Below are 144,179 nucleotides of genomic sequence, written 5' to 3' on the forward strand. Positions count from 1 at the left end.
GGGTTGAACTCCACGCTCAAAAATAAAGTGGAGAGTTAAATTTGGAAGGTAGGCTGTGGTCAACGCACATATTTGCCACTGAAATGATTGACTTAATCATGTCACCATGAAATTGCTCTCAGAGTTTGAGTAAAGTTAAAAAGGAGCAAGAACGGGCTTGAATATTAAGCGTGCATTTCGGCAAGGCGGCCCCACTCTCAGACGGACAGAACCTCTTTTCCTAAAAAGAGCAGGAGCAAGCGGGCGCTCGCGTTTCGGCTAATTTTGAGCCGCGCCTCCCGCCGTCCGCCGTCACGTGCCGGCCCGCCCTGGCCGCGTTGATGGGTGGGCGGGGGGCCACTCTACCAGGCGCCGGGGCAGGAAGGGAGGCGGCCGCCGTGCCATTCTTAAAGGGGCCCGAGGGAAGGCGAGGAGCCGCTGACGGCCGGAAGGAAAATGGTGAGTTGCCGCCGGGAGGGCGGGGGCCGGAGGGCTGGGCCAGCCAGCCGGGCTCTCCCGTTTGCCGGAGCCGAGTTCGGCGGTCGGCGGCCGCTTCCGCCCCGGCTGCTGGCGCGTGTCCACAGCCAGGGACTTGGCCTCCCCCCGCTGCCAACCCGCGTAAGGGCAGCATCCTCCAGCCGGGCCTGGGGTCGACCCGCCCAGCGGCTCCTGGGACTGGGGTGCGGCCAGTACGGCTGGATCATCCTCCCCCAGTCTTTCTGGATGGAGGCTTCCAGCTCCTGAACTGCAGGGTCGGAGGGGCCGGGGGTCCGGCCCAGCGAAGGGCTGCCCCAAACGTCGGTTTCTTTGCCAGGACCCGGGCCAGGCCGACAGGCGCTGAGTACCTTCCTCCTGACGGCCTTTGCAGGGAGTGCTCGAAATTTCAGATTCCATTCTCATGGCCTCGCCTTAGCTTCTGTTGTCTCCTTCCCCGGCCTGCCTCTAAGGATTTTTCCGTATTCTTGCTTTCTTCCAGTTAAGGCAGTTGGAAATCTTTTGACCTAAGGTTTTGGTCCTTAGCCTTAAAGTGACCGTCAAAAGCTTTAGTTTGTTCTGGGGCTTTGGCTTCCGTTCTCGAATGGGTTGAACCCCTCGCTCAAAAATAAAGTGGAGAATTAAATAAATTGCCCAGCAAGAATTTTCTGGATCTTTCCTATCGGGTGTTTAAATATGCTCATTTCTTTAATTAGAAACAAAACACAGTCCCCCACTGTCCTATCTCTGACCTCCCACTCATTTCTCAACCCACCTCCCTCGAATAGATCTTGTCGTGGTCACCAAATCCAAGGGACTGTCTTCGCTTCTCATCTCTCCTGACTTTTCATCTGCATTCCAGGCAGTTGACTACTCTCTCCTTTTTGAAGCATTTTCTTCCGGCATGCTTTCCCCTTGGCTTCTGTTTTTTTCTCCTACTTTTTCTCTTGGTCCATTTGTGTCTCATGCAGACTGTTCTCCTTACCTGGATATCACATGTAGGTGTTCTAGGCTACAGTCTAATGCTTTGTTTTCCATTCTGTATTCTTTCTTCATCCTTTCTTACACTCATAGCTTCAATTACCTCCTACCTGTAAGCAGATGACTTGTGAATTTTTATCACACTTGCTTCTGAGATCCAGTCCAGACCTATATATCCTACTATTTAGTTATACTCTAGGAAGCTTTTCCCCACTTGGGTGCCTCAAAGCCACTTCAGTTCCTCCAAAATAGAACTCATGCTCTTTCCTTCCAAACCTGCTCTTCCTCAGTGTTCTTAACTCAGTGAAAGGTATCATTTAGTGTGTTACACAAGTGAGAAGCTTCGGAGTCATCTTGATAACGCTTTTTCCTAATTCACCCCTCCAATATCCAATCTGTCACTAGCACGTTTGTAGGGGTTAAGAGAGTGGCTAGAGATCAGGCTTCACTAGTTGTGTAACTTTGGGGGGTAAACAATCTCTCTAAGCCTTAGTTTCTTGCAAAATGGGAATAACAACAAACTCATCCTAAGGGATTGTCTTAAGGATGAGAGGAGATACGTGTAAAGGATATAGCACCATGTTTCTCTCATAGTGTTTAATACATGTTAACTGTTATTAGCAGTATTTCCCTACTTCTCTTGATCTTCGTCAACCTAAGCTACTTTTCATCTCTCCCTTGTACTAAGCTTGCCAAGTAACTAGTCTTGCTCTATTCATCTTGGCACTCTGCCTGTTTCCTGCATGCAGATCTGGTCACGTTTCCCATCATCGCTCTGCTTAAAACACTTTAGTGACTTCCCTTTGCTTATAGGATAAAGACCAAAATATGACCCACTGGGACCTATGTGGTCCAGCCCCTACCCAACCTCCTATTATGCCATGTTCCTTCTCATTCTTTGTGCTTGAGTCACACTGGCCTTTCATTAACTTAGATGTGCCATGATCCCTTTAATCAAAGGGATGCCTTGCATAGGCCGTTTTGGTCCTTCAGATACTTTTTTCAGGCAGGTATTTTGTGACCATGGTGTTCTTCCTTAGTCATAAGTTCTCATAGCAGCCTGTGTCTCTCCTGCCTAGTTCTTATCACAGGTGCAAACAAGTATGTTTTCTTACCTGATCCTTTTGATGTAGGTCTGTTCCCTACAGACTATATTAGAAGCTCCCTGAGGGCAGGCCCATATTTATTTATTTATTTTATATGATTGATTGATTTATTTTATATGATTGTATTTATATGAATAGCACTTAGCACAGTGCTTACACTCACTAAATGTTCCTTACATGGATAAACCAATAAGTGAACACTTGTTCAACACTCCACTTTACTGTGTGTTAATATTTACCCATATAGAGTTGTTTGCTGGGTATTACACTCATTCCTAAATGCTTCTACTAATTAAGCAATTAGAATTGACTGAGCCTGGATTCCTTTTCTTGTAGGAAGGAATTTTTGGCCTTATTACGATATTGGGGGGATGAAAATACCCTCCAAAAGAACTGTATAAATTAAATCACAGCATACCCTCCAAAAGAACTGTATAAATTAAATCACGAAGATCAAGAGAAGTGGTTCCTGGTCCTTAGAATGTCAGGATTGCACAAGCAGCTCTGAGTATCAGAGCTGGAAGATAAGACATGTGTGATAAATTGGTCTTTGCCTAAAGAGGAATCTAAAATATTTATTAGTTTCAGTAATGGGTTCTACCTTTAGTTGAAGAGAGAATGAAAATTCTAGTTTTTTGACTCTAAATCTTTCTTGAAGATAGAAAAAATAGACTAGGATTGAATACTACCTTCAGGAAGCTCCATATGATTTAGCATCTCTTTCTCTAAGGAGAACTAACAGGACGCATGTACTTGACTCCTACAGGAGCCTTATTCATTGGATAATACTTATTGGTGGGATGTTCTTTCTAATTGTAAATAGCATATCCTATATCTATACCTTACATATTACCAGTGTTCTGAATTTAAAGGACAATTTAAAATGGACAACTATTTCTTGCTTTAACCTATGCTCTCATTTACCCAACATGGTGTCAAAAAACCAGGCTTTTATTAAATTTGTGTTTTAACTTAAAATTGAAAATGTTAATCTTTTTGGGTTATAATGAGACATGTGTATTTAGCATGGGTCTCAGAACTGTTCTAATTCTCTTGAAGGAGGGGGGATCTTATGTATGAAAAGATCAAAGAATGTGGACCTTGTTTGGTACCTGACTCAATCGAACCAACTGTTGGGGGAAAAAAACAAAACAAAACGTTGAGGGGAATTTGAATTCTGTTTGATTATTTGAGATTGGAATTATTGTTAGTTTTTTAAGGTGAGATAATGTTATTGTCCTTATATTCTTTATGGCACATACTGTCATTTTAATGATGCATACTAAAATATTTACAGTTGAAATGACTTCAGGTCTTTGCTGTGTGACAGTCTATCGGGCAGTATTGAGAGTGTTGATGCAGTAAGATTGGCTGTAGGTTGATAATGTTTGAAGCTGAATTATAGGTGCATAGGATTCCACTGTACTATTCTCTCCTTTTTTATGTTTGAAGTTTTACACATTAAAAAAAAAAAAAAATTTCCATGCTTGTGTTTGCAATCAATAATACATTTGCATTACTAAGAGAAGAGTCCTTTGGTCATTTCCTTGCCACATTTCTGGAGAAGAATCTCTTACATTTTTTCATAATTTGTAAAAGGTTCTTTTAGTTTTTATATTTGTTTCATCTGGTTTTGCTTCCGTAGTTCTTTTTTTTTTTTTTTTAAAGTAATCTCTACACCCAGTGTGGGGCTTGAACTCATGACCCCAAGATCAAGAGTTGCATGCTCTACAGACTGAGCCAGGCAGGCATCTTGCTTTCATAATTCTTAATAAGTTCTTTTTTTAAATTCCCATAGTCATTTTATTAAGATATAAAATGTTATTGGTCTTTACTCTTGTGGTTTATTTTTCATACTTTATATGTATTTTTTCATAGTTGTGAGGTGCAAAAATGAACCAGGGTCTTATTAATTCTAAGTATAATAAAGATTACTTTCCTGCATAGGGCAAAAATATTATACTTCCTAACAGCAGACAGTGATCCTGGAATTGCCTATATTCTTCTCTTCCTCTCCGGTTCTGATGAAATTGCACATTATTGTATCTAGTTCTCTAAGACATTTATTAGCCAAAGAGAAAGTTAAAGTGTAGCCTAGATATAAGGTGAACAATTAATGTAGATACAAAGGTTGGTAGATTTAAAAGCTCTTTAAGTATTCATGTGTTTCATGTTAACTCACATAACTGTGACATTTGTAGATGTCAGTGTATGTTTTTAAAGGTATTGTTTTATAACTTAAACACATACATGGCATTGAAGTCATGATTTTTTTTCTTTTCTAGAGTGAGTCTTTGGTGGTTTGTGATGTCGCTGAAGATTTAGTGGAAAAGCTGAGAAAGTTTCGTTTTCGCAAAGAAACGAACAATGCTGCCATTATAAGTAAGCTAAACGTGATTGCCTCAGTTACATGGCCTTCGTTGAATTTTATCTTATAGCTACATTGAATAAACTGAGCCATTAGGAAATAATTTGCCTCCTTCTGTTTTAATCTTCCCCCTTGCTTTTATTTATTTATTTGTTTCTAAAGATTTTATTTATTTGTCAGAGAGAGAGCATGTGCCAGGGCACAAGCAGTGGGGGAGCGGCAGGCAGAGGGAGAGGGAGAAGCAGGCTCCCTGCTGAGCAAGGCTGGGTGGGGGGGCACCTCCATCCCAGGACGCTGGGATCCTGACCTGAGACAACAATGGTTGCTTAACTGACTGAGCCACCCAGGTGTCCCTTCCCCCTTGTTTTTAGATCATTTTAAAAAATAAGTAACAGCTGTTATCCTAGAATAGAGGTGGAGTGTCCTACCTCCCTCCTCAGCTGCCTTTACAGCTCTGAAGAAGATGATCTTCTTAGTTACCTGGTCATTGTAGTGACCCATCCAACTCCATCCTTTAACTTCTCAGGAGACTAAAAATTGTCTGGTCATTCAATCTCAGCCAGAAACTTTTGCCTGCGCCTAAAATGGTAGTGTTCAGCATTGTCTTCACAGTGATTTGGGGCCTTATTTCAATTCTAGACTTGAACCCCAGTTTCGTGGAGAGTACTTTTAAGTGTCACTGACTTCTGACGATAGAAAGAATGATTTGTATATTTCCTCTCCCACTGTGAACTGTATCTGATGTTATGTAGATTTCTTTTATATTCTTAAGTAATATTTAATATGTGGGTGGTGATTTAGAAAGATGAAGGAAGGGCAAGGGGGTAACAGTGTAGATCTCTATAGACTGCTTAACAGAGAGGCATCTGGCAGATGTGAATTAATGAGGTAGTTACAACCTGTAATCAGTTTTGGTTCTATTACAAATAAATACTACAACATAGGCATACAGTTCTTAAAAGTGAAAATTCATGTCCGTGCCATTTTGCTGCGAAAGGTAAAGCTCTGAGATCTTACCATATCTTACAGAATTTACTATGAAATTAGTGTAAAACCAAAAATGGCCACCTTTCCTGAGTAATGGAAAAGAATAAAGGCATAGATTAAACATATTTCAGTTTGGCTTTGGATTATGTTACATGTATTTGAGTATAAATATCACTGCTATTTGGTAATCCACTATCTCATAATAATCCTACTGCATTATGAAATCTTGACTCTGGAGAAGCTGGGAATTGGTGGTGGTTCTATCGTAACCCCGGTCTGCTTTTCCCCTTGCAACTCCAACCATGTTACATAGACCAATCTCATTTACAGTCACCCTTTCAGACCTTATTATGTAGGAAGTTGCATTTGAGTTACAAAATTCTTCAGACACACAGAAAATGAAAGGAGTTCACATAAAATTCTAAGTAAACAAATTAGGTGATGGGAATTATGGGTAAAAGCCTTTAAATGCTGACTGCTTGAAAAGCACAGCTAGCTAATAGACCATAAACTAAACTGCAAATGAGTTTCTTAATGTTTTAATTTTAGATGCCAGAAAAAAGGCTGAAACTCTGTGGGTTGGGTAGATCAAGGTCACATTGGAATCAGTTTACAAAAAAAAAATCAGTTTACTTATACTATATTTTTATTTTAGTGAAAATTGATAAGGATAAACGCCTGGTGGTACTGGATGAAGAGCTTGAGGTTTGTTTGATCATCTAAGTACATTTTTATAGTTAAGCGATTATTATTGCCTAAAAGATGCTATGTTAGTTACATGTACTTTTAAAACGAGTCTAAATACATGCTCATTATGCATGAAAAGCATGTGCTAATTATTATGTAGCACATTGTCTTGCTGATTGAATCACCTTCTTTAAAACATTACTGAAATCCAGTATAATAAGTGGTAGAAGTTAAGACTACATGTCCAATATAACTTCTAACTTGCTTGGCCAGTAATTAAAAACTAAAATGCTATAACCTAAACATTAGTTTGTCAAATTAAGTAACAAATTTAGACTGAAAAGAAATTCACTTTTTTTCCCCTAAGTCAGACGTTGATGTTTCTTTTGGGGGGTGGCTTTTTATCTTATTCAGTATTTCCTGCCAACTGGAACATGAGCACGACTGTTTAGTTAATAAATGGAACTAAGCTGAGTGGGCTGGAGTGGGCTTTCAGTGGATTAAGGGTTTAGTAATCTCAGGTTATATGCAATTTAGTAACATAAGATTTTATGTTGTGGTATATGGTTATGAATTTATATCTACTAGTAGAATGGTTGCTTGGTATATCTCTTAAGGATTTATGGGTCAGAAAATGCTTAAAAGTTGTTTTTCTTTATGGTGCCAGGGCATTTCACCAGATGAACTTAAAGATGAACTGCCTGAACGACAACCTCGATATCCTTTTCTTAGTGCTTTAAAAAGATTTGTTTTCTTTTGTGGTCAGAATTTTATTTATGAAGTTGGTTTGTTCAATTTTTAAAAGCCATGTATTTTACAAAAATTTCTCCTACACCATGATCACAATCAAAATATGTATGCACATACTGGACTAAGGAAAATGGGAAGTTGACACAGTAGTGGGATGAATTACTTCCTTTTTAAAAAATTCCTTTTATTATTATGTGTTTACAGTAAAAATTTAGAAAGAGAAAAGAATCCATACTAACTCCATACTTTTAATACATTTATTTTTGAGAGATTATATGTTTTTATACTTTATCTTTGGAGCTCATGTATACTTTTATGGAAAGATAATGATAATAAAGGTACGGCTCAAATGGAGAGAACAGAAATTTACCACTCACTAGCTCCCCAGGTGTGTATTGTCTTTCAGAACTTTGTTGGTAAGTACTTGTGTCAAATAGAACAGTAATTTTAATTTCTTTAACTTGAGAAAAACCTTCATTGTGTATAGTTATAAATACCAACATGATGATGGAAGAGTTTCATATCCTCTGTGCTTTATTTTCTCCAGTCCTGTTGGTGAGTGACTTTCTTTAAATAGTGCATATTTGGTTCTGATCTAATTAAACCATTTTTATAGGAGACAAATTTTATGCTTGTTTTAAAGGTGTGAAGTGTTGAATAACCTAAATAGAGGTATGTGTGTCTGTGCACACAAATTCATCCCTAGAAAGAAGTTGCTATAAAGCGTCCCCTCTTAGAACTTGCTTGTTTTCTTAGGATAAATTTCTAGAAGTGTAATTGTATGGTCAAATCATACATACATTTTAAGGAATTTGAAATGTAGTGACATTTTAAAACACCAATGTACATTTTCTTTCTAGGTTTCGTGTATAAGTGCATGAACTTCGTGTATAATCATGATATATATTTGCATTTATCTTTAAAATAGTACTTAATGATGATATTCCTGTAACCTTAAGAATAGTCCCAGAGTAGCTTACATTGGATATTGAAGTGGCTTATTGTTATTTAAGATATATCCATTATCACCAGAACTCCCAGTACCACTACCATTTAAGCCCACAGTAAACTCTGAACTCTTCTTTAAACTTTACTATTTGTATCATTTACTTAGCACTTAAAATAACTGCAGTACCTTTTTTTTTTTTTAAAGATTTATTTATTTATTTGAGAGAGTGAGAGAGAGTACATGAGAAGGGGGGAGGGTTAGGGGGAGAAGCAGGCTCCCCGCTGAGCAGGGAGCCCGATGCGGGACTCGATCCTGTGACTCCAGGATCATGACCTGAGCCGAAGGTAGTCGCTTAACCAACTGAGCCACCCAGGCGCCCTTAACTTAATCTGTAAGCAGCCTGTAACTTTTTTTCAGGGCAGATCTCCCCACACTGATCCATCACCATCCCCAAACCTATATATGTTAGGCGTCCATAAAATCGATCTTGATATTTAATGTCAAAATTAAGATTGTGCTGAAAAGTTCTTAAGTATTTACAAAGTTCTAAAAGATGTGCAGGGATCTAGCCACATTTATTTTTGTCAAGCCCCAGGACTTGTTTTCAGTTAGCTATGGCTCCGTGCAGGCAGTGAAGTGCACCTACACAGTTAGACTGAAGTTTTCTGTAAACCTGATAGCATAAGAAAATCCTACATGTGTCATTTTAGAAGTAAAAAATGAAAACCCATCACATTTTTAAAATCTAAGTCTCATTTCTATACTGATCTCTTTTCCAGGGTGTAAGCCTGAACAACAGATGATGTATGCTGGGAGTAAGAATAAGCTAGTCCAAACAGCAGAACTAACCAAGGTGATATTTGTGTTTTACTTGCTTGTTGAGATAATATTTTTCCCTCACTATTAGACCATTAGCTAAAATAATCTTAACAGTTAAGTATTTTTTATGCAGGTGAAAATTAATTAGAACAGAGCAGTAAATTTAGAGAGTTTTACTGTTTGGAAATAGAATGATAGAAGTCTTTAATCAAAGTGTGTTTTTTGAATGGAAATTATAAGTTGATTAGAAGAAATCACATTTAAAATATAGGCAGCTTTAGAAAAGCCACTGCCACCATTCAATCTATTCAGAGTTTTTCATCTTCCATAATGTAGTTTCTAGTAGATAAAAGTAAGCGTTGAAGCTTCTCAGAGCTCTTTACCATAGACTAAATGAACCAGATTCTGTGCAGGAATTCCATATTATGCAGTTAACTGTATATTGTTCCCAAGTCTGAAATTGTTAAGAATACTTATTAGCTTTATTAAGCTAGACCATTCTGTTTATATGACACACTTTCCTTAAGATTTAACAGGCCCCATTGTTTTATGGCATTGTTGAAGTTTAGCGGTAAGAGGGGTACTTGTTTTCAAACTTTATTTAACTTCCATGTATTAGTTTGAGTTGAAAAAAGTATATACTTCTAAGGTTTTGAAATAGAACATTACATCACTAAAACAATAGTAAATAACATTTCCTTTCAGGTTTTATTTTAAGGACAGCATCAGTGTTTCACCCTTAGGTGTTTAACCATCAGCCCAGGAGATGTCTTTAAGTGCCCTCTGCCTTTTCCCTTTAGCTCATGTGATTGTCATTTGACACCGCCAACTTATAGATGCTACTTTTTCTCATTTGTACCATAGGAACACCCTGGAGTTGCTCTAAGGGGGTTGGGTGATTAGGAGGGAGCTCTGTTAACAGCCTCATTTCCATTCTAATCCCACAGCACACCATCAAGTGCTGGAATTAAGGCATTACAATTTATAAGTTACTGTTACAAATCATATCGAATCCTCACCACAATCTTGTGAGGTTGATGATGATATTCCTATTTTGTAGATGGGAGAACTAAAGTTCAGAAGATAGAAGACTTGCCCACGGTTGCATAATAGTAAATGACAGAGCTAGGATTCAAACCCACATTGGCCTCAATCCCATCCTTTCTGCTCTATTATGTTGTTTCTGTATAGAAATACTTCCTGGGCCTGCGTGTGTACAGATTCTTGCAGAGATCCATGGCTGAGGACCTGTAGTCCATCCTTTTCAAAACAATCCACAGCTTGTATTTCCTCCAACTATGGAAGACCAGCATATGTTCTTCCACGTCCTAACTAACTAGATTGGTTTTAGTTGTGTGTACTTGGGGTATCTTTTCTAGTGGGTAAGATGTACAGAACTGTTCTTTTAGAATATTTGTAGATTTGATTGGAGATTTGTAGATTCTTTTAGAATATTCATAGCTTTTAAGAGAGTTTTGGTTTTATGCCATCTTGATTGCTAAACTTTGGTAACTCAGTACTTAGCACTTAAAAGAAGTAAAGGTATATCTAATTTACAAAGATATGTCATGACCAACATGAATGAAAGGAAGGAGAACTTGGTATGTAATACATATATACAATGTGTTTGATTTTTTTTTTTTTTTTGAGAGTGTCAAAGTATGACCTAACGTTTTTTTCTAAAGGTATTTGAAATAAGAAATACCGAAGACCTAACTGAAGAATGGTTACGTGAGAAACTTGGATTTTTCCACTAATGTGAACTTCTGTGTTTCTGAAGTATTTATGTATTAACCTGACCATACTGGAACCAGACATAAATACTTATGCCTAAAAATGCACTGTTACTTACAGTTTGTTTCCTGCAGTAAAGAAAAATTCTTCATTTGTTCAAAGTTTGAACAAAGGGGAAATCATCTTCATAGTAATGAAACTTTGTAAAGTGTTTCCTTATATTTGTAATTGTTAGGTGGACTACTTCTCTCCAGGGACTTTTTGCACTCTTGTGACTAATTTCTATAACTTACGGTTCAGAATTTGTTACTATTTACAGACACCATTGGAAAGTGGGTATTAGATTGTGATAGACAACAGTTGCCTCCTTTTGACAAATACTGGATATTAGCAGTTTATATATGAAAATAGCGTATTATCGCTTGTCAAATCTTTAAAATTTATTTGGGGTAAAAGACTTGAATGACCCAATTTAGAGCCATGAAAAATAATTTACTGTAGTGTAAGCTGCATTACAAGTACACTTGTCATCAATTCCATACCTTTTTTGGTTTCCTATATCTTTTTAATCAAGTCCAGAAACTTTGTTCATCAGTCATTCATTCTTAGGGTCTGGGAATTAGATTTTATAGTAGTTATGACTATTACGTTTTCTTCTTACAGGAAATAGCATCTTAGGCTTGAAAATTGATAGGTTGGAACTAATCAAGGGCTTCATTCCTGGTTGTGTCATAGCTAGATAGTTTTGGATCTAGGTTAATAACACTTTATTTATAAAGCACCTCTTAATGTTGTCCTGTGAACACAAGTTATTTTAAATGTGTTAATACTGTGCCTTTGATTTGTTAGCTTTAAAGTTAGTTTAAGACTTTACATTGCCAGTATTCCAGATTTGGTGAAATTAATACTTTTGTAAAGGGTCCAAGTAAAACAGTTTTCTAATGTGTATATCTGAAATTTGTAATAAAATCAACTTCATATTTTTAAAAATTCCAACTATCTACTTGCATTGGTGAATATATGGCAGTTGAGAGTTATAATTTGGGGTGTATTTATGATTACCTTTGTGCCATAAGAAAAATTACTTATCTTAAAACCTTGGCCAGAGTTATAACATTAACACAGTAATAGAAATTGCATCTTATATCCTAAACGTCAGAAGATATTCCCAACTGGACATCCATCTTGTTGGCATCCTTGGCATAAAGCAAGGATTCTAATATATAGTGTACTTTAAGAACAACATATAAGTGACTGTTTCACATTAATTTGACAAAAGGTCTTGAGACTGTAAAGACTAACCAAATTTGGTGAGTGAATTCTTATATTAGAATATCTTAGGCATTTCAAAACTAGAAAGGCATTTTATGTTGGTGTATGTTTCATTTATATATTCTTTACATTTTTTTAAAGTTTCTGTGCCAACACTAATAAAGAGGTAAAGATAGTTGGAATTTTCACAATATTGAATCTTCTGTGGCCAACACTGTTTGGCTTTACTAATCTAAAAAACAGGAAGCAATAGGAAGTTAGTTGGAGATGAGGAAGTGCTAGAGTGGGCATTTGTTTTGGTTAATGAATGGGAAGGACTCTTTATTCCAATTTCCAGAGAGAGAGAGAGAACTTCAAACCCAGGAAGTTTACAAATTCTTTAAACAGCTATTTTGATATTGGAGAATAATGCTTATAATTCTGTGGAAATGCAGATATAACCCAAGTGAATGGAGAGTGTTTTTAATGTTTTTAAATGGAGGAAATGAGATTTCATTTCACCATGTTTGCAGCAATAAGAGAAACTAGTGCTGCAAGAATGTATTTTTTAATGAGGTTCCTTATTTTGTCTTGCATGTTTTTGTTTTGTTTTTAAATTTGAAAATCCTCCATATTGTCAGATGATCCTGACTTCCATAAACAGAACTTAGTTCCCCTGTTCTCTAACAGGGACAAAGAGCTGTGATAAATCATGCTTTTTTGAGCTTATTTGACTCCTTATCAATAACATGTATTTTGCAAGACAATAGATTATGATTGGGGAATCAGTAGAACATGTTTTGACTCCCTCTGTCCTATAGGGAGACTTACAAATCCTATGCTCTAGAGTGTTCTCAGACTTTTATATAAATTTCCCTTCCATGTAATCAAATTTTGCATTGTTCTTTTCAAGATATGTTCAATTTGCTCTCCTTTTCTGCTTCTCTCAAATAGTAACTCCAGATTGGATAATTCCAGTTTTTACATTCCATAGCTTTCTGGTGCAGCCATTCCCGTTCATATCTTAATCTTTACCTTTTGGCATCAGCTTTTTTCCTGGGAACCTCCTTCATGGTCTTCTAAGTCAGCATTAGTTTTGAAATTGTTGGCCTTGCATGAGTTCTGCATAGCATCTAATGTTGTCACAATAGAGCCAACTAGTAATCCTAGCATGCTTTCAGTATGGTTTCTGTGGCAACATAAATGACATATGAAGAAAAACTGTTCTCAGGTTACTATGCTGAAATTCCAAAATGTCAGAGTTCTGAATAGTCTCGCTTTGTTCTGGTATTGAAGCAATCATGTTATTAAACATCCATTGAAGATCCATCTAGACCATTTTTGTTTAATTGACTTCTAAAATAAATGTTCAAATTGTCTATTTCTAAAAAGTTTACCAAATACCTAGTGCAGTTAAACATACTCTTGTTTAAGAGGGTGTTGCAAAATTTTTTACTACCGTTACTAAATAATCTTTGTAGGAAAATGTCTGTCTGCACTTTTCTCTCCCCTTTTGTCTCCTGTTTTCAGGAGTCAGATGTAGCCATAAACTGTATCCTGGTGTGACACTTTAACTAAAAATTTCCAGTTAGAGGAATTTATTGCCAAATTAAATTTGGCTGTCTTTATTCCCCACCTATATAGGTAGTTAGGAAGGTATACTTAAAAAATGTTTGGACTACTTTAAAACCTGAGCAATGTCATTAATCCATAACGTGGACTAGTGATGGGTAGATATTCTCATGAGAGTTTAAATGCTGATATTTGGTGAAAGTAGAGAGTAACTTGTATTCTATCAATTCACATATTCTTAGTATGGTTGCTTTCCCTATTTGTTCAATAGACTGATAATACTGGAATCTATAGAATTTGAGCCTTTACAACTTATGTGAAGAAGTGTCTCAAACATTTCTGGACAAATCTTATTTTGTATTTCTGGAAGAATGTAAATCTTCTTAGGCCACTTAACACCAGTGGCCCCAAGTTGAATATTCTTGCGAAATTTGTTTCTTGTTATGCCATTTGACATTTCAAATCAGTGACCATGTTCCTGTAATACTCAGAACAACTATGTTAGGGTTGTGATAGAAACTGTGTTTTCTTGCTTTTTGGAATATAGTTCATACACATATATTACTTGAATATTGTTTGAGATCACTAACTTGCCAGGGCAGTTCCCACTGATCTAGATGGTCCAATATAATCTCATTCAGGAGGCTTGAAACATTAATGGTTTAGTCTTGTGAATTTTAACAGTTCCCTGTCATCATTTAACAAACTCAACAACTGGCACAACTTCTTAAGCTGTGATTTCAGTCTCTGCTAGTTCATATTGCATGTTTATTTTGGACAGTCTTCTGTTAAGCATGGTGCTTGTACTGGTTTAAATAAAATGTTAACATGAAAGGACTTCTGGCTTCTCATTTTTTTCTCACCTCCTCTCCATTTTGGAATTACTCTCACCTGCCTGGCTCAGTTGTGGCCTTTGCATGAGCCACAGTGATTCAGCAGTTTACTTTCTCTGGAAAAACTAAGAGGCAAAATAAACAGGAACCACTTGGCAAAGATAGGATTGGGTGAGGGAGAATGTAACAAGATTATATCTCAAACTTGTTCTGAGGCTAAAATGATTTGTTTGTAGTGGCAGAGGGCATTATCTCAAATGATGAACCCTTGCTCTTAAAGGGAAAACCATAAGTTAAAGGGGCTGTGTACTTCCCAAGAAATCAAAATGAAGGATCTTTTATTGAATGTAGTATGTCACTATTTATTAAACATCCATTGAAGATCCATCTTGCCTTTGTTTTAGACTATTCTGAGTGGTTTGTGTTTCGTATCTGTCGAATGAATACAAATCACCACTACTTACCTAATTTTTAGAGTCTTAACGTACACTTCTTGTGATTGAATATATGATAGGAGTCACGATTTGTTCATGGTTTGTGAAAGGAGTAGTTTATTGTCTTCCTGTCTTCAAGAATCTCATAAGGAGAATTGGCCAGAGTTTGGAAATGTCTTATTTCTCAAATTTGTCCATTTACGTATTCAAAACAGCCAGCTCCTAAATTTTTTCACCTTCATTTTTATTGGGGGGGGGAGTCCTTTTACTTTTCAGGAGAAAAAAGCATTTCTAACCACTTAATGTCCCAGGGTGGGCCCACTCTCATTTGTATGAGGGCATACCCTGAATGGATATTGGATCCTTTACAGTAATATTTTTGGCTATGTTGGGGAGCCAAGTAGATTAAAGATCTTACTGCTGAGCATCAGGGAGTTTTCACACCGGCTCTTGTTCTTTACTTGAGATCTGTCCCCAGGTGACTTGAAAGCACCCTACTGAGGTATCCCCCTTCTCCAATTACAGGAAAGAAAAAGCAGAATGCCTAGGTTGCATCCAAAAGCCATGCTGTAGTCCCCAGAGAAAATGTGTGTATGTGTGTGTGTGAGAGAGAGAGCGTGCGTGAGCGTGACGCTCCTTTTCACTACCACCTACATGATTAAACACAGCTTCTCTTCCTAGAATGTAAGGCCCTCAACATTTTGGCCCACTCCTCACCTGTGGTGGACAGCCAAGCCCAAATGTGCTGTAAGCCCTTTGTTAGATAGAAATGCCCCAGGCACTGCTCCTTGCTGAAGCCCTTTAGGTAGCCATGATTTGTCCCACATGGATGTACTTGCCTGTCAGCCTCTCAGCCTCAATACACAGAGGACCTCTCACTTCCAGCACCCCGTGGTTGAACTCAAGAGCCTCGCCTCTAAGATGTTTGCCTGACTGGTACCAAACAATGAGCTGGGCCCATCTCTCCGGTGTCAGGTACCAAGAGGTACTTTACAATTCAGTTTCTGACATTGGAAAGAGGAGCCCGTTCTCTTAAGTGGCAACTAAGCTCAGAAGAATGCCATTAGATGGTGAAAACAGAGACAATGTTGGCTGGGGCAGCGTAGAAGGAAGCAGGCTTTCAGAGTAGCTGAAGCATGCTGAAGAGCCACACTCCCGCCTTTTAGGTTCCTAGGGCCTCCTCTGACCCAGGGCCACTCCTCAAGAGTTCCCTTTTTCTGAGGCCTGGTGGGTTGCTTCGCTCTTTCTGGGTTCCCCTACATGGCTACCCCTACCAGAAATTAAGTTAATGTGGACATGTCTGTTTTACTTGCATGCCAGAGAAGCTAGTTCTAGTAGGACCTCTGGTTTCACCTGCCACCATTCCCTACATTCCTACATTTACACCCCAGCCTAACTGAACGCCCTTCTTTCATGCAAGCATGCTCTGGGCCTTGTCTCTACTGACAGAAACACCCCAGGCTGTCGTGGCCTGTCAAAATCAACAATCTTCAATAATTACCTCAAAAACCATTTCTACCATGAAGTCGATTGTTTGTTGAACTAAATATAGTAACTAATTTAGGAAAAAACCCACAAAACTTCTATTAAACCAATATCATTAGAGAAAAATTAGAAAATACAAGCGAAAGGAAGAAAATGTCTATTCCCCAAGAAATCCATCGTGACATTTTTGGTTATCTGTTTCCCTATCTCTGGAGGAATTCTCTGGCCCCATAGCTTTTTTAGGAACCCTAAAGAATGATAGAATTACACCCATTTTTTCAGGTAATAAAAATTCCAACCTAGTCGAATGTCAAAACTTCAATATCTTACTTCCTTTAAGGCTCCCTCCCTCATCTCTCTCTTTCCTCCCACTCCACTTCCATCAAATCCACATCAGGCTGGGAACCCACCATGGGGGTGGGGATGGGGTGTGGTCCGTCCCTCATTATCACCCTCCTGCCTTGCTCCCCCATTCACTAGTTGTCTCTAGGCCCTCGGATTGGTGGAGGGGGGCAATGACTCATTAACCTGGTACAGATGTAATCTGGAGTGGGCGCCCTCTGGGCTAGGGCTAATGTCAAGTATCAATTCTTTTTCCTCATGGCATGCTTCTGTGAGTTCCTTGCCAATTTCCACTGGGGATTTTGGCTGGAAGTCCCCTGACATGGGTCATGTTTTCTGTGGCTAGTGGCTTTAGAAACGCCCCTCCCTGCTCTTGGCTTCTGGTAGTGAGCTCTGTCCCTGGCACCTCGCTTCTGCAGATTGCATCTTGAGCTGTGTCCCCTGTTTGGCTCCCTTCCTCAGGGTTCATACTGGCCCCCAAGAAGCATGCATCTTTGCCTTGCTGCCATCAGGGAGGGTACAGTTTGCTTCCTCCGCCATCAGGGGCAGCTCTCAGATCTAGCCCCTGCATACTTCTCTGACCCCATTTTGGCCCGTTCTCCTAGCGCACTACACCTGAGCCATGCTGGGCTTATTTTTGTTCTTTAAACACGCCAAGCTCAAACGTTCTCACTAGCTGTAGCTTCTTCCTGGGAAGATTGCCCACTCTCCCTTTTCTGTACCCACCTTCCAATTGTCATTTGGCTGGCTCCTTTATTCTGAACTGAGCTTAAATGTTGCTTCTCACAGAGACTTTCCCTGATCATTCAGGCTAAGGTAGCAACACCTTCACCATTATAACCCATCTGTTCCAATTCTCTGCCTAGTGCTGACCACCATCTGATAGTTTTCTAATTTATGTAACTGGTCAGAAGGACTCTCAAAAGTAATCATGTAAAGACAATTTTGGGGTTTTTTCAAAACTTGTTACCTCTGTTTCCCATCAAACCTCTCTTTTTTTCCTCTGGCTAAAAGGCTTGCTTGGTGATCTATCTCCATTATAGTTCAGTCGCTTAGGTGTTACAAGTGCCTTTTTCCGTCACTAAGATTCAGTTCTGTTCATTTTATTATTTTATTTTGTTTTATTATTATTTTTAAATATTTTATTTATTTATTTGACAGAGAGAGACACAGCGAGAGAGGGAACACAAGCAGGGGGAGTGGGAGAGGGAGAAGCAGGCTTCCCGCCGAGCAGGGAGCCTAATGCGGGGCTCGATCCCAGGACCCTGGGATCCTGACCTGAGCCGAAGGCAGACGCTTAACGACTGAGCCACCCAGGCGCCCACTTCTGTTTGTTTTAAAAATTCAGTCTCATATTTGATTCAAACCTCTTCTTTCCTTCAGCACATCCTACACTTGTGGCTCTGGGAGGGGCACGAAGGAGCATTTATCCTCAAGTTCTCTCTTATCTTGCCACTGGTGCTTCCCCCCCTGGTGTTGGGGATGCGAGGGTGGAGACAGAAAAGACGTTAGCTTTGACTCTAAGCTGCTGGATCGATTTCCTTTCTTGCGCGTGCACACCTTGCTGGTAAGTAGGTTGCTGTTCTTTTGGATGTCATTGCTTCTCTATTGAACACTGACCGGCCATGAGTGCCCAGAGTAGGGCAAGCCTTCAAATGCTGATTTTTCCCTAGAAGTCATCTTCTGCTTTGTAGGGTTTCTTCATTATTACCCTTTCTATAACTTCTGTTTTATTTGAATTAATAATGATCTTTTGTCCCCATTTTCTTAGTTTCCAATGTAGTTATTATTTTTTTCCCTAAATACCTTCAATGGATTGCTTAAATGCCTAGCAATTCTTCCAAATGCTTCAACAAATAAAATCTGCCCGTTCCAAAAGATTCGAATAAGAAAGGGGAGTTGAAATAACGTATATTTAAGTAATTTGCAGTTAAATAATAATTCCCAGTGAAAGTAAAAAAGAAAATCTATAAGGTTTTCTTTTTCTTCCCCCTTCTTGGAGACCTCCTTCCCTACCTTCTGTCCTCCCTCTAAAGTCTGTACTGGATGCTCCGCAGACGTGAGTGTGTCATCCAGAAGCCTTCCTTGCTTGCTTCTTCGTTGGAGCCCCTTGCTTGGATCCCATGTATTCCCTATTTTGTTAACCATTTTGCTATAGCTCATGGTACATGGGAGGAGAGCTTTCGTATTTCTGAAAACATTTTTGCTCCATCCTCACAATTGATCAGTGGTTTGGCAGCTGTCCTGGATGTTTTCTGTTTGCCTCTCCAGAATCCCTCTCCACCCTTCTCCACCCTGGCTCTGCCCCCCAGGAGGCTGAACTTGAGGAAAGACATCAACTGGCTCCCTTGCCTTCTGGTTTCTGCTTGAGATCAGCCAATCTCTGGGGAGGATGGAGAGGGAAGACAGGTACTTATTCCCTCAATCAGTCCTTTAGGGTCTCCGCAGGCTATGGCCCTCCATTGAAAATCATTCATCCACTCGATGGGGCGCCTGGGTGGCTCAGTTGGTTAAGCAACTGCCTTCGGCTCAGGTCATGATCCCGGAGTCCTTGGATCGAGTCCCACATCAGGCTCCCGGCTCACTGGGGAGCCTGCTTCTCCCTCTGACCCTCTCCCTTCTCATGCTGTTTCTCTCTCTCAAATAAATAAATAAAATCTTTAAAAAAAAAAAAAAAGAAAGAAAGTCATTCATCCACTCGAGACAGTCTTCTCTTTCTGAATCCTGGTAACGCCCCCTCCCCTCTTTCCTTAGGCTTTAGTGATGGAAACAGCAGAGCTTTGAGGACAGAGGTATCTCTTCCTAGCCTGTAGTAATAGCCCTTTATCAAAGGACTCAAATTATCTTAATTGAGAGTGCCATCTCTTTTCTGGGTTTCAATTCTAGAGTGGAAATGATTTTCCCTCAGAATTTTAAGGGCATTGCTCCTCCAGCTGCACTATGCTGTTAAGAAGTCTGATGCTAGTCTGACTGCAATTTTGTTGTAAGTTAAGTTTTTCCTTTGGGGTCTTCTCCTTATTTTTGATATTGTGGAATGTCTCTGTGATGTGATTTGGTGTGGATCTGGTTTCATTCATTGTGCTAGATATTTGATGGACTATTTGAACCTGGAAATTCATATTTTTCAGTTCAAGGAAAAATGTTTTCCTATTATTTGTTTGGTAACCTTCATATTTTTCCTCTCTCTAGAACTCTTACTGGTTTGGATGGTGGACTACTTGCTCTGATTCTCTAATTTTCTTATCTTTTCTATTGTTCATCTCTCTATCTTTTTTTTGTTCTTTTTCTGGGAGAGTTACCTCAACTTTCTCTTCCACCCCACTTGGTGATTTTAAAATTTCAGTTACATATTTAAAAGTCATACAAGGTTTTTAAAAAGATTTTATTTATTTATTTGACAGAGAGAGACACAGTGAGAGCAGGAACACAAGCAGGGGGAGTGGGAGAGGGAGAAGCAGGCTCCTGGCTGAGCAGGGCGCCGATGCGGGGCTTGATCCCAGGACCCTGGGATCATGACCCGAGCCGAAGGCAGATGCTTAACTGTTGAGCCACACAGGTGCCCCTAAAAGTTTTATTAGTAAGATTGAACAGTAAAGCAAGGAAGACAAAATTTCTTCATAGTCTACAAAATATTTTATAAACACTTTATATCTCAACAAAGGACTTTTATCTGAGAATAGGCAGCTAATAGCATTTCTACAAATAAATATTTTATGAATACATTTAAAAAGAAACTACAGGGGCGGCTGGGTGACTCAAGCGGTTAAGCCTCGGACTCTTGATTTTGGCTCAGGTCATGATCTCAGGGTTGTGAGATCAGCCCTGCATAGGGCTTTGCCCTGGGAATGGAACCTGCTTGAGATTCTCTTTCTCCCTTTTCCGCTGCCCCTCCCCCACTCTCTCTCTCAAAAAAAGTAAACAAAAAAATAATAGAAATTTTAAAAAGTGAGACAACTGTGCATGGTTTAAAAAAAAAAGTGCTACAGTTGACCCAACAACACAGGTATGAAACGTGTGGGTCCATTTATACGTGGATTTTTTTTGATACAGTATAGTACTATAAATGTATTTTCTCTTCCTTATGATTTTCTTAATATTTTCTTTTTATCTAGTTTATTGTAAGAATATGGTATATGATACATATATATCATATATGTTAATTAACTGTTTATGTTACTGGTAAGGCTTCTGGTCAACAGTAGGCTATTACTAGTTAAGTTTTGGGGGGAGCCAAAAGTTATTCATGGATTTTTGACTGTGCAGGGGGTCTAACCTCCATGTTGTTCAACGGTCAACTCTATATTTGTGTATCAAATCATCATGTTGTACACCTTAATCTTACATGTTGTATATCAATAATATGTCAATAAAACTGGGGAAAACATTTTAATATATATTAGTTTCATTTCAATCTATTTCCACATATAGAAGACAATTATATATGGTATGTATCCAATTTCATGAGTAACATAATATATACATTCTTTATTTAAAAAAACTATTCATAAATGTAGCTTTATAATATTTTTCTGAGTGCTTATATCATGGTTTACTCAATAATTCTCTTGTTGTTGGATATTTTGGTTGTTTCCAAAATTACTGCTGAAGATATTTTTGTGCAAAAGAATTTTTCCATGCTTTGGATTATTTTTAAGAGGGTTATTATACTGAACTGGACTGTCAGCAGGTACAGACAAGGGAACCATGCCAACAATGAATTTATTTATTTAAAGTACTGCCTAATTTGATTTACAAAGTTGTTATCTTTATTTTTAAATTTGCTTTTCCTTGATTACTAGAGAGACTTGAATCTCATATATTTTGTTAGTCACATACAACTGTATATTTTGTGATCCTATCTTTTGTCCATTTATCAGCTGGTTTTTTAGAATTGATTTTAGTGAGTTTTCAATGTACTTATTAATCCTTTGTCTTTTTTTATTTTGCTGGGAATATTTGTTTCCTCTTTTATTTATTTACTGTCTTAAAATTTGTATTTATTTATTTGTAATGTTGAATCTGTTGATTGGGTGGGGTTTTGTGTGTGTGTGTGTGTGTGTGTGTGTGTGTGTCTGTGTGTGTGTGTGTATGTGATGTAACTCACTGCTTTTTAGTTTAAAAAGTTTCATTTAAAAAGACACCCATGCCCAGAGATTTGACAACCCTATGTGTTCTTTTATCATTTTATGGTTAACCTTGGCTTGACCTAATTATATAATATAAAGAGAGAATTTAAATTATTAAACATACCTCAACAAAGCTTTTAACATATCTAAAATATTTTTTCCCAATAATTTGGGATGCTTCCTTTAGAAAGTGTTCAATTCTTATATAGAATGTGGTCTTTTTCTGACATAATTGTTCTACTACATTGTTAATGCTTGTTGATTTTTGTGCCTCAATCATATTTAGAATTACTACAGGTTTATAAGATGTTTTCCAATCTCAATAAGGCTAATTTCTTTTCATCGTTCTTTATTTTCACATATTTACTTGGCATTTTCATGTATTTATTGTTTAAGGTGAACTCTAAAATAATTTAGTTCCAAATCACATTGGGATGTTGATTACAATCATGCTAATATAAATTAATTTGGGGAAAATGACATTTTTTAAACTTCAGTCAAGGAAAATCTTTGTTACATCTTCTATATTTCTCAGTGAGGTGGTTCAATTTTGTCCATATTGGTAGCACACATTCCTTGTTGAAATTTCTGGGGATTCATTTTAATCCATCTCTAGTCATGGGATTAGCTCATGATAGAGATGATAGATCATGAGAGTACTCAGGATAATGAAGAACCTGACCCAGGGAAGGCTGTACAGCTGAGCCTCACTGAACTTGGAATATGTCCTGGGAACTAGAAGCACCTTGCTTCAGCTACACAGACTGAATTTTCTGGTTTTCACCTCAAATGCAGAAGTTTGTTGATCCTCCACACTTAGGGTAATAAAGCACCTCCCTGCCTCATTCCACTGCTCCTATGGTTGAACCACCTGGCCATGTACTCCGCTAATGTCATCTCAATTTCACTGCTTTGACTTGCTCAAAACCAATCTGAGTTTCCTTTACCCATGGCCCATGTTAGCCCCTCCTGCCTCATAACCACTCTCACATTATCAGTTCAGATTCAGTTCCCTTTACATCCCTGAGGGCCTGGGGGGTTATAGTAGCTCGTGGCTACCCCGGCGTCCTGCACCTTCCCCATTAGCTTCCTGCAGCCCTGCCCACAAGATGCCAACAGGCCAGGACGCTGTACCTGCCTCAGGCCTGGCCTGGCTACGATGCAGCCCAGCTTCCAAAGGTGAGAATTCACGTAATGTTGGAGGTGAGAGGTGGAACCTCATTACTGTTCTACTAGGCTGCGGCCTTCTCTGAGAAAGAGAAATGGAGCGCATCCAAAAGAACTGGAGGGAAATAGGTTCTTTAAAAATTAGGAACTTTTTACTTTAAAAAATTATAAAATGTTTCTAATACAAAAATGTGTAAAGATTTTTAAAGTGTACAATTTTAAGATTAACCACAAAAGAGTATAAAATTCAAAGATTAACAAATGAAAAAACATACCCGCACACTCATTATCTGGCCTAATTCCCACACGTAGAAGCCTTGAGACTGGTGCGCCATGCTGGCTGAATAGCACCTTCATAACATGAGGGTTTGCTATGTTATGTCTGCAAAAGTTGGCTCTTTTTTTCATGTTTTCCGAGCCCGTGGCATTGCTAGACTCCCAGTGTCAGGTTCTGTGATGTCTCAGAACTAATGAGGTGGCTTAGGAAGACTTGAAGAATAGATACAAGTAGCAAGCAAGCAGTGCCCATTTGGACTGTTGATCTTACAGAGTTTGAATACTTTCCCATTCTTGTTTAGGAAAAGAAGCAGTGCCTGTGGTGGGGGGTGGGGAGTGGTTACTTGGCTTTTGCTTAGGCACGGTTTTGATCTACTCCTAACTTGTGTTATCTATGCTTTTGCCTCACTCTGAGATTCCACGTACTCCTGGGTTCTGCTTACTGCTTTCTCTTTAGTGACTCCGCACTTGTGGGCTTGCCCACTGTTGCCGAGTGTCTGTATGTATCTCCTGTTCAGAGACAAAGAATCTGTGTGGTCTGCTTGAGGATGTTGTCCTGCTGAGTTACAGCATTGCCCTGGGGGCTGTCTCCTCTGTACCTAGCTCCTCTTCTTTCCAGTCTGTTCTGATGACAAACTTCCATAAACCCATGCAACTTGAGCACGACTCTGTTCCTTGTCACCCTAGTGAGCCTGAATAACCCACACACGGGTGAAATGGGCAGAATCTCTAATAAAGGAAATTTGAGAAAAGTATGTTCCATAGAGAGAATGAAGTACAGAGGACGTTCAGATTACAACTTCAGGTAATCCAACGTGCAAAGTTCTCAGAGAAGGTTAAACACCCATGCTGGTGCTTAAAAGGTGGCTAATTAATGTCTTGAAATAATTGTTGGTGTTTTACTTTTGTATTCCCTTCTTCCTCCATACTGTGAAAGTGGTGAGGCCCTTTAGGCTTCCTTGCTTGAGTATTTTTGCTGGCAGGACCCAGGAAGAAGAAGCCATTTGAGGTCAACAGTTCTCCTTGCCTTTTGTGAAAGTCGTAACTGCATTGAAGAGACTCTGCTGGGTGTCCCAGAGAGGGAGGGTGGTGAGTGAGGGCTGTGGGGTTGGGGAGAAAAAGAAGAGTTAGTGCTTAGTCTCCCAAATTGGAAAGGGATCAGAGGTCTCTGGGTCTTGCAGACAGTGGCCCCCTGTGCCCTGCTCTGTGGGCCCTGGGGAGGTGGTGACATGGTAGAGAGGACGACCCCAGGGTGCCTGGAGGGACCAGAGTTTCTAGCCTTGGCAAGACTTCTAAGAGCTGTCCGTTCTGCTGCCGTGAGGACATACAATTCCAAAACTCTAGGGTGACACTGGATAATATCTGATACATAATCTTTCACTAATTGAGTGGAAGGGGAATTAGAGTCAGAATTAAGTGATTTAAAAACAGTAAAGGGGGTGGCTGGGTGGCTCAGTCAGTTAAGCATCTGCCTTTGGCTCAGGTCAAGATCCTGGAGTCCCGGGATCGAGCCCCGAAGCAGGCTCCCTGTTCAGCAGGGGAGTCTGCTTCTCCTTCTCCCCACCACCCCACTGCTTGTGCTCTCTCTCTCTTGCTCTCTCTCTCAAATAAATAACATCTTTAAAAAAAATAAAAAACAATAAAGAACAACAACAAAAGAACATAGCACCTTCTCTATGACCCAGCAATTTCACTCCTTTTTTTTTTTTTTAAGATTTTATTTATTTATTTGACACACAGAGAGAGACAGTGAGAGGAAACACAAGCAGGGGGAGCCGGAGAGGGAGAAGTAGGCTTCCTGCGGAGCAAGGAGCTCGACGCGGAGCTTGATCCCAGGACCCTGGGATCATGACCTGAGCCGAAAGGAGACACTTAATGACTGAGCCACCCAGGCGCCCCAGCAATTTCACTCCTAAATATTTACCTAAAAGAAATGAAAATATGTGTTCACAAAAAAGCCTTGTACAAGAATGTATGCAGCAGATTTATCCATAATAGCCCCAAACTGGAAATAACCTAGATGTCCATCAATAGGAGGATGGAACACAGATTATGATATATTCATGTGATGGAATGTTACAGAGCAATAAAAAGGAGTTAACTTCTAATACAACAACAATAACATGGGCAAATCTCAGAGACATGCTGAAAGAATCCAGATATGAGAATGCATACTGTATGATTTCAATGCTATGATACCCTGGAAAAGACACATTTAATCTGTGATGACAGACTCAGTGATGGCTTTGGGCTGGGGATTAGGAAGGGGGAGAGTGAAACTTTTGGGGGTACTGTAAACATTGAACACACTGATTACGGGTGGTTACCTCAGTGTATAATTTTGTCTAAGATCATAGTGCACTTAAAATGAGTACATTTTATTTTTTGTAAGTCATACTTTAATAAAGTTGTTTTTAAAAATGAATAAATTATTGATGCATGCAGCAATGTGGAAGAATCTCAAAGAGTAAAGTGCCAAAACATTATGCTGAGCCAAACAAGGAAACACAAAGAATGCATATGTTTCTATTTAATGAAATTCAAGAACAGGTGAAACTAATCTATGGTACTGGAAAGCAGAACGGGTTGTTGCCCATGGCGGTGGGTCATGAGGGAATTAAGTGGGGTGGTGGCAATGTTCTCTGTCTTGTGTGGTGGTGGTTATTACATGGACTTATGTGTGTATCGAAAGTCCTCATACTCTTAAAATCTATGTTTTTCACCAGCTTTAAATTTTACCTTTATGTGATTTTATGAAAAAAAAGACACATAAGAACAATAACAATAAAGACATATTTTGCACACATGAAATTGTCGAGCGAGTCGTTTCTGTACATTGATTCTTCTTGTAAATGGTTGTGTAACAGGTATTTCCAGGGCAAAGGGCAAGGTGGATGACACAGCCACCCAATACGGAGAAGCCACATCCTACTAGACAATCCAATGCCCTTTACAGCATGCAGCTGTAACCCAGTGTGTTAGAACTGTGTATAGTGAGGGGTGCCTGGGTGGCTCAGTTGGTTAAGCGTCTGCCTTTGGCTCAGATCATGATCCCAGGTTCCTGGAATCCAGCCCCACATCGGGCTCCCTGCTCCGCGGGGAGCCTGCTTCTCTCTCTCCCTCTGCTGCTCCCCCCGCTTGCGCTCTCTCTCTATCTCTCTCTGTGTCAAATAACTAAATAAAATCTTAAAAAAAAAAGAAATGTGTATAGTGAACAAAAAATAACACCGATAGTCATCAGCTCCACTCTATACGGAAAGCAACTGGGAGTCAGACCTCACTCTGGAGGGACAAGAGCTGCCTTTTCCCAAAACCTTGGGCTGAGAAGGGCTCCTCCTCTAAGCACATGGCATGGGGACCATGAACCCCAGACAAACCTCGAACTCCGTCAACAAGAAAGAAGTGGGGTGGCTTTGGGGGCAACCAATACTTCCTGCTACACCTCCCATTCTTCCCAGCTCCATAGCTACTCTTTTCAAGTCCCATGTCAATGTCCAGATCCAAGTGCCACGCACAACCCCCAGGTGAAATGGCTTTTCCTTCCAATGTGCAAACCTCCTCTGGAAGGTGGGGAACCGCTGGCCCACAATTTTCTGTGCTCAGGGTTCTATCCTCTTGGAAGTGCCTCATTACTCAAGGCCAGGGCCCAGATCCTCCCAAAGCGTCATGGGCACCATATGATCTATGTAACTAGGATTACAGTTCACCTATTATTTCACATCTGTGGGAGAGCTCAACTTGGTTAAGTGCAAATTCACGATTGTCTAGGAGCTTTCCCTTTTATGTTACCACCATGTCTTTGAGTTTCCTAGTTATTGCTCCCCATGGGGGTGTGTGTGCGGTTTATGAGTTTCCTTGGCCATAGAAAGAGGACTGTCTCCCTGGCACGGGCTGGATGGGGTGCTGAGCAGAGTGGCAAACATGACTACCACTTGGATGATGGATGTGTGAAGATGGCCTGCTGCTGTCTGGCAGTTCTCAACAGACACAGTGAAAAAGAAAGCTGAGCTCAGGGGGGAGGCCAGGCTATTCCCTGGAGATTGGCATGGCTGAGCTTGTTAGTGTGGGGGCTTGAAGATATCTTGAGCTCACATTCTCTTAACCGCTCAGCACCTCCCCTCCCCCCTTCCCACTACTGGCTTTCTTTATCTAGTCTAGGGGGCTGGAAATTTCTTTCAGGTGTGTATCTGAACTCTTTGGGTCCCATTCTCAGACTGCATGCTTTGTATTTTGTGTTTTGTTTTCTAATTCTCCAGTGGCTGACCTGTGCCTAGCCTTTTGGGCTGGGGGCATGGGCAGTGTGGGTGGAGTGGGCGCAAACTGATGGAAAAGACAAGTTGAACAAAGGAAGTCTGAGTGGGAGAAGGGGGGTGCAGGAGAGAGAGAGAAAGAGAACATAAGATTAATATTTCTTTGCAATATCATCCAGCCCCAGCCATATATACAAGTAGAAGTAGGAACTTAATTCAGTATGTACTACAAAATTACTCCCATGAGGTGGAAGGGTTGATGCAACTTCCAAAGAATACTGAGAATTGATTGAATGAGGATGGTATAGACCACTCGCTGCTTGTAAGGGTTCTCCAAAATGTCAAGTAAACCCATTATCTTCCTCACCAACTGCCTTGCCTATAGTTGATCTAATTAGCCCTTTGCCCTCATTAAAATGGGTGTATTCTTTAACTGATTACAGCGGTGTAATACTGTCTAAAGCAGTGCAAACAGCACTTTCTGCAATGATGGAAATATTCTATATCTACATTGTTCACCACAGTAGCCACCAGCCACATGAGGCTATTGAGCGTTTGAAATATGGCTAGTATAGCTGAGGAACTGAATTTTTAGTTTTATTTAATTTTATCAATTTAAATTTATTTACTTATTTTAAATATTTTATTTATTTATTTGACAGAAAGAGAGACAGCGAGAGAGGGAACACAAGCAGGGGGAGTGGGAGAGGGAGAAGCAGGCTCCCCATGGAGCAGGGAGCCCGATGCAGGGCTCTATCCCAGGACCCTGGGATCATGACCTGAGCTGAAGGCAGATGCTTAATGACTGAGCCATCCAGGTGCCCCTAATTTTATCAATTTAAATTTAAATAGCCATGTGACTACAGGTCTCCTCTACTAGACAATGCAGGTCTACAATTTACCTATGTGTTCTGGTAAAATGTGAAAGGGCTTCATACTGCCCCAGCTTCTGAGCAAATCAGTATTCCACACGATATAGAATGGATGCTCAATAAACCCTCATTGAAATACCTAAAATGCTACCCTTGAATGAAGTGGAGGGGCTTGGGTTTTATAATATAACAGCAGTTAAGGATTAAGGGGGGTTGGAGCAGAAAAAATTTCTCTTGCCAAGTCTCTCCATCTCCTCAGGTGAAATGCGGGACGTCCCTTCCAGAACCAAGGATGTGTTCTTGGGAGGCAGTTCCATTTTGTGTAGTAAGGTGCTACACATAGTTACCAGGTAAGGGAAAGCTACATTTCAAGCGAATCAGGAGAATAGCTTGTTGCTAAAAGGTAGGAGGACTTGGAGATTCTTGGTGATGAACCATCACTTCCCAAAGTGTAGACGGAATTTATTTATAAGAACCAAGCTGCATCTCATGGTCTGGCTTAGACAATTCCCCAAAAACTTTTCCCTGAATCCAGGAAACTGCACCCCTCATTAGATGATGAACTCTCTTGGACAAATATTGCCCAAAATTGTATTTTGCTAAGCTTCTGTGGCCTGTAGGCCTTCCTTTCTCTAACCACTGCATCCAATCAATCAAGTCCTGCTGAGCTTATCTCTCAAATACTATCAAATCTGTTCATTCCTTTCTCTCCTGGTTTCTGTTGCTTTGGTCAGAGCCCAGCTTCTGCTGGACCATTGCTGAGGGCTCCTTCCTGCTGCTCTCACACTCCTCTATTCAGGATCATGGTGCACAGTTGGGCAGTTTGCACACTGCACACACAGCCTGCATTCCTGTGCCCTAGTGTGGACTTTGTTTTCTGGATAGAATACCCTTGTGATTTGCACACGGGTGCCCTGTAATCTTGGTGGTATAGACCTGCACTGTCTAAGACAGTAGCCACTAGCTACACGTGGTTACTTACATTGTAATTAACGAAAATAAGCAAGATTTAACGTTCAATTCCATAATCATACTAGCCACATTGAGAGTGCTCAATAGCCACATGTGGCTAGTGGCTACTGTATTGAACAGTGCAGAAAAAGAAAATTTCTTTTGCCACTATTGCCACAAGTTTTGCTGGACAGCACTGGATAGACTCCGCTTCTAAACCCCTCTCTATACAATTTGCTAGGGTGAATGATCTTTAATGCAAATCTAAATGTCCCTCTCTTGCTTAAATCCTTCAGTGATTTCCACTTCCATCAGCAGCGATCAGTTAGCAGGTGGTGAATCAATTTTGTGGGTCACAACCAGCATAAGAACAAAACCAAGCTTATAAGACACTCTGTGGTCTGAACCTCCCGCTAACCCTGAACTCTCAAAACTGTTTTGTGCTAGGTTCCGTTAATTTAGAACTGCTGGTGATTTCACCTGAGACACTGAGCTTTTTTTCTTTCCTTCCTTCCTTCTTTCCTTCCTTCCTTCCTTCCTTCCTTCCTTCCTTCCTTCCTTCCTTCCTCCCTCCCTCCCTCCCTCCCTCCCTTCCTCCCTTCCTCCCTCTCTCTTTCTTTCTTTCATCTATGCGTCTTTGCTCAAGCTGAACCCTCTCTTAGGAGTTGTCGTTCTACCTTCTCTTTGCCTGGACTTCTGCTCATCACATACGCCTCAGCTTAAGAAACAGATACTCCAGGAATCCTGCTCTGAACGCTGCAGAACGGGATGGATACCCTTCTCTGACCTTTCATCAGGAGCCGCAGACTTCCGTTAACAGGGTTATAATACCGTAATGATTTATTTAAGTGTTCGTTTCCGGCACTATACTAAGTTCTTTCAGCGCAAGTACTATGTTTCCTATCTTTGTATCTCAAAGGGGAAGCACAGCGCCTGAAACATACTAGGCACTCATTCAATAAATATTTGTTCAAAGAATGAACGAGGGAAGGAAAAGAAAAATCAATCTGCTGCGCGGACAATGTTGGTGCATCGTAGGCTTCGGCCATCAGAGGGCGCCGGCGCACCTCGGCCGGTGCGCAGGCGCGCAGAGAGGGCGGGCGCCGCGACGGCGGCAGCAGCGGCGGCGGCGGTCGTGGCTGAGGCCAGGGGAAGTGAATGGTTTTACCCAGAGGGCCCTGCGCCGCCTTTCTCCGCTGGCACCGGCGCCGCTGCCTGCTCCTCCTTCCCGGCCATGGCGTTCACGTTCGCGGCCTTCTGCTACATGCTGGCGCTGCTGCTCACCGCCGCGCTCATCTTCTTCGCCATCTGGCACGTGAGTAGCCGGGACCGGGGGAAGAAGGGCGAGGAGGCGGCGCAGCTTCTTCTCGCCCCGCGTCTGCGGTCCGTGCGGCGACGGCCCCCGGAGGTCCGCACGCCGGGGGATGGGGCCGAAGCGGGACAGGCCGCGCGGCGAGGGCTCTGCTAACCCTCCGTCTGCGGGCCGGGGGCTGCAGGTCCAGGGGCTGCAGGTCCAGGCTGCGGTGGCCCTATGGATGCGCCCGCTGTGCCCCTTCTCAGGCCGCGCGCGCCGCTACTCCTCCCTGGATGGGTGGGGCGCCCGCGGTCCTGCGGGGCCCTGCGGGGCCCTGCGGGACAGCGCTTCGCTGGCGTGGACCTGAGCCGGCCCGGGGCTCGGCATCCCCGCATCCCCGGGGAGGATGTCAAGGGCTCACGGAGGCATGCTGCGTGCTTAGCGGGAATGAAGTTTGCCGAATTACAATTATTTAATCACATTGTCTTTCTTTTCGGGTTTCCGCTGGAGTGTGGCCCCAATGAGATAGTATAGCCTACTTTAGATGAATTTCCAACTCTATTTTCAGCACTTGTTGGGCGTTCTTCGAGTAGAATGCCCCCCCTTTTTTTCTCCAGATTTTCCTTGTGAACTTTGATGCAGATTGGATTGATTACTTTGTTGACTGCATCTCCGAACTTTTCCCCTAAATCATACTTTGACCGCCAGAGTTTGTCAAGAGACACTCTTCCTAGCCACCTCTGTATTCAGGGTAGCTGGATTTAGTGGAGGTAGTTTTAATTTGTCTTCGAAAGTGCTCACAAATCTTAAACTTCCCTAGGGCAGTTTTTCTTCTTTTTTCTTTCTTTTTTTCTTTTACTTACATCTTGCTGCAGGATAGAAGCACATCCTTACTGGTTACTGTAAGGAACAAGTAAGTTCCTCGTGACAGTTCTACAACAGATTTTTAAGGATTCTTGTTTCTCTAGCACAAAATTAGAAGCAGCCTTCTGGAAGTCAGCGTTCATTAAAAATGTATCTTATATTTGCCTCTGCCCTCCTCATACTCTTTTAGTGACTTCTGGAATATCAGTCCTCTTTTGAATGATTGGACATGTTCATTCATGTAAATTTTAAGTCAGGTTTCATCATGCCAATAACAAGGATTTCTTAGGGAACATAGCCTGGCAAAATGATTTAAATGGCAGCAGTGTCCTGTGTTAAAAAAAAAAAAAAATCTCAGAAGTAGAATACTACAAATTATTCTCTTTTGATAAGGAGTGTGATTATGTTCATAATTATTTTAGAACCTAACTGCTCTATAGTGGAGAATGCTTCGGTAGGCTGTTTGGTAACTGCTCCCTCAAAATACTTGTCAGTAGGAACCAATAAATTAAGAGCACTATAGGCTCTTTGGTGGAAGAACAATAAATAAAGATCATTTGGAATGCAAACTAGCTCCACATTTCACTGGTGGAAGTGAAATGTGTGGCTTCCCTTCCATTTGTAGATATGGATTTAAGTCACTTCCTGCTTGGTGGGTACTCTTTGTTTTTTGAAATGATGAGGATTCTAAGAAAGCTGTGGATGGCCTTGTTTACATTTTGAACCAGGTTGTTTGGCTTAAGGAAAATCTGAACTGCGTTAAAAATAAAAATGGGTTATTTGGGGTGCCTGGGTGGCTCGGTTGGTTAAGTGTATGCCTTCTGCTCAGGTCATGATCCTAGGGTTCTGGGATCCAGTCCCGAATCCGGCTCCCTGCCCAGTGGGGAGTCGGCTTCTCCCTCTGCCCCTTACTCTGCTTATTTGCTCTCTCTCTCCCTCCCTCTCAAATAAATAAATAAAATCTTAAAAAAAAATAAATTAAAAAAATGGGTAACTTAGTTTCAGCTTTGAAATGAGAATGTATCGGGTGAAGTAGGTAATTTTAAGTCCTATTATAGAACTTTTAAAAATTCATTTGTACTCCACAGATTAGTGGCAAGCTTTTATCCTTGGGGATTTCTTCGTAGTTCAGAGGATTATGTATCCTTTGGGAACAAATTGAGAATTCTAAAGTATATAATTTTAATTTTTCTATTAACTACATAACCTTCAGTTTATTTTCTTAGGTAGTTTAAGTATCAGAAGACTCACTTGGAAATTTGAAGTAGAAATTCAAAGAATCCTGTTTACATTAATCATTTTATGGAGGATACTTTTTGTGCTGTTGGTTACATCTGTCAGTTTAGTACTAATTCATGTGATTGATACTCTGTGGAGAGTAGATGGGAACATAGGTTTGTTTGAACAGAAGTCATTCCCTAAAGACATGTGTCAAATTTGAATGTATCCTGAATTGCATAGTTTGATATCTTTAGGGATATATCTGTTTTGTTTTTGCACTCTGTTGGAAATTTTGTGAACATCTTTGTCCAGACGCACAGTCAGAAAAGATACAAAAACCAGTAGGTTGATCTTTTCAGAAGAGTTTGAAAACATCTTATAGCATTTCAAACAGAAGTTCATGCAGTAACATACTCATTAAAAGATCCCTTGAAATCACCTGAAGAAAATGTCCAGTCAAGAGTTAGTTTTAAAACATAAGTTTTATACTCTGCTATTAAATTGGATCTTGTTATAGGCAAGTAATTTAATTTGCAATGACAATTCTTATTTTGAACTTTATTACTAAGATGCATTGGGGATATATCACACAGCAAATGTCAGGTATTTGATTAATAATATCTGTTAAATAATTAGAAATTAGTATCTTCTAGTTGTATGATATTTTTAACATTTTTAACATGTGTTAGGTTTCATTAACAAGGGCAAATGCCTTTTGGTGAGTTCTGTATTCTTTTTAAGCTAGGCTTTCATTCAGTAAATATTGATTGAACATTAAAGTATGAGCCAGGCCCAGGGACATAGCAGTGAGCACAGCAAAAATCTTTGCTGTCATGGAGTTTACATCTTAATGTCGAATGATTTTCTTCTGTTCCTGTTTTAGTTAGAATTTTTATTTGGTCTGGTTGGTGGATTTTGTAAAATTCTAGAAATTAAAAAAAAAGAACAACCCATCTTTTTATGAAGTGAAAAACTTTAACAGGGAAATAAACCAGCATAGTAAAAGCTAGAAATATAGAACTCCATTGATTACCGGTAATATTGAGTAACATGGTCTCACATACAAAGATACTACTCCTAACCCACCAGAGGAAAGGCAGACTGAGCTCTCTTATCTCCTGGCTGACCAGTGACAGCAACTAAAATAACTCTCCTATAAACTTGGTGCCTTTGGCTTCTTATTTTGACATCTGACTTAATACCACAGAGTGGGGTGTTGCCCTTATTTTGATTTTTAGTACATTTTGACTTTGAAGTACTGTGTTAAGTGACCCTAAATGTTACACCCACATTTCTCCAGAGTGTAGACAAACATTCTTGTCATATATTTCCTAAGTTGGTGAGATCTTTCTCCCCTTACTACGTTTATAACTGACTCCTCATACTGTGAGAAGCTGGTCCTACCTGGGTTACCCTTTGTCAGTCTTTGGTTTGGTGACCTCATGAAACCATCCACAAGTATAGGGCTATGCATAGGACACAAAAGGAGGTTAGACTGATCACTTTTATCCTGGCCTTGAACAGCGCTGCTCTTGCTTATCTGATGCCTTTAGGTGCATCAGAACAAGATGCCTCTTGGGGCAGAAGAATTAGAAAAATCCTCCACAGACGCGGCCCCTCAGTGCAGAGCCTCGTGTAGAGTCCGTGCCAGGGTGCTCGACAGCAGGAGCACGGGCTGGCTTTGAGCTTCCCACCTTGGCCTTTTGTCCCATGCAGGAAGGGCGCTACTCTTTGTGGTGGTCCTGGCCATGAAGTTTAATAATCATTTGGTGTTCCTATATGCTGAGGCCATTTCTTGTATTTCCTTATTGAAGCAGGACTTTGAAATGTATGTGTTTGGGCACAATGGGAACAAATTGAAGCGCGTGAGTCCATCTCTAGTGTTCCACTGAACCGTGTGCCAGGGGCAGGGCATGCACAGATGATTAAAAATACCTCACCCTGAGGGGCACACAAACCTGTACACAGATACCCCAGTCAGAGAAATGCCATATTGGTAGCACTGTAAAGCCCTGTGCTCTGTGACTAGACAGGTAGGCAATCATTTCTGTCAGGGAAACCTACAGAGAGGAGTTGATGTAGGAAGAGGGTTTTTAGGGTGAAAAGTTTTGATAGATAGAAAAGATCATTTCAAGAAGAGAAAATGACTTGAACAGAGGCATTGAAAATTGAAGATATTTATCATAGTGATACCAGCTCATTTAAATGACAGTATAAACATGTTTTCAGTTCTTTAAATCTGATTCTAGTTATTTATTAGTACATAGTGAATTTACTATAAATTGGTACATGCAGTATTGGTATACTTTTGCTTTTGTTTTATTAGCTTTATTCAGTTGTCATTTGATGATGGGGCAGGTTTGTTGCTTTTTATTAAAGGTCCTAACTGATTTTAATTTTATTTTAGATTATAGCATTTGATGAACTGAAGACTGATTACAAGAATCCTATAGACCAGTGTAATACCCTGAATCCTGTAAGTTATAAATATAGGATTTTTCTTTAGATTTTTAAACTGTTTTTGCTTTTAACTTATTTTGAAAATGGCCAATATTCTCAGTAGCATGATATATTTGTACTTTTTGAAGTAGGCAGAATTTACAAAAATATTCTTTTTCCTGCTTGACTATTCTGACTATTATTAATCTGCCAGTGATCTTGTCAGCTGTCATACTAACATTCTTCCAATCTGCTTTTTACATTGTCGGCCAAAGACAGTTGAAAAGGTCAAAAAGATTAAAAGAGTCAAAATTGCATTAAAGGTGTGTACTGCTTTTTAGTTTAATGTTTTAATGCTACATTCATTTCATGGGGAGGGTCAGGGCATTTGTATTTGTAAAATGTTCTGTTCAGTGTCCTCGTTCATATGCCTGTTGAGGTTTATGATTTCATGAAATTTTGCATTTTATGCAAATGTTTGCTTGCTGGCCCAGTCAAGTAGGGAAAGCTGTTAAATGCTTATGCATTTTTAAAAATGCTAGAGCCAGGCGCCTGGGTGGCTCAGTTGGTTAAGCCACTGCCTTCAGCTCAGGTCATGATCCTGGAGTCCCGGGATCGAGTCCCGCATTGGGCTCCCTGCTCAGCGGGGAGTCTGCTTCTCCCTCTGACCCTCTTCCCTCTCGTGCTATCTCTCATTATCTCTCTCAAATAAATAAAATCTTAAAAAAAATAATAAAAATAAAAATGCTAGAGCCATAGGCACTTCTATATTAAATTATTTGGTGCAGTGTTTGAAAGTTAGTTAACATAAAATGACTTTAATAGATGGTAGGAAGATTCTTCTGTTGTGACTTATTGGGAGGTAGTCTGGAAGTGGAGTCTTCAGTACCATGTCTGCTTTTATCTTTGGTTATGTCTGTTCTGGAATTAATTATTCACTCTTTCAGCTGATGTTTATTCAGCACCTTCTAGATGATAGCTCTTTTCTTAGGCTCTGGAATCTTGCACTAGTGCTGACCTTCGGACTTATGCTGCCAGAATTTTGTGGATAACAATTTGTATACAAATGTCTACATAGTTATTTCTAATATCACTCTAAATTTCTAAGACAGACTTGTCTTACACTAAGTTCTGAGCTCCCATGGATTTAGTTATAATGTGGCTCCATTGTGCTTAGGGGTTTATATATATATTTGACTTCATTTAGTTTACTCATTTAGGAGGATTCTCCTTTCGTCTGTAGGTTTGATTTTGCCTAATTGGTCAGAAGCTGAAAGGTTGTTTGTAAGAAAGCAGTGGGTATGTCTCCAAGCAATAAAATACAATAATTCATCTTTAAAAATTACTTAAGATGAGAACTTGTGTAGACTTTAGTTGTGTAAAACTGTAAGGCATAGCACACCAGAGGGATTTTATTTGGAAAAGAGTCTATAAAGTGAGTTTGCTACTTTATCATTGTTTCCTCGATAAATACGAGCGATGGGGTAGATTTCTAGTTTGTCTTCAAAGAACTGCTACAGTAAGACTTGATGTAGGTACAGTTAAAAGTATTAACTTACTAGCCGCTTCTCTGCTCTTACGAAACAAAATAGGTGACGAATCCGCTTTCTTGTTGGAAAGTAATACTGTTGATTGTAAAATATCTTAACCTACCGTTGAAACTAATTGTTACCAAGAGTTTAAGAAACCGAAATTTCTTTTTTTGACGGTTGTTCATTAATAGTATTCTATCTTTGGCTTTTCATTACTTCAAATAATCAAATGAGGATGAGGAGCTGAAATCAGATGAGGGCTTTTCTGGGCACCAGGCTCTGTGCTAAGCATCTTTACTTGGGCTTTTTCATTCAGTGCTCCTGACCTGTCTGAAGGGTAGGTATATTGATATTCTCATGAATAGGAGGGTAGGCTGAGGCTTAGCAGGGTTGAAGCACTTTACCAACAAGGTCACATAGCTAAGGTAGAACCAGCATTTGAACCCAGACAGCTGGATTTTTACACTCAAGCTTTGGTATCCCCCTAATTTACCGTAAATTTAAGAGGGACTAATTTCATTTTTACATTTAATGTGTGATTTCTGACTCTTCTTCATGGAAGGAAATTCTCACTTAAAAAAGACATGTTCTTGGGACCTCCTAATGCTGCATAGATTGGAAGAAGTTTTTATATCAGCACATGTTGCATTTGGATAGGGTGCCGATAATTGGCTTACTAGCAGCGCATCTGACAGTTTTCCCTATTTAAAATTTGTTTTGACAATTCTGCCAAAGTATGGGGGAAGACAAATACTATTTTTTTTAAAATGTGAACCTTAACTAGAGAATATTATGATTTGCATGTTAAGTACTATCATTTCAGCCATATTTGCATGAGGAATTTTTTAGGCTACTAGCTTTTGTGTAAACATTTGTTCCTAAATGGAATAATTTTTGTGCCACTTATGGGGAAATTTCACCATGAAACAATGATTGGAGTGGACTGGTTTTTATAAGAGATGCATTATAAAAGTTTCTGGACTTTTTTGAGGAGAAGGGAGTGTGGCACGTGTTTCATATTAGAACCGGAAGAGTTGCAGATTATCTGTAGTCTCGCTCTTACTAAAGCATATTGTTTAAGAGCAGTAGGTATTGTGCTTTCAAAGTCATTTTCTCCCCATATCTCAGTCTGGAAGTGTAGGATGAAAACGTGGATGATGATTTATATTGTTAGATATCACTTGGCTTTAGAGAGCTGAAATAGACTTATATTGTAAAGAAAAATCCTGTAATTTAAACTAGCATTATAAACAGCTCTATTGGAACTCCTAATACAGTATATATTTTTCTTGGTTTGTCCTGGTTGCAGTCCTTGCGTTTCAAGGATTTCCTGTGGACATTTTCTTGTTTTCTTGCAGATGTTTGATTTTGATCTTAATTAAATGGTGTGGCTTAATGGTTCGTGCTATTTACAAGTTTATATACATATGCAGAGTTTATCTTTTGTTATTTATTATATTGCTTAAGTTTGTAGAAGATACCTGGTTAGTGTTGTAGATTAGTTGGTTTTACTGGGATTTCATTTAAAATATTCATTAAAAAAAAACTGCTTTACAGCTTTGAAGTGGAAAAAGTGATTTGGGAGTATTAGAAAGTGGGTTTGAATATGTAGTATAATTGTTATTTCTACAGCAACGGTTTCCTCTCGGGAATGATCTGATGATACTGAGGATTCATATAATTTTACTTTGATCTGATGCAGACATTTGAGAAGCTGGCTTTGCATCTGTGACTTGTAGGAAGTTATTTAGCTGAAACTTGCAATGAAAAGTTTGGGACTTTCATTTAACAGAGTCATTAGGCTGAAGTCTTTAGGATGAAAAAGAAAGCATGAACTCTTGGTCACCTTATAAAAAGCATTTTGCTTCAAATAATTTTTCTCATTTAGTACCACCTACAGTCAAAAAAATCATTTTGTTTTTGAGTTCTGAGCTTCTCCTGGTCTGCTGTGTCTGTCTAGTTCATCAGGCTTAAAGAAACAGAAAGGCCATGTAAGAATCAGAGCTCAGGAACCAGGAAAATTCCAACTTTATGGTTCAGAACTGTCTTTTCCCTCCTACATTGCAGAATGCACATCGTTTGCATCTGTGTTCTTTCCCCCCTGACTGTGCTGAGATTATTGGCTTTTGGCTTTCCATTGAAAAATTACTTTTGTGGTAATGTGATGTGGTTTGCTAAATATTGTTTATATAGCATTCCTGGTTTCTGTTAAAAGCTTTAAAACACTAATGTGTAAAGTTTTCTAAACGGGAGTTTTGTTTTTGTGGATTTTTTTTTATATCATGTTGCATGTGATCAGATACCTCATTTTTGTATTTTTATCATTACTGAATGGTGGAAAGAAAAAGTATTCCAAGTGATCAGCAAATAACTGAACCGTCTGGGTGGTAACTTTGTATAATTTAATCTGTTACTGTAAGAATTTGAGTTTTAAATTTTAAGTTCTGTTTATTCTTTCAGAGCAAGCATCTGGTCAGTTTGCTTGTAATTCTGCTTTTGGTAAAAAGTTAAATACAGAAACAGACCTCAGTAGCATCGTTTGTGCCCGATTCTAAGAAAACTGATTTTTTTTTTCATTATGGAAACTTGGTTGCCACCTGCTTTCCAAATTAGCATTTGACTTACCGCCAAGGCATTTTAATAACTGGCTTGTATTTTTCTTCCAGCTTGTACTTCCAGAGTACCTCATCCATGCTTTCTTCTGTGTCATGTTTCTTTGTGCAGCAGAGTGGCTTACGCTGGGTCTCAATATGCCTCTCTTGGCATATCATATTTGGAGGTAATATTTAGATATATTTCTAATACTTTTCCTAATTATATTTTAATTATACTATGGTTGATACAGTTATCTTGCATGCTAGTCACCTAAATGAAAACTGAAAATCGGTTGGCATTTATTTTAAAAATCAAGTAGATGAACAAAGCACTGCTTCAGTACCTTTTATGGAGCTTACTTTGTTACTCTTTAAAGGTGTTTTTCAAAAAGTGAGGTTTAATTTACATACAATAATATGCATAAGTCTGAAGCCCCATCCCTGTCAGTTTCCCCTGTACCTCCCTGGGACAGCAGTGACCTTTGTCAACTTGGATTAATTTTGCCCATCTTTGAACTTCACATAAATCAAAATGTACAGTGTATCTAACTTCTTTCTCCATGTTTATTTTATGATTTTAAATTTGGTTGTTTATAAAATGTATTCATATGTCGTAACTTTTAAAAGTTATGTCTGATCTATATAATAGAGTTAGAGGTTTTTTTTTTTTTAATAGGAATGTTAGAATCCTCATTGCTCTTGATTTTAGGAAATATACTTAAGCAGTGTTTAGGTGTCAAGTGGTATGACATCTGTAACTGAGTCTGAAATTGTTTTGTAAAAAATGTATGCATATTTGGAGCTAAAACAAAAAAGAGAAGGGTAAAGCTGTGTGGTTAATGTGAGCATTTGGAATATTTTGCTGAAGTGTTCTTGCACCCTTTCTGTAAGCCTAAAATTATGTTAAAAAGTTAAAATCTTACTTCCTTTTTACAGTTATTTTTCTTTTTCTTATATTTATGAAATTGTTGGGGAGACCAGATAGGACTTTTTTAACTGTCCTGGTCTCATATAGGGGCTCTTGTTTTGAAATTAAGATGATAAGAGGAAAGAACTCCACCCTAGAACTAAACTGCTTCCCTGTGTGGACCACCTCTCATTGCAACAAATGTTACTTGAGAAGAAAACCCCTCCTTCCCATCTCAAAGGTTGTCTTCCCTTTTGGAGCGGCTAACCGACTATGTTTATTACAGGTATATGAGTAGACCAGTGATGAGTGGACCAGGACTCTATGACCCTACGACCATCATGAATGCAGACATTTTAGCGTATTGTCAGAAAGAAGGCTGGTGCAAATTAGCTTTTTATCTTCTAGCATTTTTTTACTACCTATACGGGTAAGTTTAAAAAATAAAATGAATATATGATTTCATTTTCCTTCTGAAAAAGTTTGCAGGCATTATGGTCTTAACATCTTAAAGTCTACTTGAAGAATAACTCAGTGTCTTGAATGGTGGTGACCGGTAACGGCGCTGTGCACACCGGCAAACGCTCGCACACTGAACAGGAATAAACGGGTACTTGGCAAGGGCGGCCAGCTGCTGCATAGTCCGCAGCAGAAAGTTTGGGCAAGGGGTGCTGCTTCCTAAACTCTCGGACACAGTGCATCAGTGAAGGGTAATCCTCATTCGCCATGGCAAAGTGATGGCTTTGAGAGGATTGCAAAAAAGTGTGAGTTTGCAAAAAACCGTTTGCCTGGCTTCACTATCTTGAGATGGTGTTTAATTTTTTGTCATTTTTGACAAACTGTATGCTCTACCCTTTATTTTCTGGCTTGCTTGACCTGAATGGGATGAATGAAAGAAACAGATCTGTCTTATATGATGGTGCAGTTATCGATTCTTCTGCCTTTGTACCCTGATGGACTCATATCATTCCTCCAGGTCGGGGTTTCTCAACCTCAGCACTGTTGACATTTTGGGCTGGATAAATCTTTGTTGTGGGGGCTCACCTGTGCATTGTGGGATGTGGAGCAGTGTCCCTGGCCTCCACCCAGTAGACACCAGTAGCACCTCCTCTCCTGCAGTCACCAAAACTAAAAATGTCTCTGGACGGTGCTGAATGCCCCCTGCGGGGCAAAAGCCAGCCCTGGTTGAGAACCACCACCCTAGGTGTCCTGTAGATTCTCATTAAAACGAGAAAAGGACGCTCGCAAGTGTGGAATTATATTTCTTTAGGCTACGTAAATACCCTTTCTCATCTTTTATTGACATATATTCAACCAGAGAGGACATCCCACCTGATTTTCGAACAATGAAGAAGATGGGCTGTATAAGATGGAATTGTAATCATTCAGCTTCTTTCTATTTCCCTCTCCTTTTTGTTACTTGAAAACTTGCTAAGTATTAGATGGTTGGTTTATATTCTTATTTCTCTTTGTATCATATAAGTTTCTATTATGGAAGACGATGAAGTGCTAGACCGAAATTTATGAAAAAGGTACGTTTATGCTTTTAGAGATTATAATTGTGAAAATGAGTATCCTTTAGTGCATTTACAGATGCTCATTTATGAAACAGAAATAAGTTCTGAAAAGTGAAATGCCAGGTGTCATTTTTATTTCCTGCTAATTTTCATTTTTTCAGTTTCTTTAACAAATGTCTGGAACAGTGCTGGCATATAGCAGGCACTTCAGATGTATTTGTGGAGGGGCACCTGGGTGGCTCAGTCGGTTAAGTGTCTCACTCTTGATCTCAGCTCAGGTCTCGATCTCAGGGTCATGATTTCAAGCCCCACGTTGGGCTCCATGCTAGTGTGGAGCCTACTTAATAAAAAAAAAAAAAAAAAAAAAAAAAGACATACTTGTTAAAAGAAAGACATGAATCATTGACTAAATGATAAAATTGGAGATGTATAGTTGTGGGAAAATGTTCACCAGGAGATGGTGGCACTAGGTCATTTCATTTCTGCTTTAAATTGTTTATCGAGTTTGCACAACCCTTTGCTTTGTATTTCCATTTAGAGATCTGTGCTTTTGAACCGTGCCTTTCCCACATCACTCTGGTAGAATTGCCCTGAGTAATTGTTTTTATTTTGCTCATTTGTGCCCTTTTTCAACCCGTTGCTGTTGTCTAGAGCCTTTCCCTATTGGGGAAGTTTCTTAATTGACCATTCCCATCTGTAAAATGGGGGATAATAATGGTACCCACCTCCTAAGACTGCTTGGAGGATTCAGTGAGATCATTACATAAAAGATCTAGTGGAGGGCCTGGCATGAAGTGAGCCCTCCGGAGATGCTCGCTGCTATTATTAGACAACTCCAGGGCAGTGCACTGTTTGGATTGCTTCTCTAAGCTCTGATCCCCTATTAAGCTTTCAGCTGTGCTGTTCTACTTGCTAAAATTGGAAAAGAAATAGGGAATAACCACAGCACATGCACTGAGCCAAGTCCTACCTTAGGCAGAAGTCCATAAATGCAAATTGAGATCGTACCGTGAACTGGTCATTGGTCTTTTCATTTTCTGTGGTGGCGTGATACCATAAACCAGTTTGCTATGTAAAGCAGTCTCAACTTTTTGGTGCTTTTAGTTTTTATAGTCAGGAATGTTTGAATTAATAGGCTTTTTCTTCTTTTCAGCATGATCTATGTTTTGGTGAGCTCTTAGAACAACACACAGAAGAATTGGTCCAAAGTGCATGCAAAAAGCCACCAAATGAAGGGATTCTATCCAGCAAGATCCTGTTTCCAAGAGTAGCCTATGGAATCTGATCAGTTACTTTAAAAAATGACTCCTTATTTTTTAAATGTTTCCACATTTTTTGCTTGTGGAAAGACTGTTTTCATATGTTATACTTGGATAAAGAATTTAAATGGAATTACGTATAAATTAATATAAAATGATTACCTCTGGTGTTGACAGGTTTGAACTTGCACTCCTTAAGGAACAGCCATAATCCCTTGAATGATTGCATTAATTATTGACTATCCTTAGTCCATTGGAAGCTTTTGTTATATATAGGAACTTGTAGGGCTTATTTTGGTTTTATTGAAATGCCATCTAATTATGAATTAGCTGTAGATATCAGGTGCTTCTGATGAACTGAAAATATATATCTGACTTGTGGGAAACTTCATGGGTTTCCTCATTTATCATGTATGTGATTATATATGGACATATTTACAAAATAAGAAGAGTGGAATTTTTTTCCCTCCAACTTGAATATTATCCCTGTATATTGCATGAATGAGAGATTTCCCATATTTCCATCAGAGTAATATACTTGCTTTAATTCTTAAGCATAAGTGAACATGATATAAACATATATGCTGATTTACTTGTGAAGAATGCATTTAAAGCTATTTTAAATGTGTTTTAATTTGTAAAGATGTCATTTATAAAGAAATTGGTTATTATACTTAACTGTTCTAATCTGGTGGTAAAGGTATTCTTAAGAATTTGCAAGTACTTTAGATTTTCAAAACTGAATGAGAGAGAACATTGTATAACCGTCCTGCTGTTCCTTTAGTGCAATACAATAAAACTCTGAAATTAACTTATTTTCAGTGCATTGTTTTAAAGATTACAAATAGCTATTTCTTACACTTGCTTAATACATAATAAAGACATATTACTGTCAATTTTTAAAAAAAAATAGTAGAGTATGACATTGTATGTGTGCGTGTTTGTTGTTTTTTTTTTAAATACCATGCTTCTAAAAAGGCATATTTTTAAATGGCTAAGCACATTACCCTCTGTTGTCACTTGACAGGATTCATAAACATGGATGGCACAGCATCATCATTTTTCTTAACCAATTTAAAAAATTACTGTGGCATTTAAAATGTTAAAAATTTTTTTTTCCTTTTTGAAACAGCACGTTTCAAGGAAAAATGACTTGTTAAATTTGAGTTTTTGCTGCTGCTTGTAAGGTAGGTAAATTGTGGCTTGCATGTTTTGGGAAGAATTCTTGTGCTTTATTTGGAATGAAGTAGTTAAGGCAATTGAAAATAGTGTAAGTGATTCAGAAGTTTAAAACATCAAAGGAAGAAAACCAATACCTAGGAATTCCACATAATGCTCAAGTGAGTTTATGGATGAGTTTGTGGAGTTCCTACTCTAAGAGCTCCTTGAATTAGATGCTGTTGAATTCTTGGCTAGTGAGACAATGCCTCCCCACCTTTGGGAGAGTAGCTGTTAACATCTTGGGATTGTGTAACAGGGTGAGTGTGCTGAAGAAGAGGATGTAGAACCAGAAGAGTGAGGAGAGCCAGACCATTTCATGAGAGAAACTTTAAAGACCTTACATTTTATGGTCTGGAGGACACCTCGAGGGATCTGTCTGTTGGGTCAGTTCATGCAGAAAATTATTTATTGACCAGTTGCTAGGCACTGAAGATTCATGCTCAGAGTTTGAGCAGCCATTCAGTTTCTAATCCAGCTAACAATGTCAGCACCCACTCCTCATTTTTCTTTCTGGTTCACAAGTACTTTTGATCATCACAGACCTTGCCAAGTCCAGATAGGTTTCTTGGGCTGTTACTTTAGCATTCCTGTCAAAGTATTTTCACAAGCCTTTGTTGTCTCTTAGCAAGCACTACTTTCTAAGTTTTAACACATCTCCTTTTAATAATGTATTCCAGAATATTCTCAAAATTCTGTAAGGTTTACTGGCTGCAATATGTGGAAGCCACCTTCTCATGCTTCAGAAATTAGATATGTAGTCCTTAGCTGATTCCTCAAAGGTGACTGACTGCCAGTGAGCTTTACCCATCTCAGTGGTAGGTTGTTGGTTCCCAAGCATGTAAGCCATTAAAAGATTGAGTACCTGGAAGCTCTTACAATATCTGCCCATCTTTACCTTTTCTGGTATTTCAGGAACTTAAATCACTTGCCAGGAGAAAGCAGAAACAAGGTCCTTGCATTAGGCAGTATCCTACTGGCTCTTTTCCTTGCTCGGAATCTAATTTGTGGCCCCTGTTAATCTGGTTTGGGCAGCCCTCACGTTCTGTTATTCCTGCAGTCCAGCTGCGGCATAGTTAGCCTGGGTTCCTAATCCGTACAGCTTTTACCACCCTGCTCCCTGTGCAGTGACAGCTGTTTACTTAGGTATTTTTTTTCCTTGTTACAATTACTTTTGCTATTATGTGCTTGTTTTATCTTGAGGAGTTTTCCAACTTCCAGAAACCATTAGTATACCACACTGTGGTTTGTATCTATACTGACAACTCTTTGTTGCTATGGTACTACAGATTCTCCTGAATTAAAAATCTTATATAATAAATGTCTATTTAGCAGTTATTCTATGGAGTAATAATAGTGTATCATGGAATACGTCCCTTTAGTACTAAGGAGGTGTAGGGGTAGAAGCCTATTAATGATGTTTGATGATTTTCACAATGCTTAACTGGTATTGTCCAGTTGTCCCATGGTTGAGGAGAGTTGGATGGGTCCCAGACGATGGACAAAGTGCTAATTTGTTTGAAGTCTGAATTATTTTTCATGGGAAGGGGAAGTGTTAGGAAATGACCAGACAATCACTTTTGACATGTGTCGAGTATTATGAAAGCATATGAGAAGCCTCGTGGATTACACCATGAACTGCCTGACCTAGCAGTCAAGATCAGATCCCCAGATAATGTTCTTTCACAGAGCGGCGAATTATGTGGCGGTTTGCAGTATGTGTCTCATTTAAAGCCTGTTCAGTTTATTTAGGCCTGAGGACCGCTCATGCTAATAGCTCTCATAGCTCTTCTCTGCTCTCCAAATCAGCATATTTTGAAAATATGTCAGATGTGTGCATAGAAAGGAGATAGAAATGTAGATACACTCAACTAGAAAAATATTTTCCTTGCTACAACATTTCTCTTCCAATTATGTGTTCATGGAATATTATTGCCATGGTGCAAATAATGACTTCTGACCCCCTGCAGGGGTGTGAGCTTTCATTTTAGGTGTGGCTACGGCATAGCAGTGTGATGATGTATCCCACCCAATTAAATAATGGTCTGTATTTAAAAGTATTCATCTAATTTACTTATTTATATTCATTCAACACTCACAAATGTGCATCTCTCAATAATCAGTTGTATGATAAAACAAATGTTGACAGCAAAAATATTTTAAAACAACTATTCGAAGGGGAAAGATAAAAATATTGATACCTGTCTAGCACTGTTCATAAGAGTACTCATATTCATCCTTTTGGGAAACTACTGCTGTTAGTCTCAAATTATTTAAGCTCTTTTGCTGAAACCAAACTCTCATCTGTGGTCAGAGCAGCAACTAGTGAGTTTCTGGTACCAGTATTTTAGCTCAGAAGATGATTCTGAATGAATCTTTAGAGTGATGCCAAGAGAAAAAAACGTGGCTCTGTTTCTGGATATGTTGAATAGATTTCTTAGAACAATTTCCCTTCGATTAAAATGAAGAGTCCTAAAGCTAAGTATCTAAAAGGAGTAAACAACTCTGCTGCTTGTTTTACTTAGTTTTGGAAAACAGTATTAACCATATAAAGTCACTGATCTGTGGGACTGGAGTGAAGGTTTTATCCTATGTTAATTTTATTAATGCACATTGTGGACGTGAAGATGTAGAGAACATCTTCACATGGATAAGTTAATTTTATTGTATGATACGTTTTCTAAACATTTAAATCTCTTTGCTTACCATGTTCATGTAGCCTGGAGAAGAAAAATTTCTTAAATAATAGGTTGATGACTAGGTAGACCCTAAAACTACTAAGAGAAACAGAATGTAGTTAGCCATCTGTGCTCATGGTTTGTTAAAATCTGAGTTAACCTGATTGGGGCTGTACCACTGTCCAAAGAAGATGCCCTTAAGTAGTCCTACCTTCTTAGAGCTTCATTTATTTTGCTTTTGTATATTGAATAAAAACCGTCTCAAATGTTTCCTTGTATAGTTTATTGTTAATGACTGGGTCTGTGTGTTAATTCAGTTTCAGCAGCTAACTCTGGCTTTTGTGTGACCAGGACTCTAGCTTGTCTCTGCCTCTCCCCCATTGTTTTGAGGGAGGGCTATCCCATAGGTTTTGTAGAGAAAATACTTTCCCAGAAGTGTGAAATTACAGTTTTTTTTTTTTTTTTTTGAGTAGTGCCATTCCATGTTTCTCTGTTAACGGAATAATTGTTTTCCCTTGATACTTAGTATTAAAGTAGTTAACCATTTTAAACATGGAAGGCTTAACTAGCATTTGCAGTAAAAATGAAAGAAGCATGGACTTTGAAAATTCAGTTGATTATTAAGGGATTTGGTTAATCCATGCCAATATTTTCCCTCTACTTTCTTAAGTGTTCATGAATAAGCTCTATATTCATATTAAGAAAAAGCAATGTAAGATTTGGTAATGTCAATTTCAGTGATTTCCTAAAGTTTACTAGAGTACTGAGATTTTTAAATTGTATTTGGTTGTAATACTGAAACCATGAGGAAGGTCAGTCTGTTATTGCAGCCTGTACTTACTAAAAAAAATTTTTTTTTCTGGCTGTAAATTTGGCATTTATTATCCTAGATAAGAAACTCCTAGTTTAAATATTCAGCTACTGGTGGGATTTGTGGTTATCCCATCTTCCTTAGTAGTCTTATAAAATCTTAAATTCCTGAAGTAATATATATATAAAAGTGTTAAAATACTGGGCACCTGGGTGGCTCAGATGGTTAAGCATCTGCCTTCGGCTCAGGTCATGATCCCTGGGTCCTGGGATCGAGTCCCGCATCGGGCTCCCTGCTCCTTGGGAGCCTGCTTCTCCCTCTGCCTCTCTCTCTCTCTCTCTCTCTCTGTCTGTCTCTCATGAATAAATAAATAAAATCTTTAAAAAACAAACAAACAAAAAAGTGTTAAAATACTGATTGTATCTTATGGAACGTACTTGGTCTCTGGTCTGAAGATCCGAACAGCACTAGTAATTGTTTTAAAGTATTCCCCAATGAAATTAAAGTAGCTCATCAGCAGCAAGAAGAGTGTGAAACAAAAGGGAACTTTTGGCAATTACATGGTGATTCAGAAACAAAGTTTTGATGCGGTGAAATTTACTTTGTCTTGTGTGGAAGTACCTATGACCCGTGGTTCACATTTGTGATTGCCAGCAGCCAAGGGACTACTTACTGTATGTAGCATTGAGGCTACTGACGCCTGTGAAACCTCCTTGTCCACAGTGCCAACTGCTCAACATCACAGTTAAAGACAAAAAGACATATTTAGTAGCAAAGGGTTAGGTGAAGGAGTGAGAGAATTGGAAACTGTTAATCTGTGGATAAGTGCTTTCTCACATGAATGTGAAAGAGGGATTAAATTCATTCCATGCAGTCCCTAGGGTAAAAAAAAAATGAATGCTCTATAAACAGCAGCTGTCTGACCCAGGGAATTCCTCTTATCTGAAAATGTTCCAGCAAATGCTGGCCAAACACCTGTTGGGGATGATCCAGTATTGGGTGGGAGGTGACCAGACGAATCCTAGGATCTCTCACACTTCTGTATGTCTATGAAGTAGAAAAAACCATGGGAGAAAATGTGGGAGGAATAGAGGATGAGTTACTTGATTTTAGCTTGGGTACTCAAACCAATTTTTATACTTATTACTATGTCATATTCTACCCGTAGTTACAAATAGTAAAATGAGGTAAACGTGTGGTAAATAATAAAAATAGGCAAATATTTTTCCATATGTTTGTTTCAGCATTACTTCAGGTAAAATATTCCAGAGAAGTCAGTGCATTTCTAAAAAGGAAAATCGTATGGCAATTTTTCGATCTTCTGTAAGAGATGAGAGACACAACTGAGATTTGTCAATAAAAGCTTTAGTAATATCTGCACATACACATTTACATTCAGGTTGGTAACACTAGTAAGTTTCATTTCAATACAAATTATGTTAATAGCTCTTAAATTTCAGACATGGTCATATATATGTTATTTGAAATTCTTTTTTATCTAGATACAGATCTTGATAATGAATCTCTTGATGATAGATGTGCAGCTAGTTTGTCCCGAAACTCATGAAGATAATTATATTGCTGAAAAAAGTAAAGAGATATTGAAATAATATTGTAGAAAATTAGTTAGCAGAGTAGTCACAATACTAGTAGGAATCAGGAATCAAAAAATAATTGCTAAGAACAGTTCTACATCCTTTTGGGTAAGGAAGTGTTTGCATTATGAGAAGACCTTTCAGGAAAGCTGCATATAGTGTGAAAAAACTATTGCTTTAAAAATCAGAAGGTAGCATGCAATACACCTGAATGTTTTATAAATCTGTAAAATCCTTTCTCCCTTTACTCGCATTTACTGGAGCAAATTAAAATTAAAAATAATACATGAAGGCATTCTTTTTTGCTAATGTATTTTCCTCTGGGGGTTAGGTAGGGAGGAGAGGGTACATTCTATAGCAATTAACCATGGTATAGTCAAGAAAATCTATTTCTTAGTTTATGGAAGCCCTAGATTTCTGCTTCTTGTGATGACATAATCCATTTGGAACAATGTTCACAGTAGTCAATATTAAAAAAAAAAAAATCAGGGCGCCTGGGTGGCTCAGTCGTAAGCATCTGCCTTCGGCTCAGGTCATGATCCCAGGGTCCTGGGATCGAGCCCTGCCTGCATCAGGCTCCTTGCTTGGCGGGAAGCCTGCTTCTCCCTCTCCCACTCCCCCTGCTTGTGTTCCTGCTCTCACTGTCTCTCTCTTTGTCAAAAAACAAAACAAAACAAAACAAAACAAAAACTTATAAAAAATCACTAATCTTAACAGATAAGTGAAATAAAGCTTTAAAAAATTTATTTGGAGTTTTAATAGTTTCCCAGAGGATTTTCTTATTCTGCCAATAATCTCATTTTTTATCATTGGGAAGTTGAAATTGCATACTACTGGCTGTCAGCACAGGGATGGGAAAGCCCGTCTGCTACAGAGTGCTGAGGTGATCAACTGACAGTCCATATAACATGGGCTTAATTCTCTCCTGGATTAAAGATGTAAAACACTCACACTCGGATATGTTTGACCATTTGGTTTTGTTTCAGAGAGAGGCCTGAAAACATCTTGAATTTGAAGAATCATTTGGTTTTAAGAGATAAGAAGGGGAATTCTCTGTTTTCAGAACCTGTACAGTGAGGTGGATCCTGTATGGATTGTTTTGAATGACCTGATTTAAGTCCTGAGAATCAGACTGCTTGGTGAATTTGTCAGTTACTGTAATAATTCACAGTCATGGCCCTTGGGTAGACCCCTGACCCTGGGAAGATGGACTCAAGCACAGGAAGCTGCTGAAGGCCAGGACTCTTGTGCCTGATCCTCTGATTTAGTCCTAATGCTGAGACCGGGTACTTGGGAAAGGAAGGCAAATTGGCTTTACAAATCTAGAAATAAAGTGAAATCTGCAGAATCTTTCAGGAACATTAATACATAATAATATCCTCTGCTACTGCAGAGGTTTTTAAGTGTTAAGGGGAAAGTAAATGGTGAAGTTTTCACCTTAGTTATCCATGGCAAAGGATAATTAGCATTGCTTTGCGGGTTTTTTGTGTTACAGTCATTCATCTGTCTTTGTTAACTGTTTTGGTGATATGATAGGATCATCACTAGATCTTTCTGGCCAAGAAACTACCAAATTTATAGGAATCCTCTCATTTGGAAAATTCGGAAAATTTTTCTAAATGAGAGGATTCATTCTGAGAACTGGATGGGCAAAAACTGAACAGTAGTAGATCCTGCAAGAGTAAACTGGAAAGTTCAGATGTTTCATTATTTTGTTTGAAACACTGAACTTTTTCAGACATCCTGCTTCTCCCTCTCTCACTCCCCCTGCTTGTGTTCCTGCTCTCACTTTTTTCAGACATTAAATATAACATTGAGTTATATTTAAACATAAATTTTGAGCAGGTGATATATGAATAACAGAATGCTTTGGGTTTTCATTGCCCTCTTGATGACGGATTCCACGTGTCTGTAACTGCCCCTAACCCGCGAGCTCACGGGAGTGGGCAGCCTCCTTACCTTGATTGTCTGTATTGCTCCAGACCCTCGCAGGTCTCTCAGGCTGTCGATGGCTTGCTGTGGTGAAACTGTGTCAGACAGGTAGAGGAGGAGACAGGCGGCTACTAACGGAACACGTTAGGAAAATAGTATATTATTAAATAATTAATGATAGGGTAGAGCACTGCATATTTAATTAGACTTCCGCTGGTGCAGAAGATGGAGTTTAGTGTCATTGTGCAAAATGAATTAAAAGACTTTCAGTATGTGTTTTTGACAGTTAAATTATGATTTTAAATGACTGTGGTCAAATTGAAGTCTAAACTGGCTTCATTCTTTATTGAGTACTATTTAATATACCATATGATTCATTCATTTAAAGTGCACAATTCAGTGGATTTTAGTGTATTCACAGATAGGCGCAGCCATCACCGTGGTCCATTTTAAAACATTTTCATCTCCTCAAAAAGAAGCCCTGTCCCCTCTTGTCATCATCCCCCTGCCCCCGTCACCCCTGCCCTAAGCAACCACTAATCTACTTTCTATGGATTTGCCTAATCTAGATATTTTATATAAATGCAATCATATGTGGGCTTTTGTGACTGGCTTCTTAGCATAATGTGTTGGAAGATGCATACCTATGGTGGCATGTCACTGTTTCATTCTTTTTATGGATGAATAATATTCCATTGTATGGATGTACATTTTGTTTATACATTCACTGTCAGTTGATGGGCATTTAGGTTGGTTCCATTTTTGGCTGTTGTGAATAATGCTGCTATAAATGTTCGTGTACAAGTTTTTATGTAGACATGATTTCATTTGTTTTGGGCATATACCCAGCAGTGGAATTGCTGGGGCCCATGGTGACTCTAGGCTTAACTGAGGAAGTAATGCCAGACTGTTGTCCAAAGCAGCTGCACCATTTCACGTTCTCTCCCGCCGTGTATGAAAGTTCCAGTTTCTCCACATCCCAACACATTTTTTCCCCACCTTTTGGATAATAGGCATCCTAATGGATATTGAGTGGTATCTCATTGTGGTTTTGATTTGCATTGCTGTGATGACTAATGATGTTAGGCATCTTTTCACGTCCTTGATGGTCATCTGTATGTTTTTGTTTGGAGAAATATCTATTCAGATCCTTTGCCCATTTTTTAATTGAGTTGTCTTTTTATTATTGAGTTGTAAGAGTTCTTTGTATATCCTAGGTCAGTCCCTTATCATATATATGCTTTGTAAATATTTTTTCCCATTCTGAGATGTCTTTCCATTTTGATAACGTCCTTAGAAGCATAAACATTTTTAATTTTGATACCGTCCAACATTAAAAGGAATAACTATTACTCTAGTATGCCATTTTGTTAACTATCTTTTTTCCTAACACATTTCTTCAGTGTAATTGCATGAAGTAATTAACTTTGGTTTTCATACTTATGGTGGATATTATTTAGAATTTACTGTCAGTATCATAACACCTGCATAGGGAAAACATTAGAAAACAAAACAAAACACAAGAATGCAGGTGCTAAGACTTGTAGATTATGTTTTGCAGAATCCTTCAAAACAGTGTTGAAAATACCTCCCATTCACACTCTAGCTTTCTAGAGAATACCAAATTAGGGGCCTTAAATAATTCTTTAGGTCTTAGCAGATTTATATTGTGTTTTGTCTCATTTTAATACAAAGTGAGCATATGGCCCAGAAACAGGATACTTTTGCCTACTTTGAGGATAAAAAAAAGACAGAATAATGAAAACACATTTCTTACCAAGACAAGATCTCCCAAGTCCTCCATAACAGCTGAAAGGGAAGCACAGTTTTGAATATTGTACATTTTCCTTCCATCCCACCAATTAGAACTAAAGACTTGCTCTTTCTGCCTTCTCTTTCTAAATCTAATAGTGCCTTACTAGCACAGTGCCTGGCACACAGAGGTTAATAAGTATTTTTAAATTAATCAAGAGCAAAGGGTGCTTATTTATTTGTTGGGAGGCATTCTGAACACCTCTAACGGTCAATGTAGACGGGGCCTTTTTATCGACATTTTAAACACCAGGATCCACATCTGAGAAATGGAACATGTTACTAAATAGAAATCAGACTATTTTGACCAACTGCCGGTTTATTTTCCTCTGTCTAAACAAAACCTTGGTTATGGAACAAGTCCATATGACTCTTCATTTATCTAAAAAGAGTACAGAGGTGGTGTGTTACAGAGGTTTAGAGCCTGGGTTCTAGAGCCCCACTGTCTGGGGCTGAATGGTAAGGCTGTCATTATGGCATGTTTGAACCTAAGCAAGCGATTTCACCTCTCTGGGCCTCAGCCCTTTCTTTCACCTAAAAAATAGTGACAGCCACAGTACCTGCATCATAGTTAGTACTGAATGAGGTAACTAACATTTGTAAAGAGCTTGGCACAGAGTAAGAAGTAAATGAATGTTAGCTGCTAGAGTCTAGCCTTGTGAAGAAATCAGCAGTTCTGCATAACTGGGTTTTCCAGAAAAAAATCATGATTAAACCTCAAAGCAACAAAACCATTCATTCTAATTACTTTCAAGGATGCTTTAAAAAAATGCATTACACACTTCCTAACTTTCTTAGAGGGTTTATTGAACCTGATGGGGTGCTGACGACTTCTCTGGAACATGAATGAGCATGGGGTACTGCAGGTGAAGTTGGGAGAGGATGTGAGCCACAGGGTCTTACTGCACTTGCATGCTCGCGCTGTTAGCCTGGACTCCTTGAGGGTGGGGAGCGGGCCTCGCAGTGCATGTTCTGTATTTATAGTGTTTGGTACACAGTGGGTGTTAGGGGTTGAATTGTATCCTCATAAAGGTGTGCTGAAGTCCTAATCCTGGTACTATGAATGTGACCTTATCTAGAAATAGGATCTTTGCAGATGTAATCAAGTTAAGATGAGGTTACAGGGGTGGGCTCTAATCCAGTATGACTGGTATCCTTTTTTTTTGTTTTTAAGATTTTTTATTTATTAGTTTGAGAGAGATTGAGAGAGCATGAGCAGTGGAGAGAGGCAGAGGGAGAAGCAGGCTCCCTGTTGAGCAGGGAACCCAATGAGGGGCTCGATCCCAGAACCCCGGGATCATGACTTGAGCTGAAGGCAGACGCTTAACTGACTGAGCCACCCAGGCGCCCTGACTGGTGTCCTTATAAGAGGAAATACCCCAAGAAGACACAGCAACACTGAGAGAATCATGTGACGATGGAGGCAGAGATTGGAATGATGGAGCTGTGAGCCAAGGAACGCCAAGGAGTGACGGCCACCACCAGAAGCTAGGAAGAGGCAAGGAAGGATTCTACCAGATTCTCAGAGGGAATATGGTCCTGTTGACACATTGATTTTGGACTCCTAGCTTCAGAACTGGGGGAGAGCAAGTTTCTGTTGTCCAAACTACCCACTTTGTAGTACTTTGTTATAACAGCCCTAGGGAACAGCATAGTACAGTAGGCAAGCAGTGTCTGCTGATTTTATAAAGGAACAAAAATGCACAGGGAGAATCAACAGGACAGTGCTAGCAAACAACAAAATGGTGGAAAAAATTTTACCAGACCCAGTTTCTGAGGGATAAACTCTAGAGCCGTCTAGCAATGGGAGCGCTCAAAGATGGCAGAATGGATAGAAAATTAGTCACTGTAGGACACCTTTGAAAGCTCTAGGACGATGAAAATTTCCAGTCATCAGATGCTTTATTTTATGGGAGCCAGAAGCATTCAACATATGCAACCATCTTTCCATCTTGTTTGTATTCTGTTCAAACACCAGACAGCATTTGGTGTGCTAGACACCTGCTCAAGTAGAATTCGTTAAATTTCACTAATCTGAGCTAGTTTGATCTCTGGAAACTTTTCAGTAGAGGCTGTTTTTTCAAAGATGTATTTAAAAAAAAAATCTCAGAACTGATTTGAAAAGTGGGTCCCAAAATTGGAAAATATTTTTCATGAGCCACATGAAATTATCTAATGCTATTTTACCTTAGACTTGTTAGAAAATTACTTAGTATAGGCAACTTATTCTAAAAGTTTGCTTTTATAATTAGTAAAACAATTAGTAGTTGCTTACAATTACAGATTATGCTTTTCTCTAGAGAAAGGCTGGAAACTGTAGAATGTAGGATTGTTTCTAGTTCTCTGTTCATTAGACTTTAGTTCAGCCACGAAGAGTGTGTGTCCCCAAAGCCCTGTGCACTACTTGGTTTGCCTTCAGAATGGGAAAGGTCGGCACGAGGCCCCCCAGCTCTAGGTCTAAGGAGAGAAGCTGGCTGGGCTTGCCCTTTCTCTGGGTGCCCTGAGCCTACCTGCTTATTTGGTATTGTCTGCACACTTTCTAGTTCAAATCAATGACTTTGGGGCTTTGGAGGTATCAAGCTATTTGATACTCTATCTTGTTCCAGAAAGGATTAAGCAATTTATTAGGATACAGAACGTACGAGAAGCACAGAGAAGGACTAGTTTGCTCCCTGTGGCCGGCTCTCCTCTGCCATGCGTCTCCCTTCCGGCAGAGCATCTGCTGCATTACTCCCAGCACCACTTCTCATCTTCGTATTGCTACTGCCTACTGCTGACTGTCACTCCCTTCTTCCTTTCTCCAAGCTACTTTTCTCCTCTCTCCTCTTTTTTTCCCCCCTTAGCTCATTTTATTTCGTTTTAAATTTCCATACCAGCAGCTTGTGCGTAGCCATTGACAAACAATGAGAGTCCCTCTTTCATTCTGGTGGCAAATTCATATCATCAAATATAATTTTCCAGTCATATTTTTAAGAATGCTCATTGCTTATGAATGATTTCTTTGCTAATATTTTAAAAACTGACTTTTTAAAAAAGATTTTTTATTTATTCATTTGAGAGAGAGAGAGCATGAGTGGAGGGGAAGATCAGAGGGAGAGGGAGAAGTAGATTCCCTGCTGAGTGGGAAGCCTGACTTGGGGCTCGATCCCAGGGCTCCGGGATCATGACATGAGCTGAAGGCAGATGCTTAACCAACTGAGCCACCCAGGCGCCCCTCCAACTGACTTTTTTTTGCTGTTAGAAGCAACTAAGCAACTGAAAGCCTGACCAATGAGTAAGGGTATCATAAAGATGATGCCCCACCTTTTTTGGGAGGAAGAGGGTCCCAAAATTATAAGTCAAGGTCTAAGGCAAAAGGAAAGAATAACAAGCCTGTAAACCTGTTCTAAAAAATTTCCAAATCTACTCATTTATTGTCCTTGCTCTTCAAAAGTAATAATGGCAGATATCTGAGTGCTTGCCCTGTAGCAGACATTGTGCTAGTACTATTCATGCCTCATCTCCTTTTAATCCTTGCATCAAACTAGAAGGTAGGTAATAAGTGAATAAGGATGCAATAATTAGAAAAATCATTCTGACTGGGGCATTTCTCAAGTCATTTATGGAGAAAATAAAAACGTACTGTATTAAGGTTTTTCGGTTATTTTTAAGGCAGACCGCAAGCTCCTCCATTATTTCGCAGCAGCTGGCTATGTCAGGAGTCCCTCCGTCTGGGATTGGATGATGATGAGTGATGATTGCATACCGATGGTAGAGGTCCAAAAGGTTTGGGACTCTGTATTTTGACAGTTCCCCTCTGGTGCAGAAAACAAATATGTCTTGTATACCATAGCTCTTTAGTTCTTCTGTCAATAAACCAAGATACAGATACACATGTACAAAATATTACAAATTTAAATTCAGTCAAGACAGAGGATGTGGTGTTAAATTTCTTAAGCCAAACTAAGTAAATAACACATGATAATCTATACATTTGAAATACTTACCGGTAAGCTAAAACAATATTGATCTCTCTTCAAAGTAGGGTAAAAATGAAGTCACTAAGCACAAAATAGGAATTAGAAACACCTGAACCAAAAGGTGATTAAAATTAATCACCTAAATAATAAAATTATACTATAATATAATAATAATTATATAATAACACTATAATACGATAATAGCATTATACTAGAATGATTATAATATTACCATATTATAATTATATAATATTTATAATATTATTATGATTAATGACTTAATAATTCAAAATGCTTTTAACTGAATTTCAAGATGAGTCAACTATATTGCTATTCTTGAAAAAAAATCTTTTTTCAATAAGGCTTTAGAAATAAATTTTAAAACATCTAATATTTCAAAATAAACTCTTGTGAAGAAACGATAGCATTTTTTTTCTCATTTTCTTCTCACAGAATCCATGTTTGCTACTTTCCTCCCTCTGCTGTTTTGTTTTACCCTAAGCACTCTATATAAAATCTCCTGCATGCCCATGGTGCTCACGTTCTCCTTTATATTTGTACTGTGTCTTGCCATCATGCATTTAATTTTATGGACTAGGTCTCTAGGAAATAAAACGTTAACTGTGTTAGAATTAGGTGACTTAGCTAATTTCACTATAATGAATATGAACCAAGCAATAGTACTATTGGCCATTCTATACACTGGAACATCCTTATGGCAATATTCACTATAGAGTCTTACATTCAAAATGAGTAACTAATTCTGGTTGATCTCAGCCTCCTCTCTCTCCCTGCCTCCTAAATCGAGGGACATTTAACTAAGCACCTTTTATCACGAACCTCCAGATTTGTACTTGAAATGTGGCTAGTCCAAATTGAGATGTATTGTAAGTGTAAAATACATATCTGATCTCAAAGATTAAGTACAAAAACCTGCATCTCATTAATAATTTGTTTTATGCTTAAAACCATTGAAATGATATCAGTTAGGCTATGTTAGGTTAAATAAGATATATCAAGTTAATTTCATCTGTTTTTACTTTTTTAGTATGGCAGCTAGAAAATGTAAAATTAAACACGTAGCTTCTATTTGTGGCTCCCGTCATATTTCTGTTGGACAGTGCTGCTTTAGATAATACTATTATTTTTTTGTACTTCTAAAAGGATTAAAACTGAAGTCCGCATACTTAACCATTTTTAAGAGTAGGTAATTTTCTCTCTGCCTCTTGCACACAATGGCTACTTTCTATTATATAGTGGTTTTCAAACTTTACTAGAAAGGACTCTGAGGAGGGAACCACAGGGGCTGATGCAGGGAGATTCTAGGTCTCTCCCATCAGATTGTTATCTTTTATACATTGGATTCCATTTAAGATCTCACTGGAAAACAAAAGGTTTGGTAAAGTACTAGAAACCCCTTTTATAGAAGATACTAAATGAATAGGGCTTTACAAAATGTGTAAGATTGGTTCTTGAACCAGTGATTTTCATTATAGTTTGCTTATGACCTAAATGTTCTCCATATGAAAACTTCCTACCATGGCATGTACCTCTAAATCAGAGAATCTTTACAAATAATGCGAGTCAATTAATTAGCCTCTGTAAGTCTTTTTTGGTAGGTAAAGAATAAATTAGAGAAAGCAAATTAATAAATTGATATTCCAAAACAACCAGGAAAAAATTTCAAGATTTCAAAAATTTATACTGGTCAGACTCAAGATGTGTGTGTGTGTGTGTGTGTGTGTGTGTGTGTGAGGGTGTGTGTGTATTTATTTATATTTATTTTGGTGTATTATAAGGACATTGGTAGGACTACTAGCCTTGAGATATTCCAGGCCAACCAGGATAAATTTTGAAAATCCAAGTTTTTTAGTACCATGCAATATGTAAATTCCAAAGTGGGGTGGGTTATTAGGATATTTATGGGGTTATTAGACTTGAGGCTACAGTGTTATAAACATCCTTGAGCCTGTGAAGATCAGACCCTACTGCATCTTTCCCACTTAGATGCTCTCTAAATTTTCTATCCAACATGGACAATTTCACTATTACCTCTGGGTTCTCAGCTCAGGCTTAATTTCTACTATCACAATCAAGTCTGTAAAGGACAGTATGTTCAAAGATCTGGGCAGTGAAATGGCAGTTTTCTACTTACATACTTTCTTCCCTCCAACTTATACAATTTAAACTCAAATGCAATATGTGCAACTACAATGATCAGTGAAAAGCAATTCTATGTTTAGTAAATGAGGAGTTAGTTCTCTGTGCCCTTTGCAAATACCTCTTCGTGTATTAGAATAAGTCTACAGTTTGAAACTATGAAATAACACACATTTATTTGGTATATGAGCAGAGACTAACGTTTGTTCTTTTTGACAAAGAGATTTTCAGTGTTATTAAGAAAAAACTATTAATATGGTGGTTTCATGTTATACCTACCTGTATCTTTTTGGATATTTCTTCTAATATTTTTAAATTTACAACCTATAAGCAGTAATAAAGCAAGTGAAAAAGTCAGTTTTTGGTCACATATAACAAATATATTTAAACACATACAAAGCTACTTTACAAGGTCATACTTATATGATCATTTTTATGTTTCAATTTCATTTCATTTTGAGTGTGGATTTCAATTTAGTTTATTCTTAGGAATATAATTGCAGGGACTCATAGAGCCCAGCTGAAGGAACTCCTAATCCAAAGAGTCTTTATTCTGTGTCCTTTCTGTAACAAGTACCTGCCTGTTGCCCTCAGCCTCACCTTGTACCCCAGTGTTGAAGTCTTATTAAGATAGGTAAATCAGAAATGCAGAACTGTGAATGGGTCTGGAAGGGTTGAAGAGTGATCTCTGTTCTTTTCGCTAGAGCCCACATGAGGGCTTCCAAAAGTAAGTTCCCTAGGCTGACGATCTATGAAATTCTCTTCTTGTTCAGTACAGTGATGTATTAGCCGATAAACAGATTATCTTGAGAATATCAATACGAAGCCACCTGCAGTGTTACCTACCTGGAAGAGCACATAAACCAAGAAACTGAGAACAATTCACTCGTGACAGGGGTAGCCTGAAAAGAATAAAACTTTAAGTTTAGTTCAGTTTTTAAAAAGTTATAAATGGAAATTCAATTTAAGACATGTGTGCTTGGCACTGAACAAGAGTGTTTTAAAGTTTTACCATAGTCACAAAACAAAAATGCATATGCAAATATCAAAACGTTATTCACAAAAAGGCCCAGAAAGACTGGAAATTTTAAAACAGGGACTTATCATTTGCTTTGTCACAATTTAATTCTTTTTTTTTTTTTTTAAGATTTACTTATTTGAGAGAGAGGAAGAAAAAGCACAGGCAAGAGCGGGGAGGGCGAGGGACAGGCAGATTCCTGTTGAGTGTGGAGCCCAGTGCAGGGCTCACAGGGCTCAGGCTCACAGGACTCGGGCTCACAGGGCTTGATCTTAACAACCCTGAGATCATGACCTGAGCTGAAATCAAGGGTAGGATGCTTAACCCAGGAACCCCTGTCACAATTTAATTTTTAAAAGTGGTGAGTTAATTTAAACTTACTTTAAAAATAATAATGCCTAGATTGCCTATGGCTAGTATAAAGCATACTTAAGTTACCCTGTGGTATGTTATCGGAGATATTTTGTATTAGTAATCTTGGGGAAGTAGCTAGAAAATGACCTTCTGATGATTTCATCCCCAGCATTCAGTCTACATTACTATTTTAAGATTTCTTTATAGGACTTCCTTAAACAGATATAATTTCATATGATAAAAACTGCAGGTCATTCTTTGTTGTAATGGATTTTGGTTAAAATAAAATAATTTCAAAGAATCATATTCCCAATTGCAGTACTCAGGAACAAAGCAGGTAAAGGCTAACCCGGTCTTTAAGACAGAAGATGAGTTTAGAGGAAAACAGAGGGCATTGTATAAATACCATGTGACTTGGAAAATTAGATGAGTTTTTGAGTTTTAAAGGGGGTATAAGGGGAAATGAAAGATAATTGCTATTTGATGGCAGAACAAAAGGAACTTTAGGGATAACATACTCTTTTTCACTTCCTATAATTGGAAATGTTTTCTCAAATAGAGAGATTATTACATTTACAGGGGTGAGAGAAAGCACTGATTGTTGTAGAGATTCTAGTGCAACAATAAGTCACTGCCCAGATTTGGAAGTTGATTCTATATAGAAACATTTGTTTTTGCTCTTGTATCTATGGTAACATGACTTTTATCTTAAGCAGGGTCTGCTAATAGATGCATTATTGTGGCAAGTAGTTCTAGGATTTGACTAAGTGATAAACAAATATCTCATCCTATGTTTGGTATATTATTCTTTTGTCATAAAAGAATAAGTAGGTTTTGGTACTAAGTAGGAGATATTCTGATCCTATCTCAGCTCCTTACTTACTTGTTTCTACTGTGGTTTTCCGAATGCATAAAGAACGACTTTCTCCTCTGCCCATTCCCCACCCAAAAGAAAAGCCTTATTCTATCATAGATAGTAAATAAATCATGGAGTTAGAGGATCCCTTAAAGATTAGAATAACACAATCAGCAGAAGAGAATCACTAAATATTTTCAATATGTGGACTACATTATCTACATGGATTATGACGTACACATCAAATAATTTAGCTCATCATTGATCAGAAGTGTTAACATACCATGAAATCTGAATTGGAGTCTGTTCATCTTCAATAGGCTCTTCATCTGATGAGTCAAACTCATTTGTTTGCAATGAACTAGGCTTCAAAAGAAATCAGTTATGTTAAATAACTGTAAAGAAGAATATGTACATATAAGTTGATCCTTGCTTAAACACACACTGAATACATATTTGCAATTTATTCAATCTGGAATATCAGAATGATCAGGGATATCAGTAATAAATTACTGATTTTACCATCCTATTAACAATTGCAGTGCTCTGTAGTGGAAAGAGAGTTAGATTGGGAACAAACCAGGATTCTGGTTTTGTTTCTGCCACTTACTGTATAATTTCGGAGAAGCAACTTTGGTTTATTCTGGGTTTCAGTTTTCTACAACTATAAAGTGAGGAGATCTATTCATTAATTCACAAACATTTCTTAAACACATTCATTTGCCAAGCTCTGGAGATGCAAAGATCCATAAAATAAATAGCTTCAGTATAGTTGGAGAGATATGTGCATAGATTATAAAAGAAAGTTGTAAGTGCTAAAATGGAAGCATAAACCATGCACTTTTATCTTTAAAGATTTTATTTTTTTATTTGATGGAGAGATAGAGAGAGCACAAGCAGGGGGAATGGCAGGCAGAGGGAGAAGGAGAAGCAGATTCCCCGCTGGGCAAGGTCCCTGGGATTATGACCTAAGCCCAAGGCAGATGCTTAACCAGTTGAGCCACCCAGGTGCCCCTAAACTATGCATTTTAGTTGCAGTCCCAGAGAAGGGAGTGACTGCTTACAGAGCTGGAGAAAACTTCAGAGGGGATATATTAGCTGGGTTTTGAAGGATGAGCGGAGGTTTTTGGCAGATGAGGAAGAAGTTAAGGCAATAAAAGCAAAAGGAGAAAGGTCTTGTTTTCAGGAACTGTGACATCAGAGCAGAGGCGATGAAGCCAGATAAGTAGTTTTAACTACCCCATTTCTCAAGAAATAACCCCAATACGGGCCTAGTAGTTTGGTTGATGGGGGGTGGACAGGTAGAATAACATACCCTCAACTTTGTGAATCACTGGACTAGAGAGATCAAGATGGACTTTGTGTAATGATCTAAGGAGTTGGAACTCAATCCTGTAGGCATGATTTCTACACGAGACACATTAGTTTTATAGGACCAATAAAAAACACACCTTTCTTCTTATTTCCAAGTTGGAACCACCTGAGAGATAAAACAGTGGAGAGGCAAATGGAGATCAATATGTTGGTTTTATTACTGAGTGTCAAAGGGAGGATGTGGCTTTAAAGCTGTGGTCAAGTGGGCCTGCCAATTCTTCACTCCAGAATTGGACTTATCCACCCGGTGATGGGAGCAATGGACAACCCAGTTCAGAGAGAAGGGAAGAAAGGGCTCAGCTGTTTTGTCCAGCTCCTCCCAAACTGGGGGATCAGACCTCTCGCTCTGTCCCTTCCGGAAACAAGTGGAGAAAGAGGCCAGAAGTGAAGGACAGCTGATGCTCCTCCACATGGAAACATGGCGATTGGCAAGTGTAACCAGCTAATGTTCTTTCCAGTTCTGAAGCTGTATTCTATAATGGATTTATTCCTTACTACAAGATCACACTACACAGCCATTTAGGCTATGGATGTGAGTTGCTTTGGATCTCTTTGTGCTATTATTATCAACTCAAATGAAGGTCCTTTAATATTCAATAGGTTGTCAACCCTGGTGGTAGATGATTGAGTCAGGTGGGGCCTCAGCTCCTTGCGTCTGTTTTTCCTTTCTCTTTAAAGCAGTTTTGACGACTCAAGATTTTCAGAGTGACTGTGCCTCCTTCATTCAGGCTCTCCCAGCCAGGTTAACAAATCCTAACAGAGTTGGACGTTTCTGCTCCCCCAGGTCCAGGGATTCTGAACCCCAGAAAGGGATGCAGTGCCAGTTGGCCCCGGGGGATGGTGACGCGCCCACAAACGGGGGTGGGCCGAGGTCTTTCGTGAAGTTTTCCCCATCTGCGGCGAGGACCGCTCACCAGGGGTGCGCGGGGCATCCCCGGGCATCCTCTGGGGCTGCTTATTAGGCAGACTGATAACACTGAGACATCTTAGCTCTCCACGTCTCAGTTTCTTCCGTAAAACCGGATTCAGCCCTCTCTTGCAGGGCTGTCGTGAGGCTTAGGAGCCTCCGCAGGCGGCAGTTCCCAATCTGTGTACAACAGGTGCACAGCCAATGTCCGTCGTCCCCAAGTCCGCCACCGACCCTGTTCCTCCTCAGTCATCGCTCTCCCCGGTACAGGGAAGCGCCACCTCCCCGACCCAGGACGGTTACAGTGCGAGTCAGGCCGCGACCACGCCTGGGCTGTCCCCAGGCCTAAGAACTGGCCTCGGGGCCGCTTCCGTCCCTGTGGCATCGCTCGTCCAAGCCTCCGCCCGACTCACCGGCTTCATCGCTGGCCGCCCAGCGTCGGGACCTGCCGCCGCCTCTCTCCAGCAGCACCGGCGTCTCAGCCACCGCCCCGCGCCGAGCCTGCCCCTTCGCTCAGCTCATTGGTCCATCCCTCTGTGAGGTGGGGCGCGGCGTCTTCTAGGAACCAATCAGGCCCTCTCCCTGTTTCTTCCTTCGCCCCCGAGTGCCCCGGCTCGGCCTTTAACCGCCCATTGGTTTCTAGGGGCCTTTGAAAGACGCGCGGGTGGAGGGCCCTACTGAACGTTGATTGGCTGGGAGGGCGCCCTCCTCCCGCCAGTGGGGAGCGGGGAGAGGGCGGGAAGTGGGAGCGGAGAAAGCGTCTGAGCGTAGCCCCAACACTTTGGGGACGCTGGAAAGCCTTACTTTCTCATGACAGGATTCCGAGTGGTACCAGGGTAGGGAATTTTGTTTCTTAAATTTTTAAAATTTTAAGGACATGGGGGGAGCACTGTCCTGGAGCATCTTAGGAAAACACTCCATACCCCATAGACTTTATACCAATGGTCATATCTAGTCATATAAATACGATGGACACGACTAAAAATCCAAAATATAAACATAACTTGTATGTTTGGTATTTTAGGTTCTTTACCATTCTAGTATCTAGACAAGGTTAGGTTGTAGATTCACATTCCTGTTCACTAACTATGAATGCAGTGGTATTGTATGAAAGGAAGGATTTTAAGTGCTAGTGTTTTTACATCATTGGCTATAATCTTGAAAAATTGTGTTTGATTATCCTCTCCCCCATTCTCCCGTCCCCATTTAGCTGACCATGGAGAAGGAAGTCATCGGGAGCAATATTACCTGCACGTCTGCAGAATATATGGAAATTTCAGCTCCCTGACTCAGGTTGTGAAAACCAGTGGGCATAGAACTAATAGGAGGAATTCTTTAGTAAAGAAGATAGCGTAGTTTGACTTGGAGTCTGTATTAACCAGGGTTCTCCAGAGAAACAGAACCAAGAGGATATAGACATAAAGACATTTATTTTAAGGGAGTGGCTCTCCCAATTGTGAAAGTTTGGCAAGTCCACAAAGTCTGACGGGGCGTCTAAGGGACTGGAGACTCAGGAAGGAGTTGCAGTTGAAGTTGAAAGGCAGTCTGCTTTAGAACCAGGACTAGCAGATTTTGCAGATGAAGTCCAAAGGCAGATTGCTGTGGAATGCCCTCTTGCCTTCTGTTCTATTCAAACCTTCAACTGATTGAATGGGGCCCACCCACATTATAGAGGGCAGTCTGCTTCACTCAGAGTCCACCAATTTAAATATTAATTTCATCCCAAAGCACCTTCATAGAAACATCCAAAACAATGTTTGACCAAATATCTGGGTGCAATAGCCCAGCCAAGCTGATACATAAACTTAGCCATCATAGACCTGTTGGACTTGATTGATTGATACATTCATTCAGAAAATATTTATTGAGCACCACTTTTGTTCTAGGTACTATTCAAGATGCTGGGAGTGAACTGGAATGAATTAACCAATATCTCTGTCTTTATGGGGCTCACATGCTATAGGTGAAAAGAGTTAGGTAGTGATATGTGCTGTGAAAAAAATTAAAATAAGTAGAGACTGATGAAGATGCTATTCCAGATAGAAAAGTCAAGGAAGACATCTTTGAGGAGATGTCATTTGAGACATCCAAATGAAAAGAGAGTGAACCATTTGAGTATTTGGAGGAAGAGTTTTCAGTCTGTCTAAAAAGGCAGGAGGTGCAAAGGCCCTGAGGTAGGAATGTGTTAGGTATGTTCCAGAAACAGCAAGGGGGCCAGTTTGGGAGAAACTGAATGAGGCAGAGAGTGGTAGGAAATAAAGCAGGGACATGTGGCTTAAGAGCTTCTTTTCTAAAGGATTCAAGAAAGGGTCCAAAGAAAGATTGGGGCCTGGGCTCTGGGTAGGTCCTCTCTGGTGGATATTCAATACTCTCTCATTCTCTGAGTCTCACCTTCTTTCCCCTTCTCCCTATGTTGTCTGCACAGATCTCTTTAATCTTCAGCATCAGGGGTCTCTTCCATTTCCTCAGAACATACCTTCCTCCTCAGAATGGATGAAGTCCCAGCCCCATTGAGTGTTGTATAATTTCTGCCTCCTCTGGCCTCAGCTGGATGTGAACACAGAATCAACCTGTTCTGGCCCTTGCTGATTCTGCAGAGTGGGGAGGATGAGCTCTAGTCCCATGGTAGGAAGGGGGTGGGGGGCTGGGGGTCACCTGGGAGCATTTCAACTTTTGTTTGTTCTCTCCATCCGCAGGGCTGCATCTAGGCTTTGTCTTTGCCTAAAGACAAACACATCTCACTTCTGTGATGTAGTTTTTTGTTTGCTTGTTTTTGTCTAGTCCCAGGGTTGGCAAACTGGCCAATGGACCCATTCCCACAGGCCTGTTTTTGTAAAGTACAGCTACATTCAGTTGTGTAAGTATTGTCTGCGGTCGCGTTTGCACAGCAGAGCTGAGTCCCTACAACAGGGGCTGTATGGCCTGCCGAGCCTAAGATATTTACTGCCTGGCCCGTTACAGAAAATGTAAGATATTTACTGCCTGGACCGTTACAGAAAATGTTTGCCCAACTCCTGGTATATAGTCTTTGAGAAAAGTGTATGTTTCTTCTAACAACAGGATTTTAAGCCCGCTTCTTGCAAAATAAGAGTCCCTGCCTTATTATGCAAAAAGATGTTCTCTGCTTGGCGTGGTCCCTTTGTTATGGAGGGTCCCACATAAACCGACAAGGTCTTTGGCTGAGCTGTCTGGTTAAATGGCATCATAGTAACCTGGTTTCTCTCGAATCCCCAAGATTCTCCCCTGAAAGGAGGAGTGGGGGGTTAGGTTCAGCCTGCCACAGCTGTAGTCCTCAGTTAATTTTTTGGTGTGTGTGACTTCATGGCTGTTAACAGAAATGTATGTGGTCAAAACAATGTGGAAGATTTATTCAAACTGCCAGAGGGAAAAGTGTTAACACATGTTCATAGACAGATGAGTATTTTGAGAGATGCTCAAAGAGAAATGAAATATGATTGCTATCAGTAGTTGCCCTTGGATGTATCTTTTACGACTAGATCCGTATTTTAAACTATTTTAATGTTAACACTAATGGATTTGACACGTGTGTTAGGGGAGAGAACAATGGAACCTTAGAGTTGAATGCCACTTGAGAGAACATACTTCCTCATTCTTGATATGCCAAGTTTAAGAATTTCTCCTGTGATGATGACCGTCAGTACAGTATACAACATGGCAGTAGGCATATGTTGTTTTCCCATTGCTTTTCCCTTTGGAGAGCTGCCCCTTTTTCATTTCATGTGTTCTTGTTGAGCAGACGGTTGAGACTGACCCATAAATGTACCTTATTTTTTTGGTCACAGTTATTGCTCCAGGGAAGGCTCATGACGCGACAGGAGCGTCCTTTCTTGTTTTGTGTGCTTTGGTTGATGGTGCTCTTACTTTCTTCTTTACCTTCCTTAGCCTTCTGTTTTACCCCAGAATGATGCTGAGTTCTAATTTGCACTGGATAGTTGGAGTAGATTATAAAATCTATTTAAAATATTATTTAAAATTTAAAATGCTCTTGTGTTTTATAATTGGAATGGATATCACAGTTTCCCTCATCTCACATGCTCTTCTGCAATGTGACTTTGCCATGCTCCAGCATAAGGTAGCACATAATACTCCTCCTCTTAAATATGTCTGAACTTACTGACTAGTTTAACGAATAGTGACAAATGATAAGCTCAAAAAAGCACCCAGATCAAGAGATGGAACCTTACCAGCTCCTTTGGACTTGTGACAGTATTGATTAATTTCACTTGCTTGTAAATTGTATACAAATGGAATATTTTATGTCTGGCTTTTTTGGTTCAACTTGATGTTTGTGAGATTCATTCATGCTGTTGTGTGTGGTTGTACCTGTTCATTCTCATGGTAGTATTCCACTGTATGAATACACTACAATTTATTTTTCCAATCCACTGTTGGCAGATATTGGTGAGTTGCCAGTGCTGGGCTATTATGAGAAATGCTGTCATAAACATTCTTGTCCATGTCTTTTGGTAAACATATGTATACCTTGCTGTTGGGCATATACAAGGAGTGGAAGTACATTTGTTCATTCTTAGTCTATAGTGCCAAACAGTTTTCCAAAGAGGTTATACCTATTCACACTCTCACTGGCGCTGTGTCAGAATTCTAGCTTGACATCTTTGCCAACATTTGGTATTGCCTGTCTTTTTCATTTTAGCCATGGGGTGAGTGAGTCATTTTATTTCCAAGCAGTATCTAATTTCAAATCGTTGAAAGGTTAACACTGATCAGTTGGATGACAGAGAGAATCAGTAGAGGCCATTCTTTAAGAGGTAGCAAAAGTTCATAATTTTTAGGAATTTTTGGAAAACTTTTCTGTATTATGTGTTAATTACTTGGTAACATATTTTTCTGTATTATTTTAGAAATGTATGAATCACTGCAACATATATATTTCGAGGGTATGAGCCTATGTTAGACTATGAAACTGCCAATATGAACTGAGTGGCTCCAAATTAAGAAGGTTCTCAAATTTAGACAACATCAATGAGCTCCTTATGTTGTGGTGGGAGAAATATTAATATTAATGCAGCCCCTCCCTATTCCTCATGATAGTTCAGTGAGTCCTCACGGATGACCTTCCATATGCTCTGAGATATAAGAGTAAAGCACCCACTGTCTTTGGCTCTCCCCCTCTCGCTTGCTAGGGTAATGTGTCTGGTCACTGCCCAAGCCTGGAGCAACTGCCGTGCTGGCACCCACCCAAGGGGCTGTGACTAATCACTACCATCCCACCCGACTATCGCGCCAACCGCACCTTCTCTGTCGCTGCCGCTGAAATTGCTGACGCAGGATTTCACTAACCCTTGAAACTTCATGTTCTATGGCAATTTTAATGAAACAGCTCTTTTTAATTTCACTGGCTTTTTTTTTTTAAGATTTTATTTATTTGGCAGAGAGAGACACAGTGAGAGAGGGAACACAAGCAGAGGGAGTGGCAGAGGGAGAAGCAGGCTTCCGAGGAGCAGAGAGCCGACTTGGGGCTCGATCCCAGGACCCTGGGATCATGACCCGAGCCGAAGGAAGGCAGGTGCTGAACGACTGAGCCACCCAGGCGCCCCTTCACTGGCTTTTTTAAAAGCCACGGTCACAAGATGTTGGGTGTGGCCAACAATGGGCTGACCTGGGAACCATCCCTCCCCTCTGGCCCTGTCTTAATGTCATGGAGCCCAATTGGTGTCCTTGGCCTTTCTGTTCCTTTAGGATGAATTACTTCCCAGGAGTTCTCTGGCCTCTCCCTGTCACCAGTCCTGGTAAGATTATCTCACCCTCTGCCAGGTGTGCCCGGGCATGCCTGAGTCCTGAGTGCTTGGTCTCCAGCTGGGGTGACCGCACGTCTGGGTCGGCCTGGGTTAGTCCTGGCTTAGGACTGTTGTACTGGCATAGGTATTAACAGCTCTCTCTTTTATTTTCACAAGTTTCCGGGTTTGGGAGGTAAATTATATGGTCACCCTCTCTCCAGCCATCTTTTGGGAAGCCTTTCAGAGGTCAAGCAGAATCAACAGCACATTTTAGAGCAGTCAAGACAGAGACTATCTATTCTGAAGCCCCAAAGGCTGGTGTTGACATTGCAGTGACCTGCCCCGCCCACTGCCCTTGCTCTCCCTGTCAGCCCGGCGACTGGTAGCCGCTTGGCTCCACCTACCGGCGGTCTCTGTTCTGGTCCCAGATGGTTTCTTTGCGCAGAGCTGGAGCAGAGTGCTCTGAAACTCAGCTGGAAATTAATACTTGGGGTGGTGGGCCCACCCAGTGCGCCCTCGTGTGCCCACATTTCCTAATCGGGCTTCTGCTGTGTTCCTCAGACAGTTTCTCTTTTGTTCATATTTTAGTTCTGAACAGGGCCCTGATGATCTCTTGCCATCTCCTCCATCCCATGGAATGCCCCGGAACTGGACTCTGGCTCCTGACCTTCAGTCACATGGGTCCTGCTGTCCTCTGCCAGCTTTTCCCACGGCCCTCCCCTGTGTCCGTCCTCTTTCCCCCAGCTGCGCACTCTGCTCTTTGTAACCTCTTGTCACCCTTGCATGCTAGCTTCCCCCCAGGAAGGCCGGTGCTCTAGCAGAAAGCACAAGGCCATTGAAGTCGAAAGACCTGGATTCAAGCCTTAGTTCTGCAATGACCTACGCGACCTTGGACCAATCACCCCGTCACCTAACCTGAGTTAGAATCTCCTCATCTGTAGCCTATGAAATGAAATTGCTGCTTGAAAATTGACACCTGGGCTCAGAGAATTTCCCATTGAGTTTGGTATACATCAGTTATCTGGTGTATACCAGATAACTGGACCGGTCTTTGGGAAAATCAGCTTTCTGAACTTGAGGAATCAAGGCTCTACATAAAAGAAGCTGGGGAAGAGAACCTGGAACAGCCAACTTGATTTTGCATCTTCATGTCAGGAGAACGTCTGGTCAGCTCCTATTCACCTACCTCAAAATTGCTTCAAGCCCAGAAAGGCCTTGAGTCAGACGGCTTCTCACAGGCAAGGGCGACTAGAACTTCTCCGCATCTCATCTCATTGGTTTTGGGGAAACTAGTCTGAGAAACTTGTCAGGAAGGGAGAAGAGCCTGATACTCTCAAATCCCTGTCTTTCAGTAATACTTAGGTTCCTTTTCAATACAATCTAAAATAAGGAGAAAGCGTTATTTTCATCACTTTATACTGAAGTGAATTCAGAATGAGTTGGAAACATGTATGTTATAAGCATCCATATTAATGACGTAAAATATAAAACAGAAATTGGCAAGGCCAACCAGATGATAGTTCTATTCTTCCTGGAAGGGAAGGTGGCAGTGGAGAGAAGTAGTTTCAGTAAACATCACTCTTCTGCGCAGAAATCCCCAGGGTAGGACGCAGATCTGATTAAATGAGTCAGGCTTACATTTATTATGGTATATTACAAACATTTTTTGGCATTCAGAAGTGATTGGTGTCTCCGTGGATTTGGCCAGTTCCTGGCAATTATGCACTTGGCTGCTAGTATAAACCAGCATGCCAAATGCCTGGAATGACGATCCATGTCTGAGTGGCTTTCAGTCTGGGAAGCATGTTGTTCAAATACCGCGTTCCTTCCCAAGGTGGCCAAATCCTGGTTAGAATTCTGTCCTTTAAATCTGTTTATCTTGAAACTTGACCAGAAAGGATATGGCCACATCCTTTGCCCCTTTCAGCTTCCGCAGCACACACCTGGGGGATCTTGCGTGGGTTTTACAGGATCTGTCTGCTGTACGCCTAGTACCTTAATCAGAAAATCACATTTGGAACATAATCTGTCAGATGGATTATTAGAAAACACTAATTCTTTTAGAGACTGTGAAGTCTGGAGGCCTGGCCCAATTCCAAAACGAAGTAATGACATTCTTTTTTTAAATGGTCCTCCAGTTTTATTTGAATGAGTATTAACCAACCTGTCCTCCATGGTACCTGATTCATAGTTGTTCTTTGTGATTCAGCCCTTTATTAGGAAGGGACACTGTTGCTTGGCATGGTCTGTATAGCAGTGGAAGCTGGTGGAAAAAAAACCAAACACTTTTTAGGAATGTGAGCAAGGACTCTCTTGGCATATATGGAGAGGATAGAATATGTATTCTTTGAGGCAAGAATTTTTGTCTTTTTTGTTAATCATTGTTAATAGTATCTAGATCTACATCTGGCTCATAATAGCCACTTAGTAAATATTTGTTGAATGAGTAATGAGTGAATATATAATTGATTGTAAGCCCAACCTCTTCTTAATTGCACAGTAAATATCATATTGTCCATTTCTTATTCTCTTTTATTCTACTTACTTTGTTTATATTCAGTTTAGACAGAAGGCAGTTATAGGCATTTCTCTACTAAATGGGGCAAACAGAAAGTCAATATGGCACCTCGAATGGGGCCTTGTGTGCACGTGCCACGCTTTTCACTTATTCCTGCCTCCCTCCCTCCCCTAGCCTTTCCTACTCTGCTCAAGAAGAGGCCCCCTTCCCCTGGCTCAGTTTGCGGCCTGGCCTGTCTCAAAGGGAAATTTGTCTGTACTTATAACATGGCGTGGCCATGACAATGCTCACCTCTGTTCCTCCAGTTCGAATGAGGCATCCCTTCCACACAAGACAGATCCCTTTCCTCTGTGGAATCTTACAGTATTACTGATTCCTTCTCTCTTTTGCCTGCTTCTCATCGCTGGCTACTTCAGAGCCCTCAGAAGCTCAGGTTTCTCCAATATCAAACACACACCACCCGCACCTACCACCACCAACACGATGACCCCAACCCCTCAAAAATAGCCCCATATCACTTTTACCGTCACAGCCCAATTGTTGAATGGAAAGAGATTCCACTTTCTCACTTCTTTTTTCTCCTCTTATCCTTTGCGAGACAAAACAAGAAAAATTTCTCTCAGATGGAAAATATAAAATCAGAAAATACGTCTTTCTTTTAAGAATAAGAATCAGATTTTATTCTTCCTTGCTAGCTAGATTTCTTAGGATAAGAGCATAAATTCCAAATCAAATTGCATTTTGTTATCATGGAACTTACTGTTGGCGAACTCTCTTGACAACAGAAGAGAAAAATACAAGAACAATCTCTTATTGTAAAACTTGTTCATTATCCAAGAAGAAATCCTCATTTAGACCCCATCTACTGGAGTTGAAGGTTGAGGGACTGACCAGGTGAAAATAAATGATGGTTCTTCAAGTGAACTGGTTGATATAAATGAACCCGCGGATGTTTGCTAATCTTTATTAAGGTGCATTCTTGAAAAAGGTTTAGAAAGGCCCCTTGTAAACTCTTCCTGGTTAAAGGGAACAATTCTAATGCTTCCTTTCTTCTTTAAAGGTAGAGTCCTTTAAAAAGGAATTTCTGACGTTTATTCCTGAATCCTAAACACAACACAGTGACTTTTGCTTGACTCAGTATTATCTTCCACATCAACCACACTCAGGATTCTAGCCTGTATCTCTGGCATTCTTCTGATACACTCTGTGGTCACCTCCTGATGAATCTACCTGTCACACACAGTGGACACTTCAGGTGATCCCTCTGTGGTTTTTTATTCTGATGACCCATCCCTTCTTAAAATTCCTTCTTCCCTCAGTTCTCAAGGAGTAGGCTATCCTAATGCCCCTCCTCTGATTCCTCCTTCTCTGACTGCCCTGGAAACATTCCTCAGGGTCCTTTCTTTGGCTGTCTTCTAACTCCCCATACTCTCCCTTGGCTGTCTTATTGTTCCTGTGGCTTCAACTGCCAATAACTCCATGAATTCCTAATCTCCACCTCTGGCCCTCACCCCTCTTCTTCGTTCTGGACCCATGTCCACGACTGCCTCACACCTTGATGGCCCTCAGGCAATAAATCTCAACACCCATAAGGCTGGAATTATGATCTCTTTCTCAAACTTGCTTTTCCTCTGTATCATTGTAGCCCCACACCTGAGCGTCATCCTACCTCTTTTCTCTTCCCCCTACTTGGTGACCAGGTGTTTGTTGCCTTTTCAACTCCTTAATACCTTTTGTCTGGGCCTCCTCTCCCACTGCCACTGCCCCAGATCAGACCTTATCAGTTCTCACCTGGAATATTGAAAGAGTTTCCCACCTGCCTACTTGCTTCATACACATGTTCATACACATCTTCAGTGCATTTTCCCTGTGAATCTTTTGATGAAGCCAGAGGGATCATTTTGCGATGCTAATCTGATCATGTCACTTCCCTACTGAATACCTTTTACCTTTCCTCACTGTAGAGAGGATGAAGTTCAAACCTTGAGCATAGCATAAAATATTGTTTGTTAATTGCCCTCCCTCCAACACCCCCCGGCATAAAGTATGCGTCTTAGCTTTCTTGTTGGGGGGGGTGGTTCAGACTCAAATGCCTACAGTGAAGGGGATGGTGGGGACCAGATGTGGGTGTTGCGAATCGGAGAGTTCATAACCCCATCTAAAGGGGACATTCTTTGACTCCAGCCTGTTGTTGCCGGGTGGGAATTTGGGCCCAGCCCAGCCAAATTAAAGGTTTTTTTTCCATAAGAAGCTGGATTTTTATGTTAAACTTTCTGTTTATTAAATGTTGGAAACTAATCTAAAAAATTAAAAAACACTGTGTGGTAGTTCATTATGAACGTGAAAAAGAAAAACACATGATCTGTGGACTAAATTAAACACATCTGTGTAAGATTGTGCAAGATGTCTAGAACTCCCCCTGAATTCTGCATCTTAGCCACATGGAAATGCTTCTAGTGCCCTAAACATGTGCTATGCCTCCTCACCTTCGTTTTTGCCGGCTTGCTCGGTTTAGAATGCCGGCCTTCCCCCTCACGCTCCTCCCATCCCACGCACCCTTCTCCCAAATAAATGCTGAGGATATTGGAATTTATCCTAATTTGTCAAGACTCCCCTCCTAAGTCCCTTCTCTCTGAAGCGTTTCTTGGCATTCCTTCACTCCACTTTAAGGAGAACCAACTCACTTTCCTTTGCCCTCCAACAGGTTCTGTGGGACTTCTTTGGTTTTTGTTTCCTATTGGTCTCTAGACCTTAAGCTGCAAGGGGACAGTTTCCATGACAGATTTATCCATGCCTCCTCAACACCTAGCACAGTGATTGGTACATAGTAGGCCCTTAATAGATATTTGTTGAATGAATAAACTAGATGTGTACTTTCTAAAATTGACACTCACTTTAAGTTTTATCAAGAAATGCCAAAATGTTATTTTACGGTTGAAAACTTAATATCATTCCAAAATCCTCGTAATGGATATTATGCTATCGGTGCCTCTTTTGGAAGCCAGTCCCCAAAGATGGCCACCAGTGAACATGCCTCCCAATGTTCATGACCTTGTGTAATTCCCTCCCCTTGAATCTGGGCTGGCCCTGTGACTTGCTTTTTGACAAATAGAATAAGGTGGAAGGAACACTGTGTGACTTCCAGGGCTGGGTCAGAGGAGGTCTTATGGCTTCCATCTGAGTTTTTTGGAGTGCTTGCTCTTTTTCAATCTCTCTGGCAACCCAGCTGCTCTGCTGTGTGGAGAGGCATGAAGAGACCACGTGTAGGCCCCTTACCGGCTCCTGTTGAGCTTCAAGCCAATAGCTAGCATCAACTGCCTGCATGGGACTGGGGCATATTGGACACCCAGCCCAACTGAGTCTTCGTACTGAAGCATAGCCAACTTTGCAGTGTAACCGCATGATACCCCCCAAGTGAGATCTGCCCAGCTGAGCCCATTCAACCCAAAAAACTGTGTCATAATAACAGAATTAAATTTCAAGCCAATTAAGTGTTGGAGTGGTTTGTTAATACAGCAATGGGTAGCCAGAATAAAATAAGCTTGGAATTACTATGTCAAGAATAGTTTGACCTGTCATGCTACAATTGACCTTGGAGTTCTGTGTAGTTTCCTTCACTGAATTATATACTACTGACACGTTTATATATTTATCAAAAAATCTGAGTTAAGTTCTCTAACAAGCTCATCTCCTTCAAATTCTCTCACAGTGACTAATGTGATAATGAAAAACTGCCAGTATAAATTCCATCCAAAAAGGGCATTTTTCACTTAATTATCATGGAATTGTAGAAAATATTTCCTATGGTCCTTTCTTTCTTTCTTTCTTTTTTTTTTTTAAAGATTTTATTTATTTATTTGACAGAGAGAGACAGACCAGCGAGATAGGGAACACAAGCAGGGGGAGGGGAAGAGGGAGAAGCAGGCTCCCCGCGGAGCAGGGAGCCCGACAACACGGGGCTCGATCCCAGGACCCTGGGATCATGACCTGAGCTCCATCCCAGGGCCCTGGGATCATGACCTGAGCCGAAGGCAGACGCTTAACGACTGAGCCACCCGGGCGCCCCTCCTGTGGTCCTTTCTATGGAGCAGTCATTCTCTAACAAAATAATCTATGGCAGATTTTAGTCAACAACATTTATTTAGTTTCTAGATGTTGAAGAGCTCTCTTTCCCCATGTTAAGATTAAGGTAATTTACATACAGTAAAACACACCCTTTTTAGTATACTGTTCTGCAAGTCTTGACAAATGTAGGCAGTTGTGTAACCACCATCACACTCAAGCTACGGAACAGTTTGATTTTCCCCTCAAATATCCCTGTGCCCTTTTGTAGTCAGATCTCCCCCTTGACCACTGATCTTTTTTTTTTAAACAATCATTTAATGAGGTGAAATACATATAATGTCATGTTAACTATTTTAAAACGAATAATTGAGTGGCATTTTGGTATATTTATAATATTGTGCAGCCACCAAATCTTGTCTAGGTCCAAAACATTTCTGTTATTCCAAAGCAAAACTCCTTACAGTTTTCTCTCTCATTTTCTCCTACCCCCCAGCCCCTGGCACCCACTACTCTACATTTTGTTTCTGTGGATTTATCTATTCCGGATATTTAATATAGATGGAATCATATAATATATATGACCTTTTGTGTCTGGCTTCTTTCACTTAGTATAATGTTTTGGCTGTTCATGGTGTTTGTAGCACGCATCAATACTTTATTCCTCGTTGTGGCTAAATAATATTCCATTGTATGGATATGATCTGTTTCTTTGTCTCTCTCATTTTGCCTTTGCAAGGATGTCATATAAATGAAATCATATGATATGTAGCCTTTCTAGTTCAATGAGATATTCTGATCTTTGTTTCAGAGGGTGTGGATGCCTTTAAAAGTCTCTATCACTTGTTAAACTTTTCTCCCGGTGGTTCTGTCAAGGCACCACGATATTCTGGGGTCATAACTTGTGTGTATTCTCCTCCCCTATGCTTCATCAAACTTCCTCATTTTTACATGGAGGCCCTGCCCGGAGTGTGGGCACCCGACATTAGTCACTGTTGCTTTAGGGAAAGGTTGTTGGTGTGAAAGTAGAGAACACAAATGTCTGACCCTTCACTTTAAATTGAAAAACCATTTTATGGGTATAAGTAAGATTTGTGAAGAATACTGAAGGAGTCGGGTTTTTTTTTCCCCATGAGCCAGAGAAGTGAAAAACTATGGGCTGGGGTGGGGGCGGGGGGAGATAGATGCAGAAGTAAGGGTATTAGATGCTGTTGTGTTCCTGGGGAAAGGAACACTGCTGCTCCCCACCCCCTCCTTGGAGAGTATGGTTGGGGGAGGGGAGCATCCCAGGACATTCAACTATGTAAGGGGATATGAAGACAGAGGGAACTTGTGATTATGTTCAGAGTGGGGTCTGGGAAAGCAAGGCGGACTCTGGAGCTTCCTTACTGCCCTGGTGAGATGTCCCCAAAGAAGTGTAGATAAGGCTGCGGAATGTGTCAACACAGAGGGGGCCTCGATGGCCCGCCTGGTTTCCTGGCTGAATGAGCCACAGTTTCACTTTGAGAAGGACTTGGAAGTTAGCCAAGAGGCAGAGCAAGAGCAGGTGGGCCTGAAGGGGTCTCTTGGTAGGGAGACCAGCCGTGGTGAGAATATATGTATTGTGTGGCTGGAGACCAGATGGGAATTCAGCCCCCTAAGCTAATGCTGGCCTGGCGGGGGGGGGGGTCATCCACCAGAGCCAAGGGTCAACCAGGGCTGAGCATCTCAGCAGAAACCAGTGGAGGACAGATGATGGCAACAAGGGACGAGATGCCTTCTGCAGGTGTCATGATGCTGTGTGAGCCTGAGGAGCTTGGAAACCACTAAGGGGAAAGGAAGGGGAGGAGATACTCCAGAACTGATTTTGACCTTGAAATGGCTTAATGTACTTGAAATTAGCCAGGAGTGTAATTTCTGCCAGCACATGGAGTGAGAGCTTGAAAGAGAATGGGAGTGGTAGACTGACTAGTCTCTCTGTGCCTGTCTTTTCCTCTGGCAAAGAGAGGGGCAATAGCACCTCCTTCATAGAGTTAGTTTGAGGGTGCGTACAGAATTTAGGTTGGTGCCTAGCACACAGCAAACAATAAATGTTAGCTCTCGTTATCTGCAGAATACATATGTACATCTGTATCACAAGCAAACAGAGAAACAGAGAGTGATAGGAAAATACATTGTTTGCAAATCTTAACCTATTGTGGTTCTGTGCCGTTGTACAAGCGAGCCAGGAAATCAGAGTTCCTGCCCTTTGGAGTGCTCTTTTCTTTTCTTTTTTTTTTTTTTTTAAGATTTTATTTATTTATTTGAAAGAGAGTGAGAGAGAGAGAGAGAGAGCATGAGGGGTGGGGGAGGGACAGAGAGAAAGGGAGAACCAGGCCCCCGATCAGCAGGGGCTCCATCCCAGGACCTCGGAATCATGACCTTAGCTTAAGGCAGACACCTAACCGACTGAGCCACTCAGGTGCCCCTGGAGCTTTTAATTTAAGGCATCATCAAACTTTCGGCAGTCCTTACTATTGCTACTAAAGCTGAATTATCAGTAAGTATTGACTACATGCTACATGAATTCAGATGACAGCAGCAACAAGCCTGGATGGTTGTTTCAAGCATGACTTTTAGGGTCTTTATATCTGGGAAGTCACTTGGATCTTGCTCTCAAGTTTGTGCCTTTACAAGCTTAACTTTATCAATTTACCCACAACGTGTAGTCTTCCTATGACTCTTCCTTTCTGTTTTCCTCTACATATTACATATAAAGATATTTTCTGCTTAAAAGGCATACTGGTCAATTTTATAACAGCATATTATTATTAGTGTTATTGCTAGTAATCAGTAGCCAAACTATAACATGTGATGTAGTTTTCCTGATGGCTCCCTTGCTCATTTCGACTTTGCCCATCCTAACATTTTTAGGATTGTTAAGCATATTATTCCTTTCATCCTTCACAGTTCTTTTTTTTTTTAAGAAGTTTTTTTTTCCTTAAAGATTTTATTTATTTATTTGACACAGAGAGAGAGACAGGGAGAGAGGGAACACAAGCAGGGGGAGTGGGAGAGGGAGAGGCAGGCTCCCCACAGAGCAAGGAGCCCGAAGCGCGGCTCGATCCCAGGACGCTGGGACCATGACCTGAGCCGAAGGCAGACGCCTAACGACTGAGCCACCCAGGCGCCCCCATCTTTCCCAGTTCGGTAGACATGGTTGGTGTCTATTGACGTCTATTACGATCCTGCACTATTGGCTTGCAGCCAGTCAGTTACAGTTGCATTGGTTTTCAGACCGTTGGCTGCCCTCCCTGTTACTGCTTGCAGCCCTTCCCCTGATCATCCTGCTCTTCTGTTCCTCCCTATTTCCAGGCAGTCTGGGTCCTTTCATTTTGTGCTCCTTATGTTAAAGTTCAAAACTTAGTCCTGTGAAAAGAGCAGAGTGCCTGGGTCTGATTTTCCAGCACCAAAACTAAACAATTAACACATAAAGTCCATTAAAAAAAATCTACATTACATTGGGGAAAAGCTTTTTCTTTGCTATCAAGTCTTCTCCAGGAAATCACTAGGCCGGAGGGTCCCACAGAGCTTGCATTAGAAGCTTATTCAATAATTAAGATTGTATTTCATTGATTCGGGGTAGTAACTTCAAGAGTTCAGATGCTGCTTCTTTATGTTTGAATAGGGGGCCCAAGATTGCCTTTTCATCCAAATACTTATGTTTTTCTAACATATAAAAATTCATTTGTCACTCAATTGTTATAGTGAAGTAATTGGAAGTCTTTTGATTCTGGAAAGTTCTGGGTACAGGTATATCTTACAGTGTGCATTAACACCAGGCTCCGAGGGAGAAAGATGAGCTGGGTAAATAAACCAAACAGTGGGACTCTGGCAGGCTCTTGCAGCTCAGACAGAAGCAAAAGCAAGGACACAAAAGGAGCCTTCCTGAGGCCACAGCAGGTTGCTCTCCGGAAAAGAGAATCAGTCGTTGATTTTAATTAAACACCCTCTACCAGAGAGTTGCCTTTCCTTTCCCCTCCCCAGCTTTATTGAGATATAATTGTACTTTTCCTTTTAAGCTGTTTCTGGACCCCTCACCACAGTCCAGCTTCGTAAGAAAAGGTAAGTGAGAACCAGTGAGGAGAAATTAATGTGCTTTTTTAGTGCTTTTCCCCACGTTGCTTCCCAAATTGCCTTCCCTTAGGCAGGAGAGCCAATGTGAACAAGGTCCCTCCCGTGGCTTGCTGGGCTGTGGAGTTCAAGGCCACTGGAATGCCTGTGCCAGAGGAACACGCGGCTCTGTGCAGCCGGGCTGATGGGAAGCCCCGAACAGCTTGCTGAGTTATTACTGCATTCTCGGCCCAAGCAGCGGGAGGCGAAACGATGAGTGAGTGAAAGAGCCCATGGACTCCAATGTGGGCTGAGGGAACCAAAACAAACACTGAGAAGACAGGCCAATATTTAAATCTGTTTCAAGGATGGAGCACGCAGGAATGTTTGACTATATTTTGTCTAGTGAACAGATTTCATTTTTTAATGGCTGTGTTAGTCAGTGCAAAGCGGAATTGGGGAATGGAATCTGTTTTTCTACCCCCCTCCCCCGTGCCTCTTGGGGACACTGGCCTGTTCTGGGTGTACTTAAGGTGGCCTGGGAATCTTAGAGGGAGACCAGTTCTGAACTCACATGCTGTGCCCAGATGCCCAGTCCATCTCTCCTTCCCGAATAAACCTTGCCCGCGAATGGTGGGATGAGGAGAAGACCATGCATGGGGCAACAATACATTTCACAGACGGTGCTTTCCTGTTTTCCAGGCTGCTCAGCTCTGGTTGCAGAGCATCAGTCTCCCGGACAAAGAGCCCTTCCCTATTCCCTCTCCCGCTATTGCAGGAGCGGGTGCCTCTCTGCATATTCTTCTTTTATCCCTCCCTAGGATATTCTTCTTCTTCTTCTTCTTTTTTTTTTTTTTTTATCGCCTCACACCAGATTTTCATGCTTACATTCATCTTGCCACTTTGTCACCCTCCTGGATGTCCATTGCAGTTTCCAGCATGTCCATACCATTGTTCAGCTGCGTGATTCCAGTTCTTTCCCCTTGGCCTCCAGCCATTGTCGCGGGCCAGGGAAAGCCAGTTCCTTCGCTCGTTGCTCTATTGTTTTATGCAAATATTTTTTACTGACTTGAAGCCAAGTATTTTGATGAACAGAAGATGATCATTTAAACACATAGTCTATCCTTGCAATTACATAATGAGGCAGAATATTAGAGTGGAGAATATATGTGCAGATGTGTACACACACATACACACACACTCCTTCTTTTTGGTCTATGGAAGGAGAGCATATTACCCAAAAGAGCAGACAGAGGAATCTGTGTTTCCATTAAAATTGCCCAAGAAAACTGCCGATTTCACTTCTTTTTTATATTCTCCTCCAGTTTTCAAGAAAGTGTTGGAGGATCTAGCTTGCGTTGGGTGGCATGGGCTTGGGGGATGGTAATTTTTCTGTCACACGATTAATAAAAAATTCCTTTATCCAGGCTTAGTTTAGCAGTAAGGAGCAATCTAGGCTCATAGCTGTAGAGGGCGCGCGTGGCTCAATAATAGCACCACCATCAGCCCTAGAAAAAGGAGCCAGGTGGTGGGGAGAGAATATTCTTTTCTTACTAGCTATTTCATGGGAAAGGAGATAAGGTGCATTTGGGAATAGACACTAAATCGTACTGTTTTCATATTACCTTTTGTAATATTTTTCTTGTGAATAAACTCATCTTCTAATTTGTATCCTTTGGTGATGGTTTCGTTAGAGGTGTGCAAGCCCCACCCAGTGAGAATGAACGTCTTGAAGGTTTTATACCTTGCGTTGGTCCTGCCACTCCGTAACTGCCACTGTGTGTGCAGCGAGATGTAAGTGGTTTTTCAAAAATGGCAGTTGGAACAAGGCATCTCTCAGCATAAAAGCCGTCGGTGGTTTTTGATCTCATTTAGAACAAACCCCACCTCTTACTCTGCCTCCCAAGGCTTCTACTATATAGCCTCTCCGCGCCTTCAACATTGTCTCTCTCTCTCTCTCTCTCTCTCTCACTTTCCTCCCTGCCTCCAGGCTAAACCTGAAACGGTTTATTCAGGGTGCCGAGCTGGTCCACACTCTGCCGTCTGCATTTGCTCCTGCATCTGCTCCGCGAACCTGTCCACACACTTTCCAGGGACCAGCTCCTTCCCACTTCTCAGTCCCTTGCTTCACACAAATTCCTCAGAGAGGCTTTCTTCTTTGTCAGTGGGGTCTAAAATAGGCCTCTCCACATCTAGCTTTTTTTTTTAATTAGAAAAATTTAAATTGTGTTCTGATTCACATGATGATGTTTTACATAGCATAGATGTCACCATTTTTTTTTTAAGATTTTATTTATTTATTCATGAGAGACAGAGGGAGAGAGAGAGAGAGAGAGAGAAGCAGAGGGAGAAGCAGGCTCCCGCAGAGCAGGGAGCCCGATGCAGGACTTGATCCAGGACCCTGGGATCATGACCTGAGCCGAAGGCAGACGTTTAACCATCTGAGCCACCCAGGCGCCCAGATGTCACCATTTTAAAGTGTACAATTCAGTTGGTTTTAGGATATTCAGAAGATTGTGCAATCATCACCACGATGCAACCTCAGAACATTTCCATTACCCTAAAAAGAAACCCCATACCATTAGGAAGTCACTCCCCACCCCCCCTTCCTCCCAGCCCCTGGCATTCACTAATCTACATTCCCTCTCTGTGGTTTGTCTACTCTGGACATTTCACACCCACCTCTTTTGAACCATTAAAGTCCTCTGTTTGTTTCCTTCCTGGAACATATGCCTTTGTTTGTTTACTTGCTTATTGTTTATTCTCATATTCCATGAGTAACTTGTAGAATTTCTTTCCAATTCAGTCTGCCTAACAATGATGTGAGCTCAGCCTCTTGGGGGGGGGTAGGGAATCATTGGGGGTTCTGGGGTTGCTGGGCAGGATGACCTCTAAGAGCTCTTCCAATTCAAAGTTTCCACATTTCTGTGCAACATCTTCCCATTCATTACATTTCCAGTAACAGTTCTTTGGGCTCCAGGTCTTCCCCAAGGATTTTCTCTTCTTCACTTGCAACCTGCAGAGTCATAACTGATTTAATCCCTTTTAACCAAGTGCTATGTTGTGCTTCTAGAAAACTCTTTAAGGGCTGGGACCATGCCATGGCAATAATAATAGTAACATTCAGGGAACATGGGCCATGTGCCAAGCATGGGGATGTGTGTGCTATTTGTATTTTTTTCCACTTATTTCAATGGTCTTCTTACAACCTGGTGGGATAGGCACTGCTCTTATCATCCCATTTTGAGGATGAGAAGACTGTGGCTTAGGGGAAAGGACACATTTTACTCAGCTGGTTTGCGGCAGAGCAGGGACTTGAGTCGGGGCAGTCAGCCTCTAGGGACACTTTCTTAACCACTTCATTCTCTATTCAGCTTCGTAGGTTTCAGCCATGTGTTTGCTCAAAGTGCTGGTGTAATGTTTGCCTGCAATATATGAATTAATATTATTGCACTGTTAAGATTCTTCACAACAATGACATCATAAATAAAGAAATATTTCTTGGGACATCTGGGTGGCTCAGTCGGTTAAGCGTCTGCCTTCAGCTCAGGTCATGATCCCAGGTTCCTGGGATCACACCCGGCATCGGGCTCTGTGCTCAGTGAGGAATCTGCTTCTCCCTCTCCCTCTGCCCCACTCGTGCTCTGTCTCTATCTCTCTCAAATAAATAAAATCTTTTTTTTTTAAAAGGAACTATTTCTTGCTGTTCTTAACACAGCAGCAGAGGAGGAGTCTGTTTTATGGGATTCTCTGCTGTCCTTTGGGCTAGGGAAGTGACCAACTAGTGTCCTTTGGCATATCTAGGGGCTATGTAAGCATTTGTGCATGGATGAAGGGAAGAATTCCTGTCAGTGACAGCAGCTCATGCATCCAGAGCAGTTGGCTCATGGAAGAAGGTGTTTTCTTTCCTTCAGGAAGGTTGAGCCCCAGGAGAAATGCCTCTGAATGGTTTAGGTGGTGTATTAGTCAAGGTTCTCCAGAGAAACAGGACCAAGAGGACACGCACACACACACACACACACACACACACACACACACACACATGCACTCTATATAAATGAAAAGATTTATTTTTTTAAATAAAATCTGCAAGGTGGGCTGGAAGGTTGGAGATGCAGGCACGAACCAAGGCTGCAGTTCAAATTTGAAAGCTATCTGTTGAAAAATTCCCTCTTGCTCAGGGAGGTCAGTGTTTTGGTCTAGTCAGGCCTTTGGCTGATTGGATAAGGCCCACCCACATTAGGGGGGGACATCGGCTTTACTCAAAGTCCATCAGTTTAAATGTTAATCTCAACCAAAAACACCCTCACAGAAAATCCAGAGTAATGTGAGCCTAGCCAAGTTGGGCTCATAAAATTAACCATCAAAGCCTGGTACTTTGTGCTTGGGTTCAACCTGCCCAGGGCCTGGGCTGGAAAGCAAGGGGGTCGGTATTGGAGAATGTTCCAGTTCCTGTATAGTGAGGGGAATACAACTACCACCTGCTGTAAGGTACTACCAATTGGTTCTCCAAGGGTGGTCGTGGTGGGTAAGGATGTGTCTCAATCACTTTGAGGTTTGCCCAGAGAACAAGCACTTGCTTGAGACCCATCATTGGATTGGAGGGTCCATGAGCAGATGGTTCCTGCACTTTCTAGCTGGGTGGACCTCAAGGACCTACTGATCACTCACCCAAAGAAGGCCTGCTTGGGGTTGACTTTGTCACCTCTGAGTCACATTTTTTTTAAATTTAAGTAGAATTAATATACAGTGTTATATTAGTTTCAGGTGTACGATATAATGATTCAACAATTCTATACATGACTTAGTGCTCATCACGATAAGTGTACTCTTAATTCTCCTTATCTATTTCCCCCACACACCTTTCCTCTGGCAACCACCAGATTGTTCTGTATTTAAGAGTCTGTTTTTTTTGTTTGTCTCCTTTTCTCTTGTTCATTTGTTTCATTTCTTAAGTTCCACATATGAGTGAGATCAAGTGGTATTTGTCTTTGTCTGACTTATTTCACTCAACATTATATCCCCTAGGTCCATCCACTGTTGTTGCAAATGGCAAGATTTCATTCTTTTTTATGGTTCAATAATATTCCATTGTGTGTGTGTGGGGGGGCGTGTGTGCATGTGTGTATACATCTCTCTGTGTCTCTCTCTATATATCCCCCCTTTTTTATGCTACATCTTTATTCGCCCATCTGTCAATAGACACTTGGGGTGCTTCCATATCTCGACTATTGTAAATAATGCTGCAGGAAACATAGGGGTATGTATATCTTTTCAAATTAGTGTTCTCATTTTCTCTGGGTAGTGGAATTACTGGATCAAATGGTAATTCTGGTTTTAATTTTTTGAGGAAACTTCATACTGTTTTTCACAGTGGCTGCAAAAGTTTGCATTCTCACCACCAGTGCTTAAGCATTTCTTTTTCTCCACATCCTCAACAACACGTTATTTCTTGTCTTTTTGATTCCAGGCATTCTGACAGGTGTAAGGTGATATCTCATTGTGGCTTTGATTTGTGTTTCCCTGAGTAGTGATATTGAGCATCTTTTCATGTGTCTGTTGGCCATCTGTATGTCTTCTTTGGAAGAATGTCTCTTTGGGTCCTCTGCCCATTTTTGAGTTAAATTTTTTTGTTTGTTTGTTTGGTGTTGAGTTGTGTAAGTTTGGATATTAACCCCTTGTTGGATATATCATTTGCAAATATCTTCTCCCACTTAGTAGGTTGTTTTCTTGTTTTACTGATGGTTTCCTTCACCGTCAAAGCTCTTTATTTGGGTGTAGTCCCAGTAGTTTAATTTTGCTTCTGTTTCCCTTGCCCGAGGAGACATATCTAGAAAAAAATGTTTCCATGGCTGATGTTAAGAGAATTACTGCCTAGGTTTCCTTCTAGGAGTTTTATGGTTTCATGTCTCACATTTAGGTCTTTACTCCATTTTGAATTTATTTTTGTGTATGGTGTGAGAAAGTGGTCCAGTTTCATTCTTTTGCATGTAGCCGTCCTGTTTTCCCAGCACCATTTATTGAAGAGACTGTCTTTTCCCCATTGTATACTCTTGTCTCCTTTGTCATAGATTAATTGACCATATAAGCATGGGTTTATTTCTGGGCTCTCTCTTCTGTTCCATTGGTCTATGTGACCCGTGGATTGATTGATTGATTGATTCATTCATTCATTCAACAAACATTTGTTGAATGTCTATTATGTGCCAGCCTCTTTCTAAGTACTGAGGATACAGTGGTGAACAAACATAGACACAAATCAAGAAATCTACATTCTGGGAAGTGACGAGAGACAGGTATTTAAAGAAAATAAGTAAAAAAAAATAGCAGATGGTGTTAAGTGCCATGGAGAAAAATAAAGGTGAGCAGGGAAATAGGGAATGCTATGGTTGGCAGTGGGCAGGATGCTCGTGGTTTGCATTATTGAAGTAGAGTGGGTAAGGAAGTCCTCACTGAAAGAAAAGGTGCTTTTTGAGTAAGGATATAGATTATATAGAAAGAGATCATATCATATCGGTAACAGGAGGAAGAGAATTCCGGGCAGAGGGGATAGCAAGGGCCAAGGCCCTGAGGAAGGAGTGTGCCTGGGATGAAGTGAGAGAGGAAGAGTGATGGGAGGTCCACCTAGAGAAATAGCAGTAGGCCAGAGGGATGGGGGCCTTGAAGACCACTGTGAGGGCAGCAGGTTCTACTCTGAGAGAGCTGGAAGCCACCGGAGGGTTTTGTGTGGAGGAGTGACACGGTCTGGCTCCTCTCTTGAGAACTATGGGGTGTGTGTGTGCATGGGGGTGGGAGGAGTGTCTTAGTCCACTGGGGCTACTAGAACAAATACCATAGACTGGGTGGCTGATAAACAACAGAAATTTCTCAGAGCTGTGGAGGCTGGGAAGTCCAAGATCAAGGCGCTGGCAGATTTGGTGTCTGCCGAGGAGTGCTTTCTGGTTCATAGAGGACTGACTTCTCGCTGTGTTTTCACAGGGTAGAAGCGGGGAGGAAGCTCTCTGGGGTCTCTTTTATAAAGGCACTAATCCTTTGGTGAGGGCTCTGCTTTCATGACCTAATTACCTTCCAAGGGCCCCACCTCCTAATACCATCACCTTGGGGGTTAGCATGCCAACATAGGACTTTGGGGGGACACAAACATTCAGACCTTAGCAGGGAGTGTGAGGCAGATGTACGGAGGCCTGGCCAGAATTCAGGGGAGAGACGGTGGTGCTGTGGACCAGATGGCAGTCAGAAGAGGTTGGGTTCTAGATGCGTTTTGAAGGCCAGGCCAACAGGATTTGCTGCACATGGCGAGGCCCCTGTAAAGTGTGTGTGGGCTGGAGAGTGATGGGAGAGAAGTTTAACATTTACATTGCCATCTAGCCCTCTTTTGCACATTTACACTCGAGCTAGGGAGAAAATGGCTTTGAGCTTTTTAGGATTCTTGAACTCAGTGAGAGTGTCTGAGAACTGCCTTTGGGGCTGTTTCAGGGTGTGTGACCAGTTTGGTCTTAATGGGCGAGAAACCCCTTCCGTGGCCAGTCTCTGTGGCTGAAAGTGGATTGCCTGACTGCCCATCTTCCTGGTCCTTCTGCGAGGTGGACATCCGTGGTCCAGTGGCCATTCAAAGGAAGTAACCTCATAAGCCTGCCTTTCAAGCCACACAGGATGGGTCCTTGTGCGACATTCAGCCGTCTTTCTGGTTTACACCAAATTCAACAACTTGTGGCCTGCAGATACTCAGTATAAATAGCTGGAAAAGCCTGACCTTGACAACCTCATTTCTCATTCCTTTCTTGTTACAGGTAATAGAGCTGAAAATGTGGTTTTAATTATAGCACTAATGAAAACTGAAAATCCAGACAGACACTTGACGAACTCTGCTGTGCTTTATATTACATTTGTGCTAACTACAAAGTGCCCAGCTGGGTGTAACATTATCCCCCTTTCCTCGAGCATCCGCCTGACTGAAGCTGTATAATTGATGTGTACTTTGGCAGGAGGTCAGCTTAAAGGGTTTTTTTTTTTTTTAAGATTTTTTTTTTTTTTTTTTTTTTTTGAAAACATCTTTAACGGTATTTGGGGGAAGGAATACGTTTATTACCTGGGCTGGGAGAACATTTCTCTGTGTTGCCCGACCCTCCCCACCCCCACACCAAACCTCTTCTAGAGCATTCCACACATTGTCTTCAGGGAATTCTGGGGCCAGAAGTGGCCTTAGAGACTTACTTTAAATTGGAAACCTGTACTTTTGTCTTTGGCCACTGATATTGCCAGGGCAAAGCAATGCCTTACCACACAAACCTGTTCAGCTCTCTCGTCTTTTCTGTCAGAAGGGCATGCTCAGTGTCTATGAAAGAGAGAGTGATGGTGGCCATATCCCCATCTGCGTGGGCCCATCTCTCCTCACCTGCTAGCCCGTGGCTGCCACATGGCCTCTAAGGGAGTTCCTTAGAGGTAGGGTTTTGAAATAAAATATGGGACACCCAGTTAAATTTGAATTTCAGGTCAATAGCAAATAATTAAAAATTAAAAAGTATTAAAAAAACCCTCTTAATTTTTTATTATTCATTGTTTACCCCAAATTCAAATTTTAGCTGGGGGTTCTGACTGTTTTATTTGTTGAATTTGACAACCCTACTTCCAGGATTTCTGAGACTGGACAAGGTTTCTGCAAGGACTCCTAAAGAATCCTCACCTATGACTTAAAGCAAATCTAAATCTTCCTTTGGAGACAATGTAAAGTTAGCTCTGTTCTAGCTCACCAAAGACTTCTATTCACATTCCACCTGAATTGAGAAGTAACTCTCTCATCCTGCTCCTTAGGTCACAGAATGTCATGGGTCTAGAATGACGGGAATTCATGGCCTTGCCTACCTCAAAAACAATGAAGTTTCTGCAGAGACCCACTGATGGTAAAGGTGTCTTTACTGACTTGGTTGGTGACCCTGGTCAAGCTACATAATATTTTTCCTGTTTAATTTATATTCTTTCTGTTTTTGTTTGAATTCTTGAATAGTTAATCTATTTATATTACATGTACTGATTTCAACAAAATATAAAAAGTATGTGGTAAGAAGTCTCCTTTCCTTTCCATTGTCCAGCCATCCAGTGCCCTTCCCCATAGGCAGAAGCTGCTATTAATGTCTCATTTATTCTTCCAGACATATTTATACATATATATGCAAATAAGCACATATTTTCCCTCCTTGTCATTTCTGTATAATTGTTAGTATACTGTATCTACTGTGCTTATACTAAAAGCATCTTTTTTCCCTTTACTAGCTCTTGGAGATCTAGTCATATCACGATATAAAGAACTTTCTTATTCATTTTTTATGGCTGCATAATAGTACATTATGTAGATGGAATATTTAATCAGCCTCTTTTTGATGGATATTTACATGGGTTCCAAATGTTTGCTGTGACAAACAACAATGTGGGACATGCATCATCTTGCATGTATGTAATTATATCTTTGGTTAAATTTTTAGATGTGGAGGCATTGGGCCAAAGAGTACATGCATTTGTAATTTGCCAAATTGATCTATTCGTTTCCCATTGCTGCTATAACAAATTACCACAAATATGGTGGCTTAAAACAACACAAAATTATTATCTTATATTTCTGGGGGTCAAAAATCTTAAGACCAAGGTGCTGGAGGACTGTGTCCCTTCCGGAGGCACCATGGCAGAATCCAGGTCCTTGTTTTTCTGGCTTCTAAATGCTGCCTGCATTCCTTGGCTTGCAGCCCCCTCCTCCATCTTTAAGGGCCAGAAGTGTAGTGTCTTCAGATCTCTTTTTCTCTGACCCTTGCTTCCATCATCACATCTTCTCTGACTCTGACCCTTCTGTCTCTTTTTTATAAGGATTCTTGTGACTATATTGGGCCCACCTGGATAATTCAGGATAATCTCCCCATTTCAAGATCCATAATGTTAATCACATGGACGAAGTCCCTTTTGCCATGTAAGGTGACGTAGTTGCAGGTTCTGGGTTAACATGTGGACATCTTTGTGGGGTCATTACTCAGACTACTATACTTACAGAATTTGTATCAGCTTAAACTCCTACCACAGCCTCACTCTCAGTGCGCATTCCAATATTTTGAAACTTGATCAGTCTGGTAGGTTAAATACCTGGTGTCTCCATGTTAAATTTTAAGTTGCTTTTCTCTTTTTATGAGTGGGTGGGTGGGGGGAAAGCTATCTAAGGGCCCTATCTTCTTTTCTTTTTAAACTGTCCAAATCATAATTTATTTTTCTATCATGTTGTCAGTTGGAAAATGATTATATATATTAGAGTAGAGGATGTTTCTGAGAAATGAATTGCAAATGTTTTCTTTACCAGTTTGTCATTTGTATTTCAACATTGCTTATGAAAGCTTTTTGCCATGCAAAAGCTGTTATTTTTATGTAGTTAAATTTATCAAATTTATTTATGGCTTCTAGGTTTTGTGTCATGATTACAAAGGTCTTTTCCACTTCAAGGCAATGAAAGAAACATAATTTCTTTTTAAATTTAAGTAAGTAAAAAAACAACACAGGAATCACGTGGTCTTTGTTGAAAAAGTAGAAAATAAAGATCAACAAGAGGAAAAACAAAAGCCACCTAAAGCATGCATTCTATTGTTTTTTCTCTGTAAGAGTGGTCAACAGATTACAGTATGTTTGCAGGTAGGGGGTGGGCAGTGAGTGCTGGAGCTGGTTCCTGTGGGTTTGTGAGAGTGGTGGAGCCTTTTCTGAGCCTCTCTCTTCAATACCACATTTAGTAAAATCAAGTTGGTAGTTCTAAGCTGATCATGTTGAGAGTATTTACACCATGGAAATTGACAACTGCAGTTGCCAGAAATCAGATCTTGCTCCCGGGGGAACAAGTTGTTAAACTTTTACCAGCACACCACTAGAGAACTTGTCTAAAAAGCCTTTAAAAAAATCCGAGAAATGATTACTTTAATTTTTATATTTGGGAGTAGCTGATGTGAGGGAGAGCTCATAGGAAGTGTGTGGGGAAGTATGTGATTGACGGTGCCTCTGTGTGTGTGTATGTACACACACACACACACACACTTACTAAAACACGTTGTATATTAAACTGGTGACCTGCTTTTTCATCTCCTTAGTGGTATATTATTGCCATCTTTCGATGTCAGTAAACATTTAACCAAATCATTTTTTTAATGGTTGCATAGTATGCCACAGAATGACTCACTGCCTTTGACCAATCCCAATTCTGAGACATTTAGGAAACTTCTGTTTGTCTTGGTTTTTCCCTCCAGTTGGTATGATATGAGGCTGCTCAGCTTTCAAGGATGTTGGGTTTATCAGTGAGAAAACTTTCGAGAAGTGCTTTCAGATATACGAGGCCTTTACAGTGTTGGCATCACTATTCTAATTACCCCCAGCCAGGCAGGCCTTTTGGGAAATGCCCTGGTTTCTTTTGGTATAATTGCTCAGACTCCCTAGAAACATAAATTCTGGAGATGTTTACATGGCAACAGCAGCTCAGGAAGAAAGAATGCTGGTACTAGAGATGTGGATTCCAAGAGACAGAGGCCCAGCCATGAGACAGACAGGGAAGGTGACAATTAAGCCATAGATAAAAATAAAGAGGATAAATCTCATCAACTCACACAGAGATTTCAGACAGGCCAGCGAGAATGGAGGATTCAGAATGAAGGATAATTAGAGAAGGTATTTTAGGGCTAAGACAAAATGAGAATGGTGTTTCCTAGTTAGCATTAGGCTTTTAAAAAGGGCAACATGATCCTTATTTCTCAAGGATAAGAATATTGTTAATACTATGTTAGGCGTTTTGGAGAACTTAGGAGAAATGTAAGAAAGGAATGGGTGGACTGGTTTTAATCAGGGAAAAACTGGAATTTTCATAAGTTCATAAGCGGCTTTGAACAACCACTTTGCAAAACATTGGTTTGATTTTGCTATGTCTGGAATCATTGGCTACCGAGTACGCTTTTGATGAGGGGATACAGGATTGCCACACTCAAGTCAGTTCAGAGTTCTCCTGTGACGTTACTTGAACAACATAATTGCTTTGAGTGGGATTCCCATCCACAAAAAGGAGGTAGGTGCTTTGAATTTTTTCAACAAGTACTAAGAAAGAGTATTACTAATAGTGGAATTTTAATTAGTGCCTACATCAAGGCTTTGAAAATAATCTTTTGGTGTTTCCTTGTGCCTGAGGGCACACAGGTACTACCTGGGCAAAATACTATACACATTCTGTGGTTTTTGATTTTTAAAACCTATTGTTGCCACTTGAAGGCAGTGTTGCCTAGTCACTGTGTTCAGCGGAGCCAATGGGCAGATCTGAAGACTTGGGCTGAATTTGCAGGAAATCCAAATAAGCCCAAGGAAGTGCTTTTCTCTCTGCCTCTTTTCTGAATCTGGCCAAGATCCTGGGCTGCCCGTAGAAGTACCATCCGTGTTGGATGTTTCCTGGTATCGGGTGTGCTGGCATTGATTATGTGAAGTCAGCCTGTGTGGATTAAAGGGATGAGACTTGATTCCCTTTGGTCTCCACTTTTCTCAAATGTACCATGGGACCACCAGCTCTTGCAATATCACAGCTTCATTAAAAGAAAAAAGCAGATGGTGGAATTTCCAATCAGATAAAAGCAACCTAATCAATGATTTATACAGCTAACCTTTCAGAAATCTCGCTTTGACTATTAACTTTCGTTAGACCAAATTATTTCATGATTATCCTAGATAATTTTTTTTTTTCTGTCACCTAATATACCTGGTAAAATTCTAGGTCAATCACGAGTTCTCAAAGGAAATCGGCTCAACAATTACATAGTCTTTCTGTATTTTTTTTTCTTCTTATCAACAAATCTTCAAGTAAGGTTTTGATTTAGAAGCACTCTTCAGGATTTAAGTTAGGGAATATTCTATTGACTTTCATTTTATTTTATTTATTTATTTGACAGAAAGAGACATAGAGAAAGAGGGATCACAAGCAGGGGGAGTGGGGAGGGAGAAGCAGCCTTCCCGCTGAGCAGGGAGCTCGATGTGGGGCTCGAACCCAGGACCCTGAGATCATGACCTGAGCTGAAGGCAGACGCTTAACGACTGAGCCACTCAGGTGCCCCCCCCCCCTTTTTTCTATTGACTTTTAATTGTAGACATCTCCTCTTTAGACTATTAATAATGATCCCTTATCTTTGTATGGTGCTTTGAAAATGTAAAGCTTTCCTATATGTTTTCTCCCTGGATTCTCTGGACAGTCTGGTAAACTTGGTAAAGGAGGAATCATGATTTCCATTTTGATGCTCAGGAAATAAGTTCAGATTGAATCATGCTCCCAGAGCCAGTTAAGCAGCTTCTGGTTCTAAACTGTGCTTTTGTCTTCCCCATACATACTGCATATAAACAAAGGCCCCTTCATCTTACAGGCTATGATAGTAAGGCTGGAATTGGAGCCTTTTATCCACAGGTGTTTTTTTTTTTTTTTTTTTTTTTTTTGGCCCTATCTTTCCTCCCTTGGTTCATAGAGAAACATACCTCTTTTTGGTTATGTCAATAAATGGTCAGCACAGCATGATTTTTCATAGACTTAGGGTGAATAGGGGCCTCTATACATTAAAAACGTTTCTGCTTCTTAGGAGGCTTTATTCAAAGAGTGTTTCTGTAGAAACGTTTTTTACTTGAAAGACTATGGATCACTTTTCAAAAGCGGAATTGTCTTATCTGAAATACATTCCTACCTTTGCTGAAAGACACAGGTATAATCAATGCCTTGATCATACAGACAATCTTTATCAAAAGTGCCTTAGATCCCGAAGAGCCTGAGGGGACGAGAGAGAGAGAGAGAGAGAGAGAGAGAGAGAGAGAGAGAGAGAGAGGCAGAGACAGAGACAGAGACAGAGACAGAGAAGAGTGCTTTACTAGTGTCTGAATGTGGCGAGGAGCTTGGCCCCTTCGTGGACCAGGTGCAAAGGAAGGTTTCAGCAAACTGCCTCGGAATCCCCTCTAATCCTTCCCATGGTTTCAGCATCAGATAATTAACATATTTCTAGATGCAGGCCACTTTAGCTCAACTGATGCCTTTATGTTCTGCACTATCTTAGGTTTAGTGTCATTTTGAAAATTGAAAGCTAGAATGTACTAGGCAGTAAATTAGTTAATGAGGATTCTTTTATTGTAGTGGCTATCAAAATGGATTGAAAATTAAATTCGCCTTCCTCACTGCCCTCCAGCAAGATTCATCAATAAAGAATAGTCCCCCAGAAGCTGCTTAGAAAAACCCAGGTCAGATTTACCAATGGTATTCAGACAGTCTGTAAGTACCATAAGGTAGGATCCTTGTATCCTTGAATAATCCAGCTACGTGCAAGGTGTGTTTTTGAGGAGACTAGAGAGATCATAGTTGGTGCTCTTCCTTTTACATTAATGTTGTGCATGTTAGTGGAGTTTCTCACATTGTACCTGTACCATTTGATAATATATCACAAACCTATAACTTATAATTTAAAATTTAAATTTTTAAAAAATTTGGAACCTTTTTACTGAGGTGATTGTTGATTCACATGCAGTTGAAAGAAATAACAGAGAGATCCAGTATACACTTAGCCCAGTTTCCCCCAGGGTAACATTGTGTAAAACCCTAGTATATATCGCAGCCAGGATATTGACATTGATAGAATCCACTGATCTTGTTCAGATTTCTAAGTTTTACTTGTACAAGTGTGTGTGTGTGCGTGTACACAATTTAGTTCCGTACAGTTTTATCACTTATGTAGGCTCATCTATCCATCACCACAATCAAGACATTGGATAATTCCATCACCACTAGGATCCCTCACCTTGCTCTTTTAGAACCACTCCTTGCCCCTAATTCCCTAGCCCCTGGCAACCGCTAATCTGGTCTCCATTTCTAAAATTCTCTCATTTCAAAAATGTTATATACGTGGCATCGTACAGTGTGTAAACTTTTATAACTGCCTTTCCCCCCCCCCCCACTCCATGTAATTCCCTGGCGATTCATCCAAGTTGTTTGTATCGATAGTTCCTTCTTTTCTATTGGCAGTCGTGTTCCATGGTATTGATATCCACAATTTGTTTAACTGTTCACTTGTCAAAGGACATCTGTGCTGTTTCCAATTTTGGATTATTATGAATAAAGCTTCTTTGAACATTTGTATATGGATTTTGTGTGAGCATTAGTTTTCATATCTCTGGAATAAAGGCTCGACATATATAACATTTTTAAAAATTTTTTTATTGTTATGTTAATCACCATATATTACATAATTTGTTTTGGTGTAGTGTTCCATGATTCATTGTTTGTTCATAACACCCAGTGCTCCATGCAGAATGTGCCCTCCTCAAGAGTAACAGGAGTAGTAAAATTTTCATGCTGCCTTCTAGGAGGCATATTCTTCTAAAAGATGATCCATTTCAGCTTGTATTAGTGACTCCAGACTTGTGAACAGGTCTTATAGACATGTATATTATTTCCATCTTGTCCTAAGTGGAGTAGAGTTTTTATGCATGAAAATAATTTGAATTTCAGTTCATTATATGGCTATTTCATGGGGAGATGAGGTCTAAGTACTTTAAAAAAAAAGATGTATAGGCAGAGTTATCACTTCCTGCTTTGCCTTAGCACCTCTAGACTCTCCAGTCATTTAAGTATCTCTTTGTTGCCATGTAATCATGTGTTTGCACACCACACTCCCCACCCTGGTGGTCTCTTGAGTAATCATTTCAGTAACAGATATTATCAGGGTAGAAATTTAATAAATGTTTCTAAAAGATTGCATTTCTTTTTTGCATAGGACAGTTTATAAATCATCATCATATGTTTAAGTGTCATACAGCTAATTGTTAAAAAGAATGTACCTTAATATCTTCCAATTATGCTATTATAATCTTATACAGAGAAGAAACTCCTGCTTATAACCATGCTTTGGAGAAAATTGGAGAGTGTTTTAATGTCTGTTAGGATAAAAGGAATTTATTAAGGACCAAAGTGATATAATCCAGTTTTTCACATGAAAGAAAATAGATTAAGAATTCAACCCCTCCCTGGGTAATGTCAAAAAATGACATAATCCAACATTAAGCCCAGACGTGAATTTTGTAGTGGGATTAGTGCATGTGTGACATTTAAAAATACTCTGCATTTTGACAGTTGGAAGATATTTAATGTTATTTTAACTCAGGTTTCTAAGAGGTATGATTTCAGCAACATTCCTTGGAGACTATAGCCATCATGGCAGAAAGAGTATCGGAAGCCTAGGATAATTTTATTTTACCACCCATGGTTTGAGTTTGGTATTTTCTTTTATACTTCATGATGAATATTGCATTTCTGGTATTAACACCATAGGCTTTGTGTATTACATTGCTTTGTTCCTCATTCAAGATGGTAAGGCCCAATGGTCCCGGAGCCCAGAGTCTAGATTTATTTATACAAATAAAGTTAACATTGAAATATCTATGGCATAAGAAAAATATTAACACAGGCCAGTGAAATGTACAAACAATTATTCAGTTATTTTAAAACAATAAATGTGAACTTCTCTCACTACCCTTATAGAGTTTCTAAAAACAACAATAGTTAGTAATTGTCCTATGACCTCTCCTTTTGCTGCCTCTACTAGGCATATGTATTTATACGTAAAGCTGCCAAATGATGGAACAATTAGAAAAATTGGGTTTCAAATTATATAAAAATTTAATTATCTGAAGTAGTCGATACACTCCTGCATGATCTGATATGAATGTTGTCCTTTTCTTTTAAATGTGGCATATTTTATGTCAAGGAGATTATAGGTATCCTTATGTGAAGATGAGAGAAAAATTTTAAACTCTTCCATTCTTGATGTCTTTCTTATTATTTTTTAGAGAGTTTACAGTAGCAGGCTAATAATATGTGATATTGTTTTAGAAGCGGCAGCAATTTATAGTTTGGTTGAAGCAAGTTCTTGTAATAATGACAGGCACGGTTCAACACTAATCCATGGGGATCTATGCAACATGGCAAACAATACACTTTCCAAAGCGTGTTTGAATTATGAATCCAGTGGTGGGCGGTCTCTAAGTTCTGTGCAGAATAGCTTTGGTGTGAGTTGATGGAGCATTTTGTACCTGGGATTCAGAACTTTTATGAAGGCCAATACCCTGAAACTCATTCAAGCAATAAATTCACTTGTCTTTGAGTTTACAAGGCAATAAACAGTGAAGGCCTTTGACCTTAACATTTACTGAATACATTTGCAGCAGTTGTGTTTATTGACAACTATTTATAGGGAAGCATTGGGTACTGAATTTGTTAAGGGGAGGGGAAGAGCAATTTTGCAGGTCTTTTTAAAAAAAATAAAAATGATGAATTTAATTTTTGGCTATTCGACAGATTTTCAGTCTTGGAGTTGAGATTTGATTCTAACTGCGTACAAATCATGCTTCAGGAATTTCTTTCCTTATAAAACTTCTTCCTTAAAGAAGACTCACAGGGGAGAGGACGAACACAGGAGTTAGTGTTTGCCCATTCCATTCATTGGGTATTCCACACTTTGAAAGGAGGACAGAAGAAAATGGTAAAGATATTTTAAGGTTTTTTCCCCCCCCCATAGATTCATTGTATGTCACAGAGTAAGTAACTTCTCTTCTGTATAAACTAACAGTTGTATGGAATAATTACACTGTGGCTCAACAAGGAAGTTGGGGGATTATGCATTTTGAGTTTCATGAGTTATGAACATGAAAGTAAGAGAGGAATCCTTATTACTGAAATAATGACTATGTCACAGAAAGGGCAGCCTGCAGTTCTTTATTCCTGAAAGTTGGGAGCGGTTACCATTGCTCCACATTGCAGGAGGGGAACTTGGGTGCCAGGCAATCAAGAGTTTTGCTTCAGTTAGAGGGTGATTTGGTAGCGATGGCTGAATCAGGAAAGATGCAGCAAGCACCTGAGGTTTGTGGCAAGAAGCAACCGTAATGGGAAGGTCACTTTTATGCAAGGAGATTCCTCGGAGTTAAGTTTTTGCTTAGACTCAGACCCCAGTTACTTCTCACAGTGAGGAAGCATGAGTCTATAATGGCCCCGGAACTCAGGGAGCCCCTTCTGATCATGCTATTTGAATACGTTCGAAACAGGGAGGAATCCCTTGCTGATTTTGGTGGGGCTCATGCCTTGGAGAACAAGATGTGCTGATCATTATCTTAACATCTGGTGATGGTGGGAGTACTTGAGGGGGCAGTTAACAGAATCCATCCCTTTTAGATTCCACAGTAACACTGACACCACACTCGTTGAAGAATTCTGCAATAACAGCATTTGGCAGCCTTGCAGTTAGCTTAAAAAAAACCCTCAGTTCAAAAATTCTTCGCAAGCTTTCTTCTCACTGAAGGAGCAAACTGCAAAGTAAACAAAAGAAGTATGTGTTCTCTGGGTCATGTTGATTACTTTTTATTAGACAGTGTATCTGTGGACCCACTCCATTGAGGCCAGGACTGTATTTTTGCCCACTGGTTTGAATGTGGGCTTGCTTATGTGTCTGTTTTAACAGGTTGTAAAAGAAAAGTATGTTTCATCTGCTTGTTGAGGGGAGTGGGGTAGGATCCGTTTGGGTTGGTTTAGTTAAGTAAATCTGGTGTTCTGGCGTCAGGGGTTAATGGTTCTAGTTAACTCTGCCTAGAGAAAAAGACATGTTTCAATTGCACAGGCTGCTGTCTTACAAATGTGGTCATTGTTCTGGGAAGGGAGGAACGGTGTGAGTGACTTGGGATAGTTCATTCATTAAGACCGGAAAGGTGACTCCCAGAGCAGGTGCTACTGTTAGAATTCGGTTGGTGAGGTTAAGGACCAATAATGGAATCACTTGTTACTTCATAGAACACAGAGTTTTTCATTATCCTTTTCATAATGATCCCATATCTGGTAAGTGTTTAATTATACCAACTTTATAGTCATACTCTGAATAACATTTCAATATGGGCATGTCCCACTGAAATTAATTTCATCTCAATTTGTTGTTTTGGTGGCATGACTCTGGCCTGTAATTGAAGACAGCGCTCCATGCTAAGTCACAGTGTTGGGCAATAATATTAGTTGGGCAAAGCAAGTATCTGCTTTCCAAGGTTATCATGTGTAATTCCTTTTTCCAGTTCAAGAACATATCTTGTTTTAAACAACTTTTTGAAAAGCAGCCAAAGAAAAGGTTGGCTCCGATATGCCCTTACCAGCCCTGTTTATGGGATACAGTGTTCCACTTCTTGGAGGAAGACGATAAAGCGAAGCTGGCTTTGGGAGGTATGTAGGAATATGTGTTCAAGTATTTAAATTTCATGTGTAAGAGTAAAGCCCAAAGGGAAAGAATAAGAGGATTGTGGATTACTCTCTCATGTTCAGTTACAGGTACCGAGGTAAGAGTGAAGTTCTAATGGTTGTTAGTGAGAAGTGTACATTAGTAAGAGCCATCGAACACAAGACTAAGCGGCATTACTTTTGATGGATCAAATTTGCGGCGAGAACATGAAAAATGGCATGAAGATTTGGAGGTCTTCTGTTTTCTTTCCTGTTCACTCTTATCAAATATACAGGCAAACAGTAAAATTTTCTTTGAAAGCCAGTTTCTCAAGGGAGGCAGAATTGTTTTTATGATTCAGCTGATCCCCTATTAACTTCAGGGCACTCACCTCGAAAAAACGGGAAGCTGAACTCCCTGAAAAAACTAGGAACTCCCTGAAACAACTAGAAACTTCCCAGAAAGCGGTGCACTCAGCCTTGTGTTGGAAACAAACAGAAAACAAATCCGAAGGCTACGAAAACCTGTTTGTTAAGCAGCAAGGGGAAATGCCCTTAGCCAGGCAGTCTAAACACAGGAATGCCGGGCGGGAGATCCGATCCACCATCGGAAGGCGAGAAGAGGCTGATAAGGCTGCAAAGAAAGCAGCGTCAGTCACCAAAATTGGTTTCAGAGGTAAAGTGAGGAGGGCCAGGATGTTTGTGATATGATCACATTGTGCCACTAAATCCTGGCACACACCACAGGAGCTGTGACTAAGAGGCACCATTTCAGTTACCCAGCCCGTGCCACTCTGGAGCCTACCCAGTTGTGCTGAGGTGGGAAATGAGATACATCTCATTGACTCTGGAGGAGTCTTCCTCATTCTCAGTGGGGCGCCTGGGTTCTGTCGTCAGTGCCAACCTGTTCGAGGTATAACTGGGGTTACGGATGATCCACGTCTTGAGCTCCAGGCTCAAGACCCGCAAGGCTCATTTCCATGTGTTCACGGGGAGATCATTTTTGTGAAATGGGTACTTTCTGTGGCATTACTTACCCTTTTCATCGAACGTAGGCGTACTTCAGTTAGCCTCAAGATGAGGCATTGTCATGCTTCTCTTTCTCCTTTTGGTTTCTCAGAAGTGTCCTCTTTCTGGGGTAGATGGCATCTCTGAACATTTCCTGTGCATTTGTGAGTTTCTAGGATTTCAGCGTATGGCCCCATAATGACAAGAGGTGAAAATTGGAGCATCCCCAGATGTGTCTGAGGCAGTCGTGTGAGCAAGCCTTGTCACCCTGCACAGCTGAACGTTTGGGACTCGCTTCATCACTTCTGATTCTGCCGACTGAGGGCACAGAAGCAAAAAACCACCTGCTGGGGTTTCAGCCGAAGCTAAAATGTATTTCAAGGTGTCCCGAAGCTTGTTTTTGGACACTCTAAGCATAGTGTTGCTGACGGGGAGGTGTTCAGGTGTCCATATGTGGAAGCCGAACATTGCTGCTGAGTGGGAATTGTCAGTAAGTGGAAATCAGTGGCAGAATACCTTAGCCTTTCTTCTTGTTCAACATTAATCTCAGGACTACGTTTATAGGCTGATTCCAGATGTGGTTGACTCTAAGGCTGAGTTTTCAGAGGTGACAGGTGGTGTGTTTACTTCAGTATAAAGAAGGTCAAATGGTATTATAGATCTCAGGGCAAATGTCTGCCTATCCCACGGGAGGGCCTGACGGATCATTTGGCTGCAATCTGGCCCAGAAGCTGGAGGCGAGAGTCCTCCCTCCTGGGAGGAGCGAAGAGATGTTGTTCTCAATGGCCTCGATAGAGGTCGCAGCTTGAAAGGAAAGTGCTAAGTAAGGGACGTGAAATATGAGCTTTTCACTTGGTGTCCCCTGGGGTCATTCCTCTCCGTGCCCCACTCTAAGCTGCTGGCTGGCTCTTGGTGGTGTTATCCCGCAGCCATGGTATTTGGTGAGCTCTGTTTTTAGGAACACTTAATTGGTTTGACCTGCCCCACTGCTTCTTACACGAAGGAGAGCAGAAGGGGAGCATTCCAGGAATAGAGCTTGAGACTCCTGCCTCTCAAACTTGAGAAATGTACAGACATCTTTTAAAGGGACAACACTGTCTTTGTGCATTCCTGATGTTGACTCACATCCTTTTTGTTACTGTACCCTACATACGCATCAAGTTGGACATATATTCCTGATGCTTACTGAACACATACTGTTCAAAATAACAACATCAATCAAATAGAGTGGATGGTGTCGTTTTGCTCAATCCAAATCCCTGATTCATGGTAGAAGCACAAACCTGAGATCCAGTCCTGTGTTTAGTTTGTATTTTAACTTCAGAGATGCTAGTTCTGAGATTTTCAGTACATGCAAATGAATCGTAGGAAAAAGATTAGTGACTTCAAGGCATTATTTGTGAGTTTAGGAAAAAGTCAGACCTCACGTTAATAGAAGATTGGCTGAAAATAAATTTTTCAAATGCCAGTCTGAATGAGGCATTAGTTAATTGTGTGAAGGTATCTTCTGCAGTGGAAAGTGAGATTAGCATTACAATGCATTGAAATCTGCATCAAACGAGTGTCTGGTTCAAAGATTGTTGGAATTGGGACTAGAAATATTCTTTTTGGGTTGTTTGCTAATATATGCAGGTAACAAACTGGTGCAGACAATTATATACAAAGACAGGGGCCACCCAATGTATTAGTGCACACTATAAATGGAATATAGATTGTTACAACAAAGGTTCCTTTGAGCACCGTATGCTTATATTACTATGTGCCTTGTGATGACTCAGATTCCCCTCAGTGGTTTCAAATGTGAAGTACTGGGAGACTGTCCCATGTGGATCATATACTGTGGAGAGGCAGAAGCGGGCTTGGTCATCCCAGAGGATTCACTTATGAGGCACTGGCAAGATGATTCCGAATTTGCTTATGTTACCTATTTGAGATTTATTTGAGATTATTATCATGTGAAAAAAATAACTTAAAAATTCTAATAAAGTATAATAATCAAAAGATGGCAACAGCCTACATGTCCAAGAGATGAATGGATAGACAAAATGTGGTTTACACATACAACAGCATATTATTCAGCCTTTAAAAAGAAGGGAACTTAGGGATGCCTGGGTGGCTCAGTCGGTTAAGCATCTGCCTTCAGTTCAGGTCATGATCCCACGGTCCTGGGATTGACCCCGCATCAGGCTCCCTGCTCAGTGGGGAGCCAGCTTCTCCCTCTGCCTGACACTCCCCCTGCTTGTGCTGTCTCTCTCTGTCTCTGACAAATGGATAAATAAAATCTTTTTTAAAAAATGAAGGAAATTCGGACACATGTTACAGCATGGACGATCCTTGAAGACCTCATACTCAGTGAAATTGGCTAGTGACAATAAGACAACTCTTCTATGATTCCACTATGAGAAGTACCTAGAGTAGTCAAATTCATAGAGAAACAGAGCAGAATGATGATTGCCAGGGGCCCGGAGGAGCAGGGGATGGGGAGTTTATTATTTAGTGGGTTTGGAGTTTCAGCTTGGGAAGATGAAAAACAGTTCCTAGAAATTGGACGGTGGTGACGGTTGCACAACAATGGGAATATACTAAATGCCACTGAACTGTGCACTTAAAAGTGCTTCAAGGGATACATTTTATGTCACAGATATTTTACCACAATAAAAAATTCTAATGCAGCAAGTTCAGTCACCCAGGAATACCACAGTCTCTGAAATGTGGTTGCCCAACGTGAGTTGGGGCACTGGAGCTAGTCCACTGTCTTCGGTGAAACACGGGAAAAACAGGCTGTTGTATTAGGGTTTCATGAATTGAATTTTATCAGTTTCAAAGGTTTTCATGTATTCTAGGCTTGGTTTATGGAGCTTTTTTTTTTTTTTTTTTGAGGAAGGGGTGCCTAAAATCTTCCTTTTGTGAAATGGACAGAGTAGGAGTTGGTAATGATTGTTATTCTTTAATGCACTTACTTGGCAAAATAAGTAGTTGGGGATACCATGTTTCTGCCCCCAATTAAAAGTTTATTTTAAAAACCAATGAGTAAGATCTGAAAGTCTTAGAACTGCTTCTCTTTAGAACTGGCATGTGGTCCTGTTATTCCTTCCCATTTTGATGGCTATACTTACTCAAGGTGCATTGAACAAGAGAAAAATTATAGCTTAGCATTCTAGAGCCACATTCCACCATCTCCCTCAGTGGCCTTTGCAAAACATAAGGACCTATACAGATGTACGCTGTTGTTAACTCTCTTTCCATATTTATTGAACACCTATGGTAGGGCTGGGGAAACAAAGATGAATAAGGTTTGGTCCCTGCCGTGGAGGAGCCCGTGGCCCAGCAGGGGAGGCAGTCACATAACCAACTGTAACACAGCCTGATAAATTCTGTCACAAAGAGATGGACAGTGCGCTACGGGAGCACAAAGGAGGGGGTAGTAAATGGTAACATTACCCCAATGTTTTACAACTTTTATAGTAAGGAAATATGTTGTTTAAGACTTGAAGTCAAACCCTTCTGGCTGAGGCATGGGCCCATTTCCCCACATGTTGACCCCGGATTAGAAAACAAATCATCCCACCAGGACGTGGGCAGCATTGGCTTGTGAATTCAGGGTGAGGATCTGTGATGGAAGGCAAGTTTGGGGGACATGGCATTTATCCAAGCTTGAGCATGTCGGAGGGAAGAGTTAGGGGCTCATGGGTGGCCCAGACCCCAGAGACCAGAGTGAGACAAGCCCACACAAGGACCCCAAGTGGCAACAGGGCAGGAGGACAGCTGTGGTGCAATGTTAAGAACGGAGTTGATTGCTGTAATGAAGGGAATGGCTCCAATGACAGTAGAGTTGACCCTTGAACAGCACAGGTTTGAACTACACAGGTCCACTTATATGACGGGGTTTTACGACACAGCCCTGTAAATGTGTTCTCTCTTCCTCATGACTTTCTTAATAACATTCCTTTTCTCTGGCTTGCTTTCTTGTGAGAATACAGTGTATAACACATATAACACACTATGTGTTAATCAACTATGTATGTTCTTGGTAAGGCTTCCGGTCAACAGTAGGCTATTAGTAGTTAAGTTCTTGGGGGAGTTAAAAATTATACATGGGTTTTCAACTGTGTGGGGAGGTCAGTGGCCCAACCCCATGTTGTTCAAGGGTCAACTGTATTTATTGAAGGCTTACTGTGTTCTAGGCACTGTGTTAACATGTATTCTTTCCTTTAGTCTTCACAAGGATGCTGGGGATGTGAATACTGTTGTTATCCCCATTTTACAGATGAGCTAACTGAGAAGTTATTAACTTGCCCCAAATCACATAAGTAGGATGTGCTAGAGGCAGAATCCCAGCTTGCCTCCAGGCCTCCAGGACCCCAAAACTTATCCTCTCCAGTCCACCTCTCATGCAGGTGCTGGCTCAATCTCACCTTCCAACTGAGTGTCTCTAGCTGGGTATTCTACCAGCACCTCAATTTTTTTTTTTTATGTAGTGTTGCATGATTCATTGTTTGTATATAACACCTCAAATTTAATGAGTGAAAGTAAAATTCATGCCTCTTCTCTCTGTTCCCGTAAGCATCCCTGTTTCTCTTCTCTCAGGCCTCTCTCAGAACCTCAGCTTGTTCTCCCTTCCCGCTCCTTGCTTGCCCCATCAAGAAGGTTGCCTGGTTTTGTTGGCACCTGACCCACACTTTCCGTTCCTGTTGCCACGGCTGTCCAGCTGCACGCTGCCCATCACCTGCTAATTTGTCCGGGGCTGCCAGTCTCCACCATCTCCAGTTCACAAGACTGCTGCTGCCAGATCAGGCTTCTCCTAAAGCCCAGCCCCGATTATATCGCTCTCTGCTCAAAATCTAACCTATGAATAATGGCAGTGGGCTACTTCCTGTGGACTCAAGAGAACGTTTCGTGTCTTTAGTTAATCACTTAGGGCCTTCGATGACAGTCTTCAGGCCACCTTTCCAGTGTTGGATTGCCTGAAGTTCTCTTCAATGTCTGTTGTTGCCCCTCACATCCTTTTATCCCAAGCCAGCTCTTCCCGGTGCCTTACCCTTTACCTCTGTGCCTTGAGTTGTGTGCGACTGTTGCCTGCATTGTGCTCTCTGTCACCTCTACCTGCCGAGGTCCTAATTGTTGTTCCAGCTGCCACTTCTTCCCCGAGAACCCCCATTCCCCCTGCTGGAAGTGACCTGTCTCTCCTCGGGATGCTGGTGGCATTTTACACAGTGGAAGGGGACAGTCCCGTACTGCCTTATGCACACTTGCCTTCCTTCCTCCTTTAGACTTCGACTTCCGAAAGGCAGGGGTCTCGTCCTATTCACATTTCAGTTCTCCTCAGGGCCTGGTCCAGGAATTCACATATTCACTGAGGGCCGGAATGGGGTTGGAAGAGGTTGGCTGATGGAAGAATGAGCGAGCTGAGAGAAAATAGGGTTCTAGTCGCATAATCGATACTTTAGATGTCCCCAGAATTTCTCTGAAGAAGTAACTCCAACTTCATCATATATTCTTTTTTAAAGATTTACTTATTTGAGAGAGAGAGAGCGAGAGCGTGAATGTGCTTGCATGAGCGGGGGTTGGGGAAGGGCAGAGGGAGAGAGAGACTCTCAAGCAGACTCCCTGCTGACTGTGGAGATCATGACCTGAGCTGAAATCAAGAGTCAGACACTTAACCCACTGAGCCACCCAGGTGCCCCATCCATATTTTGGTCTCTGTCTTTGCTTTGTGGCTGTCATATCACACTGTATTTCTCCTTCTTCAGATCATTTTTTCTTCACTCTCTTTTACTCTGCCAGAAACTGTTCCATCTTTTAGGATTAAGTCAACTCTCCAATCACCTCCAAAATTCATTTATACTTACTCCAAGGATTTATGTTTTATATATTTATGGAATACATAAAACATAAATCCTTGTTTTATATATTCCAAAAATATTCTTACAGCCTCTGCTATTTACATTTTGGGCAACTTAAATTTTGGGTATTTGTACCCTGTCCTGTATTCCCTAGTTATCTCTTTGCTGAGGGCAGGACCATTGTGTGGCACAACATCAGGGCCCCAACATCAGTAGCCTGTAAGAATGGCATTCTCTGGAGCTGAGCAGTGCTCAGCCTGCTCCACAGTATGTGGCAGCCCTGATTGTGGACTCATGGAAGTCAGGTGCATGTTTGTCTGACTTTGGATCATTTTGTAAGTCCTCGTGGGCTCATTCAGACCTTGGGTATCTCCAGAGAGGTCCGATGAGAAGCCAACTGCATGCTGGTTTCTCATAGAGTTTCAGGAAAGCAGGCTTCTGTTTGGACATCCAGCCCTTGTCTGGTCTGTTACTGCACAGGCAGAGACTCCACAGACTGTCGACGTGAGTGCTGGGAGCCTGAGAAACCACTTGCAGGTGCTAAATTTCACATTTGGATATTCAGATTGGCACCAAGAGGAGAAAATACTTGGAATCCAACAGGATTGTCAATTACGAGAAGTTAGTTGTGGCCTTTTGTGTCAAAATTATGTGCTTGTTTAAGCCCTGGGTACTATGGTGATTGGTCCTGTGTAAACACAGACAAATAACACTATATTAGTCTACCACCTGTGCCTGTCAAGTTACCTAATTGCCTACTTCTCGTAGGATAAATGTACCAGGCAGCGCAATGAGATGTTTCCCCTTCGAGCATTGGGATTGCTTACTCCCACTTGGGATGCCCAGTCCTCTGAATGCCACGGCAGCTAGGGACGGGGGCTTTCCTGCAGAGGAGTCATGGAACTCCTTGTGAGTTTGAAAGGAAAAATGACCCAGAGGAGGACAAGCAAGAAGAGACAGCCCATTAGCAGCCGAACCATATGACAAAGTAAAAAGCAACTTCGGAGCTGTCAGCACAACAGCTGGGGGAACATGCCAAGAAGCCAGATGCTGCTGCTGAAAGACTATTTTCCACAAAGTTTGGGCCTGTGATGTTCATCTCAGCCCCATGTGTGGCCCTGGGCATGGGGCTTTACTGCTGGATGAAATAACAAAGGCAGGGAGAGGGGGGGATTGTGTGCATGCCTGGGGGCTGACTTACAAAGTTAAGGAGGACAATAGGAAGTGGAAATCCTGTTCATATAACTTCCCAGCACTATCAGGAATTAGAACTCTCTACATACGTCTTTCCGAGGGGTTTGTTTATTTGGAAGGCAACCTAACAAGTTTAATTTGAAGCTAGACATGAGGTTGGTGACATCCCACTGCTAGCTCATTCTATCAGACTTTCCAGCTTTTTTTTTTTTTTTTTTTTTTGTGGTCCCCAGAATATTCTTATATGCGAAGTCTTCCGCTGTGGATCATTGACCCAGATAAGTGGAGTTTGTTCTCATTTTACAGATGAATGAACTGAAAAGAATCTTACCCACTTAAAGGAATGTGACGTGGCTTGCTTACAGTTATTCCATTGGACATCTCCAGGAATAGAGCTTCCTGAGTGCTGAAACCTTGTCTTCAGTCTTACCACTGGACTGCAGCTTCCTGATTTCTCCCTCTACCTTACCCACTCTTCGGGTTTACCTGTTTCCATCACCTGTTCTCTCCCTTGCTCCTTCACCCTGGACTACTGATATAGGAAACCAATATAGTTCCGTTCATACTCAAAAGACGTACTGGAGGAGTCATTTCTTAATTTCCTGGAAGAGCAAAGCATTTTTTTTTTTAAAGATGATTTGTACTGGGAAAATTTTCTGGAAACAGGCTGGATGGATAGTTACAAAAATCTTGAGGTGTGAGGAAATGATTTTTTATGCATCCAGCAAATAGAACAGTCAGAAGATAAATTGCAGAAATCAAGCTTTGTGCATTTCTTAAAGTCTTTGGCGGATGAGAGAACTTGGCCATTATATTTCTAGGGTGCCCACTCTTGGTTTATTCATTCTCCCCGCCGCCCCCACTGAAAGAGAGCAGATGTGCGACAAACATAGTGTTGGGTCATCTAAAACTCAGGTACTCTGTAGCTGGTATTGCAGTGTGGTTCTGCCTCGACACATTTATATAGGGTTGGGGGAAGTTTGAAGATATTGGGGTTTGCTGGCCAGGTCATTGAGACCTGGTGTGTGTGGGGGGGTGAGTTTTGAATAGGCATAAGAAAAAGGTGTTTTCCTCACTGTTTTTTTCTTTGTTTTCTGAGCTTTTCTTCTGTTTTGGAGCAATAAGAACTTCTCACTCCCTTAGCTTGGGTTCTCTCCAGAAAGCAAAGTCGGAGAGAAGGGCTAGTGTACAGGTAGTTTATTTCATGAAGAATCTCAAGGGAAGGGTGGGGGGGAGAGAGAGAGAGAGAGAGAGAGAGAGAGAGAGAGAGAGAGAAGGGAGGGTTGGGAATAGTGACAGGGAGAGAGGGAAGCCAAGGTAAGGTACATCACTGAGCTGGTCGCCACCTCGGGCAACTGGGACTCAATTCATTGGGAGCCCTATGAGGAGCCATGGAAAATGCACCTCAGGATTACCTGCCTAAGGGACAGAAGAGGGGGCCATTTGTCCACTAGTTCCCATGCTCCATAGGTCAAGGTTTGTCCCATGGGCTTAACTTCCTCCAACTCCTAGGTTTGTGAAATGTGAGTGACAAGATGTCCCATGCTGCCATGTCAGAGAAGCCTCCCAGACAGAACCTGAGAGACTGTGGGTGCAGCTGAGGCCAAGTTGCTGCTGGGTGTACCTGTGAGGAGCTGACTGCCACAGCAAGGGCTTGAGTAAAAGGTGGGCTGCCAGGAGCTGCAGGGGAACCAGAGGTATCTGACGGTTATGCCTCCATCTAGGTGTGGCCCTAGCATCACAGGGTGGCCTTGAGATTCAGGGCAAAGCACAATTCCTGGGCAGATAGTAGGCTCGCCACAAGACTGGGTTGAATTCCATCTATTTCATTGATTTTTCTCTGAAGTTGTCCTGCTGTAGGACTACAGGATGATCTGCTTTGCCCCCACTGGCTTTAGACACAGGATGAAATGGGAACGTGACTTGGTGTTGGACAATCATTTTCTGCATTGCCTGATGGATGAGTCAGGGTCCCAGCAGACACCAATGGCATACTCGAAAGGGCAAGCCAAGAGAAGGGTTTAATTACACAGATTGGGTACAGTTAAGGGAAATCAGCAATATTGGAAAGCCTCACCACCTTTAGCCTGCAAGTACAAGAAGAGGGCACATTTCCTGAGCCCTGAGAATGGTAGCTGTAGCTAAGTGGAAGCTTGCAGGAGAGGAGCTGTGGACTTCAGGAGAACGACGTGTCAATCTGTGGAGACCCAGCAGGGAGGGAGCTGGGGGGCCAAATACCCTGACCTCACTTTCCTCTTGCCCTCCAATCTGCCAGTGCCTTCCATTGGCTGACCCCAACTAGGAGCCAGAGGGCGGGGGAGCCCAAGACGAAGTCCATGCAGGTTAGCCTTCCTGAGCATAGAGCAGAGTGGAGAAGGGTAGAGGGTGGATCTGGAGGGGCAAGTGGAGGATGTCCGGCATGGCTGGTGTACAGTGTATGTCGGCAGCTTATGGTCCAGCTCTGTCTTACTGGGTATTGGGTGTTAGTCACACCTACTTGGAAGTGGCTTGCTTTAGTACAAAGAAGGAGTCTTTAGGCCTAACAAGTGGCTGGCTCCATACAGATCTAAATGGGGGGATGTGGCTGAGAATGTGGCTAGATGGATCACTGTGGGATTTTAATAAATTCAGTTACTTGGAAAACATTTTTTAACAATGAGATTAAAGAGACATTTATTTACTATGTAAAAATTGTGTTGGCCCATGGACAAAGAATAGAAGGGGGAAGATGAGATTAAAAGCAAGTCCATGGTTTGTGGTGAAAGTGAGGCAAATTTTCTCTCTTCTAATTTCCTTGGTTGCTATTTTAGTGCAGTTTTTGCAATAAATTAAAAATAGGGAAAAGCCACTAGTCACCTCGATGAGCTTGTTTAGGCTTCTGGACAACCACGCTGGCTATACCAAGCATCTTGGAGGAGGAAGGCTTCAAACATGAAAACTTCTTGCCCGAGTCTTGGAAACTTACACTAGAATCCATGTGAGGTTCATTTTAATAGAGCCCTCTAGGTTTTTAAGCATTTTTTCCCATAATTACTTCTGTTTTCTTTATAAGCAGTTTTATGGGGAGTGGAGGGGAGGTATTTTCCTTTACCCCTTCAGGTGGCTTCGTGCCCAGTTCCCAGGTCACTGTGCACAGAGTGAGATCCCGTCTCTTACGCAACTTCGGCTAAGTGGGACATCCAAGGTTCTGAGTCCCGTCCTGTCTTTTGGGAGGCACGGGGAGAAAGGTGATTGCTGGGTGTGGTGAGAGGGGATGGGGGAACCCAGGGCTTCCCAGAACGCTGCCAAGAGTGGCGGCTTTTCCTTCTCACTTCTCCCTGCTGGGGAGGCTGCAGCCCCTGCCAGTCAAAGCTGGTGTCACTGCTGTGTATCAGCGTCCACAGACCAAATGCCAGACTCTGTTTCTGGTCCGTGAGCCTGCAAAGCGGAGACGGGCAGCCTCAATCCTCTTTCTAACCACAACTGCAAACCTGACTCCAATGTCTTTGGACTGTCACGAGAATTTACCCTGAGAAAAATGTTTTAGTTGAAAGGTATTGTTTCTGATCTCACGGACTATGACCAGTTGACAAGTTATCTGAGCTGAACTGGATCAGGGGCCTGGCTTCTTCCAGATGTGAACTGGTAGTTTGGTGTTCCATTCTCCTCTCACCCCTATCTGCCCAAAAAGAACGAAAAGCAAAAAAAAAAAAAAAAAAAAAAAGCGTGTGTGCGTGCGCACACCTTCATGTGCGGGTTCGAGGGGAAATAAATAGCTGGCCGGTTCCTGGCATGTATCTGATGTCTTCAGGTTTGGGACTGCATCTAAACAGAATTTTGTTTGTATGAAACAGAGGTGCCTACAATTCTATCTAAACTGTGGCAAGATAGTTTTCTGTCTTCGCTACGTGCAAGGAACCAGTATAGGCATATGGCAGAATTTACCAGCAGCCAATATGGCCTCCAGATTTGTAGCAAAATTAAAAACTTAAAAAGACTACCTGGTAAAGTTTCTTTGCCTCAGCGTGGCTGCTTGATATTCTTATCTTTGGTAAGAAATTCATTTTGAGGGGCGCCTGGGTGGCTCAGTTGTTAAGCGTCTGCCTTCAGCTCAGGTCATGATCCCGGAGTCCTGGGATCAAGCCCCGCATTGGGCTCCCTGCTCAGCAGGAAGCCTGCTTCTCCCCCTCCCACTCCCCCTGCTTGTGTTCCCTCTCTCGCTGTGTCTCTGTCAGATAAATAAATTAAAAAAGAAAGAAATTCATTTTGAGTTGTCTAAAATGTCTTGAATGTCAACTGTGCGTTTGAGATGGAATCTTATAAGACAAAGGATGGTCCCATCACCCGTGAGGGGGAAGTGAAGGGAAACCAGAGGCCTGGTTTAGAGTTTTTCATGGGTTCTGGAGACAAATTCATAGTCTGCAGACAAGTCCCTTTTGCTTCCATGCCAGCCTTCCTGCCCTTTTGAAAACTGGAATTTTGTCTGTGTGTCTGGACTTCCAGCAGCAGGGCGTGTGGCAGATTCCCGGTGGAAATCCTTCTAGCTTTGGAGCTGGCCATTACCTGGAAACAGTCCAGCAAACTAAAGGCAAGATAATGGACTTTTCTGTGCTTCCTTCTCTTAATTTACAAAAGACGATACTAATTGCTTACCCTGTAAGATTCTTGTGGTGCTTAAATGAAACAACATGTCTAGTTAGCTCACACGAAGGTCGTTCTTATTTAAGTTATCTTTCTGAAACTAGATCTTCTCAGGCCTCACTCTCGCCTGACCTCCTGAGCCTCAAATACACACAAAAAAGTGAAATACGGGAGACAAAGTGCTAGACCCCAAAGAGAGAGAGCGTGTGAGGCAGCTGATTAGGAAAGCTCCATGGCTCCACATTCTGAGTGGTCGGAGATGGACAGTGTTAGCCGTCCCACAACATGTCCTTTTGCTGGCCCAGGCCGGCCTCTAGGCTGTTTCTCGGGAGCAACCTAAACTCAAACCTCAGAGGTGGAAGTCCGATTTCCTAGAGGGTTTCAATCCACCCCCAGGCCAGAGTGACTGGACAAGGGATTCTCAGAGCCAGCCTTTTCTCAGGCCCCGCATCTCTGACAGAGAACTCTCTGGTTCTGCTTTGCACACGCAAGATGCCATGCAAGTGCAAGGACAAGACAAGAACATTAGGAATTGCTTCAGAATCAGAGACGAATGTAAACCAATATAAAAATAACAGCACTCTCTTGACCCCGTGTCTTTGAGGTTTGCAGGGCCTCCGAGCTCTCTAACATATTGTTTCATGGTTTAATCCGCTTTGCATAGCTCTGAATTTAGTGATGCTGGGAGAGCAGGGTACAGGACTCTAGGAACTGAAACAAAGAACAGAAAAACAGGGAGTGCTTGGAACATTAAATTTTTAAAATATTTTTTGTTTTCTTTTCTGAATGTATCTCGGAGTACTGTTGAAAAAGAAATCCGTACAGAGAGTTTTTTTTTTTCAAAGAAATCAGTGTGTGTGTGTGTGTTTGTGTGTGTGTGTGTGTGTATGTTTGTCACGTATAGATTTTGCTTATCACATTAGAATAATAAAGAAAATGGTGGTATAGAACAGTAGAAGACTTTAGTGCTTTCTCCTCTTCCTCCCTCTTTCTTTGAAAACTTCTAAAATAAACCTGCAAGATGAAATTCAGGGATGTACACACACACACACACACACAAATATGCTTTAAGAGTTCATGTTTAACAATTTGGAAATGAGCTATTTATATGTTGTAACTTTAAAATTCAATTTGTGTGTTTATCAAACACCTACTAAGTGCCTGGAAAAAAAAGTACACAACTCAGTTTTTATTCTTAAGAAGCTTGCAGGCTTGTCAGAGGTAGTGGGAGTCAGGATGGGTGGAGAGCCTGGACATGCAGGAAATAGGGTTATGGTAACACAAATGTGTGTATACAAGTGCTCAAGAACCTTCACGGAGCTGGGGGGAGAAAGTGACCCAGTGATGGCTGGAAGGCTAGGAATGCCAGAGGTGGAGTTGGAGATGGACCACATGGAACTTTTGAGAGATTTTCTTCTCCTTACAAAAGGGCCTCCATAAAGCAACTGTTTGTGTCCCCCGCTAACCTTGGCATGTATGGCAAATATGTGCCACGTTTCCTTCCTCCCCGGAGCAGAGGATGTTAGCAACTGGAAAGCCGTTCTCGCTTTGCTCCAGGAGACAACAGACCTAACTGATTTTCAGTGAAGCTGCTGTCAGGGCAGATCTGCCAGAAACAATGACCAGATCTCAGGCTTCCAAACCTGGGCTGTTCTAGAAGAGACTTTAGCTCTGAGACTCAGAGTTGTTGTTTATTCTCCCCGGATGCCCAGAGTGGGTCTTTGGTGCACCATGGTCTGTGCCTAATTTTAGCTGGTTGAATTGTATTAGTTTTGATGCTACGTTTTTAATTTGAGGTCCCTGGGATCCTTCCAGTCTTTCGGTTTAAATGTCCCCACTCAGGGAGGTCTGTCTGGGTTGCCCTACCTTATGTGGTCACAGCCTCTATTATTTTTCAGCACAGCATCCTGTTTATTTTGCTGGAGGCACTTGTCACAAATGAATTACTTTGTTCATTAGTTTTGACAAAGAGAGGGGTCCCTCCATACTAAGACAGCATTATGTGTTCGTAGTTTTAGAGAAAGAAAGGTTAAAGTCTCGACAGGGTTTTGACTCTCCTTTCAAATAGCCTTCTGGAAGTTTACACATGACTGTAAGTCTGCCTCCCTTCCCTTGCTGAGTATCACAAGGTGTCTTCTTTCCCACCTGAGTGTCATGACCCCAAGGCCTTCCTCTGGAGGTGCTTAGGTCCCTCTGGAGTAATTTCAGTGCGGCCAGGCACTGGGAGTGGTGGGCCAGGTCCCTGGGTAGTTGGCCCTTGTGTCTATCCCTGCGACGTACTTCTGAGCAATGCCAAAAATGTATTTCAAGTTCTGAGTCTAGGGTATCTTTCTTTCCCCTCCACATATATTTGGTACTTAATGTTTGTCTTCCCTACTGGATTATGCATACCGTGAGGAGAAGGACCATGTATGTCTTGCTCTTTCGTATGTTCCCAGGGTGTAGCATAGTGTCTGACTCATACTAGGTTCTCAGTCAAGGTTGATCTTTGCTTCTTCCTGTCCCCTCTAGCCACCTTTAACTTCTGAAGTGCTCCCTCCCCCCATCTCCCAGCAGCTGTGTAGCCCATTTGAGCCACCCAAACTTGCAGGGTGATGAGGAAGGAGAGGTAGAACAATTGCTTCTGGTTCTCCCGCTAATTGGTAACAAGCTGTCTTTTGGGGGACTTGGGGGAGGGGTGGAAGAATACAGGGAGTCCCCAGAAGTCATCCTCCACTCCCCCACGTTCCTCACTCCCCAACCCAACTTTCTGATTCAGCCTGGCGGTTATTTGTTTTTAATTGGCCTCTCCTGTCCTCTTGCATTCTCTCAGCCCAGCTCCCTATGTGGGCCATTCTTGTTCTTGGATGCTTGGATCGCTCTTTATCTCCTCGCCATCTGTGTAAGGGGATCCTGCCAAGATGATCAGATGTGAACTCAGTGCCAGAAACATTTTAATTAATTTATGGTGATAAAATGCGAAAAGAAAACCAATGAGGAAAGTCTGGGCCAAAGAAAATTAAACATAAGAGGAAACAAAGAAACTAGAGCCATGCGGCCTTGGAAGGAAGGGCCTGGTTGGCAAAGGAGCCAGCAAACACTCTCTCTTTCTTGCCTTCTTCACTTTTTTAATAACACCCAAGTGGAAAAGCCACAGAGGACCCAGGGACTGGAGGGGGCGAGGGAGAAAATTGAGTAGCTTGCTGTTTGCCTTGACTTCTGGATTAGGTCAACTGAATGTAAGATAGACAGCAAGGCTGTATGATCACAGACCCCCACTGTAGTAGGGGTGGCCAGTGTTCCTCAGGTAAGTTGAAGAGGGAAGGGCCTTAAGCTCCAGCTCTGGAAAAAACCTTCAGCAGATGCTTAAATAAGTCAATATTTAATGAAATATGGCTTCATTGCAGCCTGGCAAACACTACTTGGGTTGGGTAATGCCTCTACTGGGAAAATACTAAAGAAAACCAGTATTAGCTAGCTTTTTCCCAGCTGAGACAAAAACAGGCCAGCAATATTTATTTGTAGGCTACCAGGTCATTTGACTTATTTGCGAGTTTGATTTGATTTAGGTTTTCTTCTTTTCCCTCTTTTTTTTTTTAATGTGAAACAACTGAGTGCTGAATTATGACAAATTTTGCAGTGACTCTTTCCAAGTGAACTTTCTATGAAGACAAGAGAAAAAGGGGAAGTACTTGTGAGCCAGCACATAGGCATTCTATCAAAATAAATTATTTTTTTCTAATTTATTTGGATATTTTTATAGATATGATGGTCTTAATCCAGCTGGTGTAATTCAAGGACAATAATATACTCTTAAAAGCAACCTGGAGAAGAATATAGTAATGAAAGGAAAAATAATAGAATTTTAGAGCTGTAAGTGACTTCATACTATGGATCTGAATCAGAACTGCCTGGAGAGGTTTTCTTTTTCTTTTTTAAAATTTACATGATTGGGGGATGTCTAGGTGGCTCAGTCAGTTAAGCATCTGCCTTCGGCTCAGGTCATGATCCCAGGGTCCTGGGATCAAGCCCTGCGTCAGGGACCCGGCTCAGCAGGGGGTCTGCTTCTCCCTCTTTCTCTGCCTCTGGCCCCTGCTCATGCTCTCTTTCTCTCAAACAAATAAACTCTTAAAAAAATTTACATGATTGGGCTTCACCTACCAGGGCTTATGGGGTGAGGCATTGGTATGTATATTTGAAAAAGCCGGCAAGAGATTCTGATACGTATTCCCATTCATTCATTCATTCATTCAACACTTATTAAATGCTTACTATGGGCCAGACACTATGGCAGGTGCTGGGAACGCTATGTTCAGGAGGAAAAGACATTGTCCCTGCCTTCATGGAGGGATGGTCTGTAGGTAATGTACAACCCTTTCATTTTCAGTTAAAGACACTATTACTCTGAGAGTTTAAGTGACTTTCTCTGGTCACTCAAGTAGTGGTGGTAAACTGGAATGGAAGGTTATCCCCAGATCTCTCAATTTTTCCTTCCATATCCTTTCCATTAGCTACTGCTGATTTCCTGACTATCTTTTATTTAGGCTAATATTAAAATGTTTGAGACTCCATTTGTACTGGAAAACAGCTAGTTTTGGATCTTGGTTGAAATTCTTGCCCTACCATGTGTTAGCTTTATGACAGTGGGTAAGTGTATAACCTCTAGCAACCTCCAATCCCCTCATCTGTAAAATAGAATTGTACCTACCACACTGAGATGGAGGGACTGGATGTGAGTATTTTATAAGACGATATAAATGGAAAAATCTGTCCAGAGGCTACAACTTTGGGAGAACTCAATTATTAGAAGTTCTGTCCAGTTCTGTGCAGGAGGCCCCCAACCTTAGTGGGTATTGCTGGGGGTGGGGTGTGCGGGGACCCAGCCTGAGAACTGGTGGAGTGACCGAATCTCCCTCACCCTTTGGAATGTGCTGGGTCAGTGTTGGGCTCTTTAGCATCAGGTGAATCCTGCCATCCAAGCAGCAATGGTATGCTTAGGATGCCAGTGGTTGGTCTCTGTGGCCCATGACAAAACACTGGCAGTCTTTCCAGAGAAAGCCAGACATTCAGAGTTGGCAGAAAGTCTGAAATCAGAGGGAGCGGTCAGCCCTGGAGTCAGAGCCTGGAGTCTAGTGGCAGTGATTTCAGAAGCCCCTATAGAATGGCTTCTTGGTTTTTGGAGCAGACCTATCAGCCTTGCCCCAGGGCATGTTGTGGTTACTTCCCACACTGCCTCCTGCTGAACAGCTCAGCAACCTTGACCATGGCCTGAGTCTTGAGTGAGTTCTCCCTGCCAGGACAGAAGTCACCACCCCAACTTGCTCCAGGTACTAGAACCAGATCATGACACCAAATTAGAAAGGAAGCTATGAGAAGAAATTGGTTGCATCAAAAAATTGATTGGATGGGCCACCAGCAGCAAAAATCAGATTTATAATGCACTTCTCAAAGTCTTTTAGATCTTAATTATGTAAGAATATATCGTCTCTCCTAGGCATATAGCCAAGGGAAATGCATATACATGTTTACTAGAAGACACATAAAAGAATGTCTGTACATTCTGTATATTCAAGAATAGCAGCATTGTATATAATAGACCCCAGTTGGACACTACTCAAATGCTCACCAACAGTAGGATGGATAAATACATGGTGGTATAATCACACAATGGGATATACAGCAACAGGCATGAACAAACCATAACTACATGAAAAAACATGGTGGACTCCCACAAAAAAACTATTACTGCAGGGAGCCAGATATAAAGGAGTATATACACTAATTCTGTTTATGCATAATGTTCAAAAACAGGCAAAACTTATCTATGATGTTAGAAGTCAGGAGAGTGGCTACCTTTGGTGAAGGGGCAGTAACTGGAAGGACATGCAAAGTAAGTTTCTGGGGTGCTGTGGTGATGTGGGCTCTTTCTTGATTCGAGGGTCGGTTGTGTGGGATTGTTAAGTTTGTGAAAAGTCATCGAGCTGCATACTTAAAAATTTTTTGCCTCAATATCTGTATATTGAGTTTCAACGAAAAGTTTAGAAGAAAGAAGAATGTGTTACTATCTCTGCACTGTTATCATCATAGATTGCTGCCTGGACTGGAAATCTGCACTGTGGTTTTTCTACCAGTAAAATAATAAAGTAATACTCAGCATTTTCTTATGTCTGGCACAGAGTAGGCACTCAAAGAATATTTGTTGAATAAATGAAGAATGGGTCTTGGCTCTTCTGTGGGATCAGGTAAGCTATTAAGTAACAGTGGTAGGGCATTAAGTAAGAGTGCCTGGGGAAATTTCTATTATCAGAGATTTCCATTCTCGAAACCACTGTGTCAGACATTTAGGAGGGAAACCTGTGCACCATCTGGCTTCAGTCGGCATGTACAAATCCAAGGTACTCTTCCTTGGTGGTAGAGAACAGCCCACACTTAGGGTAACCTCCCTGTAAGGAGCTCTTCCTCTGTTCCACAGCCCCCGGAGCCCTTCATTAGGCCCAGTTCAGCTGGATCTTTGATGTCATCTCTGTAAATGCTACCCGATCATTTTCTCTTGGTCTTTGATGAGTAAAATGTGAGTGGGAGATGTTTGACCTTGGGGCATGGCTTGTGGCAAGGCAGGAAATGCCTCATCTTGTTGGGGTACAAGAAGGGAAATTAAAAGGTACCATGAACTGGTGCACGCGGACTGCCTCTCAGGTCTGCCAGACATCTTTCAGGAAGTGTGACGGGGCCTGAACACAGATTTGCCAAGTGGGGCACATGGGAGGTGGCAGCAATTCAAGTTGCCCTCACTGCAGCCCAGGTGTAATCTCTTTCAGTCTGATGCGCCCTCTAGTCAAACCTGTTAGGAAGCCAAAGGTGTCAAGTGTTCGAGAACTGGTTTAATTAAGCCACAGAAAAGGCCTGTTTGAGGTCATTTTCCATTAGAAGATTGTGGGTGGTGAACGTGCAAATATGCATCACACATAGATCCAGTCCTGCCCATAAAGCCTGGATTTTGCTTCCTTTTCAAAGGTTCAAAGAACATCATACTCTGCAGCTCAAATCCAACAAACAGCACAATATCAAGAAATGTGTGCCTTTTGAAATCCAGTTTCCAAAGATGTTATTCCTTTGTCTTTAAAGATAGCTGCCCTTGGGGTGCCTAGGTGGCTCAGTCGGTTATGTGACCTACTCTGGATTTCAGCTCAGGTCAGATCTCAGGGTTGTGAGATCAAGTCCCATGTTGGGCTCTGTGCTCAGTGGGGAGTCTGCTTGAGATTATTTCCCTCTCTCCTCCCCCCACGCTCTCTCTCTCAAATAAATAAATAAATCTGAAAAAAAAAAAAAAAAAGACAGCTGCCCTTCTCTTGGTTCTGGTGGTACAGACCAAGAAGTCTTGGTTTTCAGAGCGCAACCCCAGAACTGGGTTCTTTACACCACGTGGAATGGTGGTGAGCTAACATTCTATTGGGATCTCTCAGAGATTTGCTTCTTTTTTAATGATGAAGTTGCTTAACCAGCTTGTGTAGCAGGAATATCTATGTTTTGCCAAATGTCAAATAATGATGACATTTGCGCAGAGATGAAGTCCAGGGGTAAAGCCTGTCTTCCAAGGGCAGTCTGGTTAAGAGGGTCTCATGGAGCCCATCCTGGAAGACTAGATACCCCAGCTTTCGGTGCTCAGGTCTCTCTTGGCCCTGGACATTATCCTTGGGGGACAGCCATCAGTAGGGTAAGCACGGTGGCCTCTCCACCTGCCAAGGGCTAGGGCAATCAACATGACAGGAGAGGGCAGATGCAGTGGTTGGGGAGGAGAGTAGAGAAGAGCTGGATAGTGTAGGCTTTGGAAATGCCAGAAAATGCCAGAAGACCCAGGGTGTTGAAAGACTAACAAACGTACAGTTAACATTAGCCCTGGGTTTGCTACCAATAACCCTTCTCCTCCTTCTGCTATTAACACTGCCACCCCTAGATCCATTGGGGGGGGTGACAAAAAGGCTTCCCTTTTTTCATTTGAGAGAGAGAATGAGAAAACAAGATTGATTGATTGTAAAGATGCTTGCAGATCTGGACATGTGAACTTGCGAAGGTCTGCGGTCATGTGTCCCCCTTGGGCCTTTGTTTTCTTCTCTGCGGCAGGGCAAGGATATTAGACTTTCTGATCTCTAAGGTCCCTTTTAGCATTAAAGTTCTGCATTCCGTAGTATCTTCCAAAGAGCTTACTAGGGAGGTGCTACCACCAGAGGCTTCAGTTAAAATCTAAATGTGTTTCCTCTGAAAGATAATGTTGTAAGCCTCATTAAAACGAATACCTCAGGTCAAATGCGCTTGCCAAATATACTTGATACTGGGATTCAGGACACAGGCTTGGCTCATTTATATTGGAAGAGAAGGGAGGAACATTCTGGAGAAAGGGGAACTGACAAAGGAGCTCAGGATTTAGTGACGTTCTATGGAGGATGCTCTGCCCACTATCTTACAGGAAAGGTTACTTGAGGCAATTGGCAAGATTCTAGAGGAAGGATTTCTTTACCCTCATAACTGGCATCAAGAATCCAAAACCCTTCAGGATAACAGAAGGCAGCCAGCCTTTGAAATGGCCCTAAATGATGCCCACCTCCTGATAGTCACAGTCTTGGGTAATCTGCTCCCAATGGGTATTGGGTAGATCTGGAATCTTATACCTAATTCATGCAAGGGCGGGGAGGATCTATAACATTTGTCATCAATACACGCATACTGAATAATTCTACTTTCACCAATAAAAGCCTATTTCTATCAGTCATGATCCTCGTAAAAAGACCACTACTTTTGTTTAAAAACAATTACCCATTCCTAACACTGAATATGTTAAACTTGTGAGCCTTGAGTTCAATAAGGAGCATTTGTAGTAGCTGCATTCAGAGTATGGGTTTCCTGAAGAGAACTCTAGCCAACCACCGCAGGTCTGTGCATTCTATTTTTTAGGTTTATTTATTTAAGAGAGAGAGAGCATGTGAGCGGGGGGGAGGGGGAGAGGGAGAGGGAGAGAAACAGACTCCCACTGTAGACTCCCCACTGAGCACAGAGCCTGATGTGGGGCTTGATCTCATGACCCTGAGATCATGACCTGAGCCAAAATCAAGAGTCGGTTGTTAACCGACTAAGCTACCCAGGTGCTGCAGGTCTGTGTATTCTTGAGTAGAATGATTTCTTGAACCTGGGCAGCTCAAGCCCCAGACTTAAAGCTTAAACCAAGTTATACACAATGTCCCTCTGCACATGTGGAAGTATCTTAAAGCAAATTATAGACTAGTGGTAAATAAGGTAGGTTTGCAGAAGGGTTTTAATTTCTTGTTCATGTTGATGGCCAAATCCTTAGTCTCCTATTTTCCTTTATATTTATTTATTTCTTGCCTTCTCATTCTCCATCTAGAGCCCTGGTGTCTTTCTGACACCTGATAGGAATAATAGAGATGATTCTTTAGCCAAAGATTTCAGTCTCTTACCACTCCAAAGCAAGGTTTAGAAAGAAGAGATGAGGAGTGAAGGGAGGGGTTGAGGTAGTACACTTGAACTAACCACTTTTGGACCACCCAGGACTCTGGATCCATGGCTGTGGGAGGTTGTACAGGTGCAGAAATCATGGCTCAGACTTGGTAGATGTCCCAAAGCTCCATCTGTGCTAGGCATCTAGCCACCAGGCCTCCCTTTTTGTGGAAATACATTTGGTTTGGGCTGCCTGGCATATCAAGAATGACCAGACATTCTGAGACTGGGCTGCCCAGGCTCAAAATCCCATCAATGTTTTATTTTTTTTATTTTTTATTTTTTAAAGATTTTATTTATTTATTTGACAGAGAGAGACACAGAGAGAGAGGGAACACAAGCAGGAAGAGTGGGAGAGGAAGAAGCAGGCTTCCCGCTGAGCAGGAAGCCCGATGCGGGGCCCGATCCCAGGACCCTGGGATCATGACCTGAGCCGAAGGCAGACGCTTAACGGCTGAGCCACCCAGGCGCCCCCCATCAGTGCTTTAAAAATATATAGCTCAAAACCAAGTACAGCATTGGTACCTACATTCTAACCACTGCCCTTTTAGGTGCTCTGCCCAACACCTTTTGAGATGCAGCAGCCCATTTTATATGAAAGATCTGCAGACTTCCAGGTCTCTGAGGGCAGTTGGGTGAACCAAGGCAGCAAGCCTCATTACTATGGAGTTTTGGGATTTAAGTTCCCAGGGAAGGTATCCTGGAACACCCTTATAAAATATTCCTAAACTGGGTGGCTCAGTCAGTTAAGCATCTGCCTTCAGCTCAGGTCCTGAGATCTAGTCCCACAGGGGGTTCCTGCTCATTCTCTCTCTCTCAAAAATAAATAAAAATTTTAAAAAGTTTTTTTTTTAAATATTCCTAATCCGGTAAACAATAGAAATGAAACAGATTAGATAAAGTTTTGCAAAATAAAAAATAAATTGACCATCAAGTTACTTCCTGTTCTCAGAATAATTTTTCCTTTTTTTGAAGGAAGCAGCTAGTGGTAGGCAATGGCTTTGACCAGCCTCCTCTAAGCTATTCACCCACCCTATCCCCATGGGCTTCAGTCACTCATTAATATTCTGCCTTTGTTTATGGTTACTTGTTCCCTTTCCCCGGCAGATTAGAGTTTTAATGGTAATCTCGAATCAATTGAGTTGACTTTCAGCACCTGCGCGCACAGGTTTGGTGCACGTGGGTGATGTAGGTGCAGAGCCGCGGTTCACGTAGTTCCTGAGAGGGCGCCAACACCCCTTAAATATGACTTGTCCAACGAGCGGAAACAGCGAAGCCCTCGGGGAGTCCCCTAGCCTTTGGTCTTTAGGCCTGTGGGGACCATTTGGATTGTGCCCACAGAAACACGTGCTCCCATTGGCTGCTCTCCTCGGGGCTGAGTTTGCGCTGACCAAGCTCCAATTGTGTTTTGCTTTCTAGCCCGCCTCGGTGGGTGAGAAAGGAGCAGGTTTCTTTTGGGTGGGGAGGAACATTCCTTTCTTCCTGTGGGGAAGGTGGTATTTATGTTTCTCAGAAAAGAGGTTCCTGGAGAATAACATATTGCTATATGCTTTGGCTGTTTGGGATAAAAAGAGAACAATTTAGGCAATCTATTTCTCCTCTGAAGTGCTGTCAGAAGGGTCAAGAGGGAGTACAACCTAGGAGAGCCCTTCTTCAGATTTAGTATGTGAAGAAAGCAGCGGTGCTGAACTCTGCTTACAATCACCTTGGAACTTTAAAAAAAAAAAACAAAAAAAAACACCAATGCTGTGTTCCACCCCAGACCGGTTAAGTCCAAGTCTTGGTATTTTTTAAAAGCTCCCCAGGTGATTTTCATGTGTGGCCAAGGTTGAGAGCCACTGCAGTAGAATATGGTATAGCTTATTTTAAAAGTGTGAGGGAGAGGGAATTGTGATTACCTGAGGTGAACGGAAAAAGAAAAATGCTTTCTCTGAGTCAGGCATTGTGCTGGGCACTTGCCTTATATTGTCCTATAATGCCCACAGTGACTGCAAGGTAGGTGATGTGTCAGTCTCACCATTTTATAGAAGAGGAACTGAGGCTTAGAAAGATGAGCTGGCTTGTACAAGGTCACCCAGCTGGGAAGTGGTGGAGCTAGAATTTGAGGTAAAATCTATGTGATTCCCAACCCACGTGTTCCTGCAAAGGACTTACGTAGGGGCCAATGGAGAGAAAGGGCCACAGGCTTTGGGGGGGTGTTTGTGGGGATGGTAATGGGCCAGTCAATAAAGAGAGGCAATTTCAAGTTAGTTTTAAGGGCGAGTGCCAAGTGTTCATCTGCTGTGCAGCTTTCATTGGCCCTTGCCACATTTCCTGCTGCTGTTATTTTCCTTTTCCCCTCCCATTCATTCCTGCTTCTCCTGGCTTTCCAGAAGGTAGTCTGGGCCAGCATATAGTACATATCAAGAACAGAATTCATTGTCTTTCTACCCAAACCGGTTTCTTCTCCTCTGAGCTGTGTTCTGCAGAGGTGTACCTCCATCCCACTGGGCACTCTAGCCTGACAACAGAGACTGGTCTTCAACCCTCTCTGCCTCCTTCTATGCCCCTGTGTTGATGACAGAGCTTGGTCTCGAGCCAGCTTCTAGCTATGTGACACCCTCCTCCTCTCTGCTCCCTGTTGCCATTGGACCATCGCACGATCCTTCTCTTTTTCCTCCTCCCTCATTTGATGACGTCATGATAGAAGGAGCATGCTACTTATTTAAAAACAGGAATAAGACAGTGTAAGCTTCTCTGAGTGTGCCTATTCATGCAGTTTTGACTTTTGAAAGCATTTTCTACATATTCAAACAATGAAATAAAATCAACAATGATGGAAGGTAAAAAAAGGATCCTAAATCTGGAAGAAAACTAAAGCAAATGAATGTAGCTATATTTCGTATGAATAACATTACTGTAGTGAAGGGGAAAAAATAACTGACTGAAGTAATTTGTGAACACAGTATGACTATATACACACAGTCTTGGGCAGGCTTGGGAGATGGGGAGAAGAGCAAAAAGTCCTGAACTTTTCACTGTAGGTTTGCTTTTGGGAGAAACCCTTCTGAAGCTCTTTTAGATGTATTGTAGGATTGGGCAATGAGTAAATTAGTTCATGTTGTTGGGAGTTCATGTCACTGTGGAATAAGAGGTCCAAATGTGGAATAGGGAAGTCAAGAAAGAACCCAGGGGAATGGATTGGAATTAGAGGCACTGGTGTGGACTCAGAATTGTGTGTGTGTGTGTGTGTGTGTGTGTGTTGTGTATGGATACATAGCTATGTATATTTCCCAGCTTTGTCCACTAAAAAGGGCCAAGAAGCAGTGACATCTCAGTAGCAATGAGTACATTTGGTGCTCAGATCTTGTTGCCTAATGCCATTCCCCCATACAGAGAACTAGGGCTCCTTGGAGAAATGGATGATTCCAGGGCTGAAGCAGGGTAGGTACAAGATAAACCTGGAATATCTTGTTTTGCTAGAAAGTGAGAAAGTGCAAAAAAAGAAACTAGCAACAAATAACCAATGGGATATATCACTAGGACCCGGGAGCCAGTTAGAAGGGATTCCCAGTGGTCAAATCAAAGGTAATTTGAACACTAAAATTAAAGACAGCAATGAATTATAAGAACTGAAGAAAAAGGAATCCATGAGTCCATACTGATCATACAGAAATGAATAAAGAAATCAGTGGAGGAGAAGGGAGGGCTCTTACTTATAATGGAATGCCAAGTACCTTCTGGTAAATGTGGAAGGGGTGCTAAAGTTGGAAAGACCATTTTGCAACCATCATAGTAAAATTGCTTCAGGTAAAAATCATCATTAGATGCCAAATCTAGGAGAGAAACTTCGATTAGGAACAGTATATTTATGTGATCTTAAAATGTCTCCCCTCAAATTGCTTATTAACAGCAAAGTAAAAAATAATAACTATACATAGAATGGAGAAATTGAAAACACTGACTGGAGATCAAAATTAATATCATAAAGGAGGAACACTCATGTATCATCCCTCCTGGGAATGTATCTAAATCTAATCAATAGGGAACATCAGACAACCCCAAATGAGCAACATTCTATTAAATGAAAAGTGGGGAGGAGAGCATTGTTCAAAAATATCAATGTTATGAAAGACAAAGAAAGGTCGAAGAAATGGTCCAGATTAAAGGTGACTAGAGAGACATCATGACTACATAGAGTATGTGGTCTGAGACGGGGTCCTCTACTGGAGGGGGGGAAATGTGATAAATGACAGTTTGGGGATAATTGACAAAACTGGAATTAGGCCGGAAGGGTGAAGTTTTGCATAAACGTTCAGTTTACTTGAACTGATAACTATACTGTGGAAGGAATATTTCCACTTAGGAAGTATACATTGAGATATTTAGTGTTAAATAGCCATGATGTATGTAACTTACTCTCAAATGGTTCAGAAAAACAAGTATACACAATACCTATGTGTATATATATATATATATATATATATATATTTTAAAAGAACAAGAGCAAGAAAATAAATGATAAAGCAAACAGGGCAAAGTATTAACAATATGGGAATCTGGGTAGAGTATATATGGGTATGCTTTGTGTGCAACTATGTGTGTAACTTTTTTTAAGATTTTATTTATTTATTTATCTTAGAGAGAGCACACAAACGGGGGCGGGGAGGAGAGAGGAGCAGAGGAAAGTGGGACAAGCGGACTCTGCACTGAACGTAGAGCCCGATGTGGGGCTCAATCCCACGACCCTGAGATCTGACCTGAGTGGAAATCAAGAGTGGGAGCTACCCAGGTGCCTCACTATGTATGCAACTTTAAGTTTGACATTATTTCAGAAAAAAAATCATTTAGGAACAAGCAATATGAATTCTCTCAAATCTACTATTTACCAAATTTTGACCAGTTCACAAACTCATGTTCTCATCAAATGGACCAGTCCCTTTATTTTTCATACAATGAGTATGCACTAACAACATAAGCAACATAAGAAGTTAATTTGTTATGTAAGTTGAGATCATACTTAACATTTCACAGTAAAATGGTCCCCCCTACTAAAACAGGTTGAAAATCACTGGATGATAGGATAAAAATCCAAATTCCTTAGAAGGTGTCCAAAGTCCTCATGACTTGTCCCAGATTTCCTTTGCCCTCACCCCCTGGCTTCTTAGGTGTCTCTCAGCTTCTTGTACTTTCCAGCCATTCTCTCAGCCCCTTCACCCCCACTTTCTGTTGCATTACTGTGGGTCTTTGTGCATGGGTTTCCTTTGCATGCCCTTCCCCCACCACACTTACAAATCCGGTGAACATGTTCTCAACTATAAAGGCATCTTTTCTGCAGAGCCTCTTCTGAGGGTCCAACTACAGCCGAGGCTGAGGGGGTCACCCCCACCTTTGGGCCATCTCTGCATCTTGGGTGTGCCTGTATTATAGCAATTACTGCCCTATGTTAAAATCATTTATTTCCTTCTCTGTTTCCTCTGAAATAGTCTTTGAAATCAGGGACTAGGTATCATTCAGTCTTTTGTAGGTACATAGAGAGGGGTATGCAATATAATGTAGTCAGTGATGTACAGAGGCACCTGCTTGCACCTGCTCCGCCAGGCTCAGGACAGTGTTTTGTGCCCATCTCTTCCCAGGCCTCAGGGTGGAGTGACCTCAGGGGGGTAGCTGGAAATGGGGCCAGGTGGGAGTATTCCCACCAGGAAAATTTATACCACTTCTAGAACCACTGGAAAAGAGTTTTTTTCTTTCTGGTGTCCAAGGGGTCAAGATGTGAATCTGGAGGTGCCAGGATGTTTTCTGGAAAACTGGGTCTGAGGGAATGATTGATGCCTACTCACAGAGAGAAAGACATGAGCGAGATATAAAAAGCAAAGCACTTAAACATTTCATCCTTCTGTCCCTAAGGCTAGATACACACTTGCCCCACAGTTTAGTCAGGTGAGCCAGTGAGTTCCCACCACCCTCCACTTTTTCTGTGTTGGGGTTGAGCTAGATCAAGTTACATTTCCAACACTTGTACCGAGCAGGGGCCAACTGCATCCTCAATTGTTTGGAGGAGTTTGAGAGCACAGACAGTCATGCAGATTTCACATGGTACCTAATGCTGTCCTGGGCACATAGAAGATGCTCAGTAAATCCATCAGATTCACTTTATGGAACATCCACAGTGGCCTGGGCATGTGGCCTGGCTAACTGATCCTGCTTGTATTTGTTATCCTGTGGAACCCATCAATTGGTGTGTTGCAATACTTAAATTGCGTTTGTTTGATGTGGCAACAGCCAGCCCTTTTTATCCTACTGGTGTCTAAAGAGAACATAGTTTCTTTCTTGCTTGCTTTTCTTTTTTTAAAATATTTTATTTATTTATTTGCGAGAGAGCTCTTGCGAGAGAGCACAAGTGGAAGGGAGGGGCACAGGGAGGAGAAGATGCAGACTCACCTGCCGAGCAAGGAGCCCAATGTGGGGCTCGATCCAGGACCCTGGGATCATAACCGAGCCAAAGATAGACACTTAATCGACTGAGCTGCCCACATGCCCCTAGAGAACATATTTTCTGAACCCCAAATCCAGACACATGAATAGGTGGGAAGCAGTTTAAAATACATGATTTAGAAGCCGAAATTGTGACATTTCTGGGATATTTTGCTTGTTTATGGGGATAATTAACTCAAGAATAGCCACATGTATTATATGTTTATTTAAAAATTTGTTTTAAGAATATTTTTAGAAATTTCACAACACCATTGGGTTAGATGCTTCCAGAACAGGGCTGGAAACCAGAGGCACCCAACGGTGATGTCTCTGAGTCAGACACCCATCAAAACTTTATCTTTCAACATCCATGCCATAAAAAACAGCATAGTTTAGCTACAAAGTTCTATTTTAGATTTGGTTGCTCAATTATGTTAAACCTTAAAATAGAAGTATACCAAGCAGACACCTCATTTTTCAATATAGAATTAAGTTCTGCCTGATAACGGATGGATACTTTCCACATTAATGTAAAATGTGAGTATGCATTGTGAGATAGTGTAATGCACTCCAGGAACAGACCCTGATATATTTAGATACTGATTAGAAGTAAAACTGATACATCATTCCTTATAATGTACATGAATAGTATCAGTGCATAACAGTGCCTCTTGGGACTGAGGTCATTTATTTTTCCTCCTGGATATATTGTTTATATCATGTTCTCTCCCTCATGTTATATATTAAATTGTTTAATGTAAACCATAAGAGAGCAAATGTCACTAAAGGTCTTCCCCCACACCCCCTTAAAATCTGAAGAATCAAATCTTCTAAAGCAGGTGATCTGTCAGTTTTCATTCCTGAATGTCATTGGTACGTACAGCTTTTCTTATCAGTTCATTTCACATTCCCAAATCAAATGACTGTTAATCTACAACATCTGAGCAGAAAGACTGGGGGCTTCCTGGCTTTTATGCAGGCTACTTTCTGGGTTCCAAACATGTGTCTACAGGAATGAAAGCTTCTTTGAAGTTACTGGGAAAATTAATTTATTATTAGAAAGTTTCCTAAGAGGTGAAGACCATTTAAAGTCAAATTGATAGTAACTACTATGATTATTCTCAGCAATGTGTGTGTGTATGTGTGTGTGAACAGTGGTGTAAGAGTAAAGCAACTGTATGTCTTGGAAAATCAGATGGTCAAAAATTAAACTGTTCTGCTCTGTGATCATCAGCACCTCTTCAATCTAGAACTACAACAGTAACAATCACCATTGTTGAGGCTTATGGTATGTCTGGCAGCATGAAAGAAGTTCATATACATCATCTTATTTAATCTGCACCCACATAAATCCATGGTGAGGTGGTTGTGATTATTCCACATCTAATCCATCAGGAAATCTTGTTGTCTCTGCCTTCAGAATATCTTCTGCATCTGTTTCCTAACACCTCTCCTGTGACTGCCTGGTCTAAGCTGTTCTCATCTCTTGCCTGGATTACTGTAAGAGCCTCTTAATTGGTCTCTCTGCTTCCCTCTGGTCTCTGTGGTATTCGTTAGCGCTGTTCACCCAATATCCCATCTTGCAGGCACATGGTAGGATTGTACTTTCCCACTGCCTTTGAAGTTAGATATGGTCCAACGATCTGCGTTGGCCAATGAAATATGAGTGGAAGTAACGCATGTCACTTCCAGGTTGATGTTTCAGAGCCCATGCATGAGTCACCGTGCTCCCCGTTCCCTCTGTCATGGTGATTTGAATGGAGGTTTCTCCATCCCTGGCTCCCAGAATGAGGAGAGGTGGAGCAGACCCAGGGCTTATTTGCAGTGGCCATGAAGTACAAGTGAGAAGTAACCCTTGTTTTATAAACCACTAGAATTTTGTGGTTGTTTATTAACATCTCATTTTATAGGTGTAGAGAAACTGAGGCCAAGGAACTTAATTCCTGGGGAAATGATTATGTCAACTTGCAACAGTGAAGGATGACTTAGCCTATTCTGATTAATGCACTCCTCTCCCACCCTCACCACCCCCAGTCTCATCTTCAAACAGCAGCTTGAAAGTGCATCAGTCTATGCTGCTCAGAACTTCTAATGGCTTCTTATCAATATAGAATGAGACCCAAACTGCTCACTTTCAGGCCCTTTATGATCTGGCTACCTCTTTGACCTCATTTCTTACCACTTTCCTCCTCACTTTTCTTAACCCACACTTGCCTCCTTGCTGTCACTTGACCATTCCTCAAATGCTCCTGCCTCAGGGTCTTTGCACCTACACTTTGCTTCTGCCTGGGCGGCTTTTGTCCAGATGTTGTAAGGCTCCTTCCTCATTTTAATCTGGTCTCTGTTGAAATGTCCCCTCCTCAGAGAGACCTTCCCTGACCACATGATCTGAAATAGCAATCTATTATTCTAACTCCTCACCCTGCTTTATTTTTCATCATAGTGTATATTAATTTACTACTACCTGACACTATAGTTTCTATTTCTTTGTCTCTTCTCTGTGTTCCTCCCAAGGCCTGGGATTTTTGCCTGTTTTGCCCACTGCTTGCACTTATTATATAGTTACTGGTCCACTCTAGGCACTCAGTAAATATTTGTTGAGTAACTATGAGCCCCATTTTATATATAAGGAAACCGAGGCTCAGAGAAGTGAAGTAGTTTGGCCAAGGTCACACAAGCAGTTAGTAAAGGAGTTGTGATCAAGCCTTGGTCTCTGACTTCAATATGCTCATGAGCCAGACTCTTCTCCACACAGCACCCTGTAAATTCCATCAGCACACATGAGCACTGGGCCTCTGGGTCATACCAGCCACGTACTTTCTCTGGTTTTCATTTATGAAACTTGAGGTTAGGATGAGTGGTTTTGAAAAGTTCCATGCTCAGTTGTGGTTCATTTGTCATGTGGGTCATAATCTGTTTTCTAACTGCATCTCTACAACATTCTCTCATTGTGCTAATGGAGGAGACTTGTCATATAATACATAAAAAATCATGGGTGATCCCAAAGTCACTACTTGCCTTTAAAATGAATGGTTTCTGCACTTAACTTTGAAAATGCAAGTGTCTGCTGTTTGGAGAACTCACTTTGAACACAAAAGGGATGTAACATTTAAAGAACCCCCTGTCTTTGAGGCTGGTAGGAGCCTATGGGCTGGGCTAGGCTGGGCTGGAGTGACGTGCTCAATCTTTGGAGGGCAAAACTGCCACCCACATCCTGCTCAGCCTCGTCCCCACCAGAGCTGGGCTTGCTGGTTCACAAAATAGACACAGGGAGTGGAGATGCTGATGAGGCCGCACTGGATGGAAATAAGTCAGTAAATGTAAGATTTGCCCAGATAATCAGCTAACATCTCATTAACATTTTTATAGAGTCCCAGACTATTGGAAGAAAAATTGGAATAGGAACACCTTGGAGTTCATCAGATCAGTATTCTCAGAGCGTGGTCCATGGACCATCTGCATTAGACTCCCCCGTGGGAAGTTGGAAATGGAAAATTCCCGGTTCCTGTTTCAACATTACTGAATCAGTTCTGCCAGGAGTAGAACTCTGGAATCTGTACACTGAACTAGGTGTTTCTCGTGATCACTCCAACTTTGGTTCTAGTTCAACCTTTTCATTTAATAGGTTTAGAGAAACCGAGACCTGGGGATTTGCTTCTTGTGGAGATGTTTACGGCATACTGTAACAAGGAAAGGTGAAATTAATTGGGTAAAATAAAAATAAGAGCCATCATTCATTTTTGGGGGGCACCAAGCCCCTTAATAAAACAATATAAACAGAAAACCCAGGTGCCTATATCAAGCATGTGGTAAATAAAAGTTTTCTCTAATATTCCTTGAAATCCGTTTTCAGATTCTCTGCACCACCCGTTCTAGAGTGGTTGACTCTTGTCTAAAGCAACAAGCTTCCATGAATTTGCTCCTGTGTTTACCTGCAGAACTGAGGCTGCTAAGAGTTAGTCAGCAGCCGAAGGAGAGATGGGAGAAGGAAAAGAAGAATGAGTCAAACCTCAGCAGATTATTCATCCAAGTAAATGCTGTGAAGAGCTTCTTTAGAGACCCTTACTACTGAGGCAAAGGAATACAAGTAGAGCCCAGTAGAGAAGCCGTTGTGACTACGTGAACCACCTAATTTTTTTTTTCCCAATGATGTGCAATAAGGCCAAGGACCTATCAATCAGCCCAGGAATGACTAATTATTAGAGAACAGAAGATTCTCTGTAGTTTATTCTTTGTATCAATACATGAAAAAAAAAATCCCTAGAATTTTGTGGTCAAGTGTGGCCTTAAGTGAACAGATAAGGGCCCAAGTAAATGGAAGCATTCCTCCATTCCTAAGGGAAGTTGGTGAACTGCCCACATAATTTGCTGATAAAGGCCCATCTGTTAAAACAAAGTAGAGTTGCACTGGCAATACATTTCAGCCAGAGACCGTAAGTGGTTATTTTTTCTTGACAGGCTTGTTGGCTTTTTTTTTTTAAGCCCAGAAAACGATCTGAGGGTGAAATATAGATTATGATATTGGCTTTAAGCTAATGTTACACTTTCAGCTCAGAGAGAGAAAACCCATCGGCACAAGTTCTCTGGTAAACACGGTTGCGTGATAAATTGTTATGAGAATAAAGTCATAAGGAAAACTCAGCTTTGCAAATGACACACGTAGCAGATGTCTGATGAAGTAAAGAACCGACTTATTGCCAAGACCTTGAAAAACAAAATTAATTTCCTTTCGTCTTTGATAATGATGATGTAATGTAGTTAATAGGAAGAGCCTGCCACGCTCAAGTAGTTATAAAAGGAGAAACATTCAGCAGAGTCCTCGGTTTTAGTTGCTGTTACTCTCCACACGTTGGTTGCTAGATGAGGCGAGTCAAAAAAGCAAGGAACTTGTTTCGTGTTGTTTGCGATGGAAATGGGCTTGGACTCTATTCATATTTTTAAGCAGCTATTTCATACAGAGGAAAGAAAGCAGTTAAATTAGTGTTTTACCTCTGACAGGGATTTCAAATATTTGAAGCCTTTCAAAATTACTGTTGGTGAAGAATGAAAGTCATAGTTTACAGAATCATTAAATTTCCATACGGAGGAGGACGCTTGGTTTTTAGGTAACTGAGGCACATAGCTGGTGTCCTTTTCCATGCAGAAGAAATTTTGAAGTACACACTAAAGAAAGATTTATCTGCGACTTACGCCACGAGCAACCCATAGGTAGGTCCAACTGTCTCTTTTCAGCCCCATCTAAAAATAATCAACATGAAAGTTTATTTTGAGGAACATCTGACAGTTGCTGGCATCTTGTGTTTCAGGATGTGGAAGCCGCTGAGCTTTCTGGCCCCAATAAACAAGTTTTAAACAGGCAAAGTGCCAGGCAGCCTAACTCTGGTCTCAGCATCAGAATTGGCCCCATTCTACTGCACATCTGACTTTGTTTTGTCTGCCCTGAACCCCATGCCTTGTGAGCAACCTTTCAGTGAGGTTACTCTGAATCTCAGAGAGCGAGATATCCCTCTTATGACAGCTGGTGGCCAGAGGGTCAGAGTATCAGCAACTGGAAATACCAGCCTGGTGGGGTTAGTGAAATTTGTCCCCCTTTCCAGTGCATTCCCTGGAAAGCGTACACATGTCAATCTGGGAGTCCCTTTTCCAGTAGCTCCAGAGATTGGTCACTGCTCCTGACCTGCTCCTGACTTGTACCTCGATGCAGAGGCCAGAGTTTTAAACTTTCTTTTGGTATTTTGAGGTTAGTCATTATCTCTCTTCTCCGGGGGAGGTTCTTCTCCCTTGATAAAAGAACTCTGAAGAACTAATGGATGAGTCTTTTCCTGATCCATGATGGTTTATGTTGAAATCTGGGAAAGATGCAAGCTTTATCTGTTTTGTCTGTTCTTTTTCTTTGATTTTCTCTTTTCTGATTCTAGACCATTTATATTGGAAAGACATTTAAAAGGGCCTTTGTTTATTATTTTCCTTTTTTTTCCACTTAATTCATCTGGTATAAGTTTGGGTTATCTAGGAGGGAAACCTGACAGTATACCTCTTGGCCTAAATTCCTTTGCTATCATGAGAAGCTGCCTGGTTCAGTGATGTTATAGCGAATAAAAACAGTCATGATAGGAACCACTTATCAAGCATGGTACCATAAGAGTATTAAGTGTTTTTTGTTCTATCTTGTTATATTGTGACTATCCTGTCACAGCAAAATGACATATTGCATACTATAAATAGCTCCATTTTACAGATGAGGTAACAGGAGTTCATTAATTTGCCCCAGATCACACAATTGTTCTGTGCCAAAACGGGAATTTCAAGGCCTTTACTCTTAACCACCAGGCCGTACCACTCCCACTTTTCTCCAACGTTTTATTTTCTCTACCTTTGGGGTTTTTGACCTGTTATCCCCCATAACCAGGAGTGGGGAGATGGCCTATGAATGGGTACTTGCTATTCTGAGCTGGATTGGGAGAGAAGGTCCATGTGCATCCAGGCTCTCCCTACTGTGAAAAGGTTCTTATTAAAATTCAGTCATTTGGTTAATACATCTTGGAGGCTGCTGAAAGTGCCCTTTTAGAAAGATGAGTCAGGCTGTGGAACTCCTTCCCCACCATAATGTAACGAGTTTGAGAGCTGTTGCTTTTTTGGGGTGAACTGGGAGATTTGGATATGTCTTCAAAACCTTCCGTCTTTGCTGTTTCAGCTGGGGGATTTTTCGCTCAGAAGTCAACCCCAAGAAGAGATGGAAAGAGAGCCCGCTGAGCAGAGTTGTAAATCTCACACACTTGCATTTTCGTACAAAGGCAAGCAGAAGGGAGTAAGAACTGGGAAAGTCACCTCACAGAGGGAAAAAATTAAGGGAGAAGCTGGAAGACTTCATGTAGAAATTGTGTGGGGGAGATCAAAAGGTGGGGAGAAGGGACAAGAGTTTACTAGGTAGATTCTCTTGTGATGAGTTCTAGGAAGGAAGAAAGGGAAAGAATGAGACTCAGAATGAGCTATGGACAGATTGAGAAAGAAAACTCAGGTATCAGGATAAAAGCGAAATAACTGGGCGTTTGAAGAAAGTAAGTTGTTTCCTTCTCTATTTTTCTCTGAAATAGTATCCTAATGTCTCTTATAGCTTTGTTTGAGCAGTGTTGATGACGATATAGCTATTATTATAGAAAAATTAGATCTTGTAAACTGTATAAATCTTACTTCTAGGAACATTCTTTTGTTTTGTCTTACGCATTACTGTTGGGAGAAGCTTACTACTAAAGAGTGAGGAACTCAGTTTAAATTCTCCATAAATAGATGTTTGTCACTTGGAACAAAAAGCAGCAGTTTCTACAGGTGCTAAATCTCAAATAATTCTGCTTTTTTCCCTTGGAGTTGATGGGATGACAAAAACTCACAAAAAACCTGAAGTAGTTGTATTCCTATCTTGCAAATAAGCACTTGTTTTGAATGGCTATGGTGGGGTTGGAAAACTATTACTATAAATATGACTACACAAATGTCTTCAAACCTTGCAAGGACACCATATGTATGTGCAGCATGAGCTAATTATCTTTATTGATGTTTTGGTTTCTCAAAACAAAGAAGTGGTTAAAGATTTATTTATTTATTTGAGAGAGAGAGAGAGAGAGAGGGACAGAGAGAGAGCCCAAGCATGAGGGGCAGAGGGAGAAGGACAGAGAGACTCAATCAGGTAATGCAGGGCTCGATCTCACGACCCTGAGATCATGACCTGAGCCGAAATCAAGAGTTGGACGCCAACAAAGAAGTGGTGAAAAGCATGAGCCTTCAAGATGGATGGGACAGACAAGGTTCAAATACCAGCTCTAACACTCATTTTTTCCATGCGTTTTTTCAAATCACTTGGGACTCAATCTCCTCATCTGTGAAGTAGGGATAATATCCCTACCTCATTGTGTTGCTCTGCAGGCTAATGAGAGAATGTGTTACACACATTCCTGGCAGGGAAGGTACTCACTAAGTGGTAACTATTATCATTATCTAGATGCTAAATATATCTAAGCATTCTAATATGTAGGCAATTTTGTGTTTGGAAACTAGAAGATACCCTTAAAGTCAGGGAGGTTCTCATAACACTTGGACACTGAGCCAAGTGTCAGGGTGTTTGAAGTTGTTAATGCCCTTCAAACTCCTTAAATAACAAGCCAGATATTTGATAGTTTCTCTTGAGAAGTTCTGCCTTTCCATTGAGGAACACTGGGCAATTCGTTCATTCATTCATTGTTTCTTTATCTCCTACTATGTGCCATGCATTGCCTAGATACTGGGTGTTTGAGAGTGCGAAAAATTGGTGAAGTTTCCCCTTTATGGAACTGATATTCTAGTGAGAGGAGAGAGCTAACAATGAATAAATAAATAAACACAGAAGGTTTTTTGATGATCATAAGTACTCTAAAGAAAAGTCTTAGGGGGATGTAATGGACAGTAACTGGATGGAGGTAGAGGACTGATTCAGGTGGGGAGGTCACAGAAGTGTCTCTCAGCTGGTGATTATTAATATTATTCTTATTATTTTGAGAGAGAGAGAGGGAGAGTGGGGGTGGGGGCAGAGAGAATCTTAAGCAGACCCCACACCCAGTGCAAGCTGGACACCGGGCTCGATCTCACACCTCCAAGATCATGACTCAAGCCAAAATCAAGAGTTGGATGCTTAACCAGCTGAGCCACCCAGGTGCCCTGACTGAGCTGGTGATTTTGAGGGAAGAAATGAAAGGTGATGGGCACATAGGGAAGAGTCTTCCAGGTAAAGTGAACAAGCAAATGCAAGCACCTATGGGCAGGAAGGGGTTTGGTCTGTTTGAGAGAGAAGGCCATCATGTCAGGAATGTGGTCAGGGAAAGGGAGAGTGGTGCAAGCTGAGGTCTCAGTGAGAAGACAGAGACAAGGAGCAAAGGATCAGAAAAGGGAGTGGGGTTTGCTGCAGAAAATTGCTCTACTAAAGCAGAGGCTTCCACTATAGGTGGACTCCTTGTCCCTTAGGCACCCAACAAATGAAAGACTGAGAGATTAAGTAAAAAGGGGACTCACTGGGAAAAGAACACTAGAATTTTGGTGGTAATTTTACTTTAGAAAACAAGTAAAAGATCCTCATTTCCCCAGCTTTCTGGTGCACCTGAGTGTAATGGAGCCACTGCAAAGCTTCCGAAACATCTTCTTTCAGTTTCTTTCCAAGAAGGTCATAAAATTTTATATATGTTTTATACATGTTCTATATATATATATTATATATTTACATACCTTTTTATATGTGTGTATATATGTAAAATAAGGTAATTGTTGTATGTATGTATATGTATATGTATATGTATAAATCTACCTACCTATTATTTCAGTTTCTCCTCTAGGTTGTAAAATTATATGTATTTAATATATATTATATATGTAATACTATAATTATGTTATATATATAAAATATCTATCTACCTATTATATGTATAGTCCATTAAAGGCTTAGAATCAACCTTTTCATTCTATAGCAGTTTCTATATTTTTGAAAATAGGAACATGTCGTATGAAGTATTCTATTTCCTAGCAATAGATGTGTAGGTGGTTATTTAAGCCTTAATTTCTCCAGACTTTTCTTGCCTATCCAGGGCTCACATGTTGATGGTTTCATGCTAGGTGATGTGACCACATAGCATACAGCAACTTAACTCTATTGGGGAAAGCATGGTGCTAATGAGGTCAAGGTGGTGGGGTCAGACACCAGTGGCTGGCAATCTTTGTTCTGCTATAAGGCCAAGAATTCATTAACTCATGTAGTCAGCTTCGGCTTATGTGCCTTTGACCATGGGGAGCACAGGTGATAGCATGTCAGTGGGCAGGGAAGATCTGTCATGACCAGGGGCATGTGGAAGAGCAGGTGATCGCCTCACTGTGGCCTCCACAGACACACTTTGAGCTGAGGCTTCTCTGCTGTCAGCAAAATTCCCGGATAGTTGAGAAATCCCATGGAAAGTCCTAGTGCAGGAAATGTTACTCTTTGTGGAGGCTCGCTTGCTGGGCAAGTTAGTTCTCCCTCTATTTGCTAAGACACTCTTGTCCACCCACTGTCTGTCTTCTTTGACTCTATTCAACAACTTGGTTTGATTATATTTTAACATAAATCTCAACATATGGCAAGACTTTCTTTAAGTTATACACTATGGAGGGCAGGGAACTAATTTGACTCTTTTTCCAAGGAATTGAAAAAATACTCCAGGAGAGCGCAGACATAAGAAATTTATGGTAAAAATATACTTTTGTGAAATTTTTTTAAGTTGAAATATGGTTGACACACAATGTTACATGAGTTTCAGGTGTACAACATAGTGATTTGATAAGCCTATACTTTATGCTACGGTCATCACAAGTGTAGCTACCATCAGTCACTTTGGTGTAATTTTCTTGAGTCAAATCTTCCCTTTGAACATGTTCTTCTATTGACTGCCCCACTGGAGTCTTAATTTGTCTTACAGCAGTTTTTAAACACTTCACTGATTCCCATGTTGTGAGCAAGCAGGGGCCATATTCAAATACATAGATTCCAAGAAAAGAGCAACATATTTCTCAGAGGAATAGCACCTTCTATCTCAGAAGGGTACATAAACATTTTAGGGAGTTGGCACAGTTTAGGTTAAGTAGGCACATAATTTATCAAAGTACAAAGAAGTGATAGGAAAAAATGTTGCAGGGGTGCCTGGGTGGCTCAGTTGTTTGGGTATCCACCTCCTGATTTCAGCTCAGGTCATGATCTCAGGATTGTGGGATCAAGCCCCGCATCAGGCTCCATACTCAGCGGGACATCTGCTTGAGAGTCTCTCTCTCCCTCTGCTCCTCCCCACTCTAAAATAAATAAATAAACCTTTAAAAAAATGCTGCATTGTAGGTTAAGATATTCAAATGTAATGTGAATGTTTAAAGCAGCTGATAGCCAAAATAGGTCAGTCAAGGAAGGTAGTCTGGGTTTGGAGATGATTTTATATCTAGAGAATTCTCTCCATGACCCCAGTGACTGAGCACTGGAAAGTAGGTCTTCTCCTTAAGGTAAATGATACTTGAGATACCGGATCGTTTCGTTTTGCAACTGTGGTTTAGTTCAAGTTCAAGGAGAGGGGGGGCTTGGGCCTAAACTGTAATCAGCCAAAAGAGATATCAGCAACTGAACAGGTCACTGATAACGGTGATAGTAGATCACTCCTTAGGGATGAACCGAAGCACCAAGAAGCTGACAAAGCTCCAGAACACATTCATCAAGATGAGAGGCCTGTGAGGCCATTATACACCATGGTTGCCACTGGAGCTTCCAGCCTCTGCCCCGCACTGCCTCACTTTTGTACTACATGACTGCTTTCTTTGACAGGGAAAAAAAATTGCCTTTTGGCTGGCTTGAACTCCCCAACCCTCCTTCCCAACTTTGGCTTTGTATGGTTTGGCTCAGAGACTTTTCCCCACAAAGTGGACCAGTGGTGCTGATCAATCAATCTTCGGCCAAGGGTGCCAAGTTCTGTCTTCAGCCAGGCTGGCCATTCCAGCATCCAAAGGCTATTTGACCCTGAACTTTCATGGTGAACTATTTGAGAGGAATGGCAAAGTAGTCATTGGACACAGGGTCAGAAGACAATGGCCCATTACCTTAATAGAACAGAAGGCAATCGGGAGACTGCCCCTCTAAAGGATTAGTACAAATTGTTGTGTTAAGAGGAGGAAGAAAGTGAGAAAAATGGATCTACTCCTGTTGGGGGAAATCATGCCAGGCTTCTCTCACACGTTGCACTTGAAAACTAAGGAAATTAATGTAAAAGATACATTTCTTGAAAGTCATAAGACTTGGGAGGAAGGCACAAGGAATTGGTGGACCTGTTTCTAGGTCCCTGCCAATGCACTTTATGATCCATGTTCTCCTCCATGAAATACTGATTTTTCTCCTGACTTAATTAAGAGAAATGCAAGAATGAGGGGAAACTGTTTCAATAGTAATATAATTGGAAATAGGCAATGCATCCATTTGCATGAATAAAACAAACCGCTAAAGTCATGTGAAAGCTTGGATGGAGAAGTCTGAGGAAAGATGTTCTAGAAGAGAAAGGCTACTGCCGCTTGGTGGGCTAGTGGGGAATTCGTAGCCATTTTGGATTTAGGTTGGCAGTTCACGGTCTGGCTCCGGAGTCAGATGCCTCCATTCAAATCCCAACATTTCCAGTTTACTTCCATGTGACCCTGGGGAAGGCAATTAACCTCTTTAGGACCACTTACCTCATCTGTTAAATGGTACCTATTTCATAGGACTCTTGTGAGAACTAAAAGAAAGAATATAAAGCTTGTCAGGTGCTTAGCTCCAAGCTTGGTAAATGTGAGCTCTTGATAAATGGTAGCTATCAATATTAAGTCATGCTTTAGAAGGAAATACACAAAACAGCTTGGCAAGGCATGTATATTCTTCCTGGAGGCTATAAATGTAAAGACGACACACATTATGGTCCGTTTTCTGGGCTTAAGGTATAACGGTTATTGTGTCATTTTTCCCAGCTTTTCCTCATTTTCTGGCCCATGTCACTGATCCACTTTGCTTTCTCTTATCTGGATCCTGAATCAAAGTGGTTTAATATGCGTCAGTGATCTTTGTTGAGCATTTCCCATACTTACTAACGAAAAGCTCAAATTGATCTAAATATACATTTATATATGTTATAAAGGAGGAATAGCCAAGACTTTATTTCTAAAATTATAATATGTATGTGATAGATAGGAAGGCATATATGAGTAAACATAACGTCTTAGTTAATGGGGCAATCTAAACGGCTATATTCCAAAATGAGTCCCGTGGGCTATTTTAGCAATTTAGCTCCCTATATTTTTTCTCCTTCAGTTTCATAGATTAAGGATTTAGGAATCAAAGCAACGGTCATAAAGCAATATAGGAATCAATGGAATTGATTTTTTAAATGAATATTCTCATGGCTTTAAAAACAATTGGTATGTCCCAAATGCAGGGCGTTCTGGATTTAATTTTTTTGTTTGTTGTGCTTTTGGATCCACAGTTTCAGATGGTTGTCTGTGAAGTACTTGTGAATTCTTTAGGATGAACAGTGGGAGAAGCATATAAATTTTTATTATACGTCCTAAATTGCAAAATGAGTTGTTAAAATTAGATCTACCTGTGTATGCAGCTCTTAAGTAACTCTCGTAAACTTAGTTGAACGGAAGGAAAATTGCTTTTGGAAGATTCAAAACGTCCAACTGTACTGCTAGCTTCCTCTCACGGTTTGTGTGTTCCAGACTGACAAACACGCGAAAAGTATTCTTGGAGCTACTGGGACATTTTTGTTTTTTAATTCAGAGAGCAAACTCTTTGGAACTCCACACCAAATCCCCGTGGTTCTCAAAAGAAAAGGCATAGCAATGCACTGCTTTTTCGCGAACCAAATAAATCGTGAAGGAAAATATTGGATCATTGTGTTTATTCCTGTGTCAAGAGTTTATTGATCGAGTGAGCTCTCCTGTAGCTTGGGCAGCCTTTGATCTGCCAGGGAGAAATTGGGTTTGGGGTTTTGGCGGAAGGGAGGGGAGGAGGTTGGGAAAGGATTTGGAACGTAATGGCCCTTGTTATCTGTGGTGGCCAGAGACACCCTGACACGGGCCAGCTCGGAGCTGCTACCCGGGAGGAGCAGAGGCCAGGGGGATGGCTGGTGGGAGCTGAAGGCAGGCCGTGGGCATTTTCAGCAGGAGAAGCACTTAGTTAAAGCCGTTGGAGTGATTTCTTGCTGCTAATAGATTTGTTTCTTTAGAGGCAGATAAGTAAAGGAAACGATGACTTTTAAGTGAATAGTTCCCCTGCTTGGGGCTGGTTAGTGTCAGCTAGTCCAGTGGCAGGAAATACCGATGGTTTTTTTTTTTTTTTTTGGTAGCCTAGTGACAAAAGGCTCTGCTGTCTCCCCTCCCCCCTCTCCCTCAGACCCCCACCCTCTTACCCCTCTCCTGGCCTACAAAACCCAGACGCCGGCCCTTCTGCCTGCTGGTGGAGGGCCAAGGCTTGTCTGAAAGCCGTTTAAGTAATTGCTCATAATTGCACATGTTTCCCCGACTGCGCTTTTACCTCTCCACCCCTGAAATTAAAAGGGGCCAAAGATGTGTGACCTTTTTGTAATGGGATGGGTTCTGGAACAAAGGAATTCAAGGAGGAGGCCCAGGGCCTTTATCAGGTCTCATCTCTGACAGCTGGCCCAGGCCTGGGGGAGAGGCAGGATGGTCCTTTTTCAAGTTGGAGAGGAACCGGGTTGGGAGGGAATTCCTCCTCCCCAGACCTCACAGTTTCCTGGGGCATGTTCTGAAGTTCTCACTTCTCTCTCTTCCTCCACTCTTCGCCTGATGCCGAGCACCCTTAAGTTCTGAAAAGGAGTTGACCGACAACACCCCATGGCAACTCGGGAGGTCTGCCTTTCCCTGGATAACTCCTTGTCCCTTGGATAACTCACTTCTCTGAGCCCCAGGTTCCTCATCTGAAAAACAGGGATAGTGAGATAACGTCACCTGTCAGGGGGATTGGAGGTAGTATATACCATGCATAGTGCTTGGCCCCAGGGAAGCCAATAAATGGTCCTTATTTCCTAAACATAATTTCTTGATGTCATTTCGACCCTCTTATCTCCCTCAGCTGGGAAGAAACAAATTCTAGGCCTTGAAGTTTATGACTCAAATTAGTTAAAATCTCTAGAATTCTTTTTTCTTTTTTAAAAGAGGGAGATGGGGAGGGGCAGAGGGAGAGGGTAAGAGAGAGTCCCAAGCAGGCTGCATGCCCAGAGCAGAGCCCGATGTGGGGCTCAATCTCATCACCCCAAGATCGTGACCTGAGCCAAAATCAAGAGTTCGCCGCTTAATTGACTGAGCCACCCAGGTGCCCCCAAATCCATAGAATTCTAAAGACAGAAAGGAATTTTAGGATCATCTAGTCTACATTAGAAAACCTGGGGAGTTTTTCCAGTTACTGATGCCCAAGCCCCATGTCTAGACATTCTGACTTATTTGGTCTTGGGTAGGATCTGGTATTAGTATTTTTATAAAGTGGTTCAAGGTCATTCCATTGTGCAACCAGAGTTGAGAAAAACTGATCTTGTTGAACTGCAAATGAGAAACCTGAGGCCAATAGAGATTTGTTTGCTGATTCCTTCATTAGCTCGCTGATCCATCCATCAGTTCGTGGCAGCACCAAATATATATTAAGCATTTACTATATGTCAGGCAACGTCCTAAGCCCTGGGGATGAAGTTAGTGGATTGTTCTCGTTGCAGGAGAGCACAAGAACCAGACAGAACCGAGCTCTGGTAAGTAATAATTCTGATCTATCAACTGCTAGCTTGTTGCTCTAAGTTGCTTTATTATTATTATTTAAAGATTTATTTATTTATTTTAAAGGGGGGGGAGAGAGAGCGAGAGAGAGAGAGAGAAAGAGAGAATCCAAAACACATTCCTTGCTGAGCATGGAGCCTGATGCCAGGCTGGTCACGGGCCTCCATCCCACGACCCTGAGACCCTGACCTGAGCCGAAACCAAGAGTTCAATGCTCAACTGACTGAGCCACCCACGCACCTTGGTGCTTCTTTATATAAGTAAAAGTTACACTTGGGGCAAGGAGAAATCTGTCATTCAAGATGAATAGTTGACAGGAAATAGTTGATAGGGATTTAGTTGATAGAGCCGATGGTGTCTTCTCCATGCTGAGATTCCTGTGATCATCACTAAATGCAAACATCACAGCATATCTTGCACCTGAGCGGACTCTGCATGTCCCGAGCCATTTTCTCTGGGCTGTCCTCTTGCCCTCAAATTTGCCTTACACATTAGGGCGCAGTTCATGAGCTACAACCAGATTCTGGTCTGGAAATCCTGCTGACACAAACAAAATGGAGACAACATGAAAATTCTGTGCCTTGGTTTATGCTATTATAGTTAATGATCTGTCAGTGTTTCCATTATAAACCCCTATTTTCGGGGATGTATAACCCAGTCATAAACGATCTCTCCAGGCAGAGCTTTGGCACTTGTGATTTCAGCCTGGGAGCACATGTGTGTGTTGCTGTGTGCATGTGTTTTTACAAGGATATGAGAGAAAAAAATAAGTTAGCCATTTTTAAGCAAAGGATGGTGAGGAACAGGGGTGGGGGGAAGGTGGTAATTGATTGCAGATGCTCTTTTGATGCCGCCAGGACTTGAAAACTGC

General features: G+C 41.2%; 3 protein-coding genes across 7 annotated transcripts; 2 read left to right on the plus strand and 1 right to left on the minus strand.

Annotated features, from left to right (window-relative positions):
• Window positions 1-302: 302 nt before the first annotated feature.
• Window positions 303-14,494, plus strand: GMFB (glia maturation factor beta). 3 transcript variants are annotated; one of them, XM_027571205.2, is made up of 7 exons: window positions 303-438; window positions 4,826-4,922; window positions 6,551-6,600; window positions 7,250-7,299; window positions 7,805-7,887; window positions 9,061-9,134; window positions 10,786-14,494. In XM_027571205.2, exons 1-7 carry the CDS (start codon window positions 436-438, stop codon window positions 10,855-10,857), a joined length of 429 nt encoding a protein of 142 aa, XP_027427006.1. In that variant the 5' UTR covers window positions 303-435; the 3' UTR covers window positions 10,858-14,494. The 3 variants fall into 3 exon arrangements, with proteins under 3 accessions (XP_027427006.1, XP_027427005.1, XP_027427007.1); XM_027571204.2 differs by having other exon boundaries at window positions 312-438; window positions 7,802-7,887; XM_027571206.2 differs by lacking the exon at window positions 10,786-14,494 and adding an exon at window positions 10,292-10,777 and having other exon boundaries at window positions 312-438; window positions 7,802-7,887.
• A 16,002-nt stretch (window positions 14,495-30,496) lies between these two features.
• Window positions 30,497-43,833, plus strand: CNIH1 (cornichon family AMPA receptor auxiliary protein 1). Of its 2 annotated transcripts, XM_027571958.1 has the most exons (6): window positions 30,497-30,708; window positions 35,180-35,248; window positions 39,410-39,522; window positions 40,531-40,674; window positions 41,728-41,776; window positions 42,915-43,833. In XM_027571958.1, exons 1-5 carry the CDS (start codon window positions 30,628-30,630, stop codon window positions 41,747-41,749), a joined length of 429 nt encoding a protein of 142 aa, XP_027427759.1. In that variant the 5' UTR covers window positions 30,497-30,627; the 3' UTR covers window positions 41,750-41,776; window positions 42,915-43,833. The 2 variants fall into 2 exon arrangements, with proteins under 2 accessions (XP_027427759.1, XP_027427758.1); XM_027571957.1 differs by lacking the exon at window positions 41,728-41,776.
• A 5,220-nt stretch (window positions 43,834-49,053) lies between these two features.
• Window positions 49,054-64,286, minus strand: CDKN3 (cyclin dependent kinase inhibitor 3). 2 transcript variants are annotated; one of them, XM_027571106.2, is made up of 8 exons: window positions 64,108-64,283; window positions 61,697-61,779; window positions 60,032-60,087; window positions 59,465-59,509; window positions 56,689-56,911; window positions 53,032-53,063; window positions 51,282-51,385; window positions 49,055-49,308 (listed from the first exon to the last, which is right to left on the minus strand). In XM_027571106.2, exons 1-8 carry the CDS (start codon window positions 64,114-64,116, stop codon window positions 49,222-49,224), a joined length of 639 nt encoding a protein of 212 aa, XP_027426907.1. In that variant the 5' UTR covers window positions 64,117-64,283; the 3' UTR covers window positions 49,055-49,221. The 2 variants fall into 2 exon arrangements, with proteins under 2 accessions (XP_027426908.1, XP_027426907.1); XM_027571107.2 differs by lacking the exon at window positions 59,465-59,509 and having other exon boundaries at window positions 49,054-49,308; window positions 64,108-64,286.
• Between the last annotated feature and the right edge of the window lie 79,893 nt (window positions 64,287-144,179).

This window comes from Zalophus californianus, chromosome 6 (genome assembly GCF_009762305.2).
Source record: "Zalophus californianus isolate mZalCal1 chromosome 6, mZalCal1.pri.v2, whole genome shotgun sequence".
Taxonomy (NCBI): Eukaryota; Metazoa; Chordata; class Mammalia; order Carnivora; family Otariidae; genus Zalophus; species Zalophus californianus.

Coding starts and splice junctions, on each gene's coding strand:
- GMFB (XM_027571204.2), top strand. Junction 4,923..6,550: donor GAACAATGCTGCCATTATAA/GTAAGCTAAACG, acceptor TTTTTATTTTAG/TGAAAATTGATAAGGATAAA. Junction 7,300..7,801: donor CTGCCTGAACGACAACCTCG/ATATCCTTTTCT, acceptor TAACTTGAGAAA/AACCTTCATTGTGTATAGTT.
- CNIH1 (XM_027571957.1), top strand. CDS start 30,628: ATGGCGTTCACGTTCGCGGCCTTCTGCTACATGCTGGCGCTGCTGCTC. Junction 35,249..39,409: donor AGTGTAATACCCTGAATCCT/GTAAGTTATAAA, acceptor TTTTTCTTCCAG/CTTGTACTTCCAGAGTACCT. Junction 39,523..40,530: donor TTGGCATATCATATTTGGAG/GTAATATTTAGA, acceptor TGTTTATTACAG/GTATATGAGTAGACCAGTGA.
- CDKN3 (XM_027571106.2), bottom strand. Junction 60,088..61,696: donor ACTCCAATTCAGATTTCATG/GTATGTTAACAC, acceptor TATTCTTTTCAG/GCTACCCCTGTCACGAGTGA. Junction 51,386..53,031: donor ACTTGGGAGATCTTGTCTTG/GTAAGAAATGTG, acceptor GTGTTCCGTTAG/TAGCCGCCTGTCTCCTCCTC.